A 143804-nucleotide genomic window follows, 5' to 3' on the forward strand; every position below is an offset into this window, starting at 1 on the left:
GTTCCTTTGCTGGCAACTTTAACAAATATATTGATTTTCAGTCTGGATCACGATATTTTATCATCTCACATTTTACAGTCTCACATTCCAGACAGCAACAGCTTGACTCTCCTGTCATTGTGAGCTATTCATTCTTTTACTAGGCTGCTGAATAGCTCATGCTGGTTTCTCTGTAGTAGTTGCATTATAAACCCCCAAGGAAACATATTCTGTATAACAGGTCTGGCTCAGACTGGGTGTTAAATCAAGGTTATAAAACAGTTTGCACTTTCTTTTCTGCATTTTTCTTCTTCTTTTCTTTCTTTCTTTTCTTTCTTTCTTTCTTTCTTTCTTTCTTTCTTTCTTTCTTTCTTTCTTTCTTTCTTTCTTTCTTTCTTTCTTTCTTTCTTTCTTTCTTCTTCCCTTCCTTCCTTCTTTCCTTCCTTCCTTCCTTCCTTCTCTTCCTTCCTTCCTTCCTTCCTTCCTTCCTTCTTCCTTCCTTCCTTTCCTTCTTCCTTCCTTCCTTCCTTCCTTCCTTCCTTCCTTCCTTCCTCTTCCTTCCTTCCTTCCTTCCTTCCTTCCTTCCTTCTCTTCCTTCCTTCCTTCTTCCTTCCTTCCTCTTCCTTCCTTCCTTCCTTCCTTCCTTCTTCCTTCCTTCCTTCCTTCCTTCCTTCCTTCCTTCCTTCCTTCCTTCCTTCCTCCTCCTTCCTTCCCTTCCTCCTTCCTTCTTCCTTCCTCCTCCTTCTCTCCTTCCTTCTCCCTTCCTCCTCTTCCTTCCTCCTTCCTCCCTCCTCTCCTTCCTCCCCTTCTCCTCCCCTTCCCCCCCTCCCTCCCTCCCTCCCTTCCGCCACTTCCACCACTTCCTTCCGCCACTTCCTTCCGCCACTTCCTTCCTTCCTCTCTTCATCTATGTCTAACTCAGCTGTTTTCATTCTCCATACAGAATGGGAATCCTCAGGAAAAAGAACTCGAGTCTGTTCTCACCATCAGCAAAAGTTGCTGAAATGAACTTGTAGCCATGTGAGGCAGGATCAGCAGTAAATGACAATAAAGGCAAGCTCAATACTCTGCTTCTGCAAGGCAGTCTCAGATACCTTTGAGAAACCTTTAGAAAGTGGAGTGCCTTTGAGGAGATTTTCGTGGTTTTCTAATCAGACCTCAGTAAAGCACTGCAGACTCGATACATACAGTCAATTGCTTCTTGTTTACTTTATAAAACAAACAGCAGCCAAGAACTGGTATCCTTAATTGTACCCTCGCTAAAAACTGAAGAGGTAACTAAACACAAATCTAGAGATAACAAGCACATGCCTATCGGGTAGATTTGCACATGAACACAGATCTATAGAAACTGTTCAGCACCGAAGGGAAGAGCTGGAGATTTTGTCAATGCTCCCTTTAATCAGGAGATTAATTAGCTGTGGTGGTCTCCTGCATGGGTGTGTGCTCCTGGCCATCTCCACCTGATGCTGTTTCCATGGCATCCCCTTGGTGGCAGGTTCTGCAGAGGTGGGGAGAGACTGGAGTCAAGTGTGTGCTGGTACTATCACACATAAACATGATTTACTTAATCTTCAAATGTCAAAAGAAAATGTAGAAACGTCAGGCTTGGCTGGCAGTAGCAGCTGTAGGTTGGACACTCGAAAATTAGAAATGCAGTAAGTACAAGACTATTATTTAGCCTTGTTTGCTCTTAGTATCTCCCTGCTCTTTTCCCAAACACTTCTCTTTCCAACCAAGGGACAATTTGAACCATTTTTGTTCTGGTTCCAGGAAGTTTTAAGAACAAACTTCAAACTTTAGCATCCAAGCAAGAAATGGGACTTGGATTTTTTTTTCCTGTAAACAAATTTGCAGAACAGTAGCAGGATAATCTTATTTATAAGGACATAACAGAAAATGGAAGATGACATTTAAACAAGTTTAGTGTCTGGGCAAATTTATAACATGAAAAAATCACTTTGGCTTTCTTTGAAGTTCTTGCATTAAGACAGATGTTTACTACTGAGGGAATAAAAAATGTGGAAGAGCAGATAGATGTGTTGGTTTTCCCCATCAAAAACCCGACTGAAAGATATTTTTCACTTGGAAAGCAAACAAGAAAAAAACTCGACTTTGCAAGGTTGAGTAACCCTTGCTACCAGTTTCTGGCACTGTACTTGAATCTAAATGAGGAGTGAACATTGCATTAATTGCAGTAGTACCTCTTTGGTCTGCCTGAAAGACAGTGCCCCACAAACATGCCATGTCTATAAAGGAATGGAAGTGCAGGATCCTGGTGCCTTGAGGGGATGTGCCTGGACCCTCCCAGTGCAGGGACTGCAAAAGGCTGCTGGGACTGCCCCATCCTGACACCACAGCCCCCAAAACCATTCCACCAGATTCCTCTGGCAGCAAACACTTCCTTTTCCTCGGCCCATTTCAAAAGGTGGCCCCTGCCCACCTGGAATCTGCTAATGAACAGAAGGATTGTGGTTTCCCTTTGGAATTGGATGGCACCTCTGGATCATCTGAGGGACCTGGGTGTGATTGTGATGTCCATTAGTGGAACTGGAACTCATCTTTCCTGGCAATGTTCCTGCTCATCCCTGTGCATCAGGGAGGGTGCTGGGATATTGCTGCTAATGGAGTTCTAACACCTGAAGATCTGAAAATTAATTACATATTGACTGGTGGGTTTAGCTCGTCTTTAGATTTCTGGTCCTCTGTACACATGAGACTGACCAGACAGCTTTCTTCTAGATCTTCTGGATCTTTTTATTTTTCATTTGGTAGCATTGTATTGACTACAGGCATTCTTTTCATTTAAGATCACATAAATGAAGTCACTGCACAGCTCCTGGAAAGAGTCATGTATATCTGGGAGAAAACCTATTTTATTAAATCTGTCATAAATTAAAGATATTTGTGCCTGTGACTGCAGTTACAACATTTTTTTTTCTTCTTGTTCTCTTATGTGATTCTTTTATGTCAGACAAGATGGTAATGTACATAAATTATATTTTATATAGTCTGTCAAGCTTCATAGCAGGTGGTGCTTTGTCTTACTACATCATAGATAGAATGCTTTGAGATCAAAGCATATCTTACTGCACAGGAGGATGCCAAGAGGCTCTCTCCTTCATGACAGGTGATAAATGATCCCAACATTGGAGCAAGGTGGCTGCCTTTACCTGGAAAATCAGAATTGGCAATGGTAATTAAAGAAACTGCTCATATAGAGACATCAGTGCTTGAGTGTTATGAGCAGTCTGAGAGTGCTGTGGGGGAACAGGGATGTTCATCAATTCATTACAGACGGGATGGGTAGAGCTGGCCTCCAGCTCTGCAGATCAGGCCATTAAAATAAGTGTGCTTGATTTACAACTGCACACAATCTGAATTGAAATTTTACTATTGCAAAACTCCAGAAGAGATAAATTATGTTTTCTAATGGCATCATTTTCTACAGGAAAGCACAGCATAAATGCAAATGAAATGTTCTGTGAAAATGTAATAATCTCAGAAAAAAACACAACCCAAATCCTTAGAAAAACAAAGTCATCAAACCATGATATTGCATTTCTATATCAGAAGGCTCAATTTCAATTATTTGAGAATTTCTTCTCTGAGGAAGCAAAACCATTTAGTTTGGGCTTCACTATTTGATTCTCTTAATTCAGTAAACAGTTGTGCCATGGTACAGCACATCTTACTGCATCAATCACAGAGCCCTGAGTGTGGCTGTGCTGCACCCAGCCAAAATCCTGCCCCACATTCACCAGCAGTGGATGCTGGTGGTGAGGAGCAGCCAAGCTCAGGCGAGGGAGGGCAGGTCCTGGGAGCAGACTCAGGGTTTGGAGCCTTTGCAGGATGCAGGGCCAGGGTTGGTGTTTGTGCTGTATCCTGCCATGGTGGCAAAGTGCTCCTGCCCTCAGCACTTCTGAGGGGCTTGGCACCACGACTTCTCACTGCTCTGGAAGGTGCAGTCTGGATCTGGAAGGTGCAACTCACCCTCAGTAACAAAAGGAGAGAGATTTGGATGAGGAAAGGAGGACAGGGATTTCTCCTGCCTGTGAGCCGCTTTAGAAGACCCAGCTCCAGAGATGCTGGTGTCTTGTCTGCATTACAGCTCCTTGCACCCCACATGGTTGAATGGGCTTGATCTACCTACAGTGTCACCCTACAGCCTTAACTCCCCCTCAGAAGCTCCAGGAAGGTGAGTTTGTGTGGCTGCTCACAGGTGGCAGATCTGAGGAAGGCAGCTCTGGCACACAGGAGCTGCAGCTGTGCCAGCAGGGACCAAGGAGCACTGACTGTGTGCACAGCTCCCAGAGCCTTCATTGTACCGTGGTCTGCTCTGTGGCATTAAAATGATATTGGTCTTGTTGGTTATGAGTGCATCTCTGTTTCAACAACTAATTTTGAAGAACTCTCATTTTTTAGGTGAGAGCATCAAAAACAAAAGAAAAAATAATTCCTACAGACTTACCATCCCTTTTCTGTGTTCAACAACAGTGCAGTAAACTGGAGGTACATGCAGGTACCAAATTCCCAGTCTCCCGAGATTTTAGGAAGCTCAGAGCACAGCCATGATTCCTTCCCAAAATTGCCATGAGAAATCAGCATCCTACAGTACTATCTTTTAAGCACTGAAACAATGCAATAGCACCATCCTATTAATTGAATTTATTAGATCAATAAGTATTGAAAATACCAAAAGAGGTTCTATCACTGTATGGCTGGAAGGGGACATTTAGTGCTGGTGTGAATTTAGGAGACTCACTGATGAAATTCATGTTAGGCCTCCAGTTTTGCAAAAAAGTTAAGCCTGGCTGCTTAAACTTGCAGAGTGGCGTTTTGAAATGGAGGGGGTGAACTTAACTGGAGGAGTCCGTCCAGTTCCAAAGCATCACTGCAGTCACTCCAAAGAGATGTTCCAGGCTGGTACAAGATTGTGACCTCAACCAAGGCTTACAGAAGCTGCAGCTACCCAGAATCTTGGTGCAGCCAAGGGGAGGTACAATTGGGGAGGGGATAAAGCATCCAATCTTCTTTGGGCAACATATTCTAATGCCTTACCACTCTCACAGCAAAGAATTTCCTCCTAATATATAATCTAAGCCTGCCCTCTTTTAGTTTAAAGCCGTCACCCATTGTCCTAACCCTATAAGCCCTTTTGAAAGCTCCTTTCCTCTCAGGTTGCTGTTGTTAATTGCTGCCCTGAGATGTGCAGGATTCTCTGCTTTGGCCCATGCAACTGAAGAACGAGTCTGGAGTCTTCACTTTTTGGTCTTGAGGTTGTTTATTTATTCTTATCTATGAAATTTTCTTTCTGTCCAGCGGAGGTCTGCTCAGCAGGGCAGCCACAGGCACTCTGATCGCCCCTGAGGTGCTGTTGTCTTTTTACACTAAAAACGACATATAACATATTTACACTTTATTCCCAATACCTATCACCTATGTTAAACAGTGCACTTCTACTCTAAATCAATCCCAAAGTGCCAACATCACTGCAGAAAATGGAGAAGAAGAAGAAGAAGAAGAAGAAGAAGAAGAAGTAGGAGGAGGAGGAAGCAAGGAAGCAACATTTATTCCTGTGAATGGATGTGGAGTGTCTCCAGAGCTGAATTTCTCCCTGGGCCACTGATTCTCACAGCAGTGTGCTTCAAACATGACCCTGGGCTGGGGGTGCTAGGCCTGTGGAGAAGGGGAAATTGAGGTGTTTTTGTGTTCTCTCCTGCAGTTTAAAGAATCCTCCAACCATTTCTGCAGTTCTGACCCAGTGTGCTCACTCTGGGGGTGAGATCAAAGATGTGACATTTTAAAAATCTCTGACATTATTGTGAACTCTCTCTTTCATTTGCCTTTATCTCCTTTAGTGAGGAACAGTCCTGAGCCCTTTCTCCTCTTCCCTTCTGCTGCCTGCAGCTTTTCTCTCAGTGCTCGTAACCCTGTCAGACCCTTATCAGCTTGTGCAGCTCTGTCCAGCTGAAAATTGATTATTGCCATTTGCCTAAGGGCTGGTTGTCCTTTTATCTGGCCCCACAGCATTTTTCATGGCTCCTGTGGATAAACCCCTTGCCTCTAATGGTGCTGTCACCATCCACCTCTCCCATGCTGTGCACCACAGGTTCATGTGGATTCTTTCCCAGGAAGGGGAATCTGTTGTTACTCCTTTCCCAAATGCTGGGCTCAGCTGTGGTTTGCCAAGGTATGTACACAATATGTGGTTTTCAGCGTCTTCCACTGCAGCAGACTGGGCATTGCCTCCAATTTCAGGGCTCTTTTCAGTCTCTGTGCAGCCTTGCATCAGCCTCAGCCTGTTCTGGTTGACTTCCTTTGCCTGGGAAATCCTGGTTCCTTGCTCCAGAGTTAATTCTGCTTCTTGCAGCAGCCTCCAAGTCCTAACCCAGGCAGCAATTCCAAGAGAGGCTCTTGCCAGGGGTGTGTTCCTGAAGCTCCTGAAGCTGTGCTGCAGCTTTGGCTCTGCTAAGCGAGGGCAAACTTTCCTGTTTCCAGCCTCTGTTTGATAACATCTTTTTTATCTTTTTAGCTTTCAGATGAAGGACAGGACTCACATTTCTGCAATGATTCCTTTTCCCAGCAGAACTGAAGGTTATTTGGAACCACCGATGATGGAGGTTTCTCCTGCCTCTGTGGCCTTTGTCTTGCAAGCTCTCTCAGCCTTTACCATAATCACCCACAGCACACCAGAATTTATACACCTGAGTTTATAAACCACAGTTTATACACCACAGTTTATACCCTTTTCTGGTATCCTTTTCAACTCCAGCATGCTTCAGCCCTGCCAGGACCTTTTGCACCTCTGGTCTCACACAAACCATGTTTCCTCAGTTTGTTTTGCTCCTGAGGCTGGATGCTGATGCTCTTGCTATCCCCCCAAAAAATCCTTCTGTTGTGTCACTGATCACAGCCCAAGGAGCAGCTCAAGGAGGATGGTGGATGCTTTGGCTTTCCTCTCTGTGCTCCAGGAATTTGACCAGCTGTGGAGAGTGACTGGCTTTTCTTCTGGGGTCCTTGATCACACACAGCACTGGGGCTGCAGAGCATCTCTCCTTGTAGAGAGGAAACCAAATCCCTCTTTTCTGAAGGTAATAATGAGGCAGTGGTTTAAAGTGCTTTTCCCAAGCTCAAAGGTACTTAAATTTATAACTCTGTGAGTCTTTAATCTCTTTCTTTACCTGAAGTCTGCCTCTGATTTTCACTTGCAGTTTAAGGCATATTCTATGTTAGAAAGATATTTCTGCTTCTATTCAGAAAAAACCAAAATCATAAAAATTGCATAAGATGCCAAAGCTTTACTCACACCAAAATCCATAGCAAGGTCTATTTAATTCCTTATTCTAGGCTAATGTTATGGAGGAATAATTGAGTTCATATGTCTTTTTAGACTGAATCAAGGTCAGTACCCTGAGGAACTTCAGAGAGCTTCACCTCTGCTGTGGGCACCAAGAGACAGAGCTCCCACCTGCCAAGGACCAGGCACCAGATTTGCCCTGGTGCAAGGTCACAGCTTGCAGCAAAAGCCACAGAGCATGGCTGGCTCTCATTAGTGAGGATCCAGCCCCTGGGCTGTCTCATTCCATGGGCAGAATTGCCTCATTCTATAATTTTGGTATCTGCCAGCATGGGCCCAATGATGCCTTGAGGGCAGCTCCTCACGCCCACGTGTGGGCACATCCTGGTGGCTCTGCTCCCACCTCCTCCAGGAGTTCCTCCAGGATCACAGGGACTGGTGTGTGTGAAACTGGACACCAGCATGGATTTCAGTGCAATTAGCACTAAAAAGGGACTAGTTTCTGGCTCTGAATTGACCAAAATGACCAAATGTCTGAAGAGCTACCTGCAAAGAGGTATTGAAATGCACAGGTTTGCAGCTGGGGGAGCAATCTGAGCATCTGACCATTCCACTGTAATGACTTTTGTCCTAATAATAACTTAAATGGTTTCCTAAACATTAACTTGAACTTGCTCAAGGGAATGGCCTTTCTTTCCTTATAATAATTTTGCATGAAGTACAGCATGAACACTGGAGGGTAACTGGAGTTAATGTCAATTATGAATCACCAATATCCTGCTCTAAATAGCATTTCTTCTCAGAAACTTCCCATATGATGAGTTGCCCTGCAGATTTAACCCAAACTGGCTAGCTGAGACTGAATTTCATAAAGTGCTTCCTTTTAAAGCATGAGGTGTTGCACAGGGAGTGGCCACACAAACCTGAGTCATAGACAAATGAACTCACTTTAATTTTTTTATAGTACATAACATAGAAAAAACATCTTCTCCACTTTGCTTATTGCATTTTTACTGCAAGAAAAGAGTATTGTGTGGGTATTGGCAGGAGGCTGCAATAAAATAGGGTTGCTATTGTTAGTAGCTAGCTGTGTCTTGCCAGGTCAGTTTTACAGCTCCAAGCAAATTTATGGGTAGTTTTTTTTTGTCATTATGGAAATGTTGTTCAAACCACAATCTTAACTTAGCTTTATCCTGGGGAAGGCAATGATGCTTTTCTCAATTGAGTGGAGATATTCTCCACTCAGAGAGTTTTCTCCATCTTGTAAAAAAGCATCCTAGAAATGAAGCTGCTCAATGACATGCAAGACTCAAGGGAGCCCTCAGGATCTGACCCTTGCTGAGGGAAGCTGCTTCAAACCACATTTAGAATCCTTGACCCCCAGTTTGTATGAATGCAAAACTTCCAGCGGTGCCACTGGGTGCTGTTTAGGACTTTCTGACAAACTCTTGAGAAACACTGAGGGCAGGAATCAGCAGAAATGTTATTGTTTGTGGTTTGGGATAGTGGGGTAGAGAGATCAGTGTTGATGGCCAAGGTGCACCACACATCACCCACATGGGGACATGGAGATACAAACTCTGGGGAAATTTCCACATGCAAGCTTCCACATTCTTTGGTGCTCTGATAAACACCTGGCATATCACAAGTTTTCACAAAGAGCTCCTTTCTCTCTCTGCCAGGTGGAAGACATGTGCTGCAAATTGCTCACTGCACATCAGGTGTCATTACCTCACAGTGTTTGATGCAAAACTTTCCCTGCAGCCTTGGCAAAATGTGTGATATTTAACACTGACCTATGTGCAACTGTGGATTGTTGGCTGGTAGGTGAAGCATCTACTGCACATGCTTACAAGATAATTTGAAACCTTGAAGGTGGAATTCATCTCTCCTAACCAAGGTGTTCAACAGCTGCGTGACTGAATCAAGCTGACTCTTGGCTCCTTTTGTTATTAATAGAGATAAACAGATACCTCCAAAGGGAGCTCCACCTCCCATCAGAGCAAAACGAGCAGCCCTTCAGGCAGTGCCTGTTTGTGGTTCCTACTGACAGAGAGAGGAGCAGCTGCCCTCAGGAAGGGTGGGAAAACCCCTCAAGTGCCTGCAGAACTGTTGATCCACATTGTTGAAATTCAGCAGCTTTCCTCTTTCTTCATTAGGCATAAAGCAGTGGCAAAGGACACCAGAGAGGTGCAGCCAGGCACTCCAAAGGGGATGGGGACAAGAATCAGGGTGACAGGTGACAACAATCTCTTCTAGGGAAAAGGCATTCCACCTTTCAGCAGCCTGAAGGTAGAACAGATATTTTTACTCTCTTATTTAAAAGTTTCTCATAGAATTGAGTTATTTTTTGTCTCTCAGCCCTGATGTTAGTGTCTCCTTTCAGCTTTTCATCCAGCTGCTCAAATTAAATCAATTTTAACAGCAAGGCTGAGATCTCACAGAGAAAATGAAGTTTCTGGAAGATTTCTTGGACATGTGAGGATGTGTGGTGCTTGGGCAGGAATGTTGCATCCTGTTGCTGTCCTGCAGAGGGAAACCAAAGCACAGCTTGCAGCCTGAGGAGGCAAGAAGCCACAGGATGTGTTTGCTATTCCATGATGGTGTGCTGCCCCTTGCTCAGCCAGCAGTCTTGTAGGGGCTTTAAAAGCTGTTGAAAAAATTGTGGGAGTGAGCAAAGGGCAAAGAGTTTCAATCCACATTATCAAGAGATGGGAGGATCAAGGAGCTGATGGTTATGTAGGGGAAAACCTGAGTGAGTGGATAACCATGAGGGACACAGGGAAAAATATATGTAGGCATCCAGGTTTCTTCACTTGTCCTGTACAAATTGTCCAAGAGGGCTCCTGGTGAGTGCAGGGCAGCCTGGCTGGGACTTTGTGTGCTGATGGTCCCCAGTAATTTGTGCCTTGAGGGCAGCACATTTCTGACCCTACCTGGCCAATGCTTCTCCCTGCTGGAGGAACCAGGGGATGCCAACTTCTGGTCCTCCTGCAGCTGCATTTTTATGTCAGCCTAAATGCTTTCTGTCTTAAAATTAATAAGCATATAATTTAGCTTAATTTTCACAGACTTCTCCATAGTAGCCTTATCCCCAGATGACAGGAGCCTTGCTGTAATAACAGTATTTGTGCAAATTACTGAATAAACATTTCCATTTACTGTTTCTTAACAGCACACATTCATTAATACATACAAACTAAATGGAAGAGACCCATTTAGTTTACAGAAGATTATGTGTGTTTAGGTATTTAAATATCCTTGCATAACAAATCTGAGATAGAGCACCATGGGGAGAAAGATGAAAAGCTTTGAGTGACTAAACAGATTTCTGTGCCACCTGCTCCTTCATTGCTGTAAGTGGTTATGTAGTTTTATTTACTGGGAATATTATTTGCCTAATATTTATTTTTATTATTAAAATGATAGAAAAAAGCTTCCTCTAAGAGTTCTGAGGACCTCTTACAAAGTGTAAATTCATAATATAAGTATTACATTTTTTGTTGCTGCAGATTGCCATTACAATGCTTTCAGTTCCTCCTACATTCCCAAATATGAGAGGAATACTGATGGACAATCCCCAGATATAAACCCTCCTTCACCAATTCAATAAGGGAACAAAGCATGGCCTTTCCCTGAACTGCATTCCTGAGCATCCCACTCCCTCCAACTGCTTCCAGCAAAGGGTGCAATGTTTATGTCACTGTGTGTGAGTGTGTATCCACATTTAAAGTTTGTCCTTGTGTTTGTGCTCCTTTCCCAGTCACAACGAGCACAGATACCAAGCAATGCCTGTTCTGACAGAACGTTTGATGATTTTGAGGTCTGTTACCTGCTGTCTCAGAAGGTCAAAATTGCAGCACTGGGAAATCCTTAAGATGAAAATGAAGTATTGAGTTTTCTGCACAAGTCTGAATGCATTTCACACACATGCATGATGGAGAGGTGAAATCCTGCTCCTTTGAAGAGGGAACATGGGCTTGATGATGCCAACAGGGCAAATATTTGTGTCCCATTGAACTGCAGCCAATGGTAGTCAAATGCTTTTCTGAGGAGGAACATGAGTTTTGTAGGTCATATAGTGGTGGTGGAATAAAGAATAGAGTTGCAGGTCTCCAATGCACTTTATGGGAACTGAACTAGGGAGGTTGGTAGAACTCCATGAAGTAGTGGATCTCCATCTCTCCAAAATTACATCCTGAGACTACAACAAAGGGATTTATCTCACTTGATTTTCTATTAAAAAAAATTACATATATTTAGTTCAACTGAATCAGCAAATATGTTCACAGAGAGAAAAACTGCTATTGATGTCAATCTAAATTGGGCCTGTACTGAAAGTAATTTGGAGTGGAAACTCTACATTTGCTTCCTGAAGAGCCTAAATTTAGTTTTCAGGCCAATACTTCTAAGTGAGATAAGATTCTTTTGAAGGGAACTCAGATCAGAACTGATGGGAGCAGAATACCTTAAATCTTCTGGAAATATTATCTGATATCTGGGGTCATCTCAGATGTCTAGTGGTCTTTGAAAACTGAGCTCTGAGCTCCTGTTCTTTCTGCTTTTATTTGTTTCTTCAAAATGTCTGGTTTTATGGGTGGGATTAAGGCTCAACTTTTGAGAGAGGCTAAAGATTTATGAGCAGCTATGAAAAAGTTATGGACCACAGTATTCTTGAGTTGGGGGGAGGCTACATTAAATGTTTCTGCTTTTGAGCTTGCGATCATGTGCAAGTTCATTCAGAAGGCCACAAATGAGAGTGTCAGTTTATAAGTCACCAGGCTGTGCAGTCAATTAATTGCTGATTAACTTCCACTGGCTGCCAAACAGAGTCTGGAAACTGAAGATAAAAAAATTGCAAGTCACTTTTGCTGATTTTCCTGTGCTAAGGATTTCTGTCATGGTAGCAAACTGCTGAGCACTACATCTCTAAAATTCCACTGTTTGAGGAATTGTTGATAATTGCTTAGTATGCTTAGCACCCAACAAAAAATAAATAATACGGGTATTTTCACCTGCAGATGACATAAAGATAAGAAGCCTAAGTGGTGCCAGAAAAAAATCCCTGAGGTACCATTTTCAGTGAGGACTATGAGTAGGATATCTATTGTCTCCTGGAAGATTTCATCCAGAAGCTACTTTGTCTTGCACATGGGAGGTTCTTAGTGAAAGCAACCAGAGTATTTAAATCACTTTCTTGCCAGTGGAAAAGACAGACAACACAGCAGTACAGTGACCAATAGCCTTCATTTTAAAGGAGGGTGTAAATTAAAGAAGGTTTCTGTGTGTGCTCTCTCTGTTGAAGGTGAGAGCTGTGCCAGAGCAGCAGTCCCAGCCTATGGTTACAGGGAGCTGAAAGTGCTGCTGAGCTTTGCTGTCACCCACTCTGGGTGACCTCAGTGGCATCTGCAAGGAGACACAGAGCTGGGACACTTTTGGAGAGAAACACAAGGTAGACTCAAGAGGCAAAACAATGTAAACACTGAATATGAAGGGAGAAATGTGCAGCAAAACTGACATCCCAAGAATTGTGGTCCTAAGTGGGCTGTTTGTTTATCCCGCCAGTCAAACCTGGATGTGCAGCAAAGCAAGCCCAAGAAAGTCTCCTTTATTGTTTCCATGATGCTTATTCATCTAAAAGCCATCCCCCTTTTAGATTATTCTATTTTAAGGCATAATTCCCATCTGTTCTTTGATCTTATACCACATAAGACATTTAGCTAATAACATCATCCATCAAATACCAACTTGCCTTTAGAGTTCAAACACAATCGACACAGAGCCCTGTCCATCTGCTGGCCAGAACAGATCCAGCTTGTGAATGGCCAGCTATGTTGCCTATTTTTTAATTAACCAGTTTAGATCTGTGTTTCACTCAATCCTGCAGGATGACTAGGGGGCACTCCACAGGGAAGTGAAACACCCTCCTCTGAAGGGAAGAGGGTTTGGTGCATCCAGAGCTGCGGTGTGTTTGTTGTAAGAGGGGTTTTCCATGGATGGAGCCTGCCTTCAGCCTCTCAGGGCTTTATTTTTTTTAAATATTTTAAATATTTTTAATATTTTAAAAGTTTAAAAATATTTTTAATATTTTATAAAATATTTTAAGGATAACTTCTTCCAAACTTGGCCTTCTTCAGAGAAAGGTGTGTAAAGCAGAAAGACAATGTTTTCTTCTCTGAGCAAAATTCTGAGTTTATTTGACAGAAACTTCAGGATTTCAGGGCAGGTTGTTGGAAGCAGGGGAATTGCAGGTTTGCAGAGAAGTATTTATACAGAAAATGCTTGCCTGCTTACCCAACTGGAGAGCCTAAGAATGTCAGATGATTTAGTTGACCAATTGTAGTGAAGCAGCATATCTTGAATTAAGGCTATCTGAGATCAATCACAGTTTAAAAAGCCTAAGAAAAACTGGTCAGAAAATAAAGGAGATTAATGAGTAATCCAGGGAGCAGGTAGTTTTTCTATGGATATTTTCCAAGTGCAAACACTTATCAAATTCTTTAAATCATTACTGTCAGATTCTTCACTTAGCTCCATTCCCTTGCTTCTCAGTGGTTTGCTTTATCTTGCACATGATCCATTTGCTTAGGAAGGAATTTGATTCAGGATTTATATTCAGGATTTATATTCCACTGGTTTACACATGCCACAGCCTCCTTATCTCCAGATCTGAAACAATAACAGCAATTTAAAAAGTGCCTACATTTCCTTCTATTTCCTGGCTTGCCAATTACATGAAGTCCCTGCAGAGGAGAGCTTGGCTCGTGGTGTTTTGTGATTTCTCAGATAACAAGAGCTTCACATTTCTGTGGAATTCCCATTTGCCAGCGAGCTGCTGCTGCTGCTGCCCTGATTGATATATGACTGCAATGGCACTTTTCCATTTGACATTCCCCCTCTCTCCCTCTCTCTCCCTCTCTCTCTTCAACAACAGCCCTAACTTTTGTGTGTTGCAAATATAAAAGGCAAGCCATGTGACGGAGGGACAGAAGAACAAAAGCATTTGGGAGTAACAGGACCTCTTTCAGCTCTCCAAAGGGTTTAAGGGAAGGAAGGAAGGAGTGGTGCATTTTCCAAAGGTAAGCATGCAAATAAGAGATTCCTACAGATTTTGAGTGTTACACGGACTTAAACTGTGTGCTTAATCTCTTTATCTGACAAAGAAATGTTCTCCTTGTTTTTTAAATTAAATCTTGTTTAAATGGAATCAACATAGCTCTAGTCCCTGCGTCTCCTTATTCCTGCGTCCTTATCTCCTATCTGAAGGTTGCCTGTATGTGGTCAAATGGGTGGCCCAGGGTGCTTCTGAGCAACTTGGTTAAGCACCTACTTATGCGAGCACGCCGAGCTCCAGCCTGCAGCTCAGTGCTGGCCATGGCTTGTGGCTCTGGGGTGAATGGATATGCTGGAATCACCCCTGGGATCACCGGGAGAGCGCTGGGATCGCCAGCACCCGCTTTGTCCCGCTACAACAGGGCTCTGCGAACACGGGCAAGCCTGCTGCTTTAAAGCTGGACTGTTTACTTCCACCACCACTTACGCCTGCTGTTCTCTTGCCAGTCATCCGCTGGAACGCTCAGAACAATCTGAAACAACAGGCAATATTTATTTCTAGCGCTGCGCCTCAGGCTTCGCGGGAGCGCTCACAAATCTCACGTTATTATTTATCCAAACTTCAGCGAGGCTCTCCAATGGAGCGGACAGCGCTGCTTGTTAGGGTTAGGACAGATTGAGTCCGCACTCTTTATCGGCTGGGAGCTGCGGGAAAGCCCCTGTGCCTGGCTTTGCTGGGTGCCCGGGGTATATTGGAAGGTGGCCGGGACACGGAGGATGCTGCGCGACCCCAGAAGGAGAGAGGGAGGCTCTGCTCCGCTCCCGGCCGATCATTTCCCTGTGTGTCAGCGCCAGAGGCACCAGCATGACTGCTCTCCGCTTCCCTGGGACCAAGGAAGGATTCCGTGAGCAAGTGTCAGGGTAGGGAACGGCGGGGCTCGGCACCCGGCACTGCTCCTGCCGGGACTCAGGTGAGTGAACCCATCCTGGAAAAGTTCAGTGGCTCTGGCAGCAAAGAACAGAGTGACAAAAAAATCTCAGTCTCAGCTGCTGCTGCAGTGTCACACACACAGTGTGTGCTGGGGGAGAGATTTTCTTACTCATCCTGGAAAAGTTCAGTGGCTCCGGCAGCAAAGAACGGAGTGACAAAAAAATCCCAGTCTCTGGACTGGGTTAGCTGCTGCTGCAGTGTCACACACACAGTGTGTGCTGGGGGGGATTTTCTTGTGGCAAACCTGGATTTGTGTGTGCCTGTGTGTGTGTGTGTGCACTGTCTCCCGTGGGGCTGCCAGGCAGATTTCTTATCCTACCCTGCAAGTTCATTGAAATTTCTCTCATAGCCTCCCTATAACGCATCCTCCTTGTTTCTGCCGGGGAGAGACAGCATGGCAAGTAACTGCTTAAGGTTTCTGCAGCTCTTTAAAGATGAAACATATATGTCCTATATATGTTACTTACAGTGTATTCATGTATATACATGGTACTTACAGTTCCTAAAGCTTTATAACCATGGCTGAGAGGGAGGAACTCTGCCTATTGAAAAATAACTGGCAAAAGGTTTTTTAACACCAGTAATGGGACAAACTCACTTGAAGGCAAGTGATTATTTAAAACCAACAGTGGGGACAAACTCACTTGAAATCAGTACTTTATTGCAAAGTTATTTTCTAACAGAAGCAATCCAGCTGCCTGGTGTGGCAATAAGTGTGGCTGTAATAATCACAGTGCTGCTATTTGTCCCTCCTTGAAAGAATATATCTACATTTTAGGACCTGTACCTATTATTTCTTACCCCTTCCTTTTGAATTACTAATAATGTTCACTTTTGCTCTTGCTGTGGGACCTTACTCATATTTGTGAGTAGTTATACACATGAATAATTTCCTGACCTAAACAGAACTATTTGGTGAGTAACTACTCATCAGCTTGAATCGGGGATTCCCAATGTGACTTATAGATACACTGATATACTCTTGCTGCTAATGAAATATTATTTTGTACTATGAAACAATGCTTGAAGATTTCCCAGTTAAAAACAAATGTGGAAGGAATAGGTATTTCAAGCTTACAAAGTAAAATGCTATTTGATTTAGGGACAGGGTATAATTAGGGGCGGCTGATGATTAGTTACAGGCTCATTTCTCTACCTGAAGGTGTCCTGTGTAACTTTCCTGGGTTTGTGCAGTGCCTGGTTTGGATCAGATTAATGTGTGCTGATGACTGGCCTTTGCAGAGCAGGATATTTGTTATGGACAGTCTCGGGTACAGTTTGCAGTAGCAGGACCCCAGGTAGCTCCTTAGGCATGGCTGATTTCCACAAAAGCCTTCTTCCCCACTGGAGCCATCCCTCACTCACCTTTGAGGCTTGTGGCAGCATCTGCATATTCTTGCCCTCTTGCCTGGCCAGGGCTGCAGTCTCTTCTGCCCAGGTGGGAGGGAAATAAGCCACCTCCTTGGGAGCTCACACTGATGCCTGCTGTGACTCATTTGACAGGGAATCCTCCTGTGATTGGCTTCATTTCCCATTTCTCCTGGGGCTGACTTTGCTCCCTGCCTGGCTTGTCAGCTCCCAGATGCACTAGGAGGTGCTCAGAGTTGTCCTTGGAGTTGGAGAGAATTGACTATCTATGGTGAAAGCTTGCATGAAACCACTGAGACATTAATTCTTGCAACTTGTCTGGTGGATTGTTTGCTTAACTGAAAAAAACAAAACTCTCTCTTTCCCCCTCCCCACCTCCCAGTCACTATTTTAATTACAATTATAAATATTTGATAGTTGTATTTTAAATATTACAATTTTCTCTGTCTCATACTCCTGAGTATGAGAGAGACATGTGCCTGTGAGTTTTAGGAAGGTTTTGCTACATGAGACTGTAGCCCCCTGTTATTTGAGCAATCCACCTCTAGAAGCGGCCCCATCAAAGAAAGACACAAAGTCCCTGTGGCAGCAGCTATGGGGCAACTTGCTGGGGCAAATTTCTCCCTAACGCCATCCAGTGAGCTCTCAGAGTCCTGAGGGTTTGTAACCCTTCCAAAAACTCTTCAGAAATGAAACCCCTGTGACTGTAACCCCCTCCCCATGCACAACAGGTCCTTTGGCTGAGCCCAGCTAAACTTTTGCCCTCTGTGATATCTTGTTCCCCCGGATCATTGTCGCTTGTGTAAACACGTGTTTCTTTTCATCAGTGTTAAGTGTTCTGCCTCTCAGCTCCCCTGCCCTTCTCCATGTCCTGGTATCTCGGGATGGGCTGAATAGCCATGTCCAGATCACCTTTTTTTTTCTGCTGACTTCACACTTGACAGTCCTTTTGCTGAAACTCAGCTCAGTGGCAGGAGAATGGATTAGTTGCGTCAGGTTAGCTCAGGTGTCTGAGCCAAGAGCTCCCCACTTCAACCACCCTTCTGTGCATGCATATAAAGAGATGTTGCAGTCTCTGCTGGCTGTGATCAGCTGTTATTTCCTTTTTATATGTGTCAGTGTGGAACATATTAAAATTTCTCAGTAGTGGTATGTTAGGAATCCCTCTGATGCCCCACCTCTAACTTAGCAGAACAATAAAAGCAAGGTTGTAGTAAGCCTTTGAGCAGCTGGTAGTCTATATATTCCTCCTTTTCTCACATAATCTAATTCAAACAGTTATCCGGGTAGCAGTGGCACTACCGCTTCCAGACACCACCAGTCCTTGTTCTATATACTGGAATTTCATTGTGTGGTATGGAGATCCTTTCTACCAGAGTGTAGCCTCTCTTCTGGTGTGAGAGTAGGGGGCTGCTGGTGCCATGGAGACACTGGTCCCAGGAATTCCTCCTCCTCATTGCTATTTTTCAGCTTCCCTTTGTTATTTTTCTAGCCGCATCAATCATTTTTACGGCTCACGCTTGTCACATTTTCGTGCTTGTTATTACTGAGCTGCAGACTGTGCTGGGCCGAGGCAGCACAGGTTACATTGCCCTTTAAGACATGTGGGCTGAGGATCTGAGTTAATGCCTCAGCTCTGGTTTGGCAAAGGTTAAGCATACCATGGCAGTGACAATCACATTGCTGTCATAGCAGCACGGCTCAAAGGGAGTGGGACCTAGGGCAACGCTGCTCCCCTTGTTAGAAGACACAGAATTGTTACCATGAGCCAAATATTTAGGTTCCCTAATTATCAGAGGATGAGGTATATGAATGGTGGTCTGAATGTTGCCTGTGTATAAAAGAGGAAAGGATTTTGCCCCTGGGGTCAGAAGAGAGGGAGCATCCCCTTCAATCCTGTGCTGTCTCCGGCATGCATAACGCTCTCTGCTGGTCCCGGTGGCAGAGATGTGTTTGCTTAATGTTAAAGAATAAAAAGACCCATTCCTACTCCTGCATCTATTGATAACTACAGGCCTCTGAGTTTGCTAGAAAATATGCAAAAGACAGAGAACAAAAACTGTCCACCTGCTTGCAACACTCTCCAACAGGTAGAGGACACATGCCTGAGTGCCCTAGACCTCTCAGACTTGTAATTTGGCCAAGAGTAATTTTGCCTCCTGTTGGGTCATAAGACTGAAGTAGAGGTAATTACTGAAGCAAATCCTATAGCTAATGCTTGGCTGGGAACACTTGCACTGTAGCCAGCAGCCACCCTTGTTGGTTTGCCTCCTGAGAGGGATGGGCAGCCCTAGACTGCTCAGCTCTGCACCTGGTGCTTCACCAAGGATAATCCCATCCAGCACCCTCTGGATGGATGACCAAGTGGAAAATTGTATTCCTCTGTTGTCTGAGACTCGAGACCATGACTACAGTGCTATTCAGTGAGACACAAGAATAAAGAAAGAATCCAAGGCTGGCATCACCTCACCATTAAAAGGCTCTACTCCCTCATTAGAGAGATATCCCATGCATGCCCCTAATCAATCTATTTAAAGCTTCCTGGAAGCAGGAAAAGGAAAGAATAAAAATACAAGCACTCTTTTGTCCCCCAGTAGTTATTCTTTGGGAGTGCATTAAACCCTTTTCTCCGGGTTGGCCTGTGCCTGTCTGCTGGCCGGGCGCCAGCCCACAGTACCCACTGCAGTTTGTTATTTCAACTGCTGAGCAGGAAGGCACCTCCTGCTCCCCCTCTCCTGGTACCTGAAGGGCTGGAAATATTCTTGGGAACTTCAAAAGCAGAGGGAAGTTCATGCAGCTCAAGTGCCATTCAGCTGGATTTGTTCCACCTCATGCACCGGGTCCCCATGGCAGGAACAATTTTGGGGCCTTAAATGAGCCCAGGGAATCAGCCCCATGTATGCTCATCCCACGTGTGCTGAGGCTCCCAGGGTGCTTCCATTTTGTTTGCTGCAATTGCCATGTTGCTTCTTATGCTTCACATGCCATGGTCTTCCTGGCTTTCTTTTTCTTCTTTCAGTCTGCTTACAGTCACAGGCATTCATCTCCCAAAATATTAAAAGACTTAACGAAGTCTCATAGTAAAAAATGGTTTCCAGGAGTTTCTCTCATCACAGCTTTAGTAGGACCAGAAGATGGAATTCTCTACCATGGACAACCAGATAAAGAGGCTTAAATTTCCTTCTTTTGAGCCTGTTTTCCTTCTTGCTGCCTTTTCCCTTCCCCTCTCCTCTTGCCCACTTTTTCCTTCTCCTCTCCTCTTGGTGCCAGCTCTGGCCAGGAGTGTGTGTTGTTTGTGTGCCCTCCGTGCTGGCACACACTGCCCTGCTGCTGTGATGGGTGGATGGAGCTCCTGGACCATGGATGGAGACATTCCCCTTGGCATGGAAGGGGACAAGCTCCAGCACAGCTGGATGTCAGGAGAACAAAACCCCTTAAGCACAACCTTGGGGGAACATCTTAACCAAGACCTTGGGAGAACATTCACTTATTTTGACCTGCAAGGGTCTCACTAAAACATTTCGTTTGGCGTTTGCCTTGCCTCAGGATGGGAAGAAACTTGTTCCAATGTTGTGTGGAGGCATTTCTCAGACAACTGGGGTTGCCTGTGCTCACCTGCTGCTGCCTGGCAGCCACGTGGCCACTCTGTCAGTGGCTCTGCCAGGTGTTTGACAGGCAACTGCAGAGTGAAGTGAGGATTTTTGATAGCATGCAGAGCAGGCCAGTTCCTTCACTGCTGGCACAGGAATGACCACAGTAAAATACCTAGATAAGAAGATGACTGCATTTACTTACAGAGCTAAAAGATATGCTGGAACTGACAAAGGCTCTGAGGTGGTTCTAGAGAAATCAGGGTCAGCCTCTCATCTGGGGTTGCCTCTCCTACTGCATGAGCCTCTGGAATGGCTCAGATTGTCACTGGCGAGATTCAGTCCCACAGGGCTTCCCAAGCTGTTCCCAGCATGGTGTGGATGGCTGTGTAGGCTGGGAGCCCCCTGAGTGCTGTGGGTGCTGCAGGATCTTTGGGAACAGACCATGCTGCCTGTGTCATGGCAGTGCAGAATTTAACCCCGCACAACAAACCCTTGTGGAGCCTGGCTGAGTAATTGGCCCATCACAGTTGTTTCCACTCCAATCAAGACCTTGGAGAGTGGAGCTCCCAAATCCTTATCTTCCTGGGAAATCAAAACTTTTCTAAATTTGATAAGTTCTTGAGAAATCCATTTTTGTCTCATGAAGGACTTTGTGGTGCTTTTTTTTGTCAGAGCAGCAGCAGTGAATTGACACACACACACACACACACACACACATATATACGCATATGTGGTTAGTGACACTTTTTTAGGTCTGGAGTTTGGAGAAACTGAGTAGTCTTGCAACTCTTGTGTTTACATAACAAACTCAGATTGAGGGAACCACATGGTAGGATCCAAGTAATTGTGTTTACTAAATATGCACAGCATGCAAGGCCAGGCTTAAGTTATATACACACACACGCTGCTTCAATGGGATTTTGGCAGCCTCCAAAACCCAAAAAGCATTGAGTGACTTAAGTGGTGCCCTCATCTTCAAGCAAGAGTCTCAAACACAGAAAATGAAAATCAAACTCAGCAAATGAAGGCCAAGCTGAACATATATGCATGCCTAATATGGGGGGCTCAGGGAACTAGAAGTACACCATAAATGAGCTTTTTCCACTGCTCCCTTCCCACCTCCCAGGGTAAAAGCTGTGCAGATCCAGTAGACTTTGGGAGAATTGCTCAGCTCTTTATTTTTTCCAAGATACATAGCAAAAAGGGAATTTCTGTTTACGTTCTCACAAAGTGACTGGCTAAATAATTCCAGATGATGGAATGTTCTTCTGTCCTTAAAGCAAAACAAAACCTTAGCCTTCACCACTCTACAAATGATACTAAAACTATGATAAGAAATCTTTATTATTCAGAAAGCAGTTAATAAGAGTGTGGATTTGGAAAAATAACCCTAACTTTGCACCTAAGTCCACATGCAATACAGTGTTAGACTAGGTTTTTTCTTTGGGATGTCTTCTACTTTTCCATGAAGTTTTAAGGCTAACAGCTGTAGCAGTTTTAGGTAACAGCTGTAAGAAGCTTTAGTATGTTATCTCTCTGTGAAATACAGGAAATTAGGTATATGGAAAGGAAACAAAGCCATTGCTAAAAAAATGTACTTCCCATATCTCAGTGAATTCTGAAGAAAATGTGAACCAGTGATTTTCATCCACTGTTAGGCCATATATTTTTGTAGCAATTTTTCAGCCTGAGGGTATAAAGTTACATTTGCATCTATTTAATCTTTTTCTTTGCAGGATGGTATAAAGTGGGAGGGTTTAGTTTTCCTTTTGGTTAGCTTGGCAGATGAGCTATCTACCACAGGTTTTACATGGAAAGAAAGTGAGGAAAAACAGCTGAAACAGAAGGAAAATTTGCTCTGTGAAATTGTTGATTTTAACTAAAAAGTGTATGTTCCAAATGAAACAAAATGCCATTGTAATGATGATTTATGAGCACAATTGTACTTGCTTCTGTTTTTTGGACAGAAGTATAGACTGGAAACTACTTATGCCAATCCTGATAGCATGTGCTATCTAGGATTTTTTAATTTCAGACAACATTTCAAAAGGAATGCAAGTTTTAACTTAAAAAATAATAATAATGCTAAGTTCAAGTGAACTGGCTGGAATATCAGCTGGAAATGGAAAATATCATTCCAACATACCTCATCATGGTGATGTACCTAAGTGAAAATATTTTGAATTTTTTTTTTACAGAATCAAAAATCTACACCCTAACTTCCATGTGTTTAAATGTCCCTCTAAGACTTTTTCTTCCGTATATGTTATACATGTTATATATAGCATATGTGCTTGAAAAATGTGTGTGCATGCTTCCCATAGGTGTGTCAGGAGATATAACTACATATTTTACCAGTATGTCTATGAACAATGGTAACCACTTATTTCACAAGAGATGGATCATATCTACAATGGTTTTCTCTCTTTTTTCTTACAAATATGTCATACTTTTTACTCCTTTCAAAGTATTGTTACCAAAACCCACTACATTTCCTTCTTAGTGAAGTATCAGGGCAATTTTAAAAGGTTGTGGAAGTGTTAATACTTTTTGTTCTGTGCTTATCCTGAGGAAGGTACAGCCATTTCTCCTTTTCTCACACTTTTCCCTGTGTCTTTCCAGCTTTCTCAGAGAGTTTCATGAGGCAGACTCTGTGTCATCCAATTATTTCCTGAAGAAAACGAGGGAGATAAGCCTTTGAAAACTGAGCCAGCACTTCAGATTTCTCCCACTGTATTAAATCATGCTGATCAAAACCATGGAAAGATATAGAAGGCCAGAATTAACAGTGGGACAGAGAGAATGGGAAATGGGGATCCCTGGGTGTAGTATCACATGAAATGAGACCGTCTAATATCAAGAAAATTTATTTGGACAGAGAGGGAATTACTGGGTGTGTAATAATGATTAACTATGTTGGAGGGAGACCTTGCCAAGCAGCATGTTTTGGTCAGCCTCTTTACAAAAAAGAATAGGAATGTAGGTAAAAGGTTAAACATGGAGAAAAAAATAGTGCATCCCTCCTCCTGTTAGCTAATCCTTGGGCATCATCTGCACGAACTGGAGTAGCACAGTTCACTTCAGGGAGGGAGTCTGTCCCAGCTCCCATGACCCAGAGATTTCTCTCCTATGCTGCTGAAATGTTTGGAGGGATATTTACTGACATGAATGAGGCTGTGCATGATTGTATCTGAGATCCTAAGTGTTTAGTGTTGTTTGTTTAAGTTCTTTATACTGCAAAGCCATACTATGTTTTTAATGACCCATTTGCTGAGGAAAATATGGCAGGTCATATGTCAGACTCTGGGGGAAAAAAAAAGTATTGTCATTTAAATCCACAGTCACATAATTTTTTCCTTTCCTACTTAAGCACATGGATAATAGCCTGAAACAACAACAACAAAAATGTCTAATAACACAGAGCATCTTTGTCTCTCTAACACACAAAGCAACCCTAATAACATTTCTTCTCAGCATGACATTTTTGCTGTCCCATCAGTGCCATCCCAACTTGGATGAACTCTGGAAGTGTTTGTCACTGCGAGGCACTCCTCTCACAGAAGTGCTGGAGGAGGCTATAAAGCAATATACAAATCATCAAGCACTCTGGTGGGGAGGCTTCTTGGGAGATGAGTATCAGTCGGTTTAGAGGACTGCCAGCAAACCAGAAAATAGTTTTGAAAGAGGCTTGTATAAGGCAGTAAAGGCACACATCAGCTCTTTAAATACTCAAGAGGCTCTGCCAGAGCATTTCTTTGTGAGTAGGGAACTGTTTTATCTTAAGTTTCTTCAGAAAGTCTTTGCACTTTCAACTGTACTGATGAGTATCCTTTGACTATCCTTCATCGGGCTGTGTTTAGATGGATAATTCACAGCTCTTTCAAGTTATATCTCTTTGTAGTAAAAGTGAAATTAATCACCCAGTTGGGACTAGGGCTTTGTGAGAAGGATCAAGGGACTGTGAAGAAGCAGCTAATGGAGATATTCTCCTTCCCCTGCGGACACAAAGCTCTGGGCAGCGTTTCAGGGGCTGTCCTGTACCTGTTTCCTGGAGAATCTCCTGATCTCCAACATGAAACAGAAATCCAGATGCCTGGGTAGATAGCCATGTCTCCACCTGAACATATTTATAGCTGGGATAGCACTTGGATATTATGGAATTATAAACGTATTTTTCCGATGCTGCTCTTTAAATAGCTGGGAAGAGACTGACACCCAGAAAGTGCTGCCTGACAAGCAAGCAAGCAAAGCCTGGATGTGTGTGCATGGGAATTTGGTACTCAGAGGGGCAGACAGTTCAGCCAGAGGCCTGGGTGGTTCCTCATGCAGAGCAGGTCACTGGGAGACCACTTTGCTCATGCCTTGGCTCGGACCTGCACCATCCCTCCACCCTGGGGATGTCCCTTGTCCCTGCAGCTGCAGGGCACGGCCAGGCAGCCTCCAGAGCCACAGCTCAACCTGCTTCCAGTCTCTCCATGTGCTGCCTGGGACATCCCATATCATTCCTATCTGTAATGTGGAAGGCAGCCAAGCCTTACCACTCATTGACACTCTGAGTGGGAACACAGTTCTTTCGATTTGCAGGAATTTGTGATGAATTTCATCACCAAGTGGAAAAGAGTGGCATTGCACCACTTGGGATGTTGAAAGTCAAAAGTCATTTCATCTCACTGAAGCGATAGAACAATGTTAAAAGTAACAAGGCCTTGACATCTCCTTCCTTAAGGCCATATTCCCTACCTACTGTGGGGATGATGCTCACCCTGAACAGGTTTTTGGCTAGCAAAGTTCCTGAGTGCCTTAGTACAATTTATGTCTATTTTTTCTAGAGGTCTTTTTGCTCAGGATTGTGATTTGTGTTGCTTTTATTCCAGCTGTGCAGGAGATTCTTTGATGGATTACAATCTCATCAGACTCCAACTTGAGAAGAAGAATGACAGCTCAGACACTTAAACCAGACTTTTCACCATCCTGGAAAGGAACTGGCTTCCAGAATTCGGAGGGTTTTTGATGCTCTACCTCCCTCTGCTGTTACCAGCGAGAAGTTCCTCGACAATGGGAAATCATGTACTCGCAGCTTCGATTTCCATGCTGTCGCTGCTGGTGATGATGGGAGACACGGACAGTAAAACAGAGAGCTCCTTCCTCATCGACTCCGACCCCAGCCGCTGCATGAGGCATCACTACGTGGACTCCATCAGCCACCCTCTCTACAAGTGCAGCTCCAAGGTAAGGCTGCTAAAAATAGGTTATAAACTGTTGTAAAATAGTGATAATTGTTAAGAATGTGCTGTTAGTTTGGTTGTTATATTGTAAAAGGGGCTAAAAGGGTAGTTATAAGAAATGTGGTACTCAATGTACCATAACACACCTCAGTGAAGTGCACCATGAGCCAGCCTGGACAGAACTGTAATGGGCCAACCAAGCGTCTTAAACCTTCATGCAAATGAAGGATCCAAAAAGAAACCAATTCAAAGGGACAAAAAACAGGATAAAAAGGGGCATCTGACCCAGGGAAGCTGTGCTGCTCCACGTGGGACATCGGGACATCCCTGCTGAAAGGAAAACCCAGCGCCGGTGCTGCAGCCTCCCCGATAGGAATGCTCCTGCTTGGCCGCCTTGCTTTAGGCCTTTCCTTTTATTATAATAAATTCTGAAATCACTTTAGTACCGGGAGTCTGGTCCCGTTTTTAACAATGCTCCCCTCACCCCCTCACAGCTTTAAGGGAAGAGTTGTTAAAATGAGCCATTCTGGGCGATTTTGTCTGTATGAATTCCTATCTAGCAGAATCTAGCAGCAGAGACACGCAGATGTGAGGATATCATGTGTCATACAGGATCTTATCTTGTGTGTACATAAGAACTGGGACTGGAGGTAAAGGCTCTTGACTTGCTTTTCACCTTTTCAAAAGGAGAAATTCACAATGATGGTAAAGCTTACACGCAGTAAATGACAAGAAAGGAGCACATTTGGGATCTCAGCTGATGGTCCCAAGGAGATGAGCTAGTTTGGAAATTTAGATCATCTGTCACCCCATCCTTCAAGTGAATGCTTAATCTGGAGCAAGTTCATAACTACTAAAGGTGAAGTGCTGAGATAAAGAACCAAACTGTAAAATGGCAATTTAAAAAATGTTATTAAGAATATTGCTTATTTTCTCCCTGCCCATCCCCTTTTCAAAGCCTTTGTTTACATGCAGAATGACACTTGGATGGTAACTGTAGGGCTTAGGAGCAGAGAGAAATACAAGACTGACTTTCATTTGGGATTTCAAGCCTGAAAGTGTTGTGTCAAAGTGGTTTAGCAGCCTGTGCGTGTAGCCTACAGCCATTTATTTCATTATGTGGAGAAAAAGAATTGGGAGAAACAATGGGAAAATCCTTGCTAGTCCCTTTTGTCTTGTCCTAATTTGTTCTGTCTGAGTTAACACAGTGCATTCAGATGACTGGGCCATTCCTCTGCCCCATGGGAAGGGGCTTTGCCTCAGGCACTCACATCCCAGGATTAAGGGAAGGGAAGGACTGCCAGCTCCAGTGCTTTTGCCAGCCCTGTGCAGGGTAAGAGAGGGATGGGAGGCTGGTGTGTGACAGGGTTCATCACACGGGGGGTGCCTGCCTGGTGGCAAACCCCAGCAGCAGGGATCCTGGGAGGATTTACAAGGAGAAGATCCAGAGTGGGGATGGATGCAGTGCTGGCTGCAGATCCCTTCGTGTGCAGGAGCTCCTTTTCTTCCCACAATCAGTGCAAGGGTGAGGGAATGGCACAGGTAGCTACATAAAAAGTAGCTGAAATAAAGCACATACAGAAGTGCCCATAGAAAATAAGACCTGCTGGGTGCTCTGTGCACCAGCACAGCAGCTGCCCTGGCCAAAACTCTGTAGCCAGGCTCGTCCTGTGTCTGCTCATCAGAGAGGGGCTGGCAGCCCTAAAACTGGGCCCAGGGAGCCTGCTCTGCTCTGGGCTGCCTCACACTGCTCTCTCAGCAGGGCTGGATGCTGGGTTTGCAAACCACGCCTGGTTCACAGCAGTGGGAGCCCAGAGACTTTTGCCCTACTTCTTCTGAATCCAAACAGCAAAATCATCCATTACTTGAGATTCAGGAGAGGTCTTTTGGTTTGCTTTTAGGCTAGACTAGAACTCCCTACCATCTGGGAGACACATGGCATTAACACAGAGAGCTGCAGACATGCATCCCTTTGTGCAATATTGATTTTATTGCAGTTCATTTCAGCAAGAGGCAAAAGTGACAAAGTGGAGGTGTGTGGGTTGTTTCCATTTACAGGGATCTGTTTGCCACAGCTCTCCCCTCTCTGGACCTTTCTGATCACCTGCCAGACCTAAGGAGAGGGAAAGGAAAGGGAAAGGAAGGAGAAAGGCGAGAAGTGCGAAGGAAGGAAGGGGAAGGAAGTGAAGAGAAGGAAGGAAGGGAGGAAGGAAGGAGGGGAGGAAGAGAGGGAGGAAGGGAAGGAAGGAAGGAAGGAAGGAGGAAGAGGAAGGAAGGAAGGAAGGAAGGAGGAAGGAAGGAAGGAGAGGAAGAGGGAAGGAAGGAAGGAAGTGGAGGAAGGAAGGGGAAGAGGAAGGAAGGAAGGAAGGAAGGGGGAAGGGGAAGGAAGGAAGTGGAGGAAGGAAGTGGCGAAGAGGAAGGAAGGGGGAAGGAAGTGGGGAAGGAAGGAAGTGGCGGAAGGAAGAGGATGGGGAGGAAGGAAGGAAGGGGAAGGAAGGAAGTGGGAGGAAGGAGGAAGGAAGTGGCGGAAGGAAGGGGGAAGGAAGTGGAAGAGAGGAAGTGGCGAGAAGTGCGAAGGAGGAAGTGGCGGAAGAAGTGAAGGAAGTGGCGGAAGGAAGTGGCGGAAGGAAGTGAAGGAAGTGGCGGGAATGCGGAAGGAAGTGGCGGAAGGAAGAAGAATGGCGGAAGGAAGGAAGTGGCGGAAGGAAGGAAGTGGCGGAAGGAAGGAAGTGGCGGAAGGAAGTGGGGAAGGATGGCGGAAGGAAGGAAGGAAGTGGCGGAAGGAAGGAAGGAAGTGGCGGAAGGAAGTGCGGAAGGAAGGAAGGCGGAAGGAAGGAAGTGGCGGAAGGAAGGAAGGAAGGAAGGAAGGAAGGAAAGGAAGGAAGGAAGGAAGGAAGGAAGGAAGGAAGGAAGGAAGGAAGGAAGGAAGGAAGGAAGGAAGGAAGGAAGGAAGGAAGGAAAAGAACCCAGTGAAAATGCACTTTTTTTTAGCTTCCCCAATGACAGAGAAAAGCAAAAAAAGCAATCAGGCCTTTAGGAGTGGAGCTGGAAGTGAAAACACAGAAAGCATTGTAATGAAATCCATAAACTTTCAAAAGCTTTGAGGAAAAAAAGTTGTTGACATAAACATTAGCAATTCTGGCTGCAAAACTCAGTGATTCTTTTCAAATCAAGCCTTTAATGGAAATCATGTTTCAAGATATTATCACATTTCCTGGCTTCCCAATGACCACAACAGTTTCAAGAACACTTCTATAACAATACTTTGAATTGTATGGACTTTCTCATGAAGTGGAAAATGAAAACAGTTTCCATACAAATTAAAATAATTTCCCAGAAAAATCAAGCTTTTTTCATGTTGTTTGGGATTTTTTGGTGGGTTTTGGGGTTTTTTTGTGGGTTTTTTTTTTTTTTTTTTGGTTGTTGTGTTTTCTTTAGTTTTAAGGTCTTAGGTATCTGAATCATTCTGGTAGACCTATGGCTTCTGTTCTGGATCTAGTAGCATATAAACACAGAGGAATATTAGACATGCTAATTAAAACTAGATCCAATGTCTGTATATATATATATATACTGATAAAATATAACCAGGACAAAAAAAGGAAAGTTCTGTGGGAGTAGCTGTGGGAATTGTAGTACCTCTTGTTTCCACCGAGTTTCCATTGTGAAAGCTTGGAATGACAGTGTCAAGCAGAGATTTTGCCCTTTTTTGGGGTGATGGTTTCACTGAGATATCCTTTCTCACTCCATATGTTTTCTCTTTTGGTGCAGCATAGAGTTACAGAAGTCAAAAGTGGCTTCAGAAATTGCAAGACATATTATATTTGCTGTCTGTCCTGGTTAAAAAAGGATTATGTCCACTGGGGTTCTCTTGGAGGCTGCCAATTGCACCCACATGGGAAGCAGATTTGTTAAACATCCAGCCAATACAATTTAATCTTTAAAATCCCTTTTGCTCGTGGCCTCAGGAAGGCGATGAAAACAGTTTCCCAAATCCTTTGGAAACATAGTTTATTATAGTAACAAAAAGTACAAAAGAGACACAAAAGGGGGGTGGAAGAAGGCCATTTCTTTCAGAAAAGCTGTTTTCCTTTGTCTTCAAGGAAATGTTTGTATCAGCTCATGAGGTATTCCCTTTCCTGACTGCACTGGATTTACCCTGACCGGTCTCCATCAATGTGCTGGGTTCCCTCACTGTTCCCAGAGTCTCCTAAATTCCAGTTCTGGCTGTCACAAGGGCTTCATCCAGATGTGCCAGAAGTGTGCTACCACTGACAGTCTCAGACTGAAGAATCCAGCCCAGGGAGACACAGAGCAGATGAAGAAAGATTTAGCAGATGTTTGAAGACATTAACTCCTGAGGTAGCTCAGGAGATTTTCAGTAATGCCTGTTTGCAGCCAGGCCATGGGAACCATGTGAAAATCTGTTCTCAGCCCATCTGCTTTTGGGCTTCAGTTTGTTGCTGGAGGTGCAGAAAAGAGGACTACGAACATCATTAATAACACACCAGTTCACAGCTTCTGGATTTCCAGAATGCAGCTCAAATGATCAGAGTCAAACACTGCCTCAAATTCAGGATGCTCTCTTTTGTACCTATGAGACCATTGACTTTAAATAATAATGATAATGATAACAATAATGATAATGATGATGATGATAATGATAATGATGATGATAATGATAATAATATTCTTCCCTAGCTGCTCACAGACCCACGTGGTTCCCTTGTTGTAGGACACTGTGTTTCTGGATGCAGCCTTGCAAGGTGACATGCACAAACTCACATGTGCAGGGGCCAGGGGGAGCCAAGAGGTGTCAGGTTATAAAGTACCCACATGTTTTTACTATATTTACACACCCACTCTATCATTGTGCCATGCATCATAGCATTACTAATTATTTAGGTGATAATCTCTATTGTACTATAGCACATGAAGCAATAAGCAGCCAGAGCAATTGATTAAAAGGCAAGGCTTTCAAAGTGGATGCTATTTCCAGCTCATTTGCACACCTGCCAAAATCTACTTGTGCTGTTCTGGATTTATGAAGAGGAAGGTAAATTTTTGTTAGGACTTTAGGTAGCCCAGAAGGTTAGAAAGCTATGAAAATGGGAAATTTTATATCTTTTTGGCTTGAAATTCAACTTGATAACCTTGGGTTTGTGCCACTGAGAGTTTACACTGTCATCCAAAAACAAGGAATAAAACCAACACTGTGTGATTCTACATTATATAAATACTGACCTTAATCTTATAGAAAACTAAGTAGCCAGCAAAATTGCAGATTAAAATTAGAGCCTCCACAGAGTGAAACAAATTTTTAAAGGCAAGGCTTAGAAATTATAAAGTGTAAATAATAAATTATAGTGTATATAGATATACACTATATATAGATAGACATAAATATAGAAATTATAAAGTGTAAATAATAAATTATAAATACAGTGGCACATTGACTAAATATTGGCTGGGTTTACATTAGGAAGCCAGCTGTTTATATTGAGACAGAGATATTGGCATATCAGATAATTCTACCTTACAATTACTCTGGACAACTCTTCTCTAGTCCTTCCAGTTTCTTGAGGGCATGTTTTATTTTTATTGTCATTTTGGAAAGTATCTGCAGATACAGGAGCAGACGTGCATCATAAAAATTCTTAGGGTAATAGTACCAGAAAGTGACTGATTTTTCCAGCTCCTGAAGCATCAACCACCACAAGTCAGCCCCACCAGACAGCAGTGTGTGCTGTCACATTTGGGCTGAAATCATAGAAATGATTGCTTGGAAGGGACTCTAGGGACACTCTGAACCTCCCAAAAAGCAATTTCTGGCTATTGTACATCCCCCTGCACCACTCCTGAGGTGATTTCAACTCTGCTGTCTCTGAAGCCTTCAAACACTTGCCGGGTGCTGTTGGATTGCTCTTCACCCCCAACATTTATTGGTGATCTCTGTTCCAACCTGGTTAATTCTGTGATTCTGTGGTTCAGCCAAACATTTGGGAGCAGTCTGTGACAGAGAGGGCACAGCCTGGTGAGCTGGTCAAAGCAGGGCACCTAACACGGGCTGTCAAAATGCTGGGAAGGAAATTACTGGGTCAAATGTCCCAATCTGCTCCTTTCCTTTGCAATTCAGGCAGGATTTGATACCTGCAGAGCTGGTGTCTTATTAGATACCTTCACCAGCTGCCTGCCTGGGAAGTGAGGTTTGTTTAGCAAGGGAAAAAATGTGGATCTTTATCTGTGAGTAATGGGGTGACAGCACTGCAGTGATTGTCCCTTTTGTGTTCTCTGTATACTAAAGAATCTGCTATTAAGGAGCTTGGTGATGGGTCTAAAGCTCAGGTGTGACTCAACAGTACACTGAAATTTCCCTCCCACCATATTAGTACAAACAGCTGAAGTTAATTTATGTATGAATATGCAGTAGCACAGGAAGGAGACCATAAATTTATGCTACAAATCTTAAAGGATGACAGATTTGTCAGAAAGCAACAAAAGCCCATCTCTAACTAAGAAGCATGGTGGTACCAAGCACAGATCATCAGCTCATGAAGACATCTTCTTTGTGACCTGTGTTGACTGGAAATGTAGTTGTTAATATATTAATACATTAATACATTTTCAAGGAAAACATTTAGCATGTAAATACTCTTGCAAGAGTAATTTTTAAGCACTTTACAATGAATGATCAGAACCTTTCCCATGGACACAGACAGTGCTGGCATTTCCTACTTGATTTCAGGAATATACTCTCTCTCTCTCTTTTATCTCATCTTTCCTTACAACTCTGACTAAAAAGAAAATGAAACATTTGATGTAACTGCTTGCATAACTTAGAGATTTGCAGCCAGTTGAGCCTGTGTAATGAAAGAAGCCCAAAAAGGTTTAACACTGTAAAGTATTTGCTGTCACATTTGTAGTTGTTCTTTCATATTTTCTGGAAAAACATCATGAGATATGTGTAGCGTGGTTAAAATGTAATGTTCTCCCTTGGTTATAAGACTACAACTGTTTTACTGCCCACTTTAAATGATATAATAAGCTGATATTGAAGTTTATGTTGGTTAAGCAAAATTCGCTGACATGGATTTAATATTTCCTTCCCCATGAAAGTATAGGAGTCTGTTCAAACTTGTACAACACCCCTTATCAGGGTGGTAACAGCTGTTTCTAGCACATCATTTGCTGAGCTTTAGAGGGCCCTTTCCAAGATTTATGTAGTGCTTAATGCTGCATCTCCTCTACTCAAGGGGTTGTTGGGGAGTAGGTGACTGCTCAGGGACTCTCCTTCCTCAGTGCCTTCTGCTGTGCAGGTTACCTTGCTCTGGTCCCAGCTCACATTTGAACTCAGAAGAATAAACCTGGAGCAGCACTGTTTTTGGAAAATCTCACTAGGGAATCTTCATGGCAACCAGTTCAACTTCTTTTACATTTTCACTGCTTTATGCCATGCAGTGCATTTTATATAGATACAACTGATGCAATGATATATAGATACATATATAATTGCAAATACATGGTCAAGGTGATCTTTATCAAAGGAATGAGCTGGAAACATACTTCTTTAAAGCAATAAATGGAGCATCTTCTTTAGATTTCTACTTTACATGTTCATATATCTAAACTCAAGACATGAGAACCAGTTGGTGTGTATACTGAGAACTGGTAAATACCCAAATAAACAAAGAGCTTGGATGATGATTTAGGGGCTTGATTGCCATGGATCTAGAGTCGGGAAGTCATGTGCGCAGTCACTGTCTGGGAAACAGGGCTGGCAGTGATCATTTGGAGCCCTAAGGTCAGTCCAGGTCCTGCAGTCCTGGTGTCAGTGCCAGGGATTTCAGGAGGAGCCCTGCTTTTCCTCCTGCCCACATTATCTCCTCCAGGGACAAAGCACACTGTGGGGCTGGGATGGGGTGACAAAACCCCAGCCAGGCTGGAAGGAGGCTCCCACTGCTGGTGCCAGCTGTGTGCTGGGGACATGTTTCCTAACTGAAATAAACACGGGCAGGAGATCATTCTCCTTTTTAATGCCTTTATTAAAAGCGATCAGCTTGGGTGGGGAGAACTGATGGGTCCACGCTCACACCACCACTGCTCCCAGGAACGGCACAGAGGAAGAGAAAGAGTGCAGCTTTGTCCACTGATGTGTGGGCAGAGCTGGCAGTTCTGTCCTCATCAGAGCATCGGGAGATTCCCAGTTTTTTGGTTTGACATTCAAGGTCCTCTGTATAGCCAACATCTTTTAGGTTAGGGTGAGGAGTAAAAAGGGTCTTAGTGGATACTGGATTCTGTTCCTCATGTCTAGACATTGCTTTGATCTGTCAATTCCATGTTGGCTCATTGTTTTTAGGGTTTTTTGGATAGGTTTGCTGAGGGGTCTCTCCTGATGTCATTTCCATGCCAACTCAATGTCCCCTCCTCTTCACCGTCTGGGTGCCATCCTCCAGGAAGCAGCAGGTGCCCCTTGACAAAAGGGGGAATTTTTAACCATTAACAACAGGTAGTTAACGAAAACAAGAGGTGATTACAACAACAAACAGTTAGAACTCCATCCTGGCAGCAACTAGCCCAACCTGTGAACTCTGCAACTTTTTTTTAAAAAAAACAGGCAGCTTTTCTACTCATAACCCTGACCTCTGTGCTTGCCTTGGCAGATGGTGCTGCTGGCCCGCTGCGAAGGCCGCTGCAGCCAGACGTCGCGCTCGGAGCCCATGGTGTCCTTCAGCACGGTCCTGAAGCAGCCCTTCCGCTCCAGCTGCCACTGCTGCCGGCCCCAGACCTCCAAGCTGAAGGCCATGAGGCTGCGCTGCTCGGGGGGCATGCGGCTCACGGCCACCTACCGCTACATCCTCTCCTGCCACTGCGAGGAGTGCAACTCCTAGGGACACGGCACACAGGGACAAGGGGTGCTGCTGTGGGGGAAGAGCCCCAAAAACTACCCAAGGCCAGGCTGGAGCTCCGAGTACAGGATTGCAGCGAGGACATGACTAACCAGGCTGGATTGAATCTGAGAGCAGAAGTACAAAATATCCTGGGTTGCTGGATGGTGCTGGTGCCACGCTGTGGGCTGTGATAAAGGCGAAAGCATGAGGACTTGTTTTTTAAGAAGCCTTTCTTTTTTTCTGAAAGGATATTTTTGGAGAGTTTCTTTTTTTTCAGACTCGGCTCTGACTACAGAGAGGTGCTTTTACTTTAGGCCATGGGCAGCAGAGGAACAGAGAAGAAGGTCAGCCAGATGACAGCACTGCAGTCTGGAAAGTGACATTTGGACAGAGGATGGGCATCAGTTCCCACAGACAACCTCTTAACCTATCAATTTATTCTCAGTTTTCTAGTTATACTGGCCTTCAAAGCAATCTGTGCTGTTGGCAAGGGTCATCTGTTACTGACCTAGTGGCCAAATGCTGGATAACTTTAACTGTGGTTTAGCAGAAATTACAAATAAACCATTGAAAAGTGAACTGGATATGAAATGCCATGCTTGGAATACCCAGCCTTGCTGAAACAATTATTTACACCATGTGTCATCAGAGTTCAGTGGCTGAGCAACTCTTGGGAAGGGAAAGGTCATGAGACTCACAATTCCCTTCTAAAAGTCAGGAAATGTGACACATCACATCTGTTGAAAAAGCCATTATTCAAAAGCTGAAAACTAATCAAATATTAAAATGCCACATACTAGATGGAGTAGTTTCTTAATTTAAATGGACCCGTTGATGTACAGAACCAGAGCTCTCAAAATGATGATTAAACCTAGGACTTATTTTCACCTATAATTCTTAGGCCATTGAACAAATACCATTTGCCTTTCAACGACAGTCAATCCCCAAATTCTAAATCTTAAAACAACAGGGGATCCAAAGTTTGGGAATGGTATTTGGCACTTGCTGAGAAACTCTGTCCCTCCTCCATCAATCTGAGGTTTTAGGAAAGTTCAGTCATAGTCTATTGTGACTTCAAGGGAACAACATAACTGTTCTTATCTCATATTAAAATTCTAATGTTCTTAAATGGCAGCATATGCAGTCAGCCAGCAGCAAGTCTGAGCTGTTCACAGAAACCTGGCTGAGCCATTGGTTTGGCAGAAGTCAGGAGGGTGTTGGGAGCATCTTGGCTGTGTAAGGATTCAGGATCAGTAGCACCCATGAGCACAGTCCTACAGTTATTGTCTGGGATGGGCTGGATTGGCTCCCACTGGCGCAGCAGTGTCTGGCAGGGTCCTGTGGAAGGAGGGGAAATCCTTTCCAAGAGCAGAGTTCAGCTCATCTGCTCAACTGTGTCGGTGCTCGCAGGGGTCTTAGGATGAGGGAAGAGACGAGGATCTGATTCCATGTTTCAGAAGGCTGATTTATCATTTTATAATACATATTGTATTAAAACTATACTAAAAGAATAGAAGAAAGGATTTTATCAGAAGGCTAGCTGAGAACAGAAAAAGAAAGAATGATAACAAAAGCTTGTGGCTTGGACAGAGAGTCTGAGCCAGCTGACTGTGACTGGCCATTAATTAGAAACAACCATGTGAGACCAATCACAGATCCACCTGTTGCATTCCACAGCAGCAGATAATCAATGTTTACATTTTGTTCCTGAGGCTTCTCAGCTTCTCAGGAGGAAAAATCCTAAGGAAAGGAGTTTTCAGAAAACATCATGGCTACACTCAGCTCCACCCAGTTTGTTTGCAGCAGGTGCCACGTGCAGCAGCTGGAGGATGCACACTGCTGTGTGTGACAGGGAATCCCCAGGGAGCTCAGTAACAGGAGCTTCTGTGGCTGCTCAGGCAAAGCCCAATTCCTCTGCCTCTGCCTCTTCCTGGTGAATGTGTTTGGGATGTGAATGCAGAGGTGACAGCCGCTGGCCTTGCAAGCCAAACCCTGGAGTAGGAGGGCAGTCAGCAGTGGAAAGACATGGTGAGAGCACAGACACCACTCAGAGAGGTTTGGGATACATGGGAAGAATTCAGTCTTTTGGAGATGGTCATTTTTCAAAGACACAGAGCTGTGGGCAAACCAAAGGGTGAATGCAACCCCCAGAAGCTGAGGGGCTCAGATTGAAATGTCAGAACTGGGAGTGATGAGCCCCAGTGAGCTCATTAGACACCATGTGTTGTCCCAAGACTGTCAGTCATTCCTTTCACATCTGATACATGCTCTGAACATCAAAGGGCCAGTCCAGGCAGTGTGAGCTGGGCATTATCACCAGACTGCTTTATATAAAAGATCATATGTGCATCCCTTTTCCACTCTCTTTCAACCTCCAGCATCTAAAGATCTCATTATCCAAAAAAGCACCACCCCCTACTGTTAATTATATATAGCAAATTCCAGTCCTCATTCAAAACGTCAGCAATACCTTTGACAGCCAAATAACTACACTGCAAAATATGCATGACCTCTAAGTATGCTCACAGACACTGCTGCCCACCAGCAGCACTATGCAGCTATCTAAGGAAGGGGAATGTTTGAGGGATAATTGCTATATCCAGCATCACCACCCCCCAGGCTGTGCTGCCTCTGCTCTCCTTTGCCAGTGCAAAATGGGGGGGCTGTGACACAAAATCTGGGTGCTGCAAGTGCCAGAAAGGGTTGGATGGGACCTGGCAGAACAGCAGGGCACTGGTGGAGCTCCTCAGGTAAGAAGAGACAACAGGGTTCAGCAGAGACCATGCCTGAGCCAATTTAGCAAAAAAGAGAATATCTATAGTGAGAGGAGAGCTTGGCTGGTATTTATACCCACTCCCCTCTCACTAACACAGACCCAGAACTGTAACTGCTCAAATCAGCCTCAAAAAATAAATTTGCATTTCAGCAAAACCTTTTTCCCCCTCTCCCTCCAACCCCTTCCTTCTACTTTTGCTCAGTTCCTCAGATGAAATCATCACCTTGTGACCTTAAAGGCTATTGCCAGGCAAAAATGTCAAAGTGAATTCAACATGATCTAATTGAACTGTTGAGTCCAATAAATGTGTGGGAGGAGTATAACAGAAATTATAAATGGCAAAACAAAACAGTTGTAAATATCTACAACTTGATATTAAACAATGAATCAGACTTCCAAATTCTTTTGGCTTTGTCAGATAATATTCATACTAACATTTAAGAAAAGGTGAAGCTATTCTTCATAACCAAATTCCCCAAAGTCAGTTATAAATCCATATTTTGATACTTTTTTCATCAGTATTTTAGGAAACCCAGTTGTGAATGAAGCACACAAGTACCACCTATGTTAAATTCAGATGGTGTATTGAAGCAAATAAAAATGAGTCTTCAGGTAAAAACCACAACATCTAGCTCATGGTGAGAAAGAGTCCAAATGGTGCTTGGAGATGGGCTGGCCTCCTGATTTATTGGTCAGACACCACTCCGGATACTAAAGCTCTGTCTTTCAAGTCAGACTACTGTGTAAGCGCTTCTTAAATTGAACAACAGGGAGGAAAATGCTTTCCAGATAATGTGGGGCTTGTTCTTTGCTGGAGAATCCACTTGCTGGGGTTTGAATGAGAAGGCTTTGTCCTTTTTCCCCCCCTCACTGCACCTCACCCTTCAGGCACCATGGAAAGGCTGGTTGGGCTGTGATCACCCCGTGGCTTGCTCAGGATGAGGTGATACAAATTTCTGACTGTCACCTTCTTATGTCCTCCCCTCCTTTAATGAATTTTCTGAAAAGAGCTTGGCTTATTTGTGAAAGTCAGCTGTCCTAGCAGTGTTGGGAGTATTCTTCAGCTGGATTGGCTGCAGTCATGGTGTCTGTGGAAAGGGAGATTTCCCTAAACTCCCAATGTTTGATTATTCTGTCAGTACCCCAGGAAAGCCAGGACCCTTGGGTCAGTCTGTCAGTGTCCTGTTATGGAAACTCTTCTGAAACAGTCCTGCTGGACCAGAGGATGGTTTGGCTGACTTGTTCAGGGTCACACACCAAACACAAAACCTCCTTCCAGGTCTCCTCACATTCACCCACTATCAGCACCCCTGAAGGATTCACATTAACAGTTTGTGGAATAATATTTTATTAATAAAACAATGACAGGTTAAGGTTCAAGGATTGCAGGTGATCTTGTCTGACTGCAAAGACTGTTCAAACAATACATTAATTCAAGGCAAAATCCTAACAAGCTCCAGTCCCAGTAAAAGCCAGCTCAAGATCATTCAACACACACAGAGTAGAGTTCTTACTCAAGGAGAGGGGTTTCACCACAGCTGCTGATTCAACTGCAGGACATCTTCATCTCTCTGTTTTCAGATGCTGTGTGGTTTATCAGAAAGTACCACCAAGTTTCCTCCTTTGCAAGGGTTTCAATAGAGCCCAGCTGTAACATCTGTACTCCACTCCACTCCCTCTTTAGTCCCCCCCCAGATTGTGTGGGAATTTGGGGTGCTGACCATGTTCTGTCCAGGGAGAAGGAGCTGCATTTTCCCTTATAATGTCTGAACCATTATCTTTTAATCCCCAGTCATTTTTCCCAACACGGAGACCAGAGGCAAACACTAGGGCTTCAGTGATGTATTTTGCTTGTAAGAAAAGCTTTACAATGCGCCCACAGTTTGTGCCTATCAGAAATAATCTGTGATTTGCCAGAATAAAATAGCCCATGATGTAGCAAATTTTAATTATTTTTCTCCCAGTTTCAAAGCCACTATATTCGTTCAACCTTTGTAAGAATCATTAAATAGAATAACTCACTGCTTTCTTGGAGCTATCCCCCCTGACAACACCTCACCTTGCCTACTGACCTTAAAGAACTTTGGCCAAGAATTCCTGAGCCTGGCTGTGTCCCAGTGGCCTTTATCGGACCTTTTGTAAGTTACTGCCACAAGGCTCATGCAGAAAAGGAGAGGTAAAGCTCACTGACATCCATGGCACACTACAGTCTGTGGTGGGCTTTCATAGCTTAAAGCTGTTCACCAAACCTTTCCAGACCTACCACAAAGACCTGAAACTCAGGCAGGACTGCCTGATTTGCAGGCAGAATGTTTATGGGAAAGAGGAGGGAAATAAAGGAGGTCACTGTCCCATAGGAACACTCAATACTCTGCTGCTCTGTGTGTAAACTCAGTTCTTAGTCCCTGATGTGAAAAAAAGAGAAGCCCCTGAGCTCCCTCCTGTGGGTGAGTGTTTTTTACAGCGTCTAGTTCTACTTGTTTAGTGACAGAGGCTTCATGAAGAAATTGCCTGAAGCAGGATTAAACCCTCTACAAAACACAGTTCTGCTTAGCAGAGCATTTTTCTTCTGACTTGGGCCATAAATATTCTTAAAAAATCTGAATGCAATTAAAAAAAAGCTGGTGTAAGGAGGGAGAGGGAAGGTGTGTCTTGCTTTCTTTGACTGTAATTATTTGAAAGACAAGTAGCTGACTGCCTTCTAAAATAACTTAAATTATGGCTAACAGATAATAAGACTGATATTCTTACAAAAGTCCAGCAGTCTGATGGAAATTAGCAGCCCAGTTAAGTTTTCTGTGTTGCCAACTTGTGTACAAATAAGATTATTGGAAATCCAAATTGTGAATCTATTCATTTTATTTTGCAAGGAAAGGGTCACAATTTCTATTTATTGTTTAAAAGAGAGAGGCCAGTCACCAGTAAACTGCAAACGATGTTAGTAAGCAGTCTAATGCACTGAAAATGGCTCCTACACAAAAAAAGATGGTTCTATACAAAAAAGATGCTCTGTATATCAAGATAGGAAAATTTAGGGTTCATTAAGGAGAATAAGTAATCTTGTCTGGCTTGCACCAAGAATGATATATCACAGTGTTTTGTTCTGTGTTTTTTTTTTTTTTCTTTTTCTAATAGACCATTCAGAAAAGGTCAAGGAATCAAAAACATGTATGAAAATGCAAAAGGACATCTATGATTTTTCTGAGTCAAAATTAATACTTCCTTTAGATGAATTAATACTTCCTTTAGATGTTAACCAGCAGTGCATCCCATGAAATATTAAAAGAGTTAATCATATTCCCACCTAATCTACATATATTAATGTGATCTTTTATTCTTGAAAGAATTAAAGAGCAAATCCTGAGTTACAGCTGTTTCCATTCAGATGCACAATTGGTATTCCAAGCTATACATGGATCTCAAGACTTGATAATTTTCCATTCTTTTGAGGCTTTTCAGACGTAAAAAATAATGGAGGTTTGCGCTGATATTTTGTACTGTAGTCAATCACTCTATAAAAAAGATTAATCTGGGGAAGTGCAGTAAGTTGTGTGCCAGGATTAATTACCCCAGCTCCCTACCCTAAGCACTAGAGCTTCTTACTTGTTGGATCTAATTCTGCCTCCAAAATAATTTTTGGAGCTGCATCCTCTACCCTGAAATCTTCAGTCACCAACTCTGTAACAGGTGGGGATCAAAACCCCTCACTTGAGTGGAGTGTGATGAGTCTCCCCTGTCTTGGGTGGTCATGTTTTCCCACAGGAGCTGTGCATTAGTGAGGGGGTAAAATCACCAGAGAAGTTGTCAGGAATGCAGTCTGGGTGAGCTGAGCAGGCTCCCAGCTTGGCAGAAATGTTGAGTTGCTCTTTGCACTTGAGATTGCTGAGTTTTCTGCAGATGCACATTCCCAGGTATACCCTGTAGGAAAGGCAGAGACAACTTCTGCTGGTCAGAGAGACTTTTACCTAAAACTGTGAGGCTGAAAATATCCCAGGTAGGTGTCTGAGTGAATTATAAATTAAATTTGAAGAACTTACACTATTAGTATTGTAGTGTTGAAATTACCTGCTCACTGTCTGCTTTATTCTTTGAAAATGACTTAAAAATGCTTTTGCAGAGCTCAAACACAAAACCAATCAGCCCCTTAGCTTTACCAAGATGCAGTTTGATACTATTAGAAGTAGTAACTCTTGATCTTTGTGTCATATTTCTGTGTATATGTACATATACAGAACAAGGCTCTATTTCACAGACATCTCTCTTCAGCCTCACAGCCCTCTATAATTTTTGAAAGCCTGGAGAAGAGCAAAGACCTCTACTAGATCCTCTCCACTGTTCTTGGAAAGCAGTTGTGTTTCACCACTATTTGCAAGATGGACAAAACTGAGCAAGCAGGTGGCCTGAATCACTCATCATTCTCCTGAAGTGAAACATCACTTGGGGCCCAAATCCTCCTGAGTCCCTCAGCTCTCTGTGGCCACACCAGGGGTCACTCATTGGAGCCAAATAAATGCTCCAGACATAATGTTTTGTAGAAAAGGGATCAGGGTGACCCCATGCAAAACTGCATGTCTGTGTTTACTTATTCCATCTGTGCTTTTTTATGAGTTTAGTTATTTTTAAATGCAGATTTTCCCAGCTCTTGTTTTGTTCTCCTTTAGAGCACTGACAAAGAGATTATTGAAACTTCAACAAAATTGTTTTATGGTCTTTAGAAATTGTGCCATTTCTCAAATCTGAATAATATTTAAAAAAGTAGTTCTCTTCAACAGACTATAACTGTGGAGAAAAATACATCAGAAGATGAAACACAGCAGAAGATGCTTGGGGGAGGTAAGACACCATATTGTAGAGTTCAATGAAAAGACAATAAAGAATTTTCTTTAGCCAAAGAAATCCCACCGTTAATACTCAATTGAATAAACACTAAATGAAATCTGAGTGGAATTTTTCAAGGGTGCTCAATATTGACTTAACTCTGCCTTTATTCACCCAGAAGAGGAGCAATCAGCAATGTCAGTGAGGGCAAAGCCTGGCCAGCAAAGCCTCCTGCCTGAGGCTGAGAGGAAGGCAAGGAGGGAAGGATCCATTCCTGCAAAGAACCTGCTCAGGATATTGGCAGCCCTCAGCATCAGATATTCACAAGTCATCTGCTCATAACTGAGGAAAACACAGATATATTCATTTTTTTTGCTGCTCTTGCCTACCGTGTTCCTCCTCACCTACCCTGCACCTCTTAACACATGGGGACAATCACCTTGCTGATGTCCAACCCATCTCCACACTGCCCAAATGCTCCCAGTAGCTGGGAGTGTGACCTGCTGCAGCAAGACTCTGGAAACTTTACAGCACTTCTAATCTTATATGAGGTACATATGTTCAAATATTACCACTCCTGGGACCAGAGTTGCTCCTGCCTCACATATTTCATTCCCTTTGATGCACAAGAGAGTCCCTGCACTGGGAGAAGCCATCCCCATGCTCCCTGATTTCTCCCGTGCTGTTTCTTTGTGTATATTTGATTCCTTCTTTAAGGAGGGCCTTGAACAATGAGGAGCAGACAGTTCAGCACTCTTCATCTGTATTCTCCTGCTTGGAACCTCGAGGAGGAAATATATGTGTTAATTGTGGCTTTTCATCTGCAGGCACCATGAATTTCAGAACACAACTTTGTGATATTTTCGCCTTAAACTGTAATGATAAATACAGGAATATGATGTGTATGTGCACACACAGGGAAGATGAGACAGTGTTTGTTCTGGGATGCAAAAAGCTGTAGTTTCTAGCCTTGACTTGGATAATCATAGCTTTTTTTGAAATTATTTATATTACAGTCTTTCAATGAGTTATAAAAGAGAAACATACAGAGACACACACTACCCTACTTTTACATATTCATAAATGTATTTTTGAGCATTTAAGCCTTGATAGTGCCATGGCTGTCAGACAAAATAACTGCATGAATGACCTTGAAAGCAATAAAATAAGAGGTGATAAATACAAAATGAGGCTAGGTCAGCAGCACACCTGCCTGCAATGCAGGCAAAAGGCATTGCTGACTGCTCCTCGATTTTGCTGAGTAACCCACACTTTCCTCTGGAGGTGGAGCACAGCATCAGGCATGATGAAATTCCTGTGAATCCCTCCTTCCTTTCTGGGTGAGAGCTGAGGATAAGCCTTTAGGTGGAGCTCACTTACCACTGCTTTTCCTGCTGGACACAGCTGGGCTGGGCCAGCCCTGCAAGGAGAGAAAGCAGAAATAATCTCCTGATTTTCACAGCTCAGGTTAATAGCCAGGCTCTTCAGAAGCTAAAAAATGAGATTGGAGGTGTTGTGTGCACAGGAGCACAGGACATGGGATGCACCCAGCACATTTCACTGGATGGCTGGAGAAGGCTGCCCTGGGCTGTTGGACAGGGAGGGCAGACTCTGTGACTGGGACAGGAGGGCAGGATTTGTGCTCAGCATAGGGAATCACTGCAAAGTGTGTGGCTCCTAATTCCCCCACCCTTTCTGTGACATCTGGCGTGCTGGAGAGCAGTAGCAGGAATAAGTGGAAGTAAGATCTGTGCTAGCAGCAAACCCCACATCAGCTGGGGACTGCAATTAGTCACATTTTGTCTAACAAAGCCAAGCTTGTAAAGGCCCATATACCTGTAAAACTGTAAAAAGTAAAACTGGTAGCACACTGTAAAAGTGCTACCAGGCATCACAGCCAGGGCCTGTGTCAGCTTAGGAGGATGAAGAATGAGAGTATCCGTGGTAGCATCAGGGGAAAGCTCCAGACTGCAGTAGGGGACAGGAATGGTCCTTAAACCTGCAAAATCTGAAAAGGCCAAATCATTTCATTCCACTTTTCTTACACATGAAGCTGCCAGCAACGTCACACCCTACTCACAGAAAATCATGACACGACCTCAAATTTTGCCTACCATGTTTTTACACTGTCTTGGTTTGGAAAGACAAGTGTCTGCTAAGGGAAGCAGGAGCCTGCCCTGATATGGGAAAATGTAAACCCTCTTCCTCCAATTTATTATAAATTTTGAAATTAAGGGGGCTCTCAGGCAAAAATATGGGAGTAGGAATAACAGTTCTTTAGAAAGGGAAAAAATAAAAAGATAAAAAAAACCAATGCAGTACACTAGAACAACACTGACAGAGTCAGAACCCAACCTGACACTCTGTGGGGTGTTGGCAGTAGTCCCATTGTAATTGTGGCTGCAGTCCTCCTGGAGTTTCAGGTGTGGTTCTGCTGGAGCAGGGATCCTGTAGAAAGTTGCATTCTTCCTCTGAAGATCCAGGGGAAGAGGCAGCTGCTGTTCCTCTGGGAATCCGGTGGAGAAGCTGTGCTGGTGTTCCAGAACCTCCAGATTATATCCAGGTAGGAATGCTCAGCTCCTACCTCTGGGATCACATCTCCCAATGGGATGCTCTAGTTCTTATGAGCCATGCAGGGACATTCAATAGTCTGTTATCGGCAGATGTTCGCCCCAAGGGAGGAGTGGGTGTGGAAGAGATAAGGAAAACTGCCCACTGAACAGAAGACAATTGCCATCCAGATGGCAAAGAGAACAATTTGCTTGGCAATCCAGGACATACACCCAAGGGTTTCCTGGGGTAAGCAGATGTTTGGGACAGCAAACTGATACAGAAGCAACTTTACACTGAGGGATCCTGCTGGCAGCTGTGGGATAGTGAGGCTCTTGCATGGGTATCACAGAGTCATCAGGAAATGCTACTTTTCTTTTTGCTTTTTTTGTGCCTGCTTGTTTCAGTTGGATTCTCATAACTTTCTCATCTTTTTCTCTGCTTGTGCAGGAAGTACAAGTCCCATCTTGTACCCCCCAACAACCTGAAGGTTCTGAAGATCTGTGAAAAAGCAAACTGTTTAGTAACATTTCCCATAAAGACTTGGTCAGATGGAACTACATGTGTGCCAAAAGTTCTTCACTATTTTGTGATCTCTCACAATCAGCACCCTGACCTCCTTCTCATGTACTCAAGAGAAGATGTTTTGAAAGGAATCCATTTACAAGGGAAACAAATTTTAACAGAATGCTTCTCATTCTGTCACTACTTTACTTTTCTCCCCAGTCCCTTGTTTTTTTTACAGGATAATGCCTAATTAATATACCTGTAAGCAACATTAGTAATTTAAGATTATCCCTTAGCTCAGTCAGGATGATTCACCACCCTTTTCACATTACAGATCACTACCCATCACTGTAAACATCTATTGAGATCAGCAATAACAAATCCCAGTGCTGCAGCATTACTCCAGCTTGCACTGTAAATATTATCCTTTCTCTGGCTTTCTTCTACACTTTAAAAATGTTCAGCAAAACTTGACTAGAACATCCTGCTAGCACGTTATCCTGTGTGTTACACAGAATTTAGCAGGCAGGATATGGCTCTTGAATTAAGGGGCCCAGAATCAGGCCTGTGTTTGACCTCCTACTGCAAGTGGAGAGGATGCAGGTGAGACAACTGAGCCTAAAGTCCACTCACCTGAGCAGACATTCAGTGTGTATCTCTGGGTGAGCTGAGTAGCCTTTTAGACTGGTTGTTCTGACCAGATGCTTGGGTCTATAACAGGAAATTAGACACCTATTGCAGAGGTAGACATATCCTCTCCAGTTGTTATCTTCAAGCCGAATCAACCTATTTCTTTCTTAAAAAAAAAAAAGGAAAAAAAAGGAGGAATAATTCCATCATTCTAATCTATTATCTTACTATCATTCTTATAGCCACAGAAAGCAGATCAATATACAGTACAGAAAAAAAAAGGAGAATTTTTACTCAAAGAACTGAGATCCATGCACAGCCATACAGCAGCTGTGGAGATCAATAGGAATCACAGAGATGCTGTTAATGTAGTCTCTCTGTTGATATCCTCACAAATATGATGAGGAAACATGGTCTAGATGGATTGTTCTGAGAGGTAACACGTACAGCACCTACCAGGAGTAGCTACTCACAAACACTGTCCAAGTGTGAGATTTTTGAGGCCCCTCACATTTCCACTGCTGACTGAGATGATGGAATAGAGAGGATGCCTTTGGTATTTGCATGTGGCATTAAGCAGGAGGGGCTGCAAGTACAAATTAGTATTCAAAGCAATCCTGACAAATGCAAGGCACTGCCTAAAGCAAACAGAAGGGAAACCTGAAAGATGCAGCGAGACAGAAAGAATAATCAGCAGTACAAATACAAACCTTCTCCAGGAGGAGATATGGGGATTATGGTGGGTCACAGCAGAGCATAAGTCAACATTATGTTGTTATGTGAAAGCTAAATGCAATGCTAGGCAGCACTGTGAGGTACCTGAAGCAAACCTTCCACTTTATTCAGTGTTAGTGACGCTTCTACCAGATTAGTGAGATCAATTTCAAGCTCAAAAAAGATGTTCACTGACTGGGGGAAAGTAAAGAGGAGAGAAATTCAAATAATCAGGGGGCAGGAAAACACTGTCTGCAAGAAAGAATTGAAGGAAACGGGCTGTACAGCCTAGAGAAGAGAAGCATAAGGGAAAAATCTGTTGAAAATATTAACATAAGCAGCTGCAGGGATGAAATTCACAGTATCCATAATGAAAGAAACATTCTTGCACAGAAAACACGGAAATACAGTAGGTGGCTGTTAAGACACACCCTTAGGTGCCTTTAAGAAGCTTATTTAGGTATAGCCAATCCTGCCTCCAGATGGTGCAGTTAATTAAATGATCTCCTCAGGTTTCTTTCTATGCCCTGGTGTGTAACAATGCCTCATGACCATTTTGTCACAATATCTTTCTTTAGGGAAAGCTCAAGATGCAAGACCTCCAAGGAGAGGGTTAAAAAAAAAAGCGTTAAAACAATTTTGCCACTAAACTAAGCAGAGGAACTCAAGGATTGTGTCCTTGGTGGAGGGGCAGCTGCAGAAAAATTACAGCAACAGGACTCTGATTGGGAAGCAGAAAAGGAGAATCACTTGCAAGTGATTCTTGAAACTGAGCTAAAAAGACAGGAGAGCTACAGTATTTAGAAAAAGTAAATAAACTGTGAATTTGTTTCACACAGCAGGGCAACACTTGGCACACTAAAGTGTAGGCCCAGGTACCCTATTTTTTCTGACTGTTGTTTGGCCAGAGAAAATCTAGCTCTGGTTTGCAGCTGTGAGCATGAACTCTCTGAGATAGACTGAACTCATAGTTGTTGGAACTCTGGATGCTGAGAATTTTAAACTTTCTGTGCTGAAAGGCACAGACCCACAAGAAAGAACTGCATTTGACCTGAGGCTGTGGAGAAGACTTTAAAAATGGATTGATAGCACTGGGATTATGGTTGTGTAGTTGGTTAGAAGTGTGTAACATCACAGGGTGGAAAACTAAGAGTTTGGGGGTTTAGAATATAGAAATAAATATGAAGCAAAATGAAGGTTTTAGGGTGGAGGCACGTTGCTCTTCTTTACCTCCTTTTTCCTTCTTCTTCATGGGTTTGGGTGATTTGTAATTGGGCAGAAAAGTCCCCATTGTGGGGTTTGAGTGATCAGTTATCGGGTTAAAAGGGAAAATAATCTAAGTGTCCTTTCTTAATTGGATAGTTTAGCCTTAAAAGACCTTGTAAGAAGTTAACCATTTTCTGCCTTGCTAATGAAAAGCTGCTGAACTCATGGTTGTCAGACTTTTTTACTGATAAGAAATAATAAACACCTGAGTCTGAACATGAACTACCATCTCAAATGCCTTCAATCCAGACCCAGAGAAACTGATATATAATGTTGAAGATGCCTCTCTACTTGTGCTTTTACTCCCTTTTCCCCCAGTTTTTCTTTCCAGGAGTGATGATTCTAAACAGCTGTGCCACTGGTCTGAAGTACAGACCATAGGAGGCTTAGGCTTTATAGCTGTGAAGCTATATAGGAGAGTGGATGCTCAAAAACCAGGGGAAAAGGTGTTTCGAAACCTCACAAAACAGTCCAAGAGAAAATATTTTAGGGAAGAAGGTAGTGGTGAGAGTAGAGAACTACAAAGAAACAAATTAATTAATTAGAAAAAAAAAAGAGAAAAAAGAGGCAAATTCTGGTTCCATAGGGAGCAGCACAGGGAGCTACACCCCCAGAGCAGCCCTGTGGGGGTGACTGAGGTCTCTGCTGAAGGCAAAGAGCCAAGGATAAGTGTTTCCCTGGGTGTATGCCCCTGCTAAAGCACTGTAGCTCTGATATCCCACATCAGGAGGGTTCTGACTTCTGGTATTGCACCCTCACCTTTTACTGGCCTGTAATGACTCCTCAGACTCAGAGATGACATCCAGGATGAGTTGTTCCATCACCTTCCTGGGCATGAAGGTGAAGCTGATGGCTTTGTGGTTTCCTGGGTGCTCCTTGCTGCCCTTTTTGAAGACAGGAGTGATGGTGACTTTTCCCCAGAGCTCAGGCCCCTCTCCTGGGGGATCACCATCCCTGAGCTGTGGGCAGTGCTCCCTGTGCCAGGGGCAGGAGTGGAGATTTGCCCTGGCCAGGGCTAGAGCCTTCAGAATTCAGAATGAGATTATTTGGTGGCCAACAAGCAACACCATTATCAGGTCCTTGTCCAGAATGCACTTTACGGTTGGTGGAATGATGAAGGCAGGCTATGAATGTTAGAAACTGTTTTTTAGAAATTGTACGGTTCCTGTCCATTACAGCACATAAACAGCTGGACTTGATGATCATAAAAGGTCTTTTTCAACCTAAATGATTCTATGATTACCTAGACTTAGTCATTTGGAGAAGAATTATCATGAATGCTTGGAGAAGAATTATCATGAATGCATAAATCCATCTTAAAATATAAACCTCAGAAACAGGTTCCAATGTCCCCAAGTTTAAGAAAGTCCTCAAATCCACAAGTGGCCACATAGGATTTGCTGCTTGCCTGCAAGATTATCCTGAGTCTGTGGAACGATAGAATGATTTGGGTTGGAAAGGACTTTAAATTTCCACCTCCCTGTGCCTGGCATTATTAGAGCATGTCCTATTCACAGACATGGCAGAACAGCCATGCCTGTTTCTGAAGGTGTTGCTCAGCTCTCATCTGGAGCCCAGGACACCTTGCATGGGCTGTTTCATCAATACTTTTCAGAGGGGAGGGAAGACAAATTACAGCTACTCCTAATGAAGAAATCAATCAACACTGAACAGCTGTCATGACAATATTCCACATCTGGATCAATTAAATGTCACTACCTGCACTCCTCTACAGAACCTGTAGAGGTGTCAGTACTTGTGTTCCTGCCACCATAAAATCTTTCATAAATCAGCTTTACCTCCATCACCCTGTGTGGTGGTCACTGCCAAAGTCCTGTACATCTGCCACCTCCTCCTCAGGAGCAGCAAACCACAGTGGATGTAGGCTCAGCAGCACTGCCATGTCACCACTAGATGACAAACAAGACAACAAAATTTCACAATTAGAAGACATGATTGCAGTTTACAAGGAATTGCACAAAGGGAAACCAGCTGTGGAAAATTCCAGACAATAACTTGGGAGAGAAAAGCCAAACTTTTAGGCAGAACAGAGTTCCCTGGAAAGAGCCTGTTGTGGTTTAAGGCATGGCCCTCCACCAACACAGGGCTCATATGAAGCCTGCATGGGTTTAAAGGTCAATTTATTTCTGACCTTTTCATCAGCATGAGGAAATACAGGCACTACTGGCCAGCCCAGTTTGCAGAGGTGCTGAACCTGGAAGAGGGTTTTATGCGTTGTGATCTCCAGGAGCTGTGCTATTCCATGAACCTAGAATAGGGTTTTATGCACAGTGATCTCCAGGAGCTGTGCTATTCCTCTTGTTCAGGGGAAAGCTGTACCTGCTTCTCAAGGGAATGATATCTTATAATGCAGCCAGTGTTCATGGGCATGTGGCTATTTTAGTTTAAAGGTGCAGGGACATCAAAGTATCTAATTTCAGAATATCTTCCTTCATTAAGCAGACCTCATGGTTATATAATGTGCAGTCCCAGACCCTCATATGAAAATGTCAGGATTTTTTTTTTTCAGAAATACAAAATACCACATATATTTGCTAATTAATCATAGTGTGTTTACTTTGATTATGTCTACTATTTTCATTGGTCATTCAATCCCAGGTGAAATGCTGACTTTTCTAATGAACTCAAGGCATTTGAAATCACTAACCAATATTCAAAAGGCCAGCTCTTTCTGGTGTTGTCTATGCACATTCTTCAGGTATGAAAGTATGCAAATACACATGGCTTATTAAAATCTTACCTCAGTGCTAAGGCACTTATGACTGTGAATTCAAAGGACTTGACTGACAGAACTGCTTCAATTGCTTCACTTGACTAACATAGATTAAAAGTCATATTTAATTGTCAGAAGAATTCTTAGATGAGATATTTCTTGTACCTTTGCCCAGGTATTTCTGAACAGGTACCAGTTCCAGAAAGCACTGTGACTTAGACAAATGTCGGTCACCGTTACATTTTCTGAAAAATCCCTTTGCCCAGGATTCTTCTCCTGGGAAGCTGAGAAGCCTCAGAGACAAAGGAAAACAATATTATCTCATTTATTTCTCCTGTGTTTTGATGCTTTGGAATGTGTCTGGAGATTGTTTACCCACAGGTGGTTGTTTCATTGGATTCTGATGAGAATTGTTTTGACTTAATGACCAATTGGGGCCAAGCTGTGTCAAACTCTGAAGAGAGAGTCACAAGTTTTCATTAGTATCTTCTAGCCTTCTATAAGTATCTTTTCTCTATTCTTTAGTATAGTTTAGTATAGTATTAATTAATATAATATAGATCATAAAATAATAAAATAGTAACAATAAATAATAAAATAATAATAATAAATTAGCCTTATGAAAGCATGGAGTCAGATTCATCATTCCTTCCTTCCTTGGGCCCCAGAAAACACAACAAATGTCTGTCTGCTTGCACATATTAAGGTTCTTTTCATTTAAAATCATACTGAAAAGCAAACCAGCTTTTTGCACACCAAATTGTTTTAGAATAGCAATAAAAACCATAACAGGCTTTCAGAAGGCAGTCCCTGACACAGCAGGATTCTCTCCACTGACCCTTGACAGTGACCAGAACAAGATTGCAAAACACATCAGTGATCTGCAACGTGTCAAGCAAAAACACGTGGCAGAAGCAGCAGACAAACCAGCCTCTCCACCATGGTCTGCAAGACTAAAAACACCCAAGAGTGAAACTTATTTTGTGACCTATCTCCAAACTGGTGGAAACAGAGTGGATGAATCACCCCTCAGCTGAACAAACCACAAGTACAGAGCAGTAAGGAGAGTCACTGTTCTCAGCAAAATGCCACAGCATTTTCCCCAACCACTGTGCTTATGTTGCAGATACACACAGGGAATGGGAGCAAAGTCTGAAGAGTTCAGTCTCACACAACAAAAGGAGAGAATGCCAATAATGTGGAACCAGAAGCAAATAATGCAAACCAAGACAGACCAAAAGGATGTTAGGGGAGCAGGCAAGGTTTCAAAAAGAGTACAGACACAAATCAGTGCATGGTCTGACCCCAGGGCATCATTTGGAGTTTTGATGGAACATTAGACAATCGTGGGGTTCTTGGGGCTGTTTTTTGCAGGGCCAGGAGTTGGACTTTGATGACCCTTGTGGGTCCCATCCAACTCAGGATATTCTACAATTCTAAGATTTAAAGTAAAACAGTGTCTGAACTAGGAAAGTGGATGGAAATGGCCCTGCAGAGTACCCTCCTGCTGAGAGCCTGCACACAAAGATTTACAAATTCCTGACACATCTCCATCAGGTATCAACCATTCCCTAGACTGGCATGAGGGAAAGCCATGGCCACTGCCTGCAGAAAGGAGTCAGTCAGAAAAATGCACACAGTGGCTCAGGACCAAGACTTTAATCCCAGCAGAGGAAATGCAGAAAGTTCACCTTGATTTCTTTTATTTTTGCCATCTACCATGAAATGACAATTGCCAGAAGATGAAGGATCTCTGCAATCCTTCTCCCAAGCCTGAGGACAGTAGAGTAAGGTATTTAAACATGAAAAGCTTGTGTTTTCACATTTCAACCCAGATGGTTGATATTCTAGATCCTAGGTGATATTCTAGGATCTATCTAATATTCTAGGATCTATCTAATCATATCACCTATCATTTTAGGTGATATACTGGATCCTAGGTGATATTCTAGATTCTAGGTGATATTCCTGTTCAAGGATCTAGCTCATGAAGACAGAGCCAGGACCAGCTGAGGTCTTTAAATAAAATAGTCAAAGTTGCCCTTGGCCCTGGCAATTCCATTCAATGCAGTCATCAGCAACAACAAACTATATATTCTTGAGAAATGGGACAAAACAAAGGGCCCTGGTGCTGTCTGGCTTCTTGATCACATCTGTAAAGTAGCAGCACTTTAAAATGCCCTGTTTGGTACTGATCATCTCCTCTAAAATCTGCTATTTGTAAAATACAACCACAGTAACACTAACTACGTGCTGGATACCTCATGAAACCAAAATACTGATCATGAGAAATGTGAGAGAAGATTGAACAATATTTAAATTTGAAAACTGTTGTTCAGTGTCTGCATGGACAGTAGTTAAAATTCTGATGTATCCAAACTCATTTTTATTACATTGATACTAGAAGATTGGCTTCAACAGGAGATGTGTAAACATAAAATGAATACAGCAGCCTCATTTTGCAGAAAACAAAGAGTCTTATGTGTGATCCTAGCTGCCAAACACAGAAATGCTAATATAAACAAAGCTCCATTGCAAGTTTAGCTTATCAAAATAACCAAGCACTTCAAAAGGAGACACCTACAGAATGGACGACAATAAGCAAAGATAGCCCTAAATACTTTAAGAGACTAAAAATAGCATGAATATGAAAAGCCCTGCTTATTGTCAGATCCAGAATCTGTGAATTTTAAACTGTTGTACATCTAGTAAGAGGATACATATGCAATTTTAAAATTGTTTAGAGGAGGTTTGCGTTTATGGAAATGAGTTAAAGGAAGAAGTATACAAGGAAAATTTGATGAGGAGCTGGAATTTGGAATTTATAGGGTAATTAAAGATTTTAGATGAAGTTTACACCTTGTCATGGTTTGAGCCTGGCACAGAGCCAGTGCCCCCATGAAAATGCCCTCACCCTGGTGTCTGCTGTGAGATGTGACCAGGAATAAGCAAAACAGGCTCCAGCTTAAACATAAAGAACACTTTATTACCTAAACTACAGGAAAATAGGGAAAAACTATAAGGAAAAGAAAAAAAAATTGAAAACCTTACAAGAAACCACTTTCCTCCTCCCCACTACCTGACTTTCCCAATCCGATACATTCTCCCAAATCACCAACTGCCCAGCCTGGCACCACACTTTAGTATACTCAAACTTCAGTTCATGAAGAGGAGAGGAGTCCTTCTTGTTCCATAGGCTTCCCCTGGAAACACACTGAAACCTCGTGTGCTTCCATGTCACTCGGCACCGCCCGGAAAAAAGTCCTTTTGCCGCTTGTGACATCTTCCTTCCATGCCCAGTGCTCTCACCACCGCGCATGGATCAGAGCTGCTTTTAGGGTTGTCTTTCAAGGATGCCTTGTCTCACTCCAAAAAGGCACAGTCTCTGCTTTGGGACATCTGTCCCCCCCATATTTTTCCAACCCCCTGGGGCCGGGGGGTCCTCACGATGAACCCTCCTGGTTCTGAGCCACTGCTTCCCCCTAAATGCAGTCTCTGTGTCACAGGAACAAACTGAGTCCATGGCCACAAGAAAAGTCCAGCCAAAAGGCCACTCCAAATCATCTCTCCCCATTCAATCATCTCCACGTTCTTCGGGCCAGGTCCTTGTCTCATCTCATCTCTTATCTCCCTTCTTATTCAGCTTCGAGGAGGATTAGCATTTTTGCAAGGCCCCAATCATGAAAGAAAGGGGTTAAAACTTTCAGTCTCTGTCTGTCCCGGAGCTGCGGCACTCCCACACACGCTGCTGCTCCGGCCGGGCACTCTTCCCCCCCCTTCTCCTCCTGGGCCGGCTGCTATCACATTCGGTGTCGCCGGCTCTCTCTCTCCCTCCTGGGGGGGGATGGCTGCCCGAGGGCTGACTCCCTGGGATCTTCCACCCTTCCATCCTCGAGGGCCTCCTCACCTCCCATCTCTGTCCAGGCCCAGGGCCCAGGGCCTACCACGTGGCTGCCCCTCCCCCGCCCAGCAGAAGCGGCTGGACAGGGGAGGGAGATCTGACTTCTTCGCCTCGACGTCCCAAGAGGACCTCCCGGGGCCAGAGCCCTGCTTTTTAACCCCTGTGTATTCTCGGAGGTGTGTCCAAACCCCACTGGCTACACCAGGTGCCAGTCTCAAACTCAGAACATTCATTGGTTTGACCAGGAAGAAGTGGAATTCTGGGAAGCTGTGGTCAAACCACCACACACCTGAAAAGAATGAAAACTGTATATAGAATAAAAAATATAACATGTGCATGGAAAATCTAAACCAAACCTCAGAGAATGGGATCAAGCCCTGACCTCAGAAGATTTAGCATGGAAAGATTTGGATTAAAATTAGCACTTGGCAATCCTGGGATTTGGAGCGTTTAGAAAACACAGAGTGCAAAGGGCAACTAAAAGATAAAATCTTGATTCTGGTCCAGCACAGAGCTTTTGTCTGTGGCTGCATAAAATCTGTGCAATGGCATTAAAAATGTGCAAGGCTCCATCCTTCCCATGCTAAAAGGTCCTTTGAGCCCACCCAGGAAGGTGTTTCAGCTTTGTCCCAGGGTACTGAGGATAAGCAAGATAACACAGAATTTTGCAAGGTCTCCAACCTTCCTGGAGAAGCAAGGAGCCAGGTCATCTTGACAGCAGCCTCCTGCTGCTTCTCAGGAGCAAATATCCTATGGTTTGTACAGAGTAAATCCAGTGGTAAATTTCCAGGGAAGCTTTGTGTTGGTTTCTCCATTTCTCCTAGGGTAGGAGTATTAGATACACTTCTGTCACCTTCACTGGAGAGCTGTATGAGCAGCTCTTTGCTCCCCAGGCACATTCCTGGGGTGGGATTGAGTTCACTGGTTGTAATCATCTCAAAGTTTATTTAGCCCAGGTCAGTCAAATGTCCTTTGAGGGAGCCAGGAACCTCAGGAGGAAACTCGTCCTGCCTGTCTTGATTAACTACTCTAGCACAGTACAAATCAGTCTCTAGAACTACCTGTCCCTCCCATGGCCCAGAGAAGGGATCTTGAGAGCCAGTGCAAATGAGCAGCATAAGATGAAATAAATCCCTGTCACCATCATATTTTCTGAAAAATCCCTTCACTAGGATTTCTTCTCCTGGGAAGCTAAGAAGCCTCAGAGAAAAATGAAAACAATAATTATCTGATTAGCTTCTCCTGTGTTTTGCTGCTTTGGAATTTGGTCTGGACATTGTTTACCAACTGGTCATTGTTTGATTGGTTTCATGTGAATTGTTTTGACTTAATGACCAATCAAGGTCCAGCTGTGTTGAGGCACTGGAGAGAGAGCCACGAGTTTTTAATTAGTATCTTGTTAAGCCTTCTCTAAGTATCCTTTCTGTATTCTTTAGTATAGTTTTAGTATAATAATATAATATAATATAATATAATATAATATAATATAATATAATATAATATAATATAATATAATATAATATAATATAATATAATATAATATAATATAATATAATATAATATAATATAATATATAATATTTGCCTTCTAACAACATGGAGTCAGATTCATAATTTCCTTCCTGCCATGGGGGACCCCAAAAATACCACAAATCTCATCTGTACAAAAAATAATATCTTTACCTTCTCCTCCTTAAATTTAAATTTTTTCACTAGCAAGCATATTTCCTTATCTATTTCCAGGGCTTTTCACTGAAGCCCTTCCAATTTATATAGGCCCATCTTGGATTGTGGAAATGTGCAGGGAACAACATCCCCCCATTATTCACAGCAGCATTGCCGTGCACACACATTGTAACACCAGATACATGCACAATAACCTCCTTATCAATACATGATAGCCTGGGTCCTGCTGTTCATTACTTTAATTCTTTCCCAAGTTTGCACTGTAGGAGCTTCTGGAATATCTTCCTATGTGTTTTTTTTTCCTTCAGGGTAACATGAGGTTGGCTACTGATGATGGGCTATTTCACCACAGCTAAAAATTAGAGAGTGAGGCAGAAGAAACATGGTGGGGGAAAGATAAAGAGAATGAGGAACCAGAGGACTGCAAACCTAGGAGCTTCTTTTGACTCCCATAAAGGTGAAATAAGCCAGCAATGAATTAATAATGAAGGCTGGTAGTGGACAGACTGGAAGGGGGATATCTTTCAAGTGACAGATGGGAACAGTGTGCTGTGACTTCCAAAGATGCAAAACAGCAGGACCATCATGATCAGGGGAAAATAAAATGTCACCGGCCATTATTCACAAGAAAACATTTGGCATGAGTCAGATGCATAACTTGTCTCTTCAGGAACTCTTCAGATTAGGTTATTGGTTGATTTTTTTGTTAGAAAGTGAAATGACATCATAAATTTTTTTGTTAAAAAATGAAAGTGTTCCATTTCCTATGCATTCTGAGGCCTGCTGGTGCATTTGCACAGGACATTGTCTGTTTAGAGGTAGGAGATGCAACGTCACTGTTCTCATCTGCTTAGCATCTTTAGGTTTTGCTCACCTAATTCAACAGAAAAAGAACTGAGCTCAAAGAGATTCTAAACAAGGGTCAGTAAAAAAAAAAAAGGTATTACATAGCAAAGACTGTTGGGTTTAAGTTCAGAACATGTTTTGTGGTCACTACTTTAAAAACACTGATTATTTTTGAGCAACACCCTTTGATTAAGTCTGTCCTTAAGTCTGTCTCTGTCTGAAGTAGCAATATGGTACCTTCTAAGGTACTTTAACTTTTGCAACTCCTTTACATAAAACCTTGCTTTCCATTCTGTCCTTATCCTTGCCTGTGGGCCCATTACCCAGGAATTCTGCAGGGCAGGAACTGACATTGCACATGAACAAATGCAAAGTGTCTTTACAAACTGGGACAAGTCCCCATCACAGATGCCATGGCAGTGCCAAGCACCTCTGCATGCAGGTATTCATGCTAATAACAATGGTGAACACCACCACAAACCTGAAAATGGATTTCTTTCAGAGGAAAATTTTGCAAAAAAAGAGAAGCAATAGGAAATTGGATCAGCCTAAACTGTAGCTAATTGTCAGGAAGAGATTAGCACTGTGCAAGGATGAGCTTGACATTGGGGAATTAATTTTTGATAGTTTAAGGGTTTTCCCCTGCTTTTTCTTTGTTGGTTATATTAGTAAGTATGCATATATTTGCGTGATTACCATTATTGTTTTTAATCTTTCCATCAGAATGGTGGTTACAGTCACAGATTTGTAAAAAGTGGGCTCATTAGGATAAACAGATGGAAAAGAAACCAGAGTAGGATATCTGGAGTGCTTTGAGACATCACATCAGTTTTCTTCCGCTCCTTCCTGGGGTTTCATTACACAAGCAGCCTTGATGAATGGCTTCTCTGTGAGATCTAATGAGGGCACATGTGACTGACTCCTTGTTGTGTTACAGCCTATATGGCCTCCCTCCACTGAATGGGAGGCTGCCTCTACACCCTTCGGACCAGGAAGATCCTTAAATCCACACAGACAGATGATAATAAAAAGAAAGCTAAAATTATTTTGTTCTAAAACCTTTGCACTCATATTAAGTAATTATGGCATCAGTAGGGACCTAATTTTGGGAGCTGCTCCTGCCTGGGGGTGGGAGAGGCCTGGGCTGCCACCCTCCCTTGGGGGTCCCCATGATCCCCATCCCCATCCCCAGGCCTGGCTGCATCAGGGCAGTGAGACCCTTGCTCTGTTCTTTTCTGTGTGTGCTCAGAATGTGAATGTTTACATTCACTCATTGCTTCTACTAATAGGCTTAATCTTGTAGTTTTTACATTTAATGATCAGTCCTACTTTGAGTGCAATCTGATTGATAAAATATTCAATTTTTGCTTATTAGCTCGAGGTGAATGTCAGGCTGTGTATGCTGGATTAAAACTCTTGGCTATTAACATTTACCCCTCCAGTCAGCATTCACTGCTAATCAAGATACATTTCAGTCTTGGCTGATGCCACTGTGGAGTGCAGGGACAGAGCAGACAACCTGCTGAGACACCTTGCAGCAGTTTCGGCTTAGTGGAAAGCCTGGCATGCAGCTTTTGCGCATTTAATTGTGCAGTATTTCAAAATCACTGGTGTGCTTTCACAATTTCTGCACTGATTGCATGAGGGAAATTTGAAGCTGTGTAAAATACCTGTTTAGCAAGGTATTTAACTCTCCCTGGCTTCTGCAACATCAGTATTCAGCAAGCACAAAGGCACTAAGCAGTAGAACAGCACGGCTTGGTTGCAGATGAGGGAGGTGTCAAGATGTTCACCCCTCCTTTGGAGGATCCTCCACTGTAAGGGGATACAGGATGGGTAAATGAAGGTGGTATAGAATGTAATTTTATCCCCTAAAGAGTTGCAGCTGCGCCAATTACTAAAGATTAGGAGCAGGCCTGATGTTAACAGGCCACAGCTGTAGCCAATAAGATGAGTGTTATAAAAGAGTGGATTGGTGGGAAGTGGAGTCAGTTGGCTGCTGTGAGGATAAGGAAGAGTCAGTGCCTAGAGGAGCTGCCTACAAGAAACATCAAGGCAGTACAAAACTCCAGCAATCTGGAACCCTTGCAATACAAGAACAACAAATGGTGACCCCCATGTGATTTGGGAGAAATGGCCCTGTGGATTTGGGGAAAAGGACTTGAATACTGAACTATTGGTGAAATATATCAATTGCAGTTATTAGTGTGTGTTAAATCTGAGTATAAAAGATTTTGAAGATAAATACTTTGTAAATGGAGAAAAGCTGCAGAACTGAACCAACACTCAGAAATATATATATTTGTACTGTAATATGTTTTCTGAACATCTCTATAACTATTGGTTCTGAATGAAATATATGAATATGTCACAGTGGTAATTTATTTGAATATGTACTTCTAGAAATGCTGCAACTCTGTAATTAAAAGAAAAAGGGGGAATTGTAGGGGGATACAGTATGGGTAAATGAAGGTGGTAGAGAATGTAGTTTTATCCCCTAAAGAGTTGCAGCTGAGCCAATTACAAAAGATTAGGAGCAGGCCTGATGTTAGGAGGCCACACCTGTAGCCAATAAGAGGAGTGTTATAAAAGAGTGGATTGGTTGGTTGAGGGGAATTGGAGTCACTTGGCTGCTGTGAGGACAAGGAAGAGGCAGTGCCTTGAGGAGCTGCCTACAAGAAACATCAAGGAGGTACAAAGCTCCAGCAATATGCAACCTTTGCAATGTAATGACAACAGAGCCTTTGCAGTATAATGGCAACACGCTCCTCCAGGGATGAAGGGCAAGCACCAGATTCACTGGGGGCCTGAGAGTACCAAGGCTCAGGGAATGCTCAGGGCATGTCAGGACAGTGGTGGAAAAGGGTGGGAGGAGGATGAACACCCAGGGATCACTGACAGGGATCTGGCATAGTGGGAGTTTGCATTCAGACCAGGAATTTAGAAGAATTCCTGGCTTCAATCACACCCCTGCCCCTGAAGCAGTGCTAATATCATCTGCAGGTAACAGAGGAATCCATTCTGATGCTTTGACTGTAGGTGATGTCAACATCCATTTACTTGCCAGCAGGAATTTTCAGAGATGTGAACCAGTTGTCCTGAAGAATTTTCCCCCTGAACATGTTGAAGAAAAACTGTAACACATAAACAACAAAGAACTGTTTGTTTTTTTTTTTTTTATGCACTACTATTTAAGGAGTAGAAACTGAGAGCATGTGTAATTTAAAAAGCTGAACAGTGGTTTTACCAGCCACTGACCAGACAGTGATGAATTACGTGCCTAAATTCTGCCTCTTACACTTTAAAAATGTGGAGATCTTTGGCTTTGACCCCTGCTCCATCAACTTTCCACTAAGTCCTCAAAATTTAGTCCCTGGCTGTCAGGACATTTTTTACCAGACACCATAGCCATTTAATTGCCATTAATTGTGCCATTTAATTGCCACAGTGTCAGAGAGCATAAGAAAATTTATGACAACAGTGTATTTTATCTCAGACAAGCTCTAGTCTGAAGTGAGGAAGTGTGGAGGCTCTCAGCTGCTGCGTTTTCACAGTAAGTTTGCTTTGCCTTTAACATCATGCATTCAAAGGATAATGAGCCAAAATCCAGGCACAACAGACTTCATCTATTTAATTAGTTAAACCACATGAAAGAAATAATGGGACCATAAAACCCAGAAACTGAATCTTAATGGGATTAGATGTGAGGGTTCCAGACCAAAAAAACCACCAAAAATCATCTTTATGCCATTAAAGAGACTTTATTAGAATTATTCTAATAAAGTCATTCTGCTCATACCTGTTGAAGACAGATACTTTTGGACTGGGATCTGTGTATAAAATTGTTATTAGGATCAGCAAAGGTGTATCCCAATATTTGAGGATCCTAAAGTGCTTGACAAGCATCACAACACTGCAAACAGAAAAGCAAAGAGGGGAAGGCAGAACCTGTTTAAATGTTCCATGGTGTGCTAACTTTTGTACTGGCTGGGGTTACCATCACACAGGGTGTAAACACTTCAGAAGCAGAAGCTACTGAGATGGAAAAAAAAGAACCTTTGAACCAGACTTATTGTAGGAGAGAAGAGGGAAAACACACCAACCTGGCTTTGGGAGAGGTTTGGCCTGCTCTAGACAGTGCTGGATTTATTCACTAGCAGGATTATATGATGTGTCCACGAACATACAGAAACAGACTTAATGACACAGATGTTTGTTCTGTTGCGTCTTAAGGATTTGTGCCCTTGAAGGATTTGTGCCTTCATAGGTCACCACATACCCTCAAATGCAGTAACACAGCCTTCTGTTTCAAACACACCTCTTAAAAATAAATAACAAAAGATATTGATTCTTAGAGGCACAAGAGAAAAATAGGAATCAGAAGAATCTCAGGAATACGTGTTATGCATTGGGAACACTAAGAGGTTGTGGCACCTGGCATTAAAAACATAAATATAACCATAGCTACCCTTGACAAGAGTCCATAAAATTACCCATTTCTGCTTTTAGACTAGTCTTCCCCAATTTTCAGTGTTTCGTATGGGATTTGAAATGTCTCTGCAAACATCATTTATGATAATTTGATAAATGTGTCCCTCTCAGGATAAAGAGGTCTTGGAGTTTGATTTAATCAGACAGCTTCTTTCAATCAGAGTAAGAATATGTATTTCTATCTTTATTCTATTTCCCATCCCTTTAATTTTCTTTCCTCCCTTTTTGCCTAAAAATGCAGGACTGTACCCACTGTAGTCAACATTTGTGACTTCCATCACAGATGCCCCTGTCTCTAAACCCCATAAACTCTCACTTGAGGTATTACGGAAAAGGGACAGGAAGCCCTCCCAGACTCTCTCTTATGGGCTGCTTTTTGCAATGTACAGCTCCAGGACATGGAGAATGACAGGAACTGAACAAGTGTCTGGCTCAGAGGATGTCCTGGAGCTGGGAACCTTCTGCCTGGAGCCTGCTGGGTGTGTGTTGCTATAGGACACAAAATAAAATGACCCAGACACGCAACTCTCTAAGGTAAAAAAGAGGAAAGTTTAATTTCTGACTCCACCATTTATAGATTTCCAAAAGTGACAGTGGATTGGAGGATGACATTGCTACATCTCCAACGACACTGGACAAACCAACAGTCTATCAAATGTTTCTCCTCCATAAAAGAACGCAAAACAACAAGTTATTTACATAAAGTGCATGAGATGGTTTATTACAAGAATGTAAATGACCAAGATTCAAGAAGATACAAGAATGTAATCAAAGGCTTAGGAAAACTTGAAAAAACAGGGCAACGGGTGTGGGAGGTCAGGTATGACTGAAATGACTGCTGGATGGAATCCCTACAGATACACCAGACCAAACTTATTTTCTTGCTTTTACCATCCCCAAACCCACTCCTCCAGGTGCCACCCTCACAGTAAAACAAAAACCTGAGCAGTGGCAGGCCCTGCTGGGTGTGCAGGGGACCAGCCTAAAGCATCCCGGCAGATTTGATGACACTGTCACTTCTGGACGAGCCCTGTAGGGCTGCGATCCTCTTGGGGGTCACATCAGCTCTGTGCTCTGAGGCCGGTCTGCAGCAGCACTGACACACCTCAGAGCCCCCACCTCGGCAGCCACAGCCACCCCAGGGCGGCTGCAGGAGTGAATTCCAACAGAGAGCCCGCACTGCTGTGCCTTGGGAGCCAGGGCCGAATACCCTGGGAATTCGGGGAGATAGCAGAGCCTCTCCAGCAGGGCTGTGGGTCAGCGCCCGGCACCAGCAGGAGCTCCAGGCGCTCCAGCAGCCCCGCAGCGCCCGCACGGCCCGGGCCGGGTCCCGCAGCGGGGGCGGCGCCAGCGCGGGGCGGGCCCGGCACAGCCCGGCCGGAGCCGCCGCGGGAGCAGCGAGCCCCGGAGCGCCATGGCCGAGAGATGCGACGTGGTCGTGGTCGGCGGCGGCATCTCAGGTGGGTGCGGGGATGGGGGGGAGGAAATGGGGCAGAGCGGCGGGGGATGCGCGACCCCCGCCCGGCCCGAGCGCATCCCCCCGGCTCGGTACAACCGGCTGGGCACAACCCCATCGGTCGGTGCCGTATGGTGCAGGCAGTGTTTTATTATTATAAACTATTAATAATGTCAATTGTAGTGTTATTTTCTCATATTTTTATTAAATTTTATTTCTTTTTATATAATTTTTATTTTATAATTTACTTTATCTTTGGTTTTATTATTACCCATTTGTATTCATTATTATTATTATTTTATTCGATTCATCATTTTTACTTTTTGTTCTTATTTATTTTACTATTAATTTTTCTATTATCGTTTATTTCCACTATTATTTATTTATTATATTTATTATATTTATGATATATAATTTATTATTTCTTATATTTTATTTATATAATAAAATAATTTTTATTATAATTTTTATTATAATTTATGTCCATTTTATGGATATAAACTAGAATTGATATAAACGATAAATATTTATAGTTTATATAAATTTTTATTATAGTTTATATCCATTACAGTTCATTTTTACTACTATTGTTCATTTAAATAATTTTTTAAATTCAATTTTATTATATATATTTACATTTTATTTTTCTGGTTCTTCCACTGTCCAGTCCTGGCATCCCCTGAATCTGTGCAATTTTTTTCCAGTACCCCTGGATCTCTTGGACAAGCCAGGCTGGAAGCACTCAGCATCCTCTGCACCCAGTTCAGGGGTGTTAGGTAGAGGCCCATGTGATTAATTTGAATCCTTGGCTGCCTTTTGTTCAGCGCAGGTAGAGGTATAAAGGAAAAATGCCTGAAATCAGCAGGGTGGGTAGGAAGTTTCTAGCTCCCCTTTCAGCGCAGGTATGGGTTTGAGAGCATGAGCAGCCTGGCAGAATGGACAGGCAGCACTGGGGCCCTGGAGCCTTCTTGCACTGGAGTGACAATCAGCTGTTTTTAACCCAGCCTGGGCTAGAAAACCTCTGTGCCTGCCCACAGTGAATCTCTCCCCTGAGTATTTTGTTCTGAGATGCATGTGCCAAATAAATTGTGCATGGGCAGTAGATTTTTTCCCCCTGTGCCTTTGGCATTTCAACAGTTGCCTTTTGGCCCCTTAGCACAGGGAGGTATGGAGTGATAGCTCCTGTCCCATTGGTGATCTCCTCAGAGCAGGAGGAGTGTGCTCACATGCACAGATCCAGCAGTATCTCCTGCCAAACTGCAAACAATTACTTGAGCCTGTTACTAAATGTGATTTTGTCCATCTGTTTTTCATATGGCTCTTAATTTCCACTGTTTACTTATGTAAAATTCTAGGTGTCTGTTTAACCATCATGTTAAGGTGTGTAGCATGCAATTTGAATGAAATACAAAATGCAGAGAAAAAATCATAAGCATTATTTCCTAAGAATGATTCTCTGATAACAAACTGCTGAATAATGTTTGAATGTTTCAAGTATGTTTATACAAACAGCAAAACATTAACCAGTGCTTTTCTATAAAGCACAGTGGATTCTGAACACAGTGCTGTGGCTAATTTTTAACTTACACCGTGTGTCACAGTGAAACTCAATTAAAGTAATTAGCCTGTGGTAAATATCTGTTCATGCCTCGTAAACAAAAACATTTCCAGTGGCATGGTTTTGTGCAGCAGTGCTGCATTCCCTCTGTTGAATGAGTTGGGGTGAAAGAGTCAGTGTAACAGCTTTTAAATTACCCCTGTTATCCGTGGTTGCCATGGGAATATTTTCATGGCAAGCCTGCACAGCCCACTCAGGTTTTTCTGGAGGAGCATCAGGACAGAGGAGCAGTGCTGAGCTCTGGTCAATCGTGTGCTTCACTCTCTGCCACCTGTGGACAGCAGCAAGTGGCAGGGGGAACAGTTTTCCATTTACTTCTCTTTACATTAAATAGCCACCAAAATGCTCCTGTTTGGTGCTGTAGCAACTTTTCTCCTGTCTTCTCACAAAGACTGGAAAAATATACAGGCACAAAAATTGCTATTTACTAAGTACCCCTCTTCAGTCCCTTTCTTTTAGCTGTTGTGTACAGCCCCTGCTCACTCTGATTCACACTTGTCTTTACATCATTGAACTTGCAGCCAGGTGATGGAACTGTGGTTTTAGATCTCCTTACCCTGATTTAAACCCCCTGCTAACATGCACAGCTGCTGCAGAGATCTCTGCTCCTGTCCACCAGAGAGTGAAGTGTTTGAATTTTAGAATGAGGCACCCCTTGGAGGGCAGGGTTGTTGCTGCTCCACAATTCCTGTGTGTGTTCCTTCAGAAAGTCCCTGGATTTGAGGTGCCTGAGGCTCTTCTGACCCAGGCTCTGTGGCTGCTACCTGTGAAAACAAACAGCAGAAGGCTGTTGTCACACTGAGGTGTGCTCCAGCCACCTGCCCCAGCCAGGCAGGGAATTGCAGAGCAAACAAAGAACTGCTGTGCCAGCAGGAGGATGCACACAAACAAGTGTCAGAGCTGCCCCTTGGCCATCTCCTCTCTGTTTATTTCTGCAGGTAAAGCAAGCTGTGCTTTTGCAGGCTCAGACCCTCCTTGGCAGCAGCTCTGAATGTCTTTTTATCCAGATGTAATTAGTAGGGTTTAAAATATAAAGACTGAAATCCTGATCATGAAATAACGGTGCAGAGACCTTCACAACCCTGGCAGTCTCTGTTCATTTACCTGAAGATGCCACTTCCTTTGCTGAATAATTTTTAGTGTCCTTTATTGCGGGTTTGATAAAAGGGAAGAATAAAACTAAGGAACAATTTAAATTTTCTGTAATGGAAACCTACTCAAAATTAGTTTTCATTTCTTTCAAGTCAAAGTAATGGTCTGTGGCTTTTCTGAAGATGTAGGTAATCTCTTGATAATATTGAGGATAATTAAGACCTTGGAGGAACAGGAGGATTTACTAAGGGTAGATTCTGTTTTTTGGGTAAAACTTCAACAAAAGCTTTTGAAATTTTTTTGCATCTGGTGCAGATTAAAAAGAAATATTTCAAAAGAAAATTTCCCAGAGTCAAAAAGCATATATGAAAATGCTTAGCCACACTTTGCATGCAGTATGCCTGGTACTAAAGAATATTTAGATCAGAAGCATAACAGACCCTCTTAGGGCTGGAATGTGCATTGTGACAGGTTCTTATCTTTGCTTGGAGTCCTCAATTTTACTTTGAAAGGCTACTCCAGCACAAGGGTCAAAACAACTATGAGAAAACTATAAAGTGACATAATCAAACTTGTTTATCTTCCAAATTGAGACACCAATGGTATCAAATAAAATCTTGAAATCTGCTCAGAGATTTTGTTTAAAGACTTTCTCCTTTTGTTTTCAAAAGTGTCTTCTTGTCCCTGTTTTGCCATTGGAATTGCATTCCTTGTTTTGTTTTCAAGTAAATGATCAGATTTTATCCTAATCTTATGCCAGTACTACTTAAGAAAATGCTTCTCTTAAATCTCTGGCGCACAGATTTTACAATCAAAGTGAGGTTAATTGATTTTTTTTTTCCTTAAAGGTGAAGTCTTTTGTTAATTTTAGTCTTATTTTAAGTATGCTTGGTGTTTTGCTGTTCACAAGCAACCTGCCATGTTCCTGTAAGCTTAAAACATAATGTAAAATAAAGTAATTCTATTGTTATGTTGGGTTTTAAAAATATTTCCATACCTATTCTCCCATTATATTGGTGCCATTGTGCTCTCTACTCTTCTTAAGCCTCACTTTTGATTTGTGTGACAATTTAATGTGCTGTATAATTACAGTAGCTCTCACTGCACCTGTGAACCACTGTCAAGTTACTTTAAAAATAAAAACGAAACCAAAACATCCCAAAACAGACCAGGTGTTTTTAGGGCTGTTGTCTGATGGTGTTCTATCTCTTTAAAAACAGACTGATGCAGAGGGCAAAATTTTTTTTTAAAAAATCTGGGACATGTTGTAAGAAAACTATGGATGGAAGAGGTAATATTCAGTAGATACTTGTTTCTTTTTGCCCTCTGGTAGTAAACTACAATGTCTCAATACTCCTCCTCTGAAAAGATGGTTTACCAAACAAGACAATGTTCTTAGACATTACTAGTCTGGGAGTCCTATGCTAGATGTCCATTTGGAGAAGAAAAAAAACCCACAAAACCAAACTATGGGCATGGATGGAACAGCTTTTCATGAGGAGCCAGGTTGGGTTTGTCAGTGGGGGGACTCTGACCCTCTCCATGGAATTTCACCCTCTCTGGGATGCACTCTGGCAAACGGAATCCAGGACATTTTCCTGTCAGCTGGCATGATGAAGCTCTTGGTTCACATTTTCAGTCACCTGTCTCTGTATCTGACAGCAGGAATTTATTCCTTTTGTACTCAACCTCTCATGGTTGCAGCAGTAGGAGCCAGTTAGAGGGAATCTGCATTTGACTTCTAGACATTTCACAGAAAAAAACTTGGCAATGCACAGTACACAGAACAGAAAGCAGCTGCATAATGTTGTGAAATGGTTTGGTAGCCTAGGCAGCAGGGACAGCTCTTGTAATTCACTGTCTGAGACCTCCTAATTGGTCTGAGAGTTGATTTGATAAGAAGCTTTCCAGCCTACCTGCAGGAGCCATCTCATCTCACCGGGCTCAGGGTGATGCTTCATTAAGGAAAGGTTTTTCATTAGCTTATTTAACCATTATGAAAGGGTGTTGTTAGGGAAAGTTAATTCAGTCTCTTCAGCAAAATGTGAGAACTACCATGGAAGGGGAAAAAAGGTAAGTTAGGATGGCAAAACTTTGGGAATGGAATTGCTGTTATGTCTATTACAGGAAATATGTTAAGTATTAAGGGAAATAACTGGTAGGGAACCAAAGTTTATGTGCAGCAGTGGGTGTTAAAGTTACAAACTGGAGAGTCCACAGGATTTTCTTATCTGTGCTACTGAATTGCCTAACAATTTTCAGGAGAGACTGAGAGCTCTTTGTAAGTGAATTCTGTGCATTGTTTTCTTGGACAATCTCCTGCAGGAGTACTTTTAGTTGGTAAGATGTGTCAGAGATTGGTCTAGCACTTGACTAGAACCTAATCACACTGGAGGTGTGAGTGGTGTTTGTCTGCATCAGGGAATTGGTTCAGACCAAGTGTGGGATGTTCTGCAGTTTTTTCACATACACATTTCCAGCTGGTTGTCTTGGGAAACTTAGTGTCCCTGGTCAAAGATAGTGATATGGAAAGAGTGAGTATTTCAATTTTGTGCTCTTCTTCCTTCCATGAAGACACAATTAAAAATTATTTACTTGGTCATCTTTGGACCAGAGACCTGCACCTGCGTCCTCTGTGTCCATCCTCTCTGCTTTCTCCTTGCCTACTTCTCTTTCTTTCATTTTCTTGTAGCATCAAGAGGTTGCCAAAAGATCACATTCTGCCTTCCTATGAATCATTATTTGCTCATTTTACTCATTGGCACCATCAAGTTCAGGAGTTATTTTAGAGAGATGCAGTTCATTGTGCTTCCCCTGCTGTGAGGAGTGATCAGTGTCAGTCTCCAGCACCATGTCAGACACCACAGTGACACAGCTCTGGGTTAAACACTGGTGCTGTGAGGAGCAGCCCTCTGCTCTGGCTCCATCCTGGAGTGCTCAGGCTGTCTAACATGATCTCAGGAGTGTTGAGGTGTTGAGAGTTGACAAGGATGCTGTTGGCTACTGCAGGTACTCTTACTGGTGTGTGTATGTAGTCTCATCCAAAGCTGGAGAGAAGTGCCAAAAAGCTGTTTATTCATGTTTGCACTGCCTAAGGAGGCAGCCTGAGCAGTGTGGGCTCACACAGCCCTGACAGTCCCAAAGGCAAACTTCCAGTGCAGCTTGTATTATTGTAAACCAGCAGAGAGTTTGCTCTGTGTTTACATATCTTACACAGCAGCTAATGTCAATGAATTAGGCCTTATGCTTAATTTAATCAATTCAGAAGGCTTTTCTTCTTCAGAAGTTATTATTCTGTATGTAAACAATCTGGGGGATTTTGGCACATTTCCTACTGCCACGGTTTCCTTCTCCATAACACAACTGACAACTGCAATTAAATAGTTATGTTATTTCATGATAAAAAGCCATGTTGTCTCTCTGCCCCTTCCCAAAAGAGGAGTTGTTTGCCTTTGTGTTCTGTCTCTGTTCTGCAGCAGTTATTTCACAGAGTGCACTGATACAGCACTGAAGTTTATCATGCTTATAAAAGTTTACTGAGCAGGCTCCTAGATTATTGAAGACCTTCCTTTACTGACAATGTGTTGTGATGTCCTTACAAACCACTCAGGGATGATTCTAAAATAAATCATAATTCCTGAGGAATTGTAGTCATAGGAGAGTTTGGGCTGGAAGGGATGTCTAAAGGTCATTCTTCCAGTGACCATTCTTTCAAGGTCTTCTTCTATTCCAACTGCCCTGCAATGAGCAGGGACATCTTCAGCTAGATCAGGTTGCTCAGAGCCCTGTCCAACCTGGCCTTGAATATTTCCACCACCTCTCCTGCCCAACCTGTTCCAGCTTTTCACCATCCTCATTGTAAGAAATTATTTTCTTTACATCTAATCTGAATCTACCCTCTTTTAGTCTAAAAATCATTATCCCTTGTCTTATTGATACAGGCCCTACTAAGAATTTCATCCTCATCTTTCTTTCTGATAAACCTCTTTAGGCACTGGGAGCTGTTATAAGGTCTTCCCAGAGCCCTCTCTTCTCCAGGCTGAACAGCCCAAGTTCTCTCAGCCTTTCCTCACAGGAAAGGTGTTCTATCCCTTGGATCATCCTCATGGGCCTCCTCTGCACCTGCTGCAATAGGTCCTTGTCTTTTTCGTGGTGAGGACTCCAGGGCTTCAGCCAGGCTTTGGTTTCTTGAAGAAATTCCATTCATCTCATTAAAGTTTCAGTCATTTAATTTTTATATAGCCATTTTTGAACTTTACATGATTTTCCTTCTGGGCTGATAACCTATTTCATCCTTGTAAACTTATGTCAGATGTTATCATTGCTGCCTTTAAGGATTGTCAAAATGTGGTCATTCATCTCATCCACTGTATTTTTTTCCCTTGTGGACTGATTTGTGTCTAAGGTTTATAATTTTGTAATGCTGCATTATTCTTGTTTAACATTTTTTTTGCTGTTTTCAGTGGTCAGTGAGGCTGCACTACAGGCCATTGGTATTTAAACCATGAATAGAATTCTTCTAAATAATGCCCTCATGCTCTTGAGTTTTGCACAACTTTCTTTGTCCTGTCAGTTTTCAGTTCGAACAGCTTGCTTTAAAGAAAAACCAGTATAAAGTCACTCAGAAAACTGTATTTTCTCCATAAACCATTATTAGATTTGGGGTGGAAGGGAAGAGAAAGAAGAAGATCATCAGGATCTCATGTGGGGAGACCTTGAGTTCTGGATAAGTTATTAATAAAAGAGGTGCTGAAAAGTTGGAGGTGCCTGTCAAGCCAGAGAGGAGTTGCATTGACCTAATCAAGAAGCAGTGATAATATTATTTATGGGAAGAGTACGTTTCTGATCCTGTGCCACCCACAGCCCCACAGGACTCAGCTGTGTGAGTTTTGTGGGCTCTTAACAGCATCAGGAGCAGCAGCAGTGGATGGAGAGCAAAGAACTGCCCAAGGAAATTGGGCATTGGGATTTTGCAGGGGAGCTGTGTGTGATTGTGTAGCAGAAAGGAGAGCAAGGGATAGGATGGGGGAAAGCAAAGTGAAAACCACCCCTGGAAGAATGGGTGTTCTAGTCTAGAAAGTCTGAGACCTTGTGGGTTACTCCTCGTACATCCTAGTACTTTTGCACATCTGGCAATATAAATCACAGATGCATTAATTTTTGCCACTGAAGAGTTTGGCTGTGGCTCATTAGAGGCTTGGGCATCTTGCAAAGATTAAGTTATATGATGACCTGGCTTCTTTTGGCACTTCATTTTTCAGGTGTTTACAAAGTTCCCTGAAGTATTGATTCATTTTAAAGCTGTTAATCTTACAGATATTACTTTGTACTGTTCAACATTTTCATGCTTTTCAGTTCTACCCAGCTGGAAGTGAGGAGAGTGGGAGGAAAGATGCTCCTGTACCCTCCTGCCTCCCAGGCAGCTGCTCTTTATCTTGATGGTATAATTCACATATAAAACATTGGATTGAGTCTGTTCAGTTGACTGCACACAGCAACAGCTGATCAAACAGCAGGTTCATGCTGTGCACCATGATTACCTGGATTACTAGGATAGCTTGAGTATAAACTGGGCTCATTTTTGCTTGAGTGATAAATCTGTGTTTGAGTGTATTAAATATTGGAGCAAGACACCTCTTTTGTTCCAATATGAATTAATTTTTTATGAGGTAGCTTGGCCAGATGCTGAATCAGTGAGTTATGCTAAATAATGAGCACAAATGAGGAAAGGAAAGGGTGTAAATGCATTTTCTGTCCACTTTAGATAATTATCTTTTCTTTTATGTTTCATCATTTTTGCCCCTACACATTCTATCAGAATGGTACAATTCTAGTGGTAGCGGTTTTTCTTTCATAGCAGTGATGTTTTTATGAACTGTTTGGCTCAAACTTCCTCCTGCCTGCATGGATGGATGGATGGATGGATGTCACAAGTCATCTTATTTAGTGGCTCTCTTTTGGGCTTCTCTAGATGACATTCTCAGCCTTTTGTATCTCAGCTGGGGAATGATTTGGGCTTTCAGCAGGGTTCATCTTAATTTTTTGGTTGCTCAAATAGATAAAATATTCACAAATCCTTGTAGGCTTTACAATTTAGCCTCTGTGTGTGTGCACACCTATTTGTATTTGTGGGCTGTGATGATGGTAGGAATTTCCAAAGAGTCTGTGGGGTGTGGCTGTTTGGAAGTGACACTGAGAGGTGCTCAGTATAAATCTGTAATTATTACATGCTATTTGTGTGAAAATCGTTAGCTGAAGATCAATTAAAATGTGAACCAAAATGGGCAGCCATGGAATGAGGCCATGATGGGTCTGTTGGGCTTTGCTGTTGCCCAGCCTGGCCTGGGTGAGCACCTGTGAGTCATTAGATACTGAGAAGTCTGGGAAATTACACGTCAGTCTTTAATGTCAAGATATGAGAAAGATAGTCTGTTTATTTTTCAAGTTCACTTCTTCCAGTTGATTTTGTTTTTTGAGCATTTACTTTTCTCTGAGGACTAAAAAAAAGAATTCTTTGCTTGAGAACAAGCAAGACTTGGCAAACCAGATAAGCATTTCTCTTCTGAGGCAACTGTTGCATAATTTTACAAAATTTTCCAGATGCAGCTCAGTCTTTTTTTTTCCCACATTGCTGTGTATGGAAGGCAAAAGTATTCTTCAGAGTAAATCTGACTGGCATTTTATTTTCTTGTAGATCTCTTCATAATAGTAATGCCTGAAAGGATGCCTTTAGGAAACTGCCTGTATAGACAGACCCTCAGCCAGTTCACTGTGCTCAGCTTTATTTGATCTGTTTGCTGTAGTACTTTCAGTTCTTTCCTTTTTTCCCCCTCTATTGTGTCTGTTGTGTTTTGAGGCAGCCCGGATTGTAAACTAGCAGAAAGGGATGACCTAAGCTAAAGGAGGCCCTGGAACTGAGGATGTCTGATGATATCAGAGTATAAATGATAATTCTATTATTCATATTATTATTAACTTTTTTGGTATATCCTGAAGCCATAACAAAGGACATGCAGAATGTGTTTGGGTTTGGTTTTTTTACCTGACTGAAGCCTAGAAGAAGAATTCTGACATGCTTTTAAAGTGTGAGGTGGCCATGGCTGTTCATGACAAGCCCACTAAATGAAGAGAACACAGTAAATGATTGATACTAGAAATACTCAACCTTTGAAAATCTGGAGTGCCCAGTTTTGTCAATATGGAGTTTCAGGGGGAACTTCAGATGTAAAAGTGAAGTGGAAATGAGGGATGCCTTGGGCAGAACAGGTGTGCCTTCAGTGCTTAAGCCTGGGTAACACTCAAAAGGTACCAAAGGTGTTGGGTTTCCGCCCAAATGTCACAAATTGTCTTCAATCCATGCTTGGCAAGGCTTGAGCTTAACACCCCACAGCTTTGGTCATCTCTCTCCTATCTGCCCAGGCTCTGTATCACTTCACCAGCTGCAATGCTTGGGACAAGCACAGGCTGAATGTTTGCAATTCTGGTTTTAAGAACTTCACAAATGCTTGATAAATGCTGCTCCCTGTCCCATGGATGGTTCATCCATGAGCTCTTGCATGGAGAAGAGATCACAGGAAGCTGGGACTACAGTTTATGCTCCCATGAAGTCCCATTAACTCATGGGGATGCTCTTGTTGACCTCGGTGACAAAATTACAGAATTAGAGCTCAGGCAGAAAAACTCATTGCTTGTCTAGACAATGAAATGCCAACAGAAATAAATTATATTTGCTCATAGAGTGCTGTATCTTAGCCAGAAATGTTAGGTCTTTTGTACAAATATTTTAAGTAAATGTACATTTTGAGCAGATAGGTTGATAATGTCTCTTTTTGCTCCTTGGGGTTTCCAAAACTGTAATTTTGTTGTTTTCTTAAGCTCTGTAATGTTCTAGGTGAGTGATATTCATTTTAATGGCATTAATTGCAGCATGGTGATGCAGTTTAAGAAAACCGAGTATCTCTCCCCATGGCCAGAATACTTGGGTCAAAAAAGAGTTGCTTTGCTAGTTTTCCCTGTACTGTTTAGACATGAAGTGACAGCTTACATTGGTCTAGCTCTACCATGGTTTTAGGTTTTGAACTGTAATTTTTGAATTTTCTTTGGTAAGATTGAGTCAGGTATCTAAATTACTATTGGTAAAACTGTCCAAATTAGAGAAGTTAAAAGGTTGCCTTCACACTGAAGGCACAGTATTCTTCACAAGAGCAAAATTCCTCGACCTTTCCATAATGTGAGGAACCTTACAAAACAATCCTGTACCGCCTTAACTCACCCTGACCCTGGGGTTTGCTTTTTTGTTGCTGTTGTTTTCTTGGTTTTTATTTACAATCTATATCTAAAATGCCTTGCAGGCATTATTGTCTGAAGCCATTACTTCAATTAAAACATTTTGGCTGGCTGATGATGAGTGACAGAGCTAAAGGTGACCAGTGCCAGGTTCAATCTCTCAGTGGTGGAGCAGTAATCAGATTGTGTCCATTAGGGCACAGACAAGACCAAGGCAGTTTCTATTAAATTGCAGTTTCTAGCACAGCAATGCAGTGAGGAAGCTGTGGAGCACCAAGGAGAAATCCCACTGGTGCAAAATGGATGCTTGGTTGTGGGTGAGGTCTTGTCCCTGCTTCTGCCCTCTGTCCCTCCAGGGTCACAGTGACATGGAAGCTGTCACTGTCACAGACACATTTTATGAAAAATACTTTTGACAGGATTTTTCTCCTGAGAAGCTGAGAGGCCTCAGAAATGAAATGTAAACAATAATTATCTGCTGCTGGGGAATGCAACAGGTGCATCTTTGATTGGTCCATATGAGTTGTTTCTACTTGATGACCAATCACAGGTCCAGCTGTGTTTGGACTCTGGTCAGTCGCAAGATTTTATTATCATTCCTTTTCTTTCTTTGCTAGCCTTCTGATGAAATCCTTTCTTCTATTCTTTTAGTGTAGTTTTAATATACACTATTAATATATATCATAAAATAATAAATCAGCCTTCTGAAACATGGAGTCAAGATTCTCATCTCTTCCCTCATCCTGGGACCCCTGTGAATGCCAGCACAGTCACCAAAGCTGATGGCACTGAATTACAGGATGTGGTGGGGACATTTCTTAGAAGGAGGTCAGAGAGCCCTGAGTATAAACAAGGAGGGTTTTTGTTTGAATTTTTGAGTAATTAGATCTAAGCAGCAGTAAACTGGATTCTTCTGCTAACTAATCTGATTTTTACATGCTTGAAACTTAATTCCTGATTGATGGAGTGTTTTTTTCTCTTTCCCCCTCAATTTACCTCAATGCCTGGGGCATGTTCCTCTTAGTTTCTTCTTATGGACTTCAGCTATGTTGACCAATAATGGTGGTGTTCTCCCCAAATGTCCTTCTGCAGCATAAACAGATGGATTTTGTTTCTTTGGGTACAGTGGAGCAGTTTTGGCCAAATTAATTTATTTGCTGTATGTATTTTGCAAGTATTCCTGAGCATCAAAAGTGGTAGGTCAGGAATACTGTACAAAGACATCTAATAGTGAGGAAAGTTGTATTTCCCATGTGCTCCTACAGCAGTACCAACTTCTATAATTTTTTGTAGATTTTGACAGATTTCCTTTTTTTTTTCTTTAACATTTTAGATACTTCAGGTGGGGATTTTTTATTTGTTTATTTGGGTTTGGGGTTTTTTTTAAAGGTTTTTTTTTTCTTTGAGACTCATCACTTAAATTAAGAGAAGTGGCCTCTCTGGTCAAAATGAGACTTATATTCAAGATCAAGAAGAAGAACATGAAGATTACTAAAGTAACAGCTTAAATGTGTTAAATAACAGCTTAAATGTTTTAAATATCCATGGAAATCTATGAATAATTGAATAATTCTGTTAAAAATACTTGAGTTCCCCTACCTTAGACCCTGAATTGGTATGTATATAATCAATTGTGTTATGTTTCCTTTTTTTGCTGTCAGTCTTGTGATTAATTTCTGCATCCCCCAATTTCTCCATTAACCCCAGGGCAGAGGGCTGTGCTTGTTCTGCAGACTGTTATCCTATTTCCAAGGTGCATTTTTGGGTACATCCTGATGCTGAGCCTGGTGCAATGTTTGTTCACTGCTCTTCCAAGCCTGCTCTGCCCTCTGGCCCTGTGCAAAGCAGCATCTGCTACCTGACATCTCTGCAGGCTCAGTCATTTACATGTGGCTGAACAGGTTGACAACCAGGATAAAAAAAATCCTTTGCAAACATATCTTTTGTGTCAAAATAAATACAGGGAGGGAAATGATGGCAAATTCCATGAATTGGAGGAAGTTCTGCATTAAGAGCTGCAAGTTAATACAGCACAAGCACAATGGCAGCATTTTTTCCTGCTCAATGTATAATTTTAGTCAAGGGAGGAATTTTTATGGTTATAAGGTGAACAATTTTTTTGTGCCAGCCATTTTAGAAGCTATTAATTGAATGCCTGTGGCTTAGAACTTTCTTTGCTTCCTCCATTAATTAAAATTTAGAATTTGTAGATGATTTTTATAATTATATAAGAGAGGAGATAATAATTATTGAGGAACATGATAAAGTAGTGAGTAATACAGAGAAAGTACAACAGGAATGTCTTCAGAAATTTACAGCTTTTCAGAGATGCAACTTCCAGTCATATCCTTTCTAGTGTTTTTTTTTTTTCTGAAATGCTAAGATTAAAGGGTGTTTCAGTAAAATTGCTGATTCCAGGCAGAATAGAATGGTGTTATTAATTTTAGGTTTTATAGAAAATTTGCTTTAAAATACTCTTTAGATAGTCAAATATATTTGATCGTAGGGCACATGGGCGTCAGATGAAAAATAAGACTCTTCTCACATTTATCAATTCAAAGATAAATATTATAAATATAGTATTTATATTATATATAATACAAGTATATGTAGTTTGAATAAGCACACACACGCATATATTATATATTATATATTATATATTATATATTATATATTATATATTATATATTATATATTATATATTATATATTATATATTATATATTATATATTATATATTATATATTATATATTATATATATATATATTAAATAGCAGTTTGGATTTTGCCCTAGCATAAACATTTAAAATTTTCGGTTTAAAAAAGAATTAAAAATCTACATTAGTCATTCTCTCAGGATAAGAAAACTGTTGATGTTAGGAAGTGAGGTTGTAATGAAGCTGTTTAGTGAAATGGTGCAATTTAAGGCATTTAGTAGGTACAGAGACATCAAACAAGAAAGAAAGAAGTTGGAACTGAAGATAAAATAATTACTGTGATGATTACATTTGAGTCCACTCTGTGTGAATGCAGAGTGCTGCACGGTGGGGAGAGGAATGATTTTCATGACTTGAACTTGTGTTATAAGATTCTGGGGGAGGCAATCTCCCACCAGCATCTCTGGGTGGCTCCTTGGGTACCAGGTTGCCATGGTGACAGATGGAGGCTTGCCCAGTTAAGCATCCTCTAAACACGGTGGTATTTTCAGTCTGGGGCTTCAAATAATCATCTTTGCTTCTTTGTTGTTTGCATTAATTACCTGCCTGTTGGTTCTTTGAGCAGAACTGCAGGTGAGGCTGCTTAACTGTTTGATTTCTGCTGTATCTCTCTCTCTCTGTATTTATATATGGCTCTCTGTGGGGAGAAAGCTGACCTGTGCTGGAACCTGCACCCAGTTTCTGTCTTCTATGAAGTGGTGGCAAAAGTGGCTGAACCCTTATATTGCAATTCAGATCTGATTCTACTGAAATGCTCCTGGGGAGCAGGGGAAGCTGCCTCTGGGTGACAGAACACTGTGCATAGGAGCAATAATAGCATCAGTCACAGTTTTGGATGGTTTTTGCATTTCAATGCAGCTCTTTGCCTTGCTTGTGAGGAATGGGGGCAATCTCAAAGATCTGCCTTTTGTTAGTGATGTGTTACAGTGGCAGGTAAGTCAGAGGCAGTGCTGGAATGTGAAACATGTGAAGGGTTAAACTTCTCAAGAGGAGACCTTATATCATGTGTGACTGATTTTTCCAGGCTTTGCTTCGCAGGTATTGTGTGTGCTCTGTTTGCAGCAATTGAGGCACAGAGAGACCACTCTGCCTCTTGCCCAGAATAGAGGCTGTGGCTTGTGGGGTTTTCTGCTGCAAACCTCAACCTCTCACCCCAATATTCACATTTTAGTGTTCATTTCCACTTTAATATGCTTTTGTTACTGTTCCTGGTGCCTTCCCTGCTCTTGTACCACTTTGGCTCAGAGCTCTCCCTCCCAAACATCCACTCCTCTCACTGTTATTATAGTGACAGTCCAAGAGCCCATCTGGAGCCTTGGGTCCAGCTCCAGGAACAGGTGTGGAGTGATGTGGCAATGCTGTGATTCTCAATGTGTGAGGTACCAAAACCAGCAACATTCCCAGCTGGCACTTGCACTGTGATGTGGTCTCTGTCACCAGCAGCCTTGAGTTTTCGTGTTCTGTGTGTGCTGAGAGACCTACTCTGGTCTTTTGCTGTGCCCTCTGACCCTCCTGGGCCTCTTCTTCTTCCATCTTTTTCCTGTTATGTGTTTGTGATGATTTCTGCAGCAAACTTGGGCCCAGAACAGAGCTGTGAAGTGGCTGAGAGGAAGGGGGGATCACCGGCCCTTGAAGTGATCAGGTGATGCTTGGTTTGGGAACCCTGCAGGCTGCATCTCCCAAGCCCCAAGGACACATCCCTGCCCCTGCAGAGCTCAGATCTGCTGGAGGATGGGCATGGACAGGGCAGTGAGATATTAATGAGCCTGATCATTCCCTCAGCACTGTTCTGGTTGTTGTTTTTGCTTCAGGAAAGAGGAAACTCCTGTCCATCTTTAACAGGTCCATGTGTGAATGTGCCAGGGGGTGGGGGAAAGGTGACACATGCTCCAAAATGGGGAGTAAATACTGGGTAGGTGCAATCAGGTGGGGGAAAGGTGCAGGAGGAAAGGAGGAGGTGGTACCTGGGCTGCCAATCAGCTGCAGTTCAGTGGAATCTGGAGAGTTATCCTTTTACAAACTTCTCTGTTGGTTCAGCTCCTGGGAATAAACTGCCTTTGTTCCCAGCTGCACTGCAATGTTTATTCATTAGATTTTAATAAAGAAAGTCAAATCTCATATCCTTTAATCAGTGTTGGTAACTGAATGCTATTAATTGATTACTCAATACCTGTTAGCATGAAAAGCCAGCAGAGACCTTCAGTGACAGCAGCCTTCAGTTTATGCATTCATTCTGTAAATTATTAATAACTGCTATTGATCCTCTCCCAGCTGATGAAATATTTGTCTTTTTTGAGAAGTAACTTCTTTTTTTTTCTTTGACAGATGAGCCAGATTTATTTAGGAGATTTTTTCCTATTTTTTCTTCAGGAGGCAAACTCTCTTTGCAAGTTTTTTGAAGGGGTTGTCTATGTTAACATACCATGGCTGTTTCTGTATTATGTTCTTCCTTGGTCTCTTCAAATATTTTTGAGTGTAGTCAAGGCCACTGATCCAGCCAGATGTTTTTGCAATATAATTTCCTCAGTAGGAAGTATGGAAAGACCTTTATCAGTTTCATTACTGCTTTTCTCACAAAACACTTATGTGAAAACCCAAGATAAATAAGCCCATGAAACTAAGGAAAAAAAAAATGGCAGAAGGGTATGATGTTTTAATGGAAACATCTGCAGCTGCTCTTCAGAAAATGTCAAATTCTTCAGATAGGTCTACACTATTGTAACATTCTTCCTCTCTTTTTAATTTTTTTTTTTAATGGAGAAAGAAAGAGCTTAACTGCAGCCCATTGCAGCAGTTTCACTACAGGGCTAGAAACAGGACTGGGTTCTCCTACCCCCAGTCCACGAGTTGGTGACCAGAATGTTCTGTAGCCTCTCCCCAGGGCTGCTATATTTTCTTCATTTTCATTTCATTCACTCCTGCCATGTTAGCTTGGGCCATCTGTTTTTGCTGTCAGTTCCTTTTGCCATTTCTTCCACGGCTGCTTTCTGCTTGGAACAATCTGTTTGGATGACAACTCAAAAACTGCATGTACTAGGACACACAGAGGGAGCTGATTGCATTCTCATGGTAACAAGGCAGGGAGCCAAAAGGAGAGATAAATTATGATGTATGAGTGTGGCTTCCAGCCTGGCCTCTTGCTGAACTTTATTCAGCACATCCTGTTGGTTCAAAAGGATGATACAACCTGCTAGAATATAACTCTTGTCTCACTAGAAATTCACTTGTAGCCAAAGTAAGCACCTCAGTTTATTTAAATCTCAGTTTGTGTGCTGAAGTAAAAGGCAGAGATGTTCTTAGGAAGCTGAGAGGTTGTGGGCTGGGTTCCCTCCCTGTGCACCCTTTCTAGTTCTCTTCATTCCCACACTTGCTGCAGGGCTTGACTCTGCTATTTTCCACTGCAATTGTGAGGATTTATGACATCACGACTAAAAAGAGATATTGCCCCCTCTGTTTTTACTGTTCCTTCACTTGGGTGTCTCAGCTTCAAGAGTCGCAAGATGGAAATAAAATGTTTTAAAAATGGATGAGAAAGAAGCAATTTTTTGGGGTAGACTTACCCATACTTTTAATTCTTGTTGCCACACACAGCTGCACATTCTATCTTTTGGTCAGACCATGTGTTCTTCTGGAGATGAAACCTCTGACCTGACTGTGTGGGAACTTTGCTACTGTGCTCCAAAATATTCAGAACTGGAAAGAGAGACATAGAACAAGTGTCAGGAAAACTTAATTAATTTAGAACAATCATAATAATACTTCTTCCCTTTTTGTTGTTGTTGGGGTTATATAAAAATGAAATGGTGGGGAGGGCAGCTTTCTGTTTACAAATAGTAAAGTTTGTAAGTTCTCTGCCTGGCTGGGTGACCATTGTACCAAGTGCTGGCTGATGCATCAGAATTCCTGAGCATGTGGTGAAAAACTTGCTCAGCACATGTAACATTGGACAACAACTGTTTAATTAGATGGCTTCAGTTCCTTTTAATGATTATTGGGTTTTGAGGGTTTTAATTCCACCACCTCACCACTCTGGTATAGTGTTTGAATGAAAAAATCAGGATTTGGATGGACAGCTATGAGAGTATTTACATGTCAAATCACAAGAGCTGTGCAGTGCATACACAGAAGTATTCCTTAATTCCTTTTCTTTTTATCTTTTAGGTCTCTCAGCAGCCAAGCTACTGACTGAGTCAGGCCTGAATGTGGTGCTGCTGGAAGCCAATGACAGAGTTGGTGGAAGAACTTTCACCGTAAGGGTAATTATGCCCAGAGCCATTTTTATACCACATATTCATACTTACAGAGTGTGCCATGTGAGGGAAAATTTCTAGAGTACCAGCAGGTGGGAAATTTCCTGATGTTTTACCAATAAGAGAAGGGAAAGACTTACCAGTCTGTCTTTACCATCCCAGTAGGATGGTGGGGACAGAATATTTCCTCTGGAGGACACCTCCTCTCACTCTGCCCACTAGAAAATCTTGCCTGTGCTTCTAGGGTAGTGTGTTTTAAACTGATCGTTGGTGAGATGCCTGACTGAGCAAGAGCTGCACAAATGTCTCTGACTCTCCTCTCTCTGCCTGCCAGGCTCTTTCCTCTTTTTAAGGCTGCAATATAACAATGAGTCACCTATTCTGGTTATGGACTCCAAATGATAATGAACATGCTGGTTATGAACTCAGTATTCACCACACCAGAATTCTACCAAAGAATTTGTTTTCCTTGGGGAGAAGAATCTTAGCCAAAATGCCCTGGGATTATTTAATTTAATTTCATTCCTCTGGATTGCTCTTTTAACTTGTATGCTATTTACAAAGGGCTTATCTCTTTTGGTTTTGCTTTTTTTTTCTTCCCTTTTGTGTGTGTTGTCTGTGATAAACCAGAATAAGCAAGTTAAATATGTGGACCTTGGAGGGGCTTACGTGGGGCCAACACAGAATCGTCTGCTGAGGCTCTCTAAGGAGCTGGGAATAGAGACATACAAAGTGAATGAAGTTGAGCACCTGATTCACCATGTCAAGGTAAGAGATGCTCTCAAGCTGCTGCTGTAAACATGAACATGGTAGTGATCTCCTTTCTCCTTGTTTTCCGCTCTTGCTGCAGTGGAGAGTACCTGTTTGAGCATGCGGCATCTGAGATTGTTGGTTAAAAAAATAACTGTGTGGGTTATGAAATCACCAACAAATTACTAGTACAAATTATGACACACCCACATCTTTATTTGTACCCTGTGGGTGCTTCTGTGTACTTTATTTGTGTACTCCTGTTAGCTTTTGCTGTGGTTCAGGTTATATGAAAGCTCTCAAAAAACTTGTTTTAACTCTGGGTTTCATTATGTGCTTAGGAAAAGCCATTGGGCAATGACTGGCAAAATATTTATAGGTGATGTTTGATCAAAGGTTAAAGACATTCACAATTTTTAAGCTGTGACTCTTCTGTGCAGGCCAGCTCTGGTATCCACTGCCCAAGGTGTCTGAGAATCCCTTTCAGAAGTCCTGGAGGTATCTCCAGGGGGGCGAAAGTCTCCCAGGATGGGCTTCCTAAACCAGTGACATTTATTATGCTGATGAAAGGAACGTGAAAGGCTGTGTCTGGTTGTGCTGATGAGGAGGCTTAACATGCAGGGTAGCAAAATAGTAACTGCAAAAGGCTCTGGGAATCAGACAGTGTTGTGGAGGCAGATCTGAGCCTCCACATGGTCTGAAATAGAACAGCTATGGCAAAGCTGTTAAAAAGCCCACGTATTCTCAGTAGTCGTTCTCCAAAAGAGCATCCTTTCTCCTTTCCTGATATAGACCAGTGCTGCACTTGCACAGAAAGGAAACTTTCCTTGTTAGACCCAAGGAAGTTAACTCTGGGTTTCATTGTATGCTTAGGAAAAGCCATTGGGCAATGACTGGCAAAATATTTGTAGTTGATGTTTGATCAAAGGTTAAAGACATTGACAGTTTTTAAAACAGCAACAGAGGAAAGATGTCCTGTCATGTTTTCCATTATTTTTCCACTCAATTGTAATGAAAAAGAAAAGTGTTCTCAAAGTGATTTGCTATGGTGGCTGTCTGTAATTACCATTTCTGTGGTAGAACTAATGGATACTTCCACGCTGCTCTGTTTTGTGTGCCTCTGGCATTGTTTTCAAAGCCAAATGTTCTGTTTGTTCACAGTTTTTAGCCTTCAGATCTCCCTAACAGTGACAGGAGGTCCTGCCACGAGGGGGAACACTTGACATGGCCAGTCAGGATGCCCAGCTTTTCAGGGCAACCTGCTGTCCTGAAAAGCATGGTGGCATTCCAAAGTAGTGCCAGAAATCACTGTTTATTGGAGTTGTTCCCAGTCAAGTGTTGGGAGTCTCCAAGGAGAGAGATCCCAGCTGCTGGCTGGGCACTCCCAAGCCATGCTAAGACCCTAAAGGTTGTATGGAAACAGTTTGTAGGCTCAATTGCCTGTAGGAGTTCCTGAAGAGAGGAGGGAGAGAACTCTGTGCCAGAACTCCCTGCTAGCCAAGCAAGAGGTAAAGAGATAATTCCACAGTCAGCAGCACATCCTTTGCATTTTGTGATTTCATTCATTTAAAATCCTTTATTTCCATTTTTATCCTATGTTTTTCCAATTGTGGGGAATCATTAGCATAGCTGAAGAATTACTCACAGTTAAATAATTGGCATGTGAGCATTATATAATAAATATATGCACTGTCTTGTGGCCAAATCTTCAGCATTTCATGTATCTTCAACACATTCCTTGCATATTTCTGAGCCATGGGGCTTGTCCAGGGTTTCCCTGAAAATGAACAGTGCTCGTGGGCTCCTTGAAATCTGGGCAGTGCTCCCAGGTTGTATATTCAAAGCACACAAAGGGCTGTGTCCCCTGTGTGAATTTGAATTCACATGCTGACCCAAGCTTTGTTACTGTGGTCAAATGTAATTAAATTCTGGACCACCAAATTATCCGAGCCCAGAGAGGCGAGGAAACCTAAAGGTTTTAATTCTTCTTTTTGCTGCGCAAAAATCAGGCATCACAGTGCATCTTGTAAAATCAGCCACTGTTTTTACTTATACCCAAAGGCAAAATAAAGCCTTTCATGGTTAATTAAATTCATTTTAGAGGCTTTTTAATACAAGTAATATATGCAGCTTCTTTGTACTACAAAATGAAAAGAATGCATTTTGTTGATCTCTGGGTGGGTCTCTGCTAATTAGGCTTTACCAGCTTGATTGGGTTGCATGGTTCTTTTCTCCTTTAATCTTTTTTAATGCCGGGTTCCATTGTGAGATTATTTTTGGTCTTGCTTATATGACGTGTGATATTTTCACAGAAACTAAAAATTATGTTTCTTGCCCTAATTTTTTTTTCTTTTCCCTCCACTTGTTAAGCAGCCTTTTTCATGGTCTTTGAAAAGAGATTAGTATGTTCTTTTCATTTTTTAAATACTGGTTCATCAGCCTTAGTGAGAAAATTAGTATAGCTCTGTAAGTAGTATTTGGTAGGCAAATTGCTGCCTGAACACCATTGATTTTTCAATAGCCCAACTGAAATTAGGTTCATAAATCCAGATTTAAGAAGCAAAAGCAGAACTGTCTGAGAAGTCATCATCTCCTAACAGTTCTCCCAGTGGACTGGTAGGCAGATGTAAAATCTGTAAAAATGCCCCTTAAAATGGGAATAAATTCTCAGCTACCCAGGAGAGGATTCAGGGTCGTACCTTCGATATGCACATTTGCAACTTTTGACTATTGGTGTTTATTTTCCTCACCAAAATGACAGCTTTTGTCTTTTAAAAAGCAAAGCTAAGAGCATATAGTCCCAGTAATTTTTACCATGTAACAGTCTCTGGAAAGGATGAAATGTGAAAACGTGCCAGGTATTGTGGGGGTTTAATTAACAAATTTTCCTTGTTAATTCAAGCTGTACTTCACTTCTGTGGAGCCTCATTAGCTATGCCAACATTCTGCATTTTAAAAAACAAATTTACCTTATTTTCAGTTGTAACACAGGTTCATTCTCCAAGGTAACTGTGGAACTGGTTTGCTCTGCTATCCCAAATCTCTGTGAGGAAACATTTCTTTGTATGAATGGCTTGCCCAGTGAATGCTTTTGCATGGTTCCTTCCTGTGCTGTGGGGATGATCCACTCTTTGTCCAGCTGTGGTGCCAACTGAACATCCTCTGACCCTATTTTCGGCCAGATCTTTTTACGGGATAATGCCATTGATGCTTCTTGCAAATTCCATATTATTAAAAATTGGGGAAACACTTGTTCCTTCTAGTCTCTGTGTTGTCCCAGGGCAGGATAGTGGATAGTGCTAACAGCTGGCTGAGGTAGCTGGCTATTTTCACAACCTGTTGCACCTGAAATATTCCTCTTGTGGTTATAATTGAGTTGTTTCTTTAGTTGTTTTTTCATCAAAAAAGCCCCAGCACCCGTCCTGGAGTTCTTTCAGGTTAAGATTCTGGGGGAAACAGGAAGAATCCCCTCCCCTGGCACTGAAAAAGTTCTTGACAGCAACTTGCCACCCCACCATTCCCTCAGTTAAGTTCCCTGGAGTTTCCTCATGCTCATCCCTGTGCCAGCAGCACTGGCTGGAGGTGTCTGAGTGCATGTCATGCCCCCTTGAAGTTTGGCACCACTTTCATACAAAGATTAATAATTGACAGCTCTGGGGAGAGTGGTAATGGGAGCCCTGCCTGCAGCACCTCACGAGGATGAATATTTAATCCTCTGCACACAGTACTTTTAACCAGGACCCCAAATCTGCCCTGATTTTGGCCAGGTTGCCTACTGATCTACAGTAGACTTGCAAAACAAAATTTTACAGCCCTCTTGGGTGTCATTCATTTTCATCACTATTGTGCTTATTAAAATGCAGTTTGCAGTGGTCTTGTTCATGAATTAGAAATATGATGGTCGTGTTGTATTGGGATTTAATTAGCAGCTGGATAAGTGACTGCTGTGTCTAAAGCTGCAGAATTTAGTGGCGTTTCTTCTGTGATTTCTGTGATACATGCACTGAAGCTAAGCAATATGATTTATTTAAGCTTTTCACCTGCCTTGTCTGCAAGTCTAAGGGCAGTATCTTCTAGCATAGTCTGTACTACAGAACATAACTGCTTAAATGCACTTTTGAATGACTTGATAAAAGTGCTTTCATGTTCTTTGTATATGTCAATTAGAGTGCAGTCAGAGAATGGAAAGACTGTGAGACTCAGGGGCTATCAGTTTAAATGAGGTGAAATAGCCTCTCATCTTTTGTGTTCTCTCCTTTGTGGTGACAATTTGTGAACAAGAATTTGGGGAATTGGGAAAAACGACATCTGAATGTTGAAGAAGCTGGGAATCTGCTCTCTTGAAAAGGAAGCCAAGTAAATTCAAAGGCACTTAAATTGCTGCAGGGCCTTGATAGCATCAGGTGGCTTTACTGGAACACAGATCTATGTTATTTTAACCCTTTTCTGGAGATGAGGATGCAGACATTCCTGCCACATTCCTGCCTGTGTCATTATCACAACCACTTGTAGCTTCAAAAGTGAGTCTGATGTTGGTCAAGCTCAAGTTGGTGAAAGCATCTTCCAAATCCCCAGAAGGAATATCCTGCAGTCAGAGAATGAAGAGCAGCTTTTGGCAGGAGTGTAGGAAAAGCTGGGCGTGTTTGGTCTCACTGGACCTGTAAATAGAGGGGCTGTTGCAGACATCTTTTCTGAAAAATCCTTTCCTTAGGATTTTTCCTCCTGAGAAGCTGAAAGGCCTCAGGAACAAAATGCAAACAATGATTATCTGCTGCTGTGGAATGCAACAGGTGCATCTGTGATTGGTCTCATGTTGGTTGTTTGTAATTAATGGTCAATCACAGTCAGCTGGCTTGGACAGAGTCTGAGCCACAAGACTTTGTTATTATTCCTTCTTTTTCTATTCTTAGCTAGCCTTCTGATGAAACCTTTTCTTCTATTCTTTTAGTATAGTTTTAATGTAATATATATAATAAAATAATAAATCAAGCCTTCTGGAACACGGAGTCAGATCCTCATCTCTTCCCTCATCCTAAGACCCCTGCAAACATGGTCATAAGGGGCACCTTCCCTTTTCTCCATGCCAGCCAGCTAGCAGTATTTGCAAAAAGAAATTTCCTCATTAGGACTTTTTAAATTAAAATGTAGATATTTGGATTAAAGCAGCCTAAAAGAAGCAATTATGGACAAGAAATCTGCAAAATGATCTCTGTCAAGGGGGGCTGTAAAGTAGGGTCTTGCAAAAGGTGTTTATTGATCAGGAAGATTGAATGGGAGGCTGGAAGCTGTGGCCTAATTGTAGCATGAAGATGCAAGTAAGAAAAATGAACTGTGAATAAAGTATGCATTTCTTAATTAAATTTGAGGGGAGAAAAGTCTTCCTGAGTCTTAGCTTTCCCAGCTCCATGGTCTGTTGGTGAGGAGACAAGGAAAAGGACTTGTGCTCCCACCTAGATTATTTAATTGAAGCTGCTGGGAGAAAAGCTTCATTGCATCTGACTGTAGAGCTGATTTTTGTTTCCCTTGAGAAGCTGATTAATGTCTACAGGAAAGCAGAATTAGAGAAATGTATATTTAATACTGGAACAACTGTCTGAGCATACTGGGTTTCACATGTCTGTAAAATTTTATGTAAACTTTCATATTTTTAGTGACCCTAAAGTCACGTTTTACATAAACCAAGTGTTCTAGTTTGCGACAGTGTGTCTGCTCAGTTATGCTGTGGGCAGATGCTCTTTTGAAGGCTTTCTTTCAAATGAATCCCCATTTTACTTTTGTTTTCATTTATTTATGCCCCACTTATCTCCTTTTTAGAAGGAAAGGAAAATTTTTCTTAAGACTTATTCTAGAAATACTGAATAGTTTTTAAATTATTTTATCCATTTTGTTGACTGGTTAAATTGAAAGGTGTTGAAAGCCACATACAAACCCAGTATCAAAGAGTATCTAGAAACAAAGTCCCTATAAATATGTGCTTCAGATCCTCAAGATCCTCAATTTCATTTCTATATCACTTCAGTGGTGTTTCTCTAATTCTGCTTTTTTTCAAGTATGACAAGTATTTAACAGATTGTATGACCAGTGCAGCAGAGTGAAGATGGACTTTATTTCCATAATACAACAGAAACAAGTTGTTCCCAATTAGCTCCTTTCCTTTTCAGAATGCATATTTCAAGCCACTGTATCTGGCTCTGCAACACTTGAAATGGAATTGGTTTTCTTAATGAAATTCCCAAGACGTGTTGGCATCCACAGCTGATGAACTCAAATTAAATATTGAAAGATATTTGGATGAAATTTTGGCATGTTTTAATGTTCTAGCTTTTCACCATCAGTTATAAGGATTTTTCTGCTGCAATTAAATTTTCTAACATATAGATCTTCTTATCTTTAGAATATCTGTCAGTATAGTAACTAGCTGAGCATTTGAGATCCTGAGCAGTTTCAAAATAAAGAGAGCTTAATTGAAGGTCAGCTCTGTTTCTAAGTAGGTTGTACAATCCCTCTCATTTTGGTCCAGCTACTCGCCATTTTTAAATTGAGAATTATGATTATACAAGAGGCTTAGTCTCAAAAATATCTTGTTAGATGTTATGAATTAAATACAAAAAGAACCCAACCAACCATAAAACACTCAAAAAACAACAAACACATATACACCCAAAAAACAACAAACACACGCACACACCTCAAAAAGCCCCCCTCAAAAAAACCAGACCAAAATTATACTTTTCCATAAGGCAGCAGAGGAGAAGCAGCATCTGAGACAGGTGCAGAGTTACAGCCTGAAGTGATGCTTTTCTGTTTCTGATTTTCCTTGTTACAGCTTGGGGTTTGACGGTTCCTGAGCTTTGTATGGATGACATTACTGGGGTTTTAATCTGAGAAAATGGGATGTGTGTGCTGTACCAGAGCTGAGAATCAGCAGAGGGCACTACGTGCCAATAAACCTGTCTAGCTGTGAATTAACATGCAGAGTGACAGTCTTGCTGAAGTGAGCCTCAGTTAGTCCAAGGTTTAGATGGTTTAGCTGAGGGAATATTTGTGCTCAGTGAGAGCTGACTTTATTTATAAGGTGTTTATACTGTGCTATGAAAAATGCATGGATCGTTGTCACCAGGGGCTTCATTTCACAGTGCTGCATCTCACTCTGGCACCGCCGGGGTGCATAATGTTTAGGGGAGCCTGCAGTTGTCCTGGGCCTGCAAAAGCAGATTTTCTCCTGAGAATCCCACTCTGCATTAAGACACTGATATTTCCTGGCAGTCCTTTCCCATTTACTCACTGTCACCTTCATAGGAGAAGGCATGTGAGACCTGGTCCCTGTGTCCCCCTAAGTGCTGGGGCTGATATTCAAGGGGCTGCTGATATTCAGTTGTCATGTTGTGGGTTTTTCCCTCTATAATAACCCATTCCTTAAGCCAGCTATTTGAACTGAAACAGATCTGGTGTATAAAGAAATCTTATTTCTGCACAACTTACACGGGTCCATCATAACTCAGTCAAATCTTGGTTGACATGAAACAGATGGCTGAGGAAAATCTACTGAGAATTGTAAAGTTTGTGACAAACACTGGGTATCTCATTTCCCTGCTGGTTTATTCCTGGGACAGCTGGGTTGCAAGAGTTTCCTCCCTTTAGTTTCATCTTCAATGAGCTTTAGCCCCCACTGCAGCAACAGCCTTTGTGAGCAGCAAGTGATCCATGCAATGGCAGTGCTGATGCTGCTGTTGTGGGTTTTTTTGGAGCATTGCAAGTGGCATCATGAAACCATTTCTAAAATTTTATATGCAAATTAAAAAAGGGCAAGAAGTACTTCTGAGCATCATAGAACTGGTGTTGAAATGCCGTGTCAAATGATTGGAAATGGTGGTTATTGTTGACGGTTTTATACAGCTCTGATTTAGGTATAAAAATATTTGAAAAGGAAATGTTTTGTGCATCTTGGGGCATGCAAGTGCCTTGTTATTCTTTAGAGATTACACACCACCAGGAGGCACAGAGAATGCTATTCCCAGCAAATAAGCAAATTTTGCCTAAGTATCAAAAAGGTTTTTGTGTTTGCAAAAATGCAGATTCAGCACGAGTGAAGCTGAAATGTCTTGGTTTGTTGGTAACTACTCAGAGCCATCTGTAGTCTTTCTTTGCTGCTGCTAATTTTGCTTCTGTGTAGAGCCTAGTCTGGCAGTCTCTTCTCAAACAAAATTCTGATTGACAGCTCCTGGAGTTCTGTTTGTGCAAGAAATAAGGATCAGGCCTTAGGAGATGACTTAGGAGCTCTTGAAAATAACTTTCACAGGAAACTCACTAACTTTGATGGCTGGTTTTATTTTTTTTCAGATAGGAGTTTGTGTTCTTTGTGAGACTTCCACCCCAAATTCCTACACAAGAGACATAGCCAAGGTTTTGCTTTTGGCAGTTCAAATGCAGTGAAATAGAAGAACAGTAAAACAGAAATATGGTTTGTGTGTCTCTCAGCCTGCGCTCATCAGGAAGCACTGCAGGGAATTCATAAGACTCGAGTTCACTCAGAGGGGATAACTGGGTTAGGGTTGCCTCTGGCAGATCAGGAAGCTCAGAACAAAATCAATAATTAGAATAACCCATTCTGATGCTGTCCTGGTTTTCTTGAGCACAGCAGTATGCTTGTTTCATAACCTATATTTGGGAAATAGCAGGTACTTGAAACCAAACTGATAAGCTCTGGCTTTGGAATACTTGCAGGATGCTGACACTGGTGAAGGCTCCAGAGTGCAGAAGCCACAGTAAAACTGATTTTTTGAGGTCATAGGGTCAGTTATGGAATTTCAATGTGCCCCAAATATCTAAAAGATCATTTCCAACATGGTTCAGATGTTATCACGTGGGACAGGAAGGCACTTGGTCTGAGGTTTTGCTCTTCTCTCACAGCCCTTTGGCAGCCAAGTATGAATTGATGTGTGCCCCAGTGAAAATTGATTCCATGTGAAGAGATTCCATAGTTATACCCAGATGTTCATGCTAGAACCAAATGCCTCTGATGAAGCAAACTTTTTCTGTTCATCTCCATCTACAGGGATATATTTTCCTGATTCCAGATTTTGTTTTCCTGATTCCAATATTTTCATACAGTTGAGTACAAAAAATTGGAAATGCGCTTTTTTTTTTTTCATGCTGAATAATAAAAAAAAAAAATAAAGACAACCCTCCATTTTCCAGGTGACCATGTGCCATAATGTCCATCCTTAAATTGGAAGTGCTGGGTTTCCAGCCTCTGGCACATGAAGTGACTGGAGATCTACTCTGGCTGTGATAAAACTTCTGACTGAAAACTTCTAAAAGTTTGATTTTGACATTGTAAAAACAATAATTTATCCTCCAAAGCACTGCAGAATTAAATTGTTTCCTTGTAGCTACTTCTTGTCCATTTACCAAAGAATTAAATCCTTCCCTCTACATTTTGCTTTCTTCCTGACTTTCATTGCCTTGGTGTTTTTGACAAGGATTCCATTAGGGTCTTTTGTCCATGAAGACCAGGTGAAAAACAGTTTCTTCTTCACTTTCTCTGACCTGTTTGGGAGTTTTGTAAACTAATTTTTTCTTTTTCATTGGTTTGATTTTTTTATTATTGGTTGAGTATCCTTTTTTTTTAATTGAAAGTCCTCAAAGTTATTAGCCAGCATTTTTCAAAGATATATCTCGTTTTGTTATTTCTAGACCAAGTTTTGAGTGCTTCAGGATCCCTTTGTGCCCTTTTACTGTATCTTCTGGTGCTTGCAGACACCTGCAGATTTGAGTAATGTGCTCTCTGTCCCTTCTTTCACAGTATTAATAAAGAGCCTAAATCAAATCAGGCCTGACATTTCTTTGAGTAAGTGGTCTTTGGATACTTCCCTTCAAAAAGACACTGTTGTTGTTGTTGTTGTTGTTACCTGGTTATAAATATTAAATCTTGCTGCAGTATGATTTTGTTATGCCAGTGTAAATACTTTTTTAATGATGGATTGGTGTGGCACTGCATCAAATATCTATTTAAAGTTAGTCCTTCTACTGTTTGATATTCATGCTCATACAGTCCACACTTAAATACATAATTTAATATAAATTTTGAAACATCAGCTGTGGCATTCAATATGGCCTTTATTATTTATCTGTCTATGGACTCCATAATGCATTGTGAAAAAACAAGTATCCAGATAATGCTAATGAGCCTTGTGGATTTTTAAAGCTATTAGGCTGCCATCCAGTTGGTCAGACAGGGAAATCCCATGTAAATAAAACAGCTCTACAAATTACCCATTGTCTTCTACTCTTAATTAAGCTAGGCTTTGTGAACATCTAGTAATGGAGATTTAGATACAAAAAAATCTGACTATTAAATATATAATGGTGTAATTAGGACATTGGGATTGGTCACACTGTCCCACTCTGTAATTTACAGCTAGGGGTCTTGGGCTAGAAAAATGGGTCTGCTCAGTAAATGCTACATTTTCTGCAGTGCTGGTAATTTTTAGGTTAGTTGAGACTTTTTTTTTCCCCAGGAAGGTCTCTGAGCTATGATTTAGTGTATAATAGAGGTTACCACAACTGCTTTTGTCTGATTTTGAAAGAAAAACAAAAAACCAAACTGCTAAATGCAATTAACAGTCATATGTTTTCATAAGCAATTAGAAGGGAAAAATAAGTAAAATAAAAAAAATAAATATATATATATGTATCTCCTTTTTAGTAGCAAATAACCAACTAATTTTTTTGGTCTGATAGTAGTGACTCTACTGCAGGGTGTTAGTTTGGTTGCCCAGAAGTGCTGAATGTGAAGCTTTGAAGGTGAAGTATCAGTTCTGTACTGGCTTGCTAAGTCTGACTTGCTAATTCAGCTGTGTATCACACTAAATTGCACGTTCAGAAGAACAGGAATGACAGAATAACCTCCCAGAGCTGATTTCCAGGATCTTGTTCAGGTAACCTTTGAGTGTCTCTGAGGATGGAAGACACCACAGCATCTCTGGGCAATCAGTGCCAGTGCTCAGCCTCATGGTGAAAAAGCATTTCCTGATGTTCAGAAGGCATGTCCTGTGTTTTTGTCCTGTGTCCTGCACACACAGACAGTGACCCATGAATTGGGTCACATGGAAAGAAAGCTGTCACATGGATTAATTAAATTTGTGCTTTTTGTGAACACTTAACCTTTTGGTGCTTCTTCCCACACATGGAGCCCATGATTATGGTTGTCTTTTGGGGTTTTAAATGATGTTTTTGTTTGTTTTTCATCCTTTAGGGTAAATCTTACACCTTTAAAGGCCCATTCCCCCCTATGTGGAATCCCTTGGCCTACCTGGACTACAACAACCTCTGGAGGACCATGGATGAGATGGGAAAGGAGGTAGGGCACGAGCATTGCAGCTGAATGAGCTCAGCTTGCCTCCATGAGAGGCAGAGGGAAGGGATTGGGGTGCAGACAGAAAAAAGCTGCTCTGCCTTGAGCAAACCCAGGGCTGCCAAGAGCAGCCACACATTTTGGTACCCACTGATGGCCAGAGCACGTCTGAGAGTGGCCTCCTGGCAAACTCTTCTGAGCCCTGTGCTGCTGAGCCTGTCTGCACACATCCCTTCATTTTTCTGGCTATGGGAATGTCAAGGTTTGTGCCTGTGATTGATTTTTACCACTTTTCCTGATGATTTGGTAAGTGATATTTTAAGAGGCTTGCAGAACTCAAACATTTGCCCTTTTCTACCATGAAATTCAACCTGTGTAGAATTCATTCTTGTCTTGTTCTAGTTTTTTACCAGTTTTCCATTGATTGAACTACAAAATTTGAAAAGATGTTGCTCTTACTTGTCTAGATAAATGTGAGAGATATGGAATGACTTAGAGACATTTCTTAACTCAAAATCTGTTCTCTATTTTTCAATCTAAAAAAAACCCAAAAACGATAAGCAAAAAAAAAAACCCTCCCCCAAAAACCTTCTCTGTTCTGTGTTACCTGCCAGAAATTTGCAGGCTGAATTAGCATTTTAAGACAAGATTATTTGTATTTCTTTGGCACTCATTCACTTGCTGATAAATGCTTTTCTTTATGTCTCCCTCCTTAGATTCCCAATGAAGCTCCATGGAAGGCTCCACGTGCAGAAGAATGGGACAAAATGACTATGCAAGATTTCATAGATAAAGTATGCTGGACAAAGTAAGAAACTTTTTAATGTGAAATAAAATGGCTTATATTTATATACTTTAGAGCTAAATAAGCATTACTGTTTTTCAAACAGGTATAGCTATCACTAAAATGCAGACCTTTTAAAGAAAAGGGTGAGAAAGTTCTGTAATAATGGACCATGACACCTGCCAGCACATTCAGTAGATTCTGTTACATTTCTCTAACTTTTTAGACAAAAATAAAAAGAAAATATGTTTGGGAAGGGTTATTTCTGAAGAGATGGATAGTACCCTAATCTGTTATGTGCACTTTCCTGCTCTTTACTGTGTGTTCAGCCTTTCAGAGAAAAGTGTTATGGTTACAGCAGGTTTTTGAATCAAACTCTTGATGGAACAACACACATTTATTCTGTGCTGGACCAGCTGATTTTACCAAAGTGCTGTAAAGATAACATTTGTCTTTCAGCAGCACTAAATCACTTTAGAACTCATCATTCTATTGTTCAGCTGTTGCACTATAGGGAAACTGAAAATGCTTCCTGTTTTTATGTATACATCAAAGCAATTTTTCTTTACTTGCCATTCAACAGCAGTTTGATAGGTTTTTTTCTCACTGAAGGGGGAAAAAAGGCCATTAATCCTGGTTGCTGAAGAGCAGATTGATTTCTACAGCAACCTGCTCAGAATTGCTGAGTATCCAACACGTGGCTGCCATGAGCTGGAGCTTGATGAAGAAACCTATCAGTGCCCACTGGGGCTGGTGCTGTCCCTGACATTTTTATGGGACATTTTTATGGCTTCAGGCAGCCTCTAGAGAGAAACATGGCCTTTGTTGTTCATGTTGGGCCTGTTGGAGTGGGTCCAGATGAAGCCACAAAGATAATCTGAGGGCTGGAGCACCTCTGCTGTGTAGATGGGCTGAGAGGATTGTTAGCCTGGAGCAGAAAAGGCTCCAGAGAGACTTTAGAGCACCTTCCAGTGCCTAAAGGAGCTACAGGAGAGCTGGAGAGGGACTGTGAACAAGGACATTACTAATAGGACAAGGGGTTCTGGCTTTACAGTGAAAGAGGGCAGGGTTAAATTTGATATTTGGAAGGATTTTTTTACCACGAGGGTGGTAAAACACTGGCACATGTTGCCCAGAGAAGCTGTGGCTGCCCCATCCATGGAAACGCCCAAGGGCAGGCTGGAAGCCACCTGCTCTATGGAAGGTGTCTCTGCCCATGACAGGGAGATTGGAGCTGGAAGTGATAAAGGAAACTTTCAGTTCTTTCACCATTCCATATTTCTGTGATTGTTAATGGAAAACAGGCTGTTGTCCAAAAACTTGCTATCTTCTGGTTCATGGTTTTGCTTTCACAAGAGTGACAATTGCACAGAGGCATATAGAAACCCTTCCTCATTTGTGCCATGGTCCATAGTGAGTAAAACCAAGTGGAAATGTGTGCTGACAGCTGTGCTGGGCCTCTGAGCCTTGGACAGGGTGAGGAGCTGTGCAAGTGAGCAAAACACCACTCACTGGTGCTCGCTCAGCATCCTCATGTGGCTCATGTGACTACAGTCATGCTTTTCCCAGCTCAGATGGAATAAGAGTTGACATTTTACCTGAATATTGGCATAAGCTGAAGATGCTTTTCAGATTTTATATGTGCATCTTGGCTTGATTTGCTCTGTTTGTTCAAGATTGAGGTAGCAGGCAGCAGAAATGTCCCACCCTGGAAGGTAATGATCCAGAAGGGCAATTTTTTACTCTTTCCTCTTGTCTAACAGACTGTACAGGTTTGCTTTTGGCTAGAGCTGCCTGCTGGAAATATCTTAAGTGCTCTTGGCTGAAATCATACTGCTATTTCTAGATAAGACATCAGGAGTTGAAAAGCAATGGCAGGATCTGGTAGAGTGTAACTACCATGTAATAGCGTCTGCTTATAAAATATTAATAAATGCATCAGGCAAAATATCTTACGGAGTTAATAGTATTTACAGTATGTGTTTAGACAGATGAAAAACTTATAAAATTTTTCTGTATTATTTTTGGCTGAATGAAGAATGAAGACTGAATTCACAGTACACCCATACTTCAGAAAATGGTCCAGCTTTGTACTTGAGTGGGACTTTGCATTTTTAGAAAGGAAAGAAGATTCCTTTTTCTGTATAGATCTAGAGCTCTTTAAAACAGTATGTTAGAGTTACCTTTTTTTTTTTTTATAAGTTTGAAGCCTAAAAAAAAAAATGAAAGAAGCAACCAGAATTGGATTCTGCACTGTACTGGTTTTGATGCCTTGTATATGAGATATCTATAGAACCTCCATCCCTCTCACTTACAATGCAGTTAAAGTGAGCATCTCCTGGTCCTGTCCATGTCTCTTTCAACTTCTCCTCAGAGTGAAGGCAGAGGGAAGCATTTATTTATAGCAGGAAGAGTATTTTCCTGAGTCTTAATTAATCCTCTGTCTTAGTGCACCCCAAATTCTTGTACAGGCTCATACAGTAATTTACAGTAGAGCTGCTATGAAAGAACAGGTTACAGGACATAAAGCAGTGATTCCTTTTCAGACACAGGTCAATTTTCTGTTTCTGTGTGCATTGCCACTGGATACCAGGACACTTTAAAATACTGAATTGAGCTAACAAAAGTATCCTTTCCTTTTTCTCGACAGACTCTGGCATGAATGCTGTCACTTCTGCTATGGCTTCCTACTTACATTTCTTTCCTTGTTGTGTTCCAGCTGCAAAACTCTCCCTGAGCAGAGGATTGGGCAGTGAATGGGTGCTGACTAATCCACAGATCTTAGATAATTATCTTAGAAAATACCTCTAACTTTTTTTATGGTGGGTTTTGAATAATCTTTATGCTGTGTTCTTGAGAGGACAGGCATCCAGCAGGGGCAGAGAGAGGTGCAGATTTGGTTTATAACCCAGGAACTGGGTGGTTTTGGAGTCCAGTGAAGACAGGAGGGGCTTGCTGTGCTTAATCCTGAGGCTAGGATGACAGGCTGACTTTGCACTAGTTGCATAAATTGATATAATCTTGGGCTTTGTCTCTCAATGTCCTAATTTTTCTGGAATACAGGAGTGTTTCATTAATATTTTTTGCAGGATTACTTGAAAAATATTGCATAAAAGGAATTGATAATTCCTTACTTCAGCTGAAATTAAGGAATCCTTTGCCCCCACCGTGAAAGAAAAGGCTGCCAAAGAGGGGCTCCTGCCTACTCAAGAACAATCTTGTCAGCATTATCCTGTTTTAAAATTAACTACCTTTCTTGTCTTCATTGCAGAGCTGCCAAGAGTTTTGCAACTCTGTTTGTGAACGTGGATGTCACTTCTGAGCCCCACGAGGTCTCTGCCCTTTGGTTTTTGTGGTATGTGAAGCAGTGTGGGGGCACAGCACGGATTTTCTCCACGACCAACGGGGGCCAGGTTGGTACTGTCAGCCATCACCTTCTGCAGCTCTTGGCAGGCCCTGGTTTAATTTCATTTTTTGCTGGTTTATTTTAGTCCGGAGGCATCCATGACTTTTGAGCAAGTAGTACACTGATAACTAGCTTTGTTCATTTACTCTTGAATCTGGATCTTGCAAAGCTAGTGTTGAAGATTGCTCCCTACTGATGGCATTGCCCCCAGAGATCAGGAGATTTGTATCTGGCTTTTTTTTTTTTTTTTTGGATACAGATTAAAATAATTGCTTTGCTTATCCTCATTGAAAAGAGAAAATTTTACTTATGCTTATTTCTGTCACAAGGCTGAAGCCATCCTAAGCACTTAATGGCAATGACAATGTCAGCTGCAAGTTAATACTAAAAAAGTGGCCTAGAGCTGAGTTCCTAAGATGCAAATTTCTAAGCATTAACACCATTAAGATTTTAAGATCACTCTAAAGAAAATGAACATCCCCAAATATGGTATTGCTTTGAAATGTTTGCAATCTGGTACATTAGAGCTGCTTCTGCATTTGAAGAAAGTAAAGACACTGTTAATGGTCTTCTACTTGAGAAGTGCAAATTTCACTAATTGTATTAGAAATGGATATATTTTTAGAAGTGATAATTATTTAATCATAAATAAAAAATGCAAATACATTAACCATATTAAAATGCATAAATATGCATAGATAAGCAATTACTGTAGGTAATTTAAGTTAAATACATTTAATTAAATATTATTTGAATTCTGTACTATGTTAGAGATGATTTCAGTTTAAGTTGGGTTGAATTACATAGTGCAGCAGACATTTTTGATGTGAGCTATGTGACTTCTTACACCTTGTTATTTATTATGAAGATCAGGTTTCCTGTTTCTGATACACAGAGCTCTGCAGGGATGAGTGAGCTCAGAGAAAGGTTTGAAAGTTTGAGTGCTTTCCAGAAGTCTTGCTGATTCACACAGGCCTGTAGAATCTTTTTGGAGACCACATTTGGAGAAGGGATTTTCTTCCAAAGTTACTATTACTTTTAGTTTTGACTAGAGTTCAAATGGTGGTCAGATAGGGGAAGGATTTGAGAAGCTGAAGGAAAGAGAAAGTAAAATGGGTGCACTTCCAGAGACTGCAAAAATTCCCTAAAATATTTCGATAGCAATGGAAGAAGGGGATTTGTTTTGAATGCTGAGAGCAATGCTTGTCGTGATCCACGCTCCACAAGCACTGCTCTGCTGAGCTGTTGTGTCTGTGTTTCAGGAGAGGAAAAAATTCTGTGTTGCAGGAGAGGAAATTCTGTGTTTCAAGAGAGGAAAAGCTGCAAAAATTCCCTAAATGTTTTGATAGCAATGGAAGAAGGAGGGTTGTTTTGCCTGCTGAGAACAATGCTTGCTGTGATCCATGCTCCACAAGCACTGCTCTGCTGAGCTGTCGTGTCTGTGTTTCAGGAGAGGAAAAACTGCAAAAATTCCCCGAAATGTTTTGATAACAATGGAAGAAGAGGGGTTGTTTTGAGTGCTGACAAAAATGCTTGCCATGATCCACGCTCCACAAGCACTGCTCTGCTGAGCTGTTTGTCTGTGTTTCAGGAGAGGAAGTTTGTTGGGGGCTCTGGGCAGATCAGTGAGAAGATGATGGAGCGCCTGGGCGGGCGGGTGAGGCTGCGCAAGCCCGTGGTGCGCATCGACCAGTCCGGGGACAGCGTCATCGTGGAGACCCTGGACCATGAGCTGTATGAGGTGATGCCATGTTGTCACCATCTGTCCTTACCAAGGGGTTTTGTGATGGTTCATGAATTGATCTCAGAGTGTGAAAAACCAACACGGCACAGGGGGTTTGAAGTATTAATCAAAAACCAAAGTATTAATGTGCCTTTATTGAATGACCACAGCAAAATGCATTGGGGAGGAATTGGGGGAAAAGAGAAGAGTAAGGAAAAGAGGGAGGAAGAGTAAGGAAGGTATGTAGCTACCAAATGTAGAAATGGTGAAGTCCTTCGATGTCCAGCCGATGGAGTTCACCAGGTCACATCCAGGGAGATCTCAAGGTTCCAGTCCATTCGAGCTCCTGTTATACTCCTTTTTTAAGGGAGAAGGGGATGAATCTTGAAACCAAATCAAAGATGCTCTATTGTATTTTTTGGGGAAAAGTGGTATTTAGAGAAGGGTAAACACAGTCCATGTTCTCAGCAGTGGGTGAGAATCATTGTCATCTTGGTCCACTGCTCGCACCTGCAACATCCACCTTGCTTTGGTCAGCTTGCCTCCCCCACACACCTCCCCCAGGTTGGGGGTTTCAGTCCCAGTCTTTGGAAGGAGCAGAGGGGGCTTTTCACATAGGGGTTTCATGTCTCAGTCCTTGATGGAGAGGCTTCTTCCATCTCTGTCTGTCATGGCGGTTGTAAGACAGGTGAGGGGTCTTCTGTGGGGACCAACCAAAACCTCAGGAGAAGTTCAGCCAGGCCGAGAGGTGGGAAAAATTCCAGGGCTGTTGTTGCAAAAGGGCAAAGTGCCCCTTTCCTCTTTTCACCAGGTTCAGTGTAGCATACAGCAAACACACCTGTGAACAATAGCTTAGAAATGTCAGAAGCTGTGCCCAGGCCTCAGGGTCCTTGGCAAGCAGGGCCAGAATTTCAGACGAGGGTCCTTTTTCTTCAGTGGTCCCCAATCTCTGTCCCTTTCATGACAGTTGTGAGGCAGATGAGGGAAACTTCAGACAGAGACTTACACATGTCCACAAAGAAGTCATTAGTGGTGGCTACAAAACCTTTAGCTTTTCCTTTTTGACTTCTCCACAGTACAAAAATACAGCAGAGATTTAAGTGGCTATGATAGAAAGTCACATGTTCTCATTGTCCTGAAGCAACAGCAGTGTAGGAGCTTTAAAATGCTGTCTTAAAAGCAAAGTGTGGGTTCAGACTTATCCTTTCCTGGCATCTCTTTGTGTTCAATTGCCTTCTGAATTAGAGAGTAATTGTAAGGTGTAAAATGTAATTCAGCAACAAACTTTCAGAGAAAAACACTGCAAGCTTTGCTTCCAAGTTGTAACAGAGGAGTCCAGATGGATGGGAGACTGGTGGACTCATAGAGCGCAGTGCTTTCTTTTAAACACCAGGGGAAGGGCAGCTGCCCATCATTTGAACATATGGCTGTTTATGTAATGCTTGCTTGTTATTTAATGAGCAACATTTTGTGAGGGTTTAGTTTTGCAATTCTTATGCTAAATGCCAAAATTGCTCCACAAGATACACCCTGCAGCCTCCCCAGTGTCCTCCAGGACCATTAGGGCAGTACACCTGGGCTGAAGTAGGGGAGTATTGTATTTGCTGGGAATGTCCCGACAAAGGCAGGAATGATGCAACTGACTCCATGTTCTCAGAAGGCTAATTTATTACTTTACAAAAAATATATATATTTAATATATTTATATATTATATTTTTAATATATATTATTCTTTATATTATTATATGTTAAAGAATACTATATATTAAAGAATACTATACTATACTAAAGAATACAGAAAGAATACTTACTGAATGCTACAAAGATAATAATGAAAACTTGTGACTCTTTCCAGTCTCAACACAGCTTGGCCCTGATTGGCCAGAGAGTGAAAACAACTTACACCAGATTCCAATGAAACAATCACCTGTGGGTAAACTATCTCCAAACACATTCCACGTGAGCAAAACACAGGAGAAGCACATTAGATAAGAATTGTTTTCCTTTTCTCTGAGGCTTCTCAGCTTCCCAGGAGAAAAATCCTGGGTGCAGGGATTATTTCAGAGAATGTGAATGCCACAGGGGAGAATGTATTTGGCTGATGGATATTTTCTTTTCCAGGCCAAATACGTGATCAGTGCCATTCCCCCAGCTCTCTGTTTGAAGATTCATTTCAACCCACCTTTGCCCCCAATGAGGAACCAGCTCATCAACAGAATCCCCATGGGCTCAGTCATCAAGTGCATCGTGTACTACAAGGAAACTTTCTGGAGGAAGAAGGGTATTGCATTTTAATGGAAAGGAATAGTAGTGACAGAGAGACGGAAGAGAGTACCTGGCAACAGGACAGACTCTTTGATCAGAGCATGCTAAACCTTAGAAGGAGACTTCATATTTTTCTATGCCTTTTTTGCCTTCCCCTGTGAGACAAACGTGAGAGTTTGGATGGGAGGAGAGGGTAGGCGAGGGAATGAGAAAAGGAGATAGTCATGAAGGGAGAATTCGTTCCTGCCTTGGTTGTTCTGTGGTCCTCTCCCTGAGTGGCACCTGAGTATGGGATGGGCGTCTCTCACTTGTGCAGGGTTGTGGAGGTTCAAGTGATGTGTGATGGAAGGGTCTGCAGAAATGCTGCTTTCTGGATGGGCTGGTCAGCATTAACTGAGGGTGGCTTCCCACAGACATCCCCAGCTGGGCCAGTCGTCCTGGGCTCCTCTGACATGTTGAATTCTTCCATCATGACTCCTCCTTTGGAATTCACTGAATCCAAGGCAAACTGCGATGCAGCAACACCCACTTCTCATTAATGGCTGTAATGAGCCCGCATCTGTTTGCCTACAAATATCACCCACCCTCACCTTTGTAAATGAACTTGAGGGTTCTGGATCCTGACATGTTCTGGCTATTAGTTTGGGATGGATTAGCAGGAGGTGACTGAGTATTTACAACTTCTTGGAAGCTCCTGTGTTTTGATTCATGGCTGCTTTTCCACCTTGTTCTTACCAGGGTATTGTGGTACCATGATCATTGAAGATGAGGAAGCTGCAATTGGTCTAACACTTGATGACACTAAGCCTGATGGAAGTTTTCCTGCCATAATAGGGTAAGAAACAAGGAAAGTGTCTTCTCTAGTTAATGCTTTTTGTTTTGTCATAGAGGCAACAAGTGGAAAACCTGATACTTTTGAAAGAAAATACTTAAAAATATTTAAAAGTTGAGTTTCTCAGTGCATGGTGATGTTCTGTGATTGTTTTACTTCAAATTTTTTTCTATGATTTTATTGCTAATTAAAAAAATTAAATTCTACTTAACTTTCTACTTTTTATCACTGTCATCTTTTGCCTTTGTAAGTGTCAAATTACAAACTTGGAGAAGGGAAAGAAAGAGGAGAAAAAGAGGATGATTGCAAAAGTGTACTTCTAAGTACTTCAGTTCTTTAAGTGAAAATTTGTTTTCTAGAAATAATTTTTTTTCTGGTAATTTTAGCAACCAGAGAATATGATCAGTCTTAAAAGTTTTATTAAAAAACGATTTCCAGCTCAGTCCCAGGTGTTGTGTCATTGCTATATGCCTGCACCCAAGACTGTATGAAATTAAAGTAATTGGAAAACAGCTCATGCAAATATTCTAACATGAATTTCAGAGTGGTTCCTTCCTAAATGAGTCCTGCAAGCAGCAGGTAGAGCATTATGCAGAAAGGTGAAATAGATGTTTTTATTAGAGACCCTAAAGCTATTACTGTGAATCACAGCACCTCATCCTAAGTTATTGGCATTTTAAATAATGCAGGGGATGTAGCAGCATAATGGAGTAAATTGTTTGTGGTCTTCCAGCTTTATTCTTGCTCGGAAGTGCAGAAGACTGACAGGTCTCACCAAAGAAGAAAGGTAAGTACAAACCCTGGAGATCTGGGTGGAATTCGAGTCAAAATTCTGTTATTAGGGGAAAAAAATATTATTATTTAGGGAAAAAATGCCCTGATTGAAGGAAATTGTCTGTAAGCTTGTGCCAGTAGCAGACATTAGGGAAGAAGATGCCTTACTTGGTTTTGGATGAAGGACCCATGGAATTCCCACACAGCTCTTGCCCTTTGGAAACTCTCTGGTCCTGGTTCTTATTTTCCCACAAGGCTTCTCTAAGGAGCAGCTCTAAGGTGCTCAATATAAAAGTAGTGTAGATATTCTGGTGGAAATTGTCCAGGATCAGCCTCCTCCTCCCACTGCTGCCTCCCTGGCTTCCTGCAGGTGCCTTGAGCTCTTGGAGAGCTTGTCAGAAGGGAAAGGTTTGGCCTCTGTGTTTGATTTTATCTTTATTTTCTGTTTACCCTGGAGGGTCCTTTCAGTATCTGTAACTCAGTGCAACTTGAACCTATGAGCAAGGTTCAGCATCACTGAGGGGTTAGAAAGCTGCCTCCATCTCTGGACCCTCAGTGTGGGGAAAAAATTGCCCTTCAGGCACAGATGAAGGTTATTTTACTGTCTTCTTGAAACAAATCTCTGCATAGAGTAGTGCTCTTTGGTATATTACTAAAATGGAGTTCATAAAGTAATGATTTTTTATTTTCCATCACACTGATTCACTGTATCTGATCAAAACAAAGCTAAAAGAAGAAACTGTGGATTATGAGGAGAGCCTTGGTTTGACAGGGAGAAAATACATTTGATTTTAAAATATGATAAAGGAGCAGTGTGCCCAAGTAAACATTTCTACAGTAATAGCTGGTGTAACTAGAGAAGATTCAGTCATCTCAGATAGTCTGGCAGTCTGGGGATAATGGCTCTAAATGGAGCTGTTTATGTCCCAGCCTGGTACCACAGAGCCCTTTTAATTTTGGCAGGAATGGACAAGCACTGAGGCTTGAGATAGAGGCCCAGCAGGTGCCGGATGATAAAAGTCATGTGGGTATTTTGAAACCCAGAGTGTCCAAAATTTTGAGCCATCCTAAACACCAACTGGTGTCTTACACTGTATGTCAATACCCACAATACAACTGAGCATTTGCAGTCCTTGAGAACAGCTTTTCTTTCTGTGAAATTGGGGTCTGTCCTGGCTGTTTGCAAGGCTCCATCCTTTTCCCTCGCCATTGAAAGCACTGGCACAATTACCTGACTATGCTGCTGCCAGCAGCCAGGTTTTATATAGGAGTTTTGAAGTCTTTTGTGGAATAAACCTTGGGCCAGGAGGGACTTTGGTAAAGAATGGTTCAGAAATGTGCTGGCTCTACCCTGGAGCAGGGCTGCTTGTGGCTCCAGCAGTCTTGGCCACAGCCAGAAAAGGCAGGAACAGCTCCTGTCCTCCCCAAGAGCACAATCCTCCTTCCAGTGGAATTTGGGGTGCAGGAGAAGGCAGAACATGAGCCCAGACCTTCTCCCAGTGTACACTCGGGGTGCAACCAGTTTGTATAATTTAGATGAGGGCAGAGGTGTTGCAGGGAGGGATCTGTTCTGAGCACAGGCTTCTTGTGACACCCTGCAGAGGGTGAGCCTTGCTGAGATGCTGTGCTCAACACAGCCTGGGCTCTCCCTTCATGGTGCTGATTTTGGTATTCCTTGGCAATGCAGAGTAGGATGTAGAGTCTGTGGCAGCTGTCCTAAATCATGACTTGGAAGCTGTGGGAGAGGATGGAAATCTTTTTGCAGCTAAGCCAGACTGAAGGAAGTGAATTTCACTTCTGTCTCCCAGCTGTGCCACTCCCAGGTCAGGTGGCAGGGGTGAGATTGTGCCCTGCCTTTCAGAGCTTGCAGTGAAGGCCATGGCATCACATGCTGATGAGAAGTAGGAGACCAGGAAAGGGGCTGAGTGTCTGCGCTTCCTCCACACTGGGCACAGTGTGACTCTCAACAGGAGCCTACCTTGGTAGCTTCTCTTATTTAGTGCTTATTGCAATTTCAGAGCTGAGCCCAAAGCCCAGAAATGGGGATTTTACTCGCTGCATATTACTCCATGTAGTGCTATTATGTTCCATGCTAGCATTAACTAAAAGTCCATGAATAAGAATTTCTTTAAACTTCTCTAGGACAAAAAATGCAGATCTTGCAGAGACACCAGCAAGATGCAAAGGTTGCTTTTATTAGGGGTAATGTTCTCAATGATTGATTTATCTTGATACAATTCAATCCTTTAGAAACTGTTGCTTTTTGCTTTGTTCTTTCATTTGAGGTTTTTTTTTTCTTGTCAAATAATACCCTGTTACTGATGACTAATTCCTTCCAATGTCTGCACTTCTTAAGAGTCTGAAGATGCCCTTGACCTGAAGCTTAATATTTTCCTTTGCACAGCTACCTTAAACTAGCTAATCTGTGTTTGCAATGCACTCAGCACACAGCTGTGAACTTGCACCTTCGTGGAGCCCTGCAGTCGGCCACAAGTGACAATACCTACCTGTCACTGGGTGCCATTTCCAGGCTCCCTAGAGGGTCTGTATTGTATTTTCTAGGACCCCCGTGGCAGAGAGGAACAATGAATCTGACCCCATGTTCTCAGAAGGCTAATTCATTATTTTATGATACTATATTATATTAAAGAATGCTATACTAAACTATACTAAAGAATACAGAAAGGATATTTACAGAAGGCTGAAAAGATAATAATGAAAACTCCTGACTCTTTCCAGAGTCTCAACACAGCTTGACCCTGATTGGCCAATGAGTCAAAGCAATTCTCACAGAATCCAATGAAACAATCACCTGTGGGTTAACAATCTCCAAACACATTCCACACGTGAGCACAACACAGGAGAAGCAAATGAGATAAGAATTGTTTTCCTTTTTCTCTGAGGCTTCTCAACTTCCCAGGAGAAAAGTCCTGGGCGAAGGGATTTTTCAGAAAATGTGAATGTGACGGGTCTGCAAGTCATTGTGGAAAAAGGACAGGGCACAGGCAGGTCTAGAGGGGTCTTTCTCATCCCTAGCATGGTGCTGGGTGGAGCAGATGGGTCCCAAGGTGATAACTCACTTTCCTGTGGAGCCCTGTGGTGTTTCTGACCTGCCCTGAAGGGAGGAATTGGTGGCATTTGTGAGACATCAGCAGAGGCTTGGCTGGACCCTGCTGTTAAAATGGTTTTGCTCTGTTCAGGCACTCTGTAGGGGCTGGTGGTCTGCAGGGCACAGTGCTCACCCCACTTATGGAGAAATTGGGATGTCACCCTTTTCCTTGTGGCTGTGGCTGGATTTGTGTCACCCCTGACTGCAGGGGAATGTTCATATTCAGGTCCTGGAGCTCCCTGAGCCTTCCTGGCCTTCCAGTGCTTCTGGAGCAGGCTGACCCTGGTCCTGTGCCCCAGGACAGAAGGAAGGAGCTGTTTCCTTCCGCCTGCTGCTGCTGGGCTTGACACCAGCCAGCTGCAAAACCACCCCAGGGCCACAGCTCTTCCTGAGCTGTAGCAACCTTCATTTCTTGTTCAATCTCTAGCCTGCACGTGAGGGCACCTTCATGGCCCTTGAAGTAATCCTGTTTCTCTTCATCCTCTTTCCATGGCATTCTTTGATTTCTTTATCATGGGTATAGCTGAGCTCATGTAGGGCTGGGTTGCTTCTTGCAGCAATCATGTGTGGTTTGCTCACATGTTTTATAGCTGAAAGAGGAACCCTCACAGTTTCAGAGCTGGAACTCCTGTGTTTCTGTGCCCAGCATGGCTTTTTGTGGAGCACTGGATTTTCTTCCAGAAGTAAATGTCTTTCCAGAGCTGTGCTTGCTTTCCATAATTGTTATTTCATCCTGATCCTCTTGCTTTTGGTAATTGGTGCAGCATGGCTAAGAGTAAGACTCAGGAATGAAGTACATTCAGTGATTTATAGACTTAAAACAGGAGGAAATTTTATATAAACAGAAATGAAGTACTGATTCCCTGAGAGCTGCAGTATATTGAGACCTGCATCTTTGTAGGAACAAACTGTAAGTTAGACTATGTGCCACGACCAAAAAGTGCAATGCCTTACTACTTTTTTTCCTGACAGGCTGGAGACCATTTGGGTAATTTAAGGGTTTGGGCTGCTGGAGTTATCTTAAGAAAACAGCTTGCAAAACTGTTGGAAAACCTGCACTTATGCAGCACAGGAGCTCAGGTTACTTCTAGTGCTTCAGAGGCTGATGAATTGAGATAAATCCTAAAAAGCTGGAACCTCAAATTCAAGCAGATTCAATACTTGTCCTCTTAGATGCAGGGTACATTAGAAGTGATTTGTTTTCTCTTTCCTCACACTGAAGTGTTCTGTTGCTTTTCTCTCTCAGGAAGACAAGGCTGTGTGAGCTCTATGCAAAGGTTCTGGGATCAGAGGAAGCTTTACACGTAAGCACAAAATCCCTGGAAAGGCACCTTTGGGAAAGGCACCAGCTGTGGGAGCACTTGCTGCCCTCACCAGGGGAGTGGAGAGAAGATTATGGCCAGCCTTGGGTTGGGTTTGAAGATAAGAAAGAGATTTATGAACATTAATGAAACATTAAAAGGTGGTTTTGTTGATATATTCTTGCCCAGCTCCATGGCTGGGATTCTCAGTGCTTGCCACCATAAAGCTCAGCTGCTGTCACATGTGGCAGGCTTTCCCTCTGTTGTCCATGTTGTGTCTTCTCTCTTACTAGTTGTTAAGATCCACTGCTGCACATTTTGGGTTGTTTTTCTTTTGCCTTTCCCTTACCTTCTCTTCCCTGTAAAGGTAAATGACTGTTAGGGTTTGTGTGATCTCACACTTAGATTATGTGATTTTTGCCACTTACACTTTTAAGAAAAATTTTACAGAGTTAAAAGCTGTAGACACCAATCTGGAGATTTTCAACACAATGATATTGTACACAGAACCATGCAAGTGCCACATTTTGCATTTTTAACTGTGTATATTTGCACCCAATGTACACATTACAACTGTATACATTGGAGGTTAATTTTGCTTTACATGACTCAAAGTATGTGCACAAAGCATAAATTAACATTGACAGATTAAGAGGATTATGCTCTACAATGGCCAGATTAACTGGTTTTTTAGACAGTGTATTCTTATTTTTAAAAACTCAGGGCTTATTCTGTTGAGCTCATGCTGCATTAAGAGATTTGTTAAATGTGCTCATCTTGTCAGATGTTGACATGCAACAAATGATAAACTGTTCTTCTCTGCTCTCTCCTCGGTTCTGTTATTAACTTCCTCGAGACTCTGTCCTTTCCCTGAGTGAATTAATCTCTGTTTTACAGCCTGTGCATTATGAAGAGAAGAACTGGTGTGAAGAGCAGTATTCTGGGGGCTGCTACACAGCCTACTTCCCACCAGGCATAATGACTCAGTATGGAAGGTACAGTGTCTATTTATAGTGGGCTTTGGAGTGCTAAGATAAGACCAAGTTAATAAATATCCTCAGAAAGGGTCATAAATCCTCTGTCACTGTTCACTTCATACCTTTAAGATCACTGAGGGATGTTTGAAATGGGATAACCTTCCACTTGTCTCTGTTGGGCTTTATGATGGATGAGTTCAGTGTCATGAGGGGCTTTTATTCACTCCTGTTGTTTGGTGAGTTCAGCTGAGGAGGTTTGGGAAGGGAGTTGGGAAGCTTCCATAGTCTGCTTACAAAAATGCTTTGGGTATTTGAGATCAGTGTAGCCATTTCAAGCACTCCTTTAGCTGATTATTTAAAAAACTGTCAGACTTAGTTCTTGCTGACATTGATGGTAATAAGTGATTTCTTTGGACCATTCCTTTCTTTTTAGCAGTGAAAACTTAATATAGTGATCACTGTGCCATTGTATGCAGTCCTTTCCCACTTAAGCTTTTGCATAAAAATAAGATTTACCAAGAAAAAAAGACTTACTTCAGACTGGAGATTTGATTTAGATGCACAGGTTTTAATGTGGTAGAAGAGCTGTACTTTTGAGGCTTAAGTTCTTATAATTTAAAAGTAACTTAGAGCAATGAAGCCGTTAGAACAAAGAGCTTATGGAGGCCTTAGTATTTGAGGTAATTAAAATCATAATTATTGCAGATTCTGGCAAAAATAGAGTTAAAATGATGCTTTTTGCTTATTTATTTATTGTTTCAAATATTATGGGGATATATTTCAAAATGCTGCACTGTGCCAGTAATGCCTGGCATTGGTACTTATGCCATGGGCTGGAACTGTGAGATAGTGTAAGTCTCATCTCAGAATAGTTGTCCTTTTCACCTGTAGCTGTCATTTTCACCTGTGAACAGTGTAGCCATTTCAAAAATGTGAACACTGGTGTGTGTAAGAAATAAAATGCAACCCAGACTCCCCCTCCAGCTCCACTCACCCAGTGCTATTATCTTCAAGTGCTTGCTGTCATTTAAAACAGTTTTATTCCAGCATTAACCCAGCTATTTCAGTTCTCTCCTGATACAGCTGATGTGACTTTGTGCTTGTCCCCCTCCAGGATCATTCGGCAGCCCGTTGGCAGGATTTATTTTGCTGGCACAGAGACAGCCACTGAGTGGAGTGGGTACATGGAGGGGGCTGTCCAGGCTGGAGAAAGAGCAGCCAGAGAGGTACAGATGCTCAGGGACCACTGTAAAATGTCCTGTGGAAAATAAAAGGCCTTGTGGTTGGAGGGGTGTGACTGTGTTCACAGGGGTCTGAGGATGAGGGAAGAGACGAGGATCTGACTCCATGTTTCAGAAGGCTTGATTTATTATTTTATGATATATATTACATTAAAACTATACTAAAAGAATAGAAGAAAAGGTTTCATCAGAAGGCTAGCTAAGAATAGAATAGGAAGGAATGAAAACAAAGGTTTGTGGCTCGGACAGAGAGCCCAAGCCAGCTGGGCTGTGATTGGCCATTAATTAGAAACATCCAACATGGACCAATCACAGATGCACCTGTTGCATTCCACAGCAGCAGATAATCATTGTTTACATTTTGTTCCTGAGGCCTCTCAGCTTCTCAGGAGGAAAAATCTTAAGGAAAGGATTTTCCATAAAAGATGTCTGTGACAGAGGAGAAATGAGAACTGAGGGGTGACAGCTTCGGATGTTCTGAATCTCAATGCGAATTGCTGCGAAGGGGACTGACTTCAAAAAGGATGAGGGTTTTGCACTTAGATTTGGAATATTAGGAAGGGCTCTGGGTATTTTGTCAAACTCACCCCTTTCTTCTTTTACAGAAGGCCCAAACTGCCCCAGTCATTTTCCTCCCAAATCTGGTAATCACTGTACTGAGAGATCCTGGCTGTCAGAGCAGGGAACAGCTCAGTCCTGCAGTTCTGCACACCAAGCCAGGCCCTTCCTCAATGTTTCCAACACAGTGATGTTCCACTTGGACAGCCTTAACACCGAGTCACTAAACAAGGACTTAGATAATTTTCTTCTGAAAAAATGCCAATTTCCTGAGTATTTTCCAGAACATTAGAGTTTATGGAGCAGCAGACGAAATTTAATCTTTGTTTTATGAGGTGAAGGGAACCTTGTGGCTAAAAACTAGTCAAGGAACACAAATTGTCCTGGAAGGAATGTGGAGAGTTCATCTAGCCCATGCCCATGCCCCAAGGGACCGAGATCAATTGTTCATAAATTATCCCATTTTGGAAAGTTAAACCTAAGGTGCTCCTGAAAAGGTCCAGAGATCTCATGATCTCTCTGATATAATGACATTACAGCAGAGGTTCCTCAGCAGAGGACTAGTTAGAAGCATTTGACTATAAAAATTTTGATGTTTTCTTTCATATTTACTTATGAAAGGAAAACATGTTGAAAATTCAGTGCTTCTCACTCTCCTGCATTGAAGAGTTCACACTGTCCATGAGTCTTGTCTACACTAAAAGCCCCTTGTAAAAGATATTAAATCTTAAATCTACAAATGCCTAGAATAGAGAAAACATTATAATCACCATTTCCATTTTATTTCACTGTAGAAGAAACTAATCTTGTTATCTTCTCTGAATATAGTTTCAAACAGTCTTTGCTATCCTACTGATCTCTGCTGTCTTTGATTCTTTGAATGGAAACTTCTCATTGCAAAGGTTTTAGTTTTAGTTTTATTTTTCTCTGGCTGAAAGTAGTGGTCTGTCATCACTCCCGGGATGCTGTTCCTCTTCCTACATCAGGATAAAATTTGCAAAACAAGCTGTTCCCTGTAGCTGGTGTCTTCATGCCTCACTTTGCCATGAGTGTCTGCTTAACTCTTAGTCATAATCACTTTATCCTGTTCCCCTGGGACTGGCCAAATTCCAATATCTTGCAAGGACTAACTAAGCATAAAGAGATTTTTCTGTTTCTGTGTTCCACTAGGAGTAGTGTCTTATTAAATATCAGCCCTCTACAGAAATAAGTTGTAAAAGGTTGAATTTTCTTTTAAAATTGGAATACACTGTGATTTGTGTGCTCAGTTATGCCATTTTTAAACAACAGTTGAAGCCAATTTATTTTTTCTGTCTTGAAGAATCAGTGGTACTTATTGAGAATGTTATTTATTTTCAGATACTGTTTGCTATGAGGAAAATCCCAGACAGTGAAATTTGGAAGCCAGAACCTGAATCAGTTGTAAGTATTTATTTAGATAAAATGGATTGGGTTTTTTTCTGCTGTTTTGCTGATGAGATAAATTTTTTTGTCTGTTTTTATATAAGTTCACTGAATCAAAGCCACAAAAAACTTCCCATTTTTCACCAAAACTTCCCTTCCCTAAAAAAGGAAGAGGAGAGAAACCCATGTGACAAGCCTGTATGGGAGGATTGAAACCAGCTGCAGTTCTTAACTGGGCTGTGAATCCTTTCCATGTGTGTGTTCCTCCCTTTAACTGAGCAGAAAATCTCGATATACTGCTTCTTGATAAGATATTACTGCTTTAAACCAGTTCTGTTCCTGCTGCAAGAATCTCTTGATTTATATCCCTCCCCACAGTGGAGATGTATGTGGATAATGGATGCTCTCCCCACAGGATGTGCCAGCTTTGCCCATCACCACAACCTTCTGGGAGAGGAACTTGCCATCTGTGCCAGGACTGCTAAAGCTGATTGGATTTTCCACTTTCCTCACCTCTGTGGCTGCAGCTGGGTTGTTTGCCTACAAAAAGGGACTTCTGGTTCGAAACTGAAAAAAGGTGCCAGCTCAGTGCCTCACAATTGAGGGATTTTCTTTTTTTTCATAGGGGTTTTCTCTCTTTTTTTCTCTTTTTTTTTTTTTCTCTTTTTTTTTCCTCTTTTTTTTTTCTCTTTTTTTCCTCTTTTTTTCCCTCTTTTTTTCTCTTTTTTTTTTCTCTTTTTTTCTCTTTTTTTCTCTTTTTTTTCTTTTTTCTCTTTTTTTTCCTCTTTTTTTCTCTTTTTTCTCTTTTTTTTCCTCTTTTTTTTTTCTCTTTTTCCCCCCTTTTTTTTTCATGTAATTTTCTGCCTCCAAAATCTGAGGAAGAGATAAAAGCAGTAGAGAAAATAGGCAAGACAGAAGGGATATAGTAAAGGGATCCCTATTGAAAAAGAACCTCTAGGGTCCAGCCCTACTTCTAGCAGGAACTTCTTGGTTGTTGAGTTTCTGGGGTACCAAGTGTTATCACCTTGAGGTTTTAATCCAGATTTCAGAACAGAAGTGACAAAATATCTCTCTGAAGCCTTTTCTGGTGAGATTTCTGGTTGGTTTTACTCTTATGTTGAACCAGACCCTGAACCCCAAGTCTCCACAGGCCCTATTTGTACTGTACTGTACAACAAAATCTCTAGTTGTAAACAAAGGATTTCTGCCTTCCTGTGGGGTAGGCTGAATAAAGAAACCCACAGCTTACAGAATAATCAGATAGTTAATGCAAGTCTGGTAAGAAACTATTAGTATTTTTATTTCTTACCCAGGGGACAAGCCAGGCTAAATTTATCCATCTGAACTATGCAACATTGCATTTGGCATTTCCAGGGGCATATATGTCCTACAGTGAGCTAAAGGACAACAGTTCTGCTGTTTGGCAATGTGGTTGAATTTCAGGCTGCCCAGATGTGTTCACAGCTGCCTGGCACAGCAGAGCTCCTCCAGTGGAGTCTGTCTGTCCCTGTCAGCACCTTGAGGCTGTCTCTTGCTTGCTAAGGCACAATGGGCTTGAAAATGTAGCGTTGGCATTAAACAAACAAAATAAAGGAAAAACAAACAAGACAAAAAAAATCCAATTTATTTGCCCCCAAACTCTTGCTTCATGCTGAAACACAGTTTTGCTGATTTAGAGTTTTTGGTCTTTCCTAACAACCGTATTGATGGGATTAGCAGTTCCACTTCTGCCTGCTGTGCTGTGTTGCACTGACTATGCACTTTTGGTAACTAATAAGGGATCTAAATGATAGTGAGATCAAAGGGAACTGTGGATTGCAGAGAGACATGCAAGTGCTTCTGCTCTCCACAGCTTGGTACTGTTAAAAAATTAAAAATAAAGAAGAATATAGAGAATATATTATAGAATAATATAATATAAAAATATAAGGTAGTATGCAGGGGTGGGGGGAGAAGTAAAAAAAAAATAAAAATCCACCCACCAAAACCTCAGTGCCTACTTCTCAGTGTGTTGGTACCTTGTTCTGGATATTTCTGCTGTGTTACCTGTGCACAAGATGAAACAGGGAGACACAGGTGTGGCTGAGAACAAGAACTGGTGCACATGGAGATGTCTGGAATTTTTCAGAGCCTGTTTGCTGCACTTCTCCCTTCCAGGAGTAGCAATTTATATGTAAAAAGTATTGGATTGCAGTAAAGAGCCATGGAGGGAAGTATAATAATAACTTCAGCAACTGGTGTGAGCAGACGGTGAGGAGCTGTATCACCAGTCTCAGGCAGATTTTTTGGGCTAGCATCTGATCTTACTTGTGTAGAGCAGTGCTTTGTTCTCCAAATAGTCCCCTGGAAATGCACTGAGCTGCTTGGAAAGCTGTAATATTTGTGAGCAGCATCTTGCTTTCTGGCCCTTAGGTTTTTTTCTTTTTAACTTGATGTGCTTCTTAAACATCATCTTGGAGCAGCAGCTTGGATTTTATCACAAATGAATAGGCTCATAACAGCCTTTTAAAATGCATGGGGGAACTTTTCAGGCATAAAGATCTTTAAGGCAGAGGAGGAGTGCAGCAGTGTGCATATGGCCTCTCTGGTTGTATCACATGGAGCTCTAATTTGCTGGGACATTTGCCTACTGCAGAGAGCTTCAACGTGGCTTTCTCTGCCTGTGATTTATTTACTACATGAATTAGGAACTGAAAGCTGAATGGGAAGTTCAGAGCTTTGGCAACTCACACAATTCTCAGGCCAGAAATAAACACAGGAACCTAAATTTGGGAAGGCGTTTTTGAAGTCCTGCCCCCAATATTTGTAAGTGCTAGACAGTGAATACATAGATTAAATGTAAAGAGCTGCTGCATTTGCAGATGATTTTTCTGCCAAAACTGCTTGGAATTCAGGTCCTGCTTCTGCCCTAGAAATACTCCACATTCTCTAAATGGAAGCAAATTCATGACACTAATGAGGATAAATTTGTTTTATTCACATCCAAATTCCTCTCTTCTTTGCTCCTGAACCTGGCAGAAGTTTTCCCAGTTTAACAAGATCGGGGGACACAAGGGGAGAAATTCCAATCAAAACCAGAAATTAGGTAGTTAAAACTGAACTTCATAACTTAAGCTTTTCATGAAATTGGCCAATTAAAAAAAAATTGAAAAGTTTCAATACTTATAAGCCTTTTTTATTCTTAGTTTCAAAGTGAAAGAAAAATGGGAAAAAATATAAAGCAATCCCACAAACCATTTCTCATCTTATTCTGCCACAACTAAAGTAGGTGAGGCAGGGATTTATTAAAAATAATAAATTCAAAATTAATTTGGCTTCCCTGAGATTTCTAATCAAATCTGGTTGGAACTGGGAGGTCTGAACTGTGACATCTCTAATAACACTCTAAAATCTCTGTATTCTTCCTTGCAGACTGCCAAAGCTTTTGGAAAGCTCTCTGTGTCTTTACAGCCGTGTCTTGCTATGATTGTGCTGTGGGCCTTCCCACCACTATGGGATTAAAAAAGGATTTGCCACTGTTTTCTCAACAGTTCCACACAAAAGGAACACGTGGCACCTTGTGTACATGGATGCCAGCGTGATGAGGGAATTGACAAATGGAGGTAGAGAATCAAGCTGCTTCCCTGTGGCTGGAGGGAACTGTTAGCACTGGCTTACATTTTTGAAATTGAAATTCATGCCAACCCTTTGAAGAGAGGAATGAAGTCTGTTTTAATGGATAACCAGTTGTGCTGTATTCTTAATTTATAAACACCTTTGATGAGACAACTGCTATCATGAAAGTTGCAAGAGTTTACCAGTTTTGTAAAATGTACTATAGGAACAACCATGGAAATAATTGTATTTGTCTCTTACAAACTGAACTGTGTTACCATGCATATTTTGTAATGCTCATAAGAGTTTACAAAAAAAAATTCCTTTCTTGTACACTGTTCTGATAGCCACTGTACATTGCAAGAAATGATGGGTCATGGCATAAAAATCTGTGTTAACCAAAGTAATTGAAATCTAATTGTACAGACTACTCAACAATAACAAGGATGTGAAAAATCTGAGGCAGACCCCTTGTCTTCCCTTTAATTTGTGCATTTTTTCCCCAGTGCAGCTCTTGATTCCAAATAGCACATCTGCTCTTAATACAAAGACATTATTCAAGTAATTAAGTTCCTCTCTGAGCATTGTCCATCACTGGAACCCATGGCCTGGACAAGAAACTATAGGGCTTAAAGAAATCTTTCCGTGTCCACTGTAGGACTGTTGTTTCACTGAAGTAGGCTTTACAGATATGCAGAAATTTTAAGATTTTTTCCCCCTTTTTTGAGACATGAAAACGTAACATTTTTGAGGAAGAAGGAATTTTATGGCCTCCAGAAATTCCAAGGAGCCAAGATTAAATAACAGACCTGCCACTGCTCTTGGGCAAGAAGCAACCCCCCTCAAATCACAGGTGACATTCACAAATAAACCTGACCTATGTTCAAACCAACTAACATTCCCTCTCCTGTCTCCACCAACATAAGATCACCCTGATCTTCCTTCTGTTGAAGACCAGAGTGTAAAAATGAGGCAGCCAAAGCAGCCTGGCTTTCCCAGTGTCTCTGCAGTGAATTCCTTTAGGCGTTGTCGTAGAGTGCCGCTTGTGGCGTGTCTGCTGTGCTCCTGTGCAGCTCCGTGCTCAGTGGTGCCTGCCTCTGTGTTTTGGAAAATAAATTTAAAAAGAGTGACTTAACTTTGCAGGAATATATATGCTGTGCGTGTGTGTGATGAATTTGTGCCTTTTATAACTGTAGCATTTTCTAAAGTGCCTCTGTGGTGACTGTCTCCCTTGGTTTCCTTCTTCAGCTCTCTTTTAAATAGGCTCTTGCAGATATTTTTATCTGACAGCTGTGAAATTTTTTTAACCTTAATTAGAATCAATAAATATTGTCATGTCACATGTGTTGTTTGAGGCTTTTCTTTTGTGGAAGCCCCTTTTGGCTTGGTTGTAGTGGTATTACTTACTGACACAGCATTTTGCATTTCAAACCTGTAACTTCAGCTTTTCTTAGCTTACTTTTCTTAGTAAAGTAAACTCTATAAAGAAAAGGAGAATATAAATAAAAATACAAACTCACCCAAGCAACCCACCAAAACAGTGCAAAAAACCCCACTCAACCTCTTAAATACACAATTGAGAAAAAAATCAAACCACATTTGGTAGTAGTATAGATATTATACTATAAGTATAGATGGTAGAATTCTCTTACACTTAAGAATTTGTTTTTACTATTATAGAGTAGGTGGCTCAAACTAAACATAAGAAACAGACCTTGTACCCAAATACTGTGTGATGTAAACATAAAAACCCTAGAAGAAAAGAGAGACCAAAATCACTTAATTTCACCCACTAGCTCAGTGTCAGTGCTAAAGAGATAATGGAACTGAAGAACAAATTTGCTCCTGGGAAGGGACCTGTGTTGCACAGAACTGTTGGCCATGGATACTGGAGAAAGTGTAACCATCCATGTGAAAAACATCTGAAGTGTGCAGTGTTCTGTGTATAGGCTTAACTTTCAGCATTACAAGTTATAAAGGAGCACAAACACAATGAAAGCAAACACCCTCAACTAATCCTTCACACACTCTCTAAAGTATCTGTCCCCTAAGAAACATGTCAGAACCAGCAATGCATTTCATAGCCCTCAAAGCAGCCAGCAAGTGGTTGTGCCTCTAAAACATTGCTGCTGTGTGGGTTTGTGTGGCCTGGTTTTAGAAGCTGGGGGGCTACAGGGGTGGTTTCTGTGAGAAGCTTCTGGAAGCTTCCCCCATGTCCAGCAGATCCAATCCCTGACAGCTCCAGGATGGACCCTCTGCTGGCCAGGGCTGGGCCAGTTAGAAAAGGTGGTAACACCTCTGGGATAACAAATTTAGGAAGGAAAAATAGTTATAGTGCAGATGTAATTGCAGCCAGAGCAGAGCAGGGTGAGAATGGGTGAGAGGAAGAGCCCTGCACACACCAAGGGCAGGGCACAGGGAGGGGCAGGAGCTGCTCCAGGGGCTGGAGCTGGGATTCCCTGCAGCCCTGGAGAGACCCTGGTGGGGCAGCTGTGCCCCTGCAGCCCAGGAGGGCTCAGGGATGCAGAGATCACCTCAGCCCAGAATGGGGCTCAGGGATGCAGAGATCACCTCAGCCCAGAATGGGGCTCAGGGATGCAGAGATCACCTCAGCCCAGGAAGGAGACCCAGAGAGGGGCACAGGGATGCTGAGAGGAGGCTGTGAACCCATGGGAGGCCCATGAAGAGAGGAGCCCACCCTGGAGCAGGATTCCTGACAGGACTTGTGACCCCATGTGGGACCCACATTGCAGCAGGCTGTGCCTGAGGGACTGAGCCTGTGGAAGAGTGACCCACAGTGAAGAAATTTATGGAGAACTGGTGCCTGTGGGATGGACTCACATTGCAGAAGTTCATGGAGAGCTGTCTCCCATGGGAGGGATCCCACACAGGAGCAGGGGAAGGAGCAATGTGTGATGGACTGACCACAACCCCATCCCCATCTCCCTGTGTCACCGGGGGGAGGAGGGGGAGCTGGGAAGGAGGGAGGGATGGGAGGAAGTTACTTTTGCAATTTATTTTTACTTCTCATTATCCTGCTCTGATTGTGTTGCTAATAAATTCAGTTAACGTCCCCAAGCTCAGCCTGTTTTGCCCATGATAGAATTTGATGAGTGATCTCTCCCTGTCCTATCTTGACTCATGAGCCATTTGTTATATTTTCTCTCCCCTGTCTACCTGAGGAGGGGAGTGACAGAGTGGCTTTGGTGGCTGTCTGGCATCCAGCCAGGGCCAAGCCACCACAGTGTTTTTGGCGCTGAAACCCAGGATCATGATGATTTTGAAACAAGGATGGTAATTGGGAGAGATTGGGCAAAATGTGGACTGAACATTGTTAGAGTGTAAAATGTTCATGGTGAATTTTGCTATAATTGTGGTGAAGGCACAAGGGGTGGATTTTGTGTGAATTGCCAATTTTTGTTCTGTGTTGTGATGTTACTTTGATTTTTGTGTGGGGAATTTTTCTCTTGCTTTGTTTGGTTGGTTTTGTTGGTGTGACTGCAGGTTGTGTGATGGATGTAGATTTTAATGATAATTTTTAAATAGTTAAATATATGATTCACAGAGGTGAGGGATGGAAAATGGAGTCAGATTTGACCTACTTTTTTAACCCTTTGTTCAGACATATCCTGGAGCATCCCAGAGCACATAACTGAAATGTATTATTATTAATTTAGTTATTTACAAAGCTTCAGAGTGCATTTCAAAGAGAGTCTGTCAGCCAAGGGGTGCTTCATTATTTCCATCAGTCCTGTGCACAGAAAATTAACATGGACAGATTAATACAGAAGAAATCAATTTTGTTTAACATCTGTAAAAGATACAAATATGATTTCCCAAGAAACCAATTAGAAAACCCATTCATTGTTTAGAAGAAGATAGGATGTGCGTGCAAATTATTTCGCTAAATCATGCAAAACTCAGTGCTACTATAAGAGGATAATTTTTTCTTCTTGTCTTGTGTAATTCTACCAATTTCTCATCTGGAGCAGATCCCTAAATGTTGGAGGGACTGATGAGTTTTGCCTTCTGGCTCAAGACAGGATAAATTCTCGCTGAGCCTGTGGAATTGTCTCAGAAAAAGCCCAAAAATCCAAGAATGGCCTCAGATGGTAGAGCCAAAGTATAGTTTGGTATCTGCTGGAAAAAGAAACGTTTTTTCTCAGGTTGGTCCTGCTCTGTGGTGCGGGAGGAGGCTCCTCATCCTCATCTGCTGTTTGAGCCCATGCAGGTACTGTAGGACCTTCTCTCTGTTTCCATATAGGAGGTATGGAAGGGATTTTGAAATTCAGTTATTGGATGGAATTTACTTACATCTCACTTTTTCAGCAAAGAGCACATATTTACTCACCTAGAGGGCAATTTATGAGGTAAAACTCAGTTGTCTTATGCCTCTCAGACATTCAAGGGCACCTTGTTCAGTCCCAGCTGCTGCCCCAAAGGAGGCAACTCTTCCAGAGGCCCAAAAGAAACTGTTGTCATATATTGCAAAGGTTCTATTGGCATTATATTGCAGGGGTTCCATATTGCTAGAGTTTCATACTGCCGTGATGTTTCTTGTAGGCAGCTCCTCAAGGCACTGACTCTTCCTTGTCCTCACAGCAGCCAAGTGACTCCAATTCCCCTCTACCAACCAATCCACTCTTTGATAACACTCTTCTTATTGGCTACAGCTGTGGATTGTTGACATCAGGCCTGCTCCTAATCTCTAGTAATTGGTTCAGCTGCAACTCTTTAGGGGATAAGACTACATTCTATACCACCTTAATTTACCCATACTGTATCCCCCTACAATTCCCCCTTTTTCTTTTAATTACAAAGTTGCAGCATTTCTAGAAGTACATATTCAAGTAAATTAACATTATGACACATTCATATATTTCATTCAGAACCAAGTTATACAGATGTTCAGACAACATATTACAAATATATAGTATAAATATATATATATTTCTGAGTGTTGGTTCAGTTTTGCAGCTGAACAACCCCAATTATCTCAGCCTGTTTCTTATAGGGGAGGTGCTCCAGTCCTGTCACCAGCTCAGGGAACCTCCCCTGGGCCCTCTCCAGCAGGTCCATGTCAAAATACCTGGGAAACACCCACTGAAACACACACTGCTTCATCCTCTGGGACTGACCCAGTGCCAGGCTGGCTCATCCCAGTTCTCCATTCCTCCTGGCACTACTGAAAGAGGCAAAGTAAAAAAACCAAGTAGTTTTGAGTCCAAGCTGGTCTCATCCTGTGTTTTGACAGAAGGTGAGATGCTGTTACTAATTTAGAAGCAAAAAGTATTAACTTTCTTCCAGGGCTGGATTTTTGCTGTGTGCACAGTGAGTTTTCTGATAGCAATGTTTCTAATCCTTTCTTAACAGAACAGCCCTAAAATAATAATCCATTTCCATCCAGCTCCATTTACTCTGACATCTACAGGCTCTGTAGACTCCTTCCCACCATCCCTGCAGCTTTGTGGGGGAGAAAAAGCCTCATCCACATCCAGGTGATCCATTCATCTGACCTCTCAGGTTTCTGTGGTTGGAATGGCTCCCAAGGTATGAATGAGGCTTTTTTCCCAGCCCCACAACCAAAGAAGAAGTCAAGATTCCTGGGCTCTGGTTCTCAAGGTTGTTTATTTTCTCTTATCTATCACATTCTTTCTCTGACCCACTGAGATCTGTCTGGCAGGTTGGGTTGTGGCACACTGACCACCCTTAGGTTGTGTTACCCTTTTATACTAAGAATTATGTGTATTTATTTACAATAATTTTCCAGTACCTATCACCTATGTTATTCAGTTTGTCTCTACTCTAAACCAATCCAGAAGTGTCACCATCCCAGCAGAAGGTGGAGGCCAAGAAGAAGAACAAGAAGGACAGGACACGCCCAGATTCCTCCATCTTGTCTCTTGAACTCCCATTCTAAAAACCCCAAAATTCCACTTTTTCACCCTGTGGTAAATTGACTATCATTCTACTCAAACTCTTGTGGCTTGTAAATCTTCACACAAAGTTGGTAATTGCTTCCATGGGCTTAAATTGAAGCAGAAGTGTTTTTGATTGCGTGCCAAGGTCTCTGAGCTCCCTGCCAGGGCAGCCAGAGGAATGTCCTGGGTCCTGACAATGACCTACAGCAGAAAGGGGCTGAGCAAACACAGACCAGCCTCATCTGCTCAAGGGCATAAGGTCAGGGAACTTTAGCAGTGTCTTTGAGAGGGGGGGTGTGCCTGAGTCCCATTTCCCTGCAGCAGCAGAGACTCCAAGAAGCACTTGAGGAAGTGGTACCCAGCAGAAACACCAGCCTTTGGATGATTTGGTTCATCAAGTGGCTCTGTTTTCCCCTCTGCCTACTGGGATTTAACTCTGCACTCCAATATGCTCTGGTGCTTGGCTGTCAGGGAGCAGGGAAAAGGAAACCTATCAATAATGCACGGAGGCATTCTTGTCAGCCCTCAGGCTGTGCCCAATTTGCATATGCTCCAAGCTGTAAGAAAACACTTTGCACAGCAGTGTTGCATTTAGCAGAAATTACATTATAATTTCAGATGTAGAAACTTCTATTCCAGGTCTGAGGCAGGGAGGTGTCCCATTGGGCTGTGCAGTCATTATCTTAAACAATTGAAATGCATGCTTGTACTTCATCAAAATCAAGGGAAGACATCACTCCAGCCTCCACTTGCCAATTCAGTCCAAAGTGGAACAAGACTATTTAACTAAATTAGAAACTATATTATTTCCCAATAATTCTTTATGAGATGGAGTGTGGCCAGAGCAATTTTTCAGAGTGCCAGCACCTCTATCCATCCCTGCAAAGCAAATTGCCCCCACAAAAACTCCCTTTTCTGAGAAGGGGAATGCCCAGGAGCATTTAGGATCTGTGCTCACACTTTTCTTCCAGCTCCTTTGTGCTGCCCAGCAGGAGACAGGACTCAAGTTGCCCTTTGTAGGAAGTTTTGCAGAGCTGGCAGGGGCTTGGTGCCTCAGCCATTTCACTGCCCTGATTTCTGCCAGGGACTTGGTGCTTCTGCCATTTCACTGCCCTGATTTCTGCTAAGGACTGGCCAGGGCCAGGAGGCAGAGCCTGCAGGGATGGAGCCTCTGCTTCCTCCAGTGCGGCACATCAGAGCTTGGAGATGGATCAGAACTAATTTTTAAAGCTGGGGACTTGCATCATTTCCCTTTAGTGTGCTTCTCTTCCAGAGTTCAACAGGAAGGGTGAACACCAGGCCAGAAATGCAGAAGTGCCCCCAGAGACCTTTCTGCAAACTAAAGTGTGAAGCTCCTGACAAATATATTTTTGTGAGGTGATAAAATACTGCTGTGAGGTAGCCCAGAAGATTTCAGCCTGTGCCATGCTGCTGAGCTGGCCATGCTGTCTGCAGCTGGTGTCTGCTGACAGAACTCCTCCTCAAATGCCAGCCTCCGCCTTTTGGAATTCAGCCAGGTGTCCTGGATTTAAGGAAGGTTTTGATGAAAATGATGGGGCTCAGGCTATAATCCAAGGAGTTTTCAAGTGAGTGAGCTGGTCATGGAAGTCCAAATGCCAACACAAGCAATAATTATGTCCTTTGCTTCATTTTCAACATCATCTCAAGTGGCAGCTGCCCTCTTGTACTGTGAGTGGCAGGCATATTTCATAAAGAAGAACTGTAGGAAGATACAGATAGCAAAGGGCATCTATCTTATATTTTCTTGTGCTTGGTAAGGTTAGAGACAATGCAAATTCATGCCCCTGTCTGGTCTGTTCATTATAGACCAGGGAGCACCACATCCCTGGGACTCTGGAGGAACAGATGTGTGGCTTGAAGGCACTGCTGATCTCCTCTGGCACCCAGCAAGGTGCCAGCTGTGACCGTGTTCACAGGGGTTCTTGGATGAGGGAAGAGACGAGAATCTGACTCTATATTTCAGAAGGCTGATTTATTATTTTAGGACATATATTACATTAAAACTATACTAAAAGAATAGAAGAAAAGGCTTTATCAGAAGGCTAGCTAAGAGTAGAAAGGAATCAAAGAATGATAACAAAGCTTCTGTCTCGGACAGAGAGTCCGAGCCAGCTGACTGTGATTGGCCATTAATTAGAAACAATCCAACATGTGCCAATCACAGATGCACCTGTTGCATTCCACAGCAGCAGATAACCATTGTTTACATTTTGTTCCTGAGGCCTCTCAGCTTCTCAGAAGGAAAAATCCTAAGGAAAGGATTTTTCATGAAAAGATGTCTGTGACAGCCAGCTCCCCTGCTGAAGCTTCCCTCTCCTCTCATGTGTAATGGGCTCTCACTGGGGAAACTTTTTTTTCCTGCTCCTTCTATGTGTCCTGGGTTATTCTGTCTCTGTTATATTAGATGTGTCACCCTGTTTTTTTAAGTTTTTCTAAGCCTTCTGATGTTTACATTCTTGTAACAAACTTTCTCACACACTTTATGTAAATAATTTATTGTTTTGCATTCTTCTATGGAGGAGGAGAAATTTGATAGACATGGTTTGTCCAGTGTCATTGGAGAGGTGGCACTGTCACCTTCCAATCCACTGTCACTTTTGGAAATCTATAAATGTTGGAGTCAGAATTAAACTTTGCTCTTTTTTTGCCTTGGAAAATCCAGCATCTGTGTCTTTCTCTTTTGTGTCCTAGAATGACAAAGATGAGTCAAAAAACCCCAAAACAAAGAGAGCAAGGAACAGGGAACAGAACCTGGAAAGCCAAGCACTACAAATAAAGAGCAGAATAGGAACTGCAGCTGGAGCCCAAAGCATTTGTTGCCAAGTGCAGGAGCTGAGTGGGAAAAGAAAAAGTTACAGTTCACTCACAAAGAGCACATTTGATTTCCCCTCCTGGATTTTCATCAAGATGAAATTTCCTTTCTCTGTGTTTGTGTGAAAAGCAACTGTTGCAGGGGAGAAGCAACCCACAAGGAATAGAACTGACTATAGCCATGTTTCACAGTGGAGGACTCTCTTTGTTTGTTTGTTTTTGTGGAGCTGGGAGCTGAACTCTGTGCAGAGAATTTAAAACCAGTCCCCAGCTTGACCCCAGCATGGTTCCTGGCTGAGGAAAGCCCTTGCTGTTGGGCATCAGAACCTGGTCAGTGGGACATGGGAACCCACTGGTGGGAAACTGGAGGTTGAGATGTGTCAGACTGTGCTGGCACATCACCCTGGCTGGTATTTTTGTTCAAATGCATAATGCTAATTTTGCCAGTAGTTGGGGGGTATGTTCGATCCTGGGAAAAGAGATCAAATATGAACCTGGGGGATGAATCAAATGTGAATTGAAAAGTATTGTTGGTGAAGGACTAGCAGAGAGGCCAAGTGAAGGCAGCAACCTCTTGCTTTCCCGGAATGGATTTTCACACAGTAATAGAATGTTTTGGGTTGGAAGGGATCTTAAAGATCATCCCATTCCAATTCCCTTTGATCAAAACAAGCTGCTTGGGGCTCCATCCAAGGAAACCTTGAACACTTCCAGGAATGAAGCATGCCCCAGTTCTCTGAGCTTCCCACCCCTCCCCATTTTGAGGCTGGGTGTACCTTTTTAGCAACCTGGGTGTGTCTGGTCAGACCTCCCCATGTTCCACACAAGAAGCATGACTGGAGGGCCACTGTGACCCTGGGGGACATCCACGTTCTCTGCTCCAAAACATGGAGCCCCTGCAACCTGGCACTGCTTCCTTGGGGTGGTGGCCCCTTCCCAGACCTGTCACACAGTGCTTTCCAACCGGAGGGGTTTGAGCTGTCAGTTCCCATGCCAGGAGGTTGTGGGCTGGGCAGGTAATGGGGGGAGGAAAGCCTTGCTAGGCTGATGGTGCTAAAAATCAAACAGTGGCTCTGCTGCCCATCCTCCTGCCCATCCAGCCCCTGCTGACCCATCCTGTTTCAGGGTCCCTGTCCCCATGGGCTGGTTGATGGCAGCCAGGGGGGAACAACCATGTCACCCTTTGCAGGCAGGAGCTGCAGCCAAGGGGAGTGGGCCAGAAAGGAGGAGGGAGAGTCTCACAGGAGAGATTTTCCATCCCCAGGGCTTGGGCAAAGCTGCTATGCTATGTGTGAGCAAACCCAGCAGCTTGATTAAAAAGAGGCAGATCTTCTCACATGTATGATCCCCACTTGCTGATTTTGGACTGCCTGATTTGTGTGCTCAGTGGTGCTTCTTATTTCACAGCTACTGTGGAACTCTAAGGGATTTTTTTCTTCCTTCTGCCAGTGCTTGCTCTGGTCTTTGTTTTACTTCCAGCAGCCCTTTCACCTAAGGTTTTCCCATTTCCCAGAGGGGTCAATGCAATTTAGTTCCCACTCTGGTGTTGAAGGACTTGGTGTGGACCTCAGCCTCTCCCATCTCACCCTATATTCAAAGAGGACAGAACATTTCCCACTTCTGCCAAAGGAGTGCATAGCTCTTCCTCCAAAAATGGAGGCATTGAGCACCCCTGATTAGGGAAGGTATCCAAAGGCTTTCCCATTCCCCAGCCTGGGTGAGGGCTCTGCTTGACCCCCAAAAGAAAGAGGTGTTTCCCTGGTGCTTGATCCTCCCAGCTTTAATGCCAGCAGCAGCTCACCTGGGGAGTTGTCAGTGGTGATAGACTCAGTCCCATTCTGTTTCAAAACTGCTTTAAGAAAGATGCCTGGCTGTTTAATATTTAAGCTAAATGTTTAATGTTTAAACAGGGAAATTGGTCTGATTGTCAGAAAGGGCATTAAAGCAGGATGGGAACTGGTTTATAATCTCTGACAAATGCTGCCCTTTCTCTGCAGCAGCCTGGTGCCTGGGAGCTGCAGGAGTTTCAGAAATGCCAATTTTAATCAATCTCACTCATTCCACTTGCTGCCTGCCAATCCCACAGCAGCGAGATGTGCCTTTCCCTGGGAAGGGGCAACGTTGTACCTGGCCCTGTTTAACAGTCTGAGATTAATTCAGTTGAATTGCACTGGTATTTCAAACCCCAAACTAATTTCAATAGAAATGTGTGTGGAAAAGGTGAAAAGTGAAGCTGGACAGTGTTGGCTCATGGGTTTATTGCAGATGATTTGGGGTCCCTTTTACACATGCACACAGAAGTTCTGATGTCAAGCCTGAAAATGATTTGCTCTAATTGCTACAAATACACCTATGGATAAATTATTTTTGAACAGGTACAGGCAGTGTTTTCCAGGTGGTGGAAATGTCCTCCTGGGGGAAGTGTGTGGCAGTGTAGAACTGTTTCACACCACAAAAGGCTCATCAGCAGCCTGGGCTGCCTCCCTGCCTGGGCTGCATGCCCAGGGTACCCCTTGTGCACAGGAATCCCTGCTCAGCAGTGCCTGGAGCTGGGGAGAGCACATTCAGCAGGGAGCCCTCAGCAATTCAGGTAACTCACAAAAAAACCAAGTAAGACAGAATCTGAAGAAAAGTTTATAAGAAAATCAAGGTTTCAGGACTATTGAAAGGCACATTTCACCCACAGCTGAGCTCATGGACACATACAACGCTCAAAATTCATGGCAAAAAGACCACATAATGATGGCACATTGTGAAACATACATTCCAGATTTCAGTCAAACACTAAAGTGATTATTTTAAGTGTATCATGTACATAATAAGAGCAGAACAGGCAGATGCTTCCAATTACTGTAATTTACAAGGCAGTAATTCAAGCCTCAAATACAGTTCTCCTTATTAGAAGAAGGGGCCATGGATTAGCAGCAAAATGAGGGGCAGTAAATGGACAGGGAATCAGGAAGCTGCTGCCATTTGGAAAACAACAGCCAGCACCTGCTGCAAGTGGGAGGAATTTAACTTTGCTAATTCATTTCACTGTGCTGTGGCAGCACAAGGCTGGGCTGGATGGATGCTCTCAGGGCAGGCACCCTGCAGAGCAGATGTGCACAGATGTTTCCTTGGCAGTGGGCAAGATGAAGTCCAGCCATGTCTCCTCTCTCCCTGCTCAGTGCTGTGCCTTGTGATAATTACCTCCTTTCATCCAGCTCGGGGTTAAGCTTCACGTTGAGATGATTAATAATTAATCAAATGCATTTGAAAATTAATTTGGCAATTCTGTGACTGATTGGCATGCTAATCTCTTCTGTGCAGTGGGGATGGTATGCGAACAACCTCGGATGTTCTGAGGTGAATGCATGAGGGCATTTACTGTCTTGTGTGGCAAAAAATAAAACACTGAGTGGAAACAAAAGCGTTCTCTGAGACCTCTTTGCAACTCAGAAAAGGTGTGATCTGCATTTTGCCTTCCTGTATCAGGAATATGTCATTGATATTATCATGTCCAAACAAAACCAAATGGACAAGTTTGAAAAACGCCCCCACGGATTAACTGCAGTAGATTCAATGCATTAATTATGGGACAAAAAAGAAAAAAAATCACAAGGAGAATAACTTCTTGCTCTTTCCAGCTGTCCATGCCACCTTTCTCCAAAATAACACTCATCTGGTGAGAGGGGAGGAGAGGGGGTGTGCAGCTCCGCCTGTCCCCGCTAGTTCCGGCAAGGAAGTCCCTTTTTACAGACCAGGAGCACTGCAGCAGCCGCAGAGGTGACACACAGGGTGCAGCTCAGCAGGCACAGCAGCCCCGGTGCCGAGGGCAGGTTCCTCTCCCAGAAGCTCCTGGGGAATGGCCGGGCTGGGACATCCTGGGGGAGAGATGAGATGGTGATTCCATAGGGTGTCCCTTCACCCTGAGGTGGCAAACGCCCCCCGTGAGGCTGGGGAGGTCACAGGTATTTCCCAGGTGAAATAGCTGGAAATATTTGAATATGAAGTACCAGGGAGACAAGTCATGGCTGTGAGATGTGTGTTCTGCCATCCTGGACAGCCACAGGACAGTGAAGATGGAGTTACCTGTGGCTGGAATGAGGTTTTATTTGGCTTTAAACCATGGTCTGGGACTGGGCAGAGTTAGGCTGAATTTTTAGTCCCCAAGGCCCTGAGATCAGTGTTCTTGGCTCTTAGTCATCCACCCTTCAGACAGGGGTAACAATATTGCTTGGACAAGTCACAGAAATTAATGCCATCAGCATGGGAGGTGACTAAAGGCTTGCCTGGGAGCAGGGTGCACAGGAATCACTGAAACAGGGACACACCTGACTGAGGGCTGTGCGCCTGACTGGGTTACAGTGACACTCTGGCTCACCTTTGACTCTGGCTCTGGCATCCAAATTTCACTCTTGGAGATCTTCCCCATACTGTGTAGCACCTAGAAGAAAAAATTATTAAATTATTTGTACAATATAAAAAAATTATAACCCACAATACTTCCAGTGTTGGAGAAACAGACAAAGTCAGAGCAAGTGACATTGATAAAAGATGTAACTATGGCTAGCTGAAAGTCTCTTGAACCAAAAAATGTACAGTGATTTCTGCTAGAGCTTCTCTAAATATTTTTGTGGGAGGTTTTTAGGTTTGAGGTTTTTTTTTTTCTTCCCTGAATAAAATTAAAAAAGCTTTTCCTCAAGGCAGTTTGAGAAATACCAAGGTGAGGTTACAGCCATGCACTGGGGACACAAAACCTGTTAGATAGAAAGGGATAGGGATAAGAGGAGATATAGGGACATATCTAGATATAGAAAGAGCAGAGATGCAACCGTGAGGTTCTCACAGCAGAGAATTATGGAGCCCTCCCTTGCCTATTCAGGCAGTACAAAGCTCATCAAAGATTTTTCTTGAGAATAAACTGATTGTAACCATCATGGGGATTTTTTGGGGCAAATGAATGCCTTCAGAAGACAGCTCACTGTGTTTGTAACTACTGCTCACAGGCATGGAGAAAAGAGAAATTAGGTGACTTGAAATGGAGCAAATAATAAGGATTATAAGGCAAATTTGACATTCTGTCAAATGGAAGTAAAAGACTGATTTTCCTTTAAATAACAACTCTGTGGCTTTGCCATGCAGTTGTAACTGCAATGTGCACCCTTTAATGCTTTTTTCCCCTCCCTCTAGATTGTTGTAAAGGGATTTCACTGTGACTGGGAACCCAGCCCAATGTGTGTCATTGTGAGGAGATTTAGACATTATCAGAGCTGCACATTACTATTTCATAAAGCTCAGCTAACAGGACTGTCTTGTAAAAGGAGAAGCAGAAGGGATAGATCAAAAACGAGAACAATGTTCAGATTTTCAGATTTCTGCACAGGAAATAGCTGTGAGCATTTGAAATTACTTAAATGAGTTTTAAAACATGCAGTGATTAATTTGTTAGAAACTGGGACAGAGTATGTACAAGCAGCATCAGGTTGCAGGGTTTTATCTCTAGACATGCAGTACATGGCATAAGCTTGATTTTAAGTCTCCAGTTCAGTAATATTCTGATTTTGTTGAGATTCTTGGCTTCACTTTATTTGATAACCAATTAAGTAAGTTAAAAAAATTAAAAATATTTGGGTCACGTTGTTTTCTGGGATCTCTCCCTGCCAATTCTAGGAGCCTTTGCACTAAATCAGACTCTCCCAGCAGTACTCAATCCTTTGCAGCCTTTTGATGGAGATGCTGGGAGCAGGGCAGGGTGTGTACCTCTCTGGCTGCTCTCTCTCCTGCCTGCACGGCTCCCTCCATGTATCCGCTCCACTGCGTCGCCGTCTCCGTGCCAGCAAAGTAGATCCTGTCCACAGGCTGGCGAATGATCCTTCAAAACAATGGAAAATGTCAGGGGACAAGTGACAGGATGGTGATGATCCTTCTAAAAGAAGTTTATGGCTTTGATGGAGTGACTGGCTCCAGCTGTCCAGAATCCCTGCAGACCTGAGCTGAGGTGTGATCAGCTGTCCTTGCAGGACCACCTGCTTGCTTCTGCACTCAAAATTCAAGATCTGAGAGAGAGAAAAACCTTAGGCATAAATCAGTGTTCCCAGTTTCCATACAAAGTTACACAGGCCTCACTTTAGTACTGGGATAAGGGATAGTCCTAACAACAATGCAGTGCAGCTGATAGGCTGATGTTTTCTGCATGGCAGCTTTGCTGTTATCCTGCTGTTAGAGTGGAATGTGGATGATGTTCCTGCAGTGCTAGATCACCAATATCAGCCTGTTTCTGAGGCTGCTTGGCACTCAGGGAGCTGCATTTCCCCCCACAGGGTCATAAAGGCAGTCCCTCAGCCCTGCAGTCCTGCACAAGCATTCCAGCCAACCTATCTGCAGGTAATTCTCCCACTGGGAATGTGCCTGCTGTACGGGCTCCCATCTAATCCCCCATTAGGTTTTCCCTGTCTGTTTGACAGCAGCTTCCCCAGGCCAGACACCTCACCCATCACTGCCTGGGTGTTTGGATAAATGCCAAGAGATAAATGACTGTACATGGGACAAAATGACTGTACGTGGGACAACTCCTCCCCATGTGATCTCAGCTCAGGCAGGGTCTAACCCCATGCTGGACATGTTGAGGAGCTCCTGGGCTTCTCCTGAACCTGATGTTCCATCTATACAGTCACTGGAGACTCTTCATCACAAGATGTGTCCTCAAGGGCTTGGGGGGTCTCTAGAGGGATCCACTGCAAATACTGCATAAAACTGCTGTAAATAATCCAGAGGGGAAAAGTTTTGTGGATTTAGCAGGTCCCTTTGTGACTGTGCTTCATCTCCTTAAAAGCCACAGGAGAAACTCTGCTCTTAGTAAAGCAAATATCAATATCCTCATTAGCTGGGGAGTGGGGGAGTGAAAGTGAGTTGAAGTTCCCCTGATATTGTAAATATGCCATGGGTGTGTTGCACAAGGTACAGCATTGTACATGAGCTAAGAAATGGGAATTAGGAAGCAAATCACTCTCTGTTTTACCTTCCATAGGAGTGCATGATGCCTGGGGGGAAGTAGGCTGTGTAGCAGCCCCCTGAATATTGCTCCATGGTCCAGTCCTTCTCCTCATAATGCACAGGCTGTGGGTTTCAACAGAGAAAACAGTCAAACACTGACAGAGAAACTGGAAATAAAGAGCATATTTCTTTTGAAGAGGGGGAAAACAGGCTAAGAATACCTGCCAAAGGAGTGCCATGTCATCTGGCTAATGCTATCCATCTGCACAAAACAAATTTTTGTGCTTTTACAGAATCACCAGTCTCCCACAGGCACATGACAGGACAAATTAAAACATGCACTGCCTTCTCTTTTCTTGTGCAGGGTGAGACTGGCAGCTCTTTTCTTCTTGTATTCAGTCCTGTCCTCCCCTTGTTGAATGGCCCAACATGCAATTTTAGGTACACATTTTAGATGCCAGGAACTTTGCCCTCATCATCCAGAGCAAAGGAGCAACAATATTGTACAACAGAGAAAAACCAGGCATTAATTCCTTACGTGTAAAGCCTCTCTCATCCCCAGTGCCTTGGCATATGCCTCACAGATCTTCCTTTTCCTGTATGAAAATAAAATCAGAGTCAGAAAAAAAAGGGAGGTGTGGGGGGAACCTCTCCACTCTCATCTTTCTTATAAAAAACCCAAATTTACTGCAACAAATGGGAAAGAAAGTTGGGTTAGGCTTTGTTTTTAAGTCAGATTTCAAGTTCTTGTCTTAACATACATATTTCAAATGCTGATGCCTAAAAATTACATCAAAAATGGACCCAGGGAATGGGAAATGAAGGTTGATTTTGGCAATGAGCTCTAAAAAAATAAATCTTTGTACAGCTATTTTAGGATGCAGAGCCAATTCATCCTCATGTTCACTGGTGTAAGACCAGAAGAAAAGCAATATAAATCAATTAAATCCCTACAGATTTACTCTAGCTGGGAATAAAATATGAGCTGAAGAATGCTGCTCACATTCCTAAGCAGAGCTCCTCTTTCACTTGCACTGTACCAAAATTCACATTTAGAAAGTACTGTTTGTTCATTTCACTGACTAATAAGGAAATCATACTTTTATAAACACAGAAATTTAAAAATTTTATCACCCAGTCTGAATCTGAAGGAGACCCAAAAGGAGCCATGTCATCACTACTGTATTCCTGTGTTAAAGCATCATTCAGTGGAGATGTAGTTTGGGAACATGGTTGGAAAAATCTTCTCCATTCACACAGACACCCAAAATTGGTAAATCATAGCATAGAAGAGTGGGCAGGACTTGGAAATTTAGAAATATCCATAACTGGATTAATATTAGCTTTAGCGTCTCAGCCTGTTTATGCTAAAATCTCAATTTCTGCCCCAATTTCCAGTGTTGGTAGTTGCACTGAGCATGTATAAATGTGCACATTCACACACATATTTACACACATCCCTGTGGGAAGCATTCCAGAGAAACCATTTGTTTCTGAATATCCACAGCTTCTGAACTCTTACCTCTCTTCCTTGCTGAGATGGGCCAGCTTGACAGCCTTTCTGCTAAGGATGAAACTGAAAACAAAAATAAGGAACGTGAACATCACCTCAGCTGATTTTCAGGCTTGAAATGACTCTAAATAGGGATTGGCAAAGCACTCTATTGGTATGTAATGAGCTGCATGTTTGGTATCATACCTCAGCATCAAATAATTACAGGTCACACAGGGGAAAAAGCCTGTGCAGGATAACCTGCAGAGTTAACTGAAAGGAAGGGTGTGCATTCCCTATCTAGGTCTGATCCATAAGGACTGAAATTCTGAGCTTTATTAAGCTTTTGAAGTCCAGCAGGCAGCTGCCTGTGTCACTTGTGTAAGTGATGGCAGCCTGCTGCTCTGACAGGCTCTGCACAGTGCCATGGATCACTCCTGCAAGAACCAGGACTGGTATTTATCCATCTTGCAGGAAACAGATTTGACAATTAGTTAATCTGGCCCTAGTGGAGATATCCAGGGGATGAAGGATGTTCCTACACTCTTTTAGAAAGTCACAGAAATCCATGAGGAGAAAGAAAGCTGGAAACTGTTTGCCATGTGGGGTTTGGAAGAGGTCTGCTGCTCTCAGGCCATGGAAGCTTTCAAGCCTTGAACATGCCCATAAACATGTACAGCTCAGTACAAGGGGTGAGCTTTCCCTGCCAGGCACTTAAGGAGCAGTTGCCTGATATTTATATTGGCTTTTTTTGACAGTGTCACCTCAGATTATGGTGGAAACACTTGTAAAGATTGTTTGTTCATTTGATTTCAGCTATTTAAAAAGCTGTCATGTATTTTCCCACCTGTTTGTCCAAACTGTAACATTTTTACTTGTCAGTTTCTACAGAATCTTGATTTTTTTTTTCACTGCACAGCTGCCTCCCTGCTCCAGCAGCTGATGTTCCTTGTCCTGCCTCAGCTCAGTGGGGAGAGGTGACAAATGAGGATTTCTTGGGCAATTGTGTTGTCATTTTGGACCAGGCACTAAACATAAAAGCCCAACATAAGCCAAATACATAGGCTCAAACAGATAGGTAAGACAGGGCTTTCTTTCTAAATCTACTCCATAGCAAAAAAAAAAAAAAAAAAAAAAGTGACCTGAATGCTTAAAAATTACTACAGCTGAATTCAGCAACTCCTTCCCAACCACATCCTTGTATTAGGCTGTTTGTAGCAAAACCTTCACCAAAAATTTATATGGACTAGAAAGGCACAAGAGGCTTGGCAGAAATGCTCTCTTCCATCTGTGCAAACTGTGGAATGGGAAACACTGATGTAACCTTGTAATTTCCCCTCTCCCTCCTGTTCCCACCAACTCTTCCAAGAGGAAACACACGTCTGTGAGTGTGGCCCAGCAGATTTACCCCATAATGGCAGGGAAAGTTCCATCAGGTTTTGTGTCATCTATGGTTATTCCAATTGGAGACTCTTCATCCTCAATGACGAAGGAACCACAATAACCTAAGGGGAAAGAAACCCCAAGATGATTGTTAGAAAAACTTGTTGGTGATCACTGTTTCTGATAGGAATGAGCAGGGAAAATTATCCATAAAAGGAATTGTGCAGTAATTCTGTTATTACCAATAGGACCCACATGTCTGAAGTGTCTCTGTAACAGTTTCTCTCTTCTCTCTGACTCTGGGAAATTATGTAAAAAGACTTGTAAAAATCTTTAAAATTCCATTGTTAGCTAACAAGGAATTTCTGTGGATTGCTGCAAGTCCCTTTGGCTTTCTATTTTGAGGAGAATAAACATTAGAAATAAATTGATCTACTCAGAATTATGGTGATTCATTCCATGAGTAACTTTGACCAAAACAAAACCCAGTGTAATTGCATTTGGTCACTGCAGGCTCAAATCCCCACTATTTTGATTTTGCTGGTAATAAGATTGTTAGGAATGGTGTTCCATAACAGTAATGCAGCATGGGCTGTTTAATCTAGGATCACATCAGGACGTGTTTCAGATGAACATGCAAAAAATCTCATCTAGATGACAGTGTATACATCTGTCTCTACTCCTGCCTAATCTCAATGGCCAGGTTATGCCCTGAAACATGCAAAAATTATATTGCTTTGATTAAGAAATATTTTTACCACTCTCAATATTGTTAGGAAGAAAGTGGAATTAATATGTTCATAGAAATAGTTCTGAAAATAGTATCAGCTAAAGCTGAGGAAAAAAAAATTACAGAATAGAAAAAATAATATTATTGAATGGAAAAATATCTAGAGCTAAACAAAAAGCTAACCTACTTTTCCCAGTCCTCTGAGATATCAAGTCTGCAGAACAGGAGATTAAAATCAGGGAAAGGTCTTGCTTACACCTTAAGCTCTGCTTGTCACCTGCTGTAAATTCTCTTTGGCTGACCTAACTGTCCCTGGCAGGAGAAGAAGGGAGCTGATGCTGCAGGGAGGCTGAGGCTTCTGTGCTCTGCAGGTTTCAGCAAGGTTTCCCAGGGAAACACTGCTTGTTCTCTTGGTCATCCCACCTCAGCCAACTGCTGTGAGATTTGGGATCCTGGTTGGGTCTGGACTCATCTTTGGGACAAGGCATGCACTCAAGCTCAGAGAAAGATTTCTGCCTTCTAAGGAGCTTTACTTTTCACTTTGTATGTTTGATTTTGGGGTTTTGAACATTTAACCTTCCCTTGGATTTATTCCCTGATTGTTAGACAGCAGAACTTCAAATTTTGCAGAGTCCCCAAGTCCTTCCCCACCTACCCTTCCTCCTCCAGAAGGCTTCCTTGTAGTACATCATGGTTTTTATGACACTGCCCATAGGCAAACGCTGAATTAACTGGTTTCTGTTTGGTGGCAGCTCTGGTTTGTAGTGAATCTTTGTTGTCAGGATTGGAGGGATGGCACTGATCACGTACTTGCTCTGAAATGTAGAACAAAGTCAGCACAAGGCGCTGCCTCCTCACGAGCTCATCCCACAGGACAGGTTTGAAAGTCACTCTTAACAGCTTTCCCACTCCTGACCCTGCCAGGTGGCTTTCCCACACACAGATTTCAAGGTGACAAAAGTAATTCTGCCATTTCAGAAACACAGAGCTGGAAAAAACAGACCTGAGTTGAAACTTGGCTGGAGACAGGTGGGAAAATGGGACAAGAGACATCCTATGGGTAAAACTGCCCTTATCATCTCCCGGAAAATATGACTCACATTTGTCCCAACTGTAAGATGCTAAAAAATCACAGTTGTGCACATTCACAGGATGTTACTTCGGGACAAGGAATACTAATGGTGATTCCAGCTTTCCTGAATGTACTCCATCCCTCTCACAGGCCCTGGGTCTGACTGGAGCAGTGCAGGACTCTGTAGGGTGACACTTTTTCCCAACACTGCTGCTCTCAGGCTGATGGGGCTGCTGCTGCCCCATGGGTGCCCTGTGGGTCATCATGTGCCATTGGAGCATTTCAAAGCACCCAGTACAGAGGCAAAATCTTACTAAAGGTGTTTGAAATGTGTTTTTTTTTTTTTTCTGTGCTGTGAATCACAAACTTAGACACAAATAGGAAGGTTATTTTTCCTTCCTTTGAAATGGTCTCAATGCAGAACTAAAATGTAAAAGTATACAAAGACATAGAAATTTAAGGCAGAGAAGTCAGAGTAATGACAGAAACCAAGTAGCAGAACACCAAGAAGAGAGCCAGTCATAAATAAATCTGTAAAGCAGGTTCCATGGAGTGTCAGCATAGTCCAAGAAACAGACACACACAAATGGGCATTTCCTGATTACAGCTGGCCAAGAGATACAGCAGATATATTCGCCTACTAAATGCATACTACAATTTTATTCTGATTGAATTACCTCATATATCTCATGGTTCAGAGTCTCCACAAGGACATTATCACCTGTCTGATCAATACTGATCACAGGTCTCTCCAGTTTAACTCTGCCTTTCAGGCGTTCCATTATTTTCTCCGATATCTGACCAGAACCCCCTTTAAACTTCCTCTCCTAAAACAACAAAGAGGAAAGAAACACAGACAAAAAAATCAACAGCATTAATCACAATGACATTGAATATGACTTCTGCTCACCATCACAAAATTGCAGGCCAAATCTTCAAGTCCTAAGGGTGCATAAAGACACCCAAACTTACAGAAGAGCAAGGGCATAAACCTAAGCATCAGTGGGGATTTCTGACTGAACCACTTTTGCAATGACTTCCCTAATGACCTGGCTTAAAGACTCTTTAAGCCTAGAGAACATGCACATATAATGCAGACTTTCTAGCAAAAATAAACATATCACTTCATTCAAATGGGTTCTAAGTATTTTACCCACCATGGTAGAACTGAAACCCTCAATGTGACAAAGAACTGTACAGTGAAATACTGTGCCAGCCCAGAAGCAAGACAGATCTTTAACCGAGTCTGGTCTCCAGGTAATGACCTTTCTCCCTGTATCTTCTCTGGGAAGACACAAAGACAGTTCCGCCAGGCAAAAAAGCACAGTCTATGACACACATAATGTCTAATGTCCATGCAGAGGGTCAGGGGAAGCACTAAAACCTCTTTTATCTACCAGCCACCAGCAGGAGGTAAAGCAGCTCCCTTTTACATGTAAGATGCTGGCAGAGAGGAAAGGATCCATAAAGTTTTGTGCTGAAAGACTGAAATGGCTGCCCAAGCAGGTTTTATAAGACTTAGAAGGTCCACTAAGCCAGAAACCCTTAGTGCTTTTGCTCAACTAAAATTGATTGGGGTGAGGGAAGAAGGAAGCATGATAGGAACAAAGACAGCTTTTCCCATCCAACTACAAAGAAAAGAAATGCTCTTCCCAGGTAGCTTCCCCTTCTCCACATGTTTCATTTATGAGTATCTTGGGATTAATTTTATTTTTAACTCTTGCTGTAGCATTGAGGAGCTGCTGATGTGGGACAGCAAAGATGGCTGAAGGGCTCCTGAGGAGGAAGGCTCTTAGCCAGGTCTGCCTCCTACCACAGGACAGCATCAACACTGCTTATATCCTTCCTGACACATGGTTGTCTATTCTTACCACAATGGACAGGTGTTGACGGAAACTGCTGACCCAAGGAGGAAGGGCCTTCTGCTATTTACTTCTAGCTCTTGTCATTAGATGCTTCAACACCAAAAACACATCCACATTTCACTCTGAAGTTCACTTGTTCTGAACTCATGTAAACATTTAAATGTGCCAAACAACCCATAGAAAATAAATTGGCAAAAAAAGCAACACAACTGCAACAACAGTACTGTGCTGAAGGGAATGCAGAAAGCCCCCAATTGTTTAAATAGTCCCAATTTATTCCACATCTTAGCTAATAAAATCCTTCATTAAACAGGGCTGTATCACCTCATGAGAACACATTTCTCTCTGGTGCCACATGCTCTCATCTTTTCATTAATTGCAGGGTTTTGATGGGTACAAGGCTGCACTTGCTCATTACAGTTTCAAGAGAGGAGGAAGGAAATGAGACATTTTGTACCTGGCCCCCATTGGTGATAGAGAAAATCCTGAATGTGCCCCCACACTGCCTCACATACCACAGGAACCAGAGGGCAGAGACCTCGTGGGGCTCAGACGTGACGTTGACGTTCACAAAGACCGTGGCGAAGTCTCTGACAGCTCTGTAAGACACAGCACCAGGAAAAGACTGTGAGAAAATATGAATTCCGGACTGCTTTCAGGGTTTTATTTGTCATACTAAACAAGGGCTGCTTTTCCAAAGTCGGAAAAGTCAAGTTGGTTAATACTTGTTTAATTTTTCAGTCTATAGCACGTCTGTTTAAATGGGTTTCTACCAGCACATCCTTCCCTCCCAAAGTATTTACTCATTTAGTTTGAAATCCCATTGATTCAATCTCCATTAAATAGTTTCCCAGCTGCCATTCATTTCATCAGAATAAATATTTTTCTCAGCAGAAGAACATTTTTTGTAATCTGTTAGTGAAAATTTTCTGCGTTTCTCATGGGGAGCTCATTGGGCACATCAGCTCCGGGGTCTGATGGCTCCTGAGCGACTGAGCAGCCACACAGCCTGGACATTCCCCACGTGCCATGTAACACTGCTGCACTGAGCCTTTGAGAAATCAAGAATCAAACTTGGCAAATAACCCAGACAGAGAAACCAAATTGGCAATCATTGCCATAAAAATAAAAAAAGGGTCACCTGTCTACCACAGTTCATCCTCTGAAATAAACAGAGAAACAGCAGCAGCAACAGAGGATCTGGCTATTCACATTTCTTGCATTTGTGGCCATAGATTTGTAAGAAAATTGAGATCATTTTGCAAAGAAGGTAAAAGGACTTTGACTTCAATGAAGCTTCATGAAACAATATGAATTTATAATCATCTGATAAAGGAAGGAACTTTGCAAGTTATCTGGGCTAAAATATGTAACTTATAAACTTTTATACCCTCATTTCCAAAGTATGAAGTCCATTCACCCCTGTTTCACTAGCCAGGATGTGAAAACAGCCTGCACACAATAACCTGCTGTGACAATCCTGAGAGGCACCAAGACATTAAACAGCTGCAGCAGGTTTAGGCCTTAGAGATGTGAAAAAAGTCTCCAGGATCAGTAGATTATCTGTGACACAACAAATCTTTTGTAATCTTGGCTCTGAGTCACACAGAAAATGCTGTGGAAGAGTTTTTCTGTTTAAGCACTGTTTTTTAATTGTGTGTAGAAAAATGTGTCTTGGCTTAAAGATCTAAAATGGGTTTTCACTCAGTTTTTGAATGCACTTCAGCCGAGCACATCCATTAAAACTGAATGTTTTACTGACAACACTGGCAGTAGAGCTGCCCAGCAGAGAAGTCTGTTAAAGGAGGGATCACTACAAACCCAGCCCTGCTCATGCTCCATGGCTAAAAGCAGCAGTAAAAACTGAACAGGAAGAGTCAGTGCACTTGCAACAGCAGTTCAAAGTAACCAAGTCTGCAGGCAAAAGGCTCATAAAACTAATTGCAAAGAAAACTGCAATGCCACAGGGAGCCTGAGCAAGTCCAAATGGCTGTACAGCATATCCCATGGAGCTGGAGCAAGACCTAAGCCATAAAAACGAATTTCAAATGGAAAGTTTTGGTCACGAAGCTGCAGGCACAGCATTAAACTTCAGCTAGAGTGAAAGGGCAAACAGAGCACAGCCACACCAATAAAAGACACTGAATAGGAGGGAGGAGATGTTAGAGAACAGCACAGGGGCTGGCACAGCAAGTAGGGACACAAGTGCTCATAAGAGCACACTCCTCTTTGCCATATAAAGAGAAATGATTGAAAAGAGAAAGAAAAGTAAGAAAATTTCCAGTTGTCATCACCTCAATGTATGGAACATTGTTCCTTTTTTTATTTGTACAGTGCAGTCCCTCACAGAAAACACACTGGTCTGTGGGGGTACCAGTTGTGGGTTTCTCTGGGTCTGGACTGAAGGCACTTGAGACAGTAATTCATGTTTGGACTAAGGTGTTTATTATTTCTTATCAGTGAAACAGCCTCATTACTGTGAGTTATGCAGCTTTTCATTAGAAGGCACAAAATGGCCAACAATCTCTTGTTACAAGGTCTTTTAAGACTAAACTATCCAATTTAGAAGAACTGACACCTGGATTATTTTCCCTTTTAACCCAATAACTGATCCCACAGAGCCAACAATGGGGACTTTTCTGCCCAATTACAAAATGCCACCCAAACCCATGGAGAAGAAGAAGCATGAAGAAGAAACCCAGGACAACACTCCATGTTGCTTCCATCCATAACATACCAAAAACCCCAAAAGCTAAATTTCTCATCCAAGTGATACACCTACACTGCTCTCTATAATCTATTTCACACTTTTGTGGATTCCAGACTATCGTGAAGTCTGGGAAATTTTCTCCATGAATGAGGGTCAGAGTCAGTGCTGCCCTGGGGGTCAGGGCACCCCAGAGCAGACAGAGAAATATTCCCTGTGCTCTGGGTTTCCACACTGGTCATTTTATAGATGATAAAATACCCTGAGCCCTCCTCCTACCAACTCTTGTGGATGTTCTGTTGGATCTGTTACTCACAAACAAGGAGGATCTGTGGGATGATGCAAAGGTGCAAAGGTGAAGGGCAGCCCTGGCCGCAGTGGCCATGAGATTGTGGAGTTGAAGAGCCTGAGAGGAGTACAGCAAACAGCGGAACTGCAGCCCTGGAATTTGGAAGGGCAGATTCCATCCTCCCTGAGGCCCTGAATGTCAGTGTCTCATGGGAAACTCCACTATAAGGCAGAGAGCCACAGGAGAGCTGGCCGGAGTTCAATGATCCAATGGTTGGAAGGGGAAGGATGGTGGGAAGAGCCCTCACCACCACTGCTGTGTGCAGGGACCTGCTGAAGCAAACCCCAGGCTCCCCAGCACCTCTGATGCCACCTGCCAGCCAAACAAAGCCCATTCAAACACCTCCTGATCTGTCCTCAGCTGTACCACAGACCCTGCCCAAAAAGCCACAATCATTCCACAGCTGGAATTTCAAAGCAGGTAAAGATTTACATACTTGGTCCAGCAAATCTTATTTATCAGCTCTTTCATGGTCATTTTGTCCCATTCTTCAGCATGTGGAGCATCCCATGGTGCATCAACAGGAATCTGGAGACAGAGGTGAAATATCCAAGAAATGATTCAGTACTTCACCATTGCCTGGTGTGCTAGATAGTAGCACAGACTTAACTGATTTGTTGGCCAGGAGTTACTTTTTTCCCCTGCACATGGATATAAATTTGGAACAAATTCACTAAATGGAATAGTTTCCATTCACACCTTTGGGCATAAATTTTACCATGACCACCAAATCTGTCTTTGGCTGACCAGTGAACCCCCATATCCTTGTGTTGGGACTCATCTGGCCTTTAGCTGTCCAGAAGCAATTACAATTTAGTTGCCTTGGTGTCCTCTAAAAATTGAGGGGAAAGTTCTTTTTCCAGTCAGTTCCAACATGAATATCCAAAGGCCCCTATGTCTCTCTGCTAATTGCAGAGTAAGAAAAAAATGTCTAGATATTTTTGAAATATTTTAGGCAGTTAAATTCGTAATAATAATTCTTTGCATGTAAGCAATGTGATGTGGAGGATACCACCATATCTCTAAATCTTTAAAAAATGTACTACTGACAAAAAAATATGTACTATAATACATAATTTTGATCCTGCAAAACCACATAAAACCAGTGGAATTTGCAAGAGTACAGTGAGTTATGCTTGAAGATTCTGATAAGGTAAAGGCCTTGGTTTGTTGCTATATTCTATGGAAACTAATGAATATTTGAAAGAGAGTATAATGCTCCAGGGCTGCAGTTGTACTGCTTATATTTTGAACTTTAAAAGTAAAGTTACAGTGGAGTCAAACTGGAGCCCAGCTTAGGCAGCTACAAAAACAAAAAAACATCTTTACTCAAAATGCTGTCATGAGGGAAGGGGAAAAAGCCCTTCTAATCTCCCAACTCATGGAATATTTCTTTCTGTCATGAGAAAATACTTACACTGAGTTCAACCTCATTTTTTCAGATATCTTAGACGCCTCCAGATCTTTTGGATCTCACAGAATCATAGAATAGTTTGGGTTGGAAGGGGCCTTTACAAGTCCACCCCACTCTCAGCGAGGAAAATGTATTATTTCTGACAGTTCCTGGGCAATACAGAAATCTTTCTGATGGATGCTTCCTTTCTGTTTTGTTCTGTTGTTGAGAGGTTTTTTTTTTTTTTTAAATATATTAAAGAAGCAATAAAAAACCCTGCCAGAAACAAAACAAAAACAAACTTGATTTATTCATGGAGCACTGTAGGAAACACAGAATTTTGACAGCCTACCTCTTTTCCCATCTTGTCCATGGTTCTCCAGAAGTTATTGTAATCCAGAAAAACTAAGGGATTCCATGTTGAAGGGCAAATGTCGTTGAAATTTCGTGACTTTCCCTGAAATGCACATAAAACCACAAACAGCTGAAATATAACAGAGCAGATCTTCATTACTCAAGAACACAAAATTCTCAGAGTCATCACATTTGGCCTTTTTGCCCAAAAGACCTGGCTGGGTTTTTCCTTTTTTTTTTATCCTGCATATGAATGCAAGCAATGGAATGCATGTTGCTAAACAGGAGGGATAAAACCAGCTGGACTGGCGTTAAATAGGACAATAATACCTTTTTCTATTTATCTATTTAAATAATATCTTTATCTATTTGTTCTGAAGGGGTGGGGAGGGGTACATTTGGTCTGAGCAGGTTGTCAAATTCTGGGCTAAGGATACTCAAACCATGGCCAAAGAGGTAATATTCCTTGTTCCTAAGCATCCTTCATTATTTCATTTAATGAATCTTCTATTTGACTGCTGCTGAAATGTGCATCCTGCAATTTGTGTGGGTCAAAAATTGAATGTATTTCAAACCATTTAAGCACCTTTATGGTACAACTCACTTTAAAAGCAAACATACCTCCTTATTGTTCCATGGAAGAAACCTAGCCTATAAAAAAAAAAAGTTTGAACAGGAAGTGTTTGGCATCCTTCATTATTGTTCCTAAGCATCCTTCATTATTACATTTAAATGAATCTTCTATTTGCCTGCTGCTGAAATGTGCATCCTGAAATTTGTGTCTAAAATTGAGTGCATTTCTAACTATTTAAGTACCTTTCTGGTACACCTCACTTTAAAAACAAACATACCTCTTTATTATTATTTATTATTGGAAGAAACCTAGCCTATACAAAAAAAAAAAAAAAAGGCTGAACAGGAAGTTTTTGGCTGCCGGAAGAAAAATACTGTACACTTGCAAAAGTGGTGTCAGTATTTTAAATGTGTGTGACACAGAGTTGCAGCAGTGGCTGAAACTGTTATTATCTGAAACTGTTTCAGATAATCCTGTGATATAATGATAAGAGAAACAATCTAGCAGCAGCTGCTTCTTTGTGATAACTTTAATCTGAAACAGGACTGGATATGCAGGTAACATTTCATTAATTTGCTCTGAACCTTCCCCCAGGTAAGTCGGTGAATTTCTCATCAGACCTCTCTGTCCTCTGCCCTTCCAGCTGTGCCAGGAGTTGGTGTGAGGATGCAGGGAACACTCTGACCCTGACAGGCAGGAGCTGTGGTGCTGAAGCAATTTGCAACCTGCTTTTCAGTGCCATGGAGCCCATCACACCTGGCAGGTGAGAATCACAGATCAAGAGAGAGGCTGCAGTGATTCAAATGCAAAAAATGGGGATCCAGGGACAGAGACACAAAGCAGGAGCCAAACACACCTTCCTCACACTTGCTGAGAGAGAATGGGTTGATCTTTCCCACTGATAATTGTGTATTTGTGTGTAAAAACATTTGGGTTTCTGATGTTCTGCAGAAACTTTTTCTCTGCAAAGATCACAACAAAGATAAAGGGTGCAAGGCAAACTCAGTGATCATAGTGAGCTTTCAGACTTGGCAAAAACAGTAAAATACTGAAATTCCTACACTTGGCAAACTTTTGTCAGCCCCAGGATAGGTACTGTAAGGGAGGCAAATGTATGTGGGTGAGGGACCACAGCAAGCAAAGCACCACCTGGTGATCTCAGCAATTAGTTCAGCCTGAGATTCACAATTTCAATGGGGTTTTTTTGGGTTTGGTTTGTTTTTTTGGTTTTTTTTTTTCATTTCCAACAAATGTTGTGCTTTCAAGTCACCAGGAAGTGGTTTGTTACCTCTGGATTTCTGGGTATGCAATCTCAATCTTGTGCAGCACTATTGTATTTGCAGGG

The 143804-nt window shown here is 42.3% G+C and overlaps 3 protein-coding genes and 1 long non-coding RNA gene across 5 annotated transcripts in view; 3 read left to right on the forward strand and 1 right to left on the reverse strand.

The window, feature by feature from the left end:
- The first annotated feature begins 14233 nt into the window (after positions 1–14233).
- On the forward strand, positions 14234–35198 carry NDP (norrin cystine knot growth factor NDP). Of its 2 annotated transcripts, none has more exons than XM_064706354.1 (3): positions 14234–14358; positions 25159–25513; positions 34170–35198. In XM_064706354.1, the coding sequence occupies exons 2-3, from the start codon at positions 25295–25297 to the stop codon at positions 34395–34397; spliced, it is 447 nt and encodes a 148-aa protein (XP_064562424.1). In that variant the 5' UTR covers positions 14234–14358; positions 25159–25294; the 3' UTR covers positions 34398–35198. The 2 variants fall into 2 exon arrangements, with proteins under 2 accessions (XP_064562424.1, XP_064562413.1); XM_064706343.1 differs by lacking the exon at positions 14234–14358 and adding an exon at positions 14592–15303.
- Positions 35199–40891: 5693 nt separating this feature from the next.
- Positions 40892–42644, forward strand: LOC135443359 (uncharacterized). The gene is made up of 3 exons (XR_010438996.1): positions 40892–41167; positions 41946–42006; positions 42170–42644. It is a non-coding gene; the product is annotated as an uncharacterized LOC135443359 (long non-coding RNA).
- A 19952-nt stretch (positions 42645–62596) lies between these two features.
- Positions 62597–116149, forward strand: LOC135444540 (amine oxidase [flavin-containing] B-like). Its single transcript, XM_064706370.1, has 16 exons — positions 62597–62775; positions 80646–80740; positions 81365–81502; positions 92742–92846; positions 93557–93648; positions 96896–97037; positions 98622–98771; positions 100876–101035; positions 101758–101854; positions 102585–102638; positions 106981–107038; positions 107933–108030; positions 109127–109238; positions 111171–111233; positions 111631–111792; positions 114627–116149. Exons 1-15 carry the CDS (start codon positions 62730–62732, stop codon positions 111784–111786), a joined length of 1566 nt encoding a protein of 521 aa, XP_064562440.1. The 5' UTR covers positions 62597–62729; the 3' UTR covers positions 111787–111792; positions 114627–116149.
- A 10034-nt stretch (positions 116150–126183) lies between these two features.
- Positions 126184–143804, reverse strand: part of LOC135444541 (amine oxidase [flavin-containing] A-like) — a 35281-nt gene continuing 17660 nt past the window's right edge. The window contains exons 4-15 of the mRNA XM_064706386.1: positions 141884–141988; positions 140575–140666; positions 137540–137681; positions 135895–136044; positions 134801–134960; positions 133441–133537; positions 132063–132116; positions 131079–131136; positions 130566–130663; positions 129308–129419; positions 127929–127991; positions 126184–127428 (exon numbers count right to left, since the gene is read on the reverse strand). Of these exons, the coding sequence (XP_064562456.1) occupies positions 127273–127428; positions 127929–127991; positions 129308–129419; positions 130566–130663; positions 131079–131136; positions 132063–132116; positions 133441–133537; positions 134801–134960; positions 135895–136044; positions 137540–137681; positions 140575–140666; positions 141884–141988 (1287 nt within the window). The 3' untranslated portion in view covers positions 126184–127272. The remainder of the gene's footprint in view (positions 127429–127928; positions 127992–129307; positions 129420–130565; positions 130664–131078; positions 131137–132062; positions 132117–133440; positions 133538–134800; positions 134961–135894; positions 136045–137539; positions 137682–140574; positions 140667–141883; positions 141989–143804) is intronic.

The sequence above is a fragment of the Zonotrichia leucophrys genome, chromosome 1, assembly GCF_028769735.1.
Source record: "Zonotrichia leucophrys gambelii isolate GWCS_2022_RI chromosome 1, RI_Zleu_2.0, whole genome shotgun sequence".
Classification (NCBI taxonomy): domain Eukaryota; kingdom Metazoa; phylum Chordata; class Aves; order Passeriformes; family Passerellidae; genus Zonotrichia; species Zonotrichia leucophrys.

Coding starts and splice junctions, on each gene's coding strand:
- NDP (XM_064706354.1), top strand. CDS start 25,295: ATGCTCTACCTCCCTCTGCTGTTACCAGCGAGAAGTTCCTCGACAATG. Junction 25,514..34,169: donor TCTACAAGTGCAGCTCCAAG/GTAAGGCTGCTA, acceptor TTGCCTTGGCAG/ATGGTGCTGCTGGCCCGCTG.
- LOC135444540 (XM_064706370.1), top strand. CDS start 62,730: ATGGCCGAGAGATGCGACGTGGTCGTGGTCGGCGGCGGCATCTCAG. Junction 98,772..100,875: donor TGGACCATGAGCTGTATGAG/GTGATGCCATGT, acceptor TTTCTTTTCCAG/GCCAAATACGTGATCAGTGC. Junction 111,234..111,630: donor AGCCAGAACCTGAATCAGTT/GTAAGTATTTAT, acceptor CTCTCCCCACAG/GATGTGCCAGCTTTGCCCAT.